The 144179-nt window shown below is 34.2% G+C and overlaps 29 protein-coding genes across 29 annotated transcripts; 16 read left to right on the plus strand and 13 right to left on the minus strand.

Annotated features, from left to right (window-relative positions):
- Positions 1–8476: 8476 nt before the first annotated feature.
- INS49_007200 (uncharacterized protein) lies at positions 8477–10024 on the minus strand (the record flags this gene model as incomplete). The annotated part of the gene is made up of 2 exons (XM_043167965.1): positions 8477–9705; positions 9766–10024. 2 exons carry the CDS (start codon positions 10022–10024, stop codon positions 8477–8479), a joined length of 1488 nt encoding a protein of 495 aa, XP_043029109.1.
- An 803-nt stretch (positions 10025–10827) lies between these two features.
- INS49_007201 (uncharacterized protein) lies at positions 10828–12175 on the minus strand (the record flags this gene model as incomplete). The annotated part of the gene is made up of 4 exons (XM_043167966.1): positions 10828–11201; positions 11293–11645; positions 11735–11934; positions 12026–12175. The coding sequence occupies 4 exons, from the start codon at positions 12173–12175 to the stop codon at positions 10828–10830; spliced, it is 1077 nt and encodes a 358-aa protein (XP_043029110.1).
- Positions 12176–14093: 1918 nt separating this feature from the next.
- Positions 14094–14838, plus strand: INS49_007202 (uncharacterized protein; the record flags this gene model as incomplete). Its single annotated transcript, XM_043167967.1, has 3 exons — positions 14094–14282; positions 14372–14623; positions 14764–14838. 3 exons carry the CDS (start codon positions 14094–14096, stop codon positions 14836–14838), a joined length of 516 nt encoding a protein of 171 aa, XP_043029111.1.
- A 563-nt stretch (positions 14839–15401) lies between these two features.
- INS49_007203 (uncharacterized protein) lies at positions 15402–16007 on the plus strand (the record flags this gene model as incomplete). Its single annotated transcript, XM_043167968.1, has 1 exon — positions 15402–16007. One exon carries the CDS (start codon positions 15402–15404, stop codon positions 16005–16007), a length of 606 nt encoding a protein of 201 aa, XP_043029112.1.
- Positions 16008–16991: 984 nt separating this feature from the next.
- INS49_007204 (uncharacterized protein) lies at positions 16992–18667 on the minus strand (the record flags this gene model as incomplete). The annotated part of the gene is made up of 5 exons (XM_043167969.1): positions 16992–17031; positions 17399–17688; positions 17782–18053; positions 18109–18408; positions 18646–18667. 5 exons carry the CDS (start codon positions 18665–18667, stop codon positions 16992–16994), a joined length of 924 nt encoding a protein of 307 aa, XP_043029113.1.
- A 991-nt stretch (positions 18668–19658) lies between these two features.
- INS49_007205 (uncharacterized protein) lies at positions 19659–21341 on the minus strand (the record flags this gene model as incomplete). Its single annotated transcript, XM_043167970.1, has 1 exon — positions 19659–21341. The coding sequence occupies one exon, from the start codon at positions 21339–21341 to the stop codon at positions 19659–19661; it is 1683 nt and encodes a 560-aa protein (XP_043029114.1).
- Positions 21342–22070: 729 nt separating this feature from the next.
- Positions 22071–24363, minus strand: INS49_007206 (uncharacterized protein; the record flags this gene model as incomplete). The annotated part of the gene is made up of 8 exons (XM_043167971.1): positions 22071–22583; positions 22675–23000; positions 23073–23110; positions 23332–23370; positions 23457–23696; positions 23770–23889; positions 23948–24061; positions 24146–24363. 8 exons carry the CDS (start codon positions 24361–24363, stop codon positions 22071–22073), a joined length of 1608 nt encoding a protein of 535 aa, XP_043029115.1.
- Positions 24364–26192: 1829 nt separating this feature from the next.
- INS49_007207 (uncharacterized protein) lies at positions 26193–31789 on the plus strand (the record flags this gene model as incomplete). The annotated part of the gene is made up of 16 exons (XM_043167972.1): positions 26193–26472; positions 26631–26669; positions 26741–26943; positions 27101–27874; positions 27946–27994; positions 28055–28392; positions 28455–28547; positions 28624–29124; positions 29253–29338; positions 29531–29585; positions 29671–30433; positions 30554–30834; positions 30907–30991; positions 31229–31332; positions 31458–31582; positions 31678–31789. 16 exons carry the CDS (start codon positions 26193–26195, stop codon positions 31787–31789), a joined length of 3888 nt encoding a protein of 1295 aa, XP_043029116.1.
- A 939-nt stretch (positions 31790–32728) lies between these two features.
- On the minus strand, positions 32729–34418 carry INS49_007208 (uncharacterized protein; the record flags this gene model as incomplete). The annotated part of the gene is made up of 4 exons (XM_043167973.1): positions 32729–33248; positions 33298–33952; positions 34005–34266; positions 34329–34418. 4 exons carry the CDS (start codon positions 34416–34418, stop codon positions 32729–32731), a joined length of 1527 nt encoding a protein of 508 aa, XP_043029117.1.
- Positions 34419–35888: 1470 nt separating this feature from the next.
- Positions 35889–36990, plus strand: INS49_007209 (uncharacterized protein; the record flags this gene model as incomplete). Its single annotated transcript, XM_043167974.1, has 4 exons — positions 35889–35993; positions 36050–36276; positions 36335–36681; positions 36743–36990. The coding sequence occupies 4 exons, from the start codon at positions 35889–35891 to the stop codon at positions 36988–36990; spliced, it is 927 nt and encodes a 308-aa protein (XP_043029118.1).
- A 1164-nt stretch (positions 36991–38154) lies between these two features.
- INS49_007210 (uncharacterized protein) lies at positions 38155–39757 on the plus strand (the record flags this gene model as incomplete). The annotated part of the gene is made up of 3 exons (XM_043167975.1): positions 38155–38232; positions 38291–39367; positions 39422–39757. The coding sequence occupies 3 exons, from the start codon at positions 38155–38157 to the stop codon at positions 39755–39757; spliced, it is 1491 nt and encodes a 496-aa protein (XP_043029119.1).
- Positions 39758–41058: 1301 nt separating this feature from the next.
- Positions 41059–42014, plus strand: INS49_007211 (uncharacterized protein; the record flags this gene model as incomplete). Its single annotated transcript, XM_043167976.1, has 6 exons — positions 41059–41254; positions 41313–41326; positions 41376–41403; positions 41464–41523; positions 41598–41750; positions 41857–42014. 6 exons carry the CDS (start codon positions 41059–41061, stop codon positions 42012–42014), a joined length of 609 nt encoding a protein of 202 aa, XP_043029120.1.
- Positions 42015–43329: 1315 nt separating this feature from the next.
- INS49_007212 (uncharacterized protein) lies at positions 43330–44695 on the plus strand (the record flags this gene model as incomplete). The annotated part of the gene is made up of 5 exons (XM_043167977.1): positions 43330–43624; positions 43745–44005; positions 44083–44088; positions 44164–44360; positions 44453–44695. 5 exons carry the CDS (start codon positions 43330–43332, stop codon positions 44693–44695), a joined length of 1002 nt encoding a protein of 333 aa, XP_043029121.1.
- A 4631-nt stretch (positions 44696–49326) lies between these two features.
- INS49_007213 (uncharacterized protein) lies at positions 49327–50318 on the plus strand (the record flags this gene model as incomplete). Its single annotated transcript, XM_043167978.1, has 2 exons — positions 49327–49775; positions 49838–50318. The coding sequence occupies 2 exons, from the start codon at positions 49327–49329 to the stop codon at positions 50316–50318; spliced, it is 930 nt and encodes a 309-aa protein (XP_043029122.1).
- Positions 50319–51249: 931 nt separating this feature from the next.
- On the minus strand, positions 51250–51955 carry INS49_007214 (uncharacterized protein; the record flags this gene model as incomplete). The annotated part of the gene is made up of 3 exons (XM_043167979.1): positions 51250–51253; positions 51303–51663; positions 51763–51955. The coding sequence occupies 3 exons, from the start codon at positions 51953–51955 to the stop codon at positions 51250–51252; spliced, it is 558 nt and encodes a 185-aa protein (XP_043029123.1).
- A 1537-nt stretch (positions 51956–53492) lies between these two features.
- Positions 53493–54138, plus strand: INS49_007215 (uncharacterized protein; the record flags this gene model as incomplete). Its single annotated transcript, XM_043167980.1, has 2 exons — positions 53493–53826; positions 53921–54138. 2 exons carry the CDS (start codon positions 53493–53495, stop codon positions 54136–54138), a joined length of 552 nt encoding a protein of 183 aa, XP_043029124.1.
- Positions 54139–54763: 625 nt separating this feature from the next.
- On the plus strand, positions 54764–56037 carry INS49_007216 (uncharacterized protein; the record flags this gene model as incomplete). Its single annotated transcript, XM_043167981.1, has 3 exons — positions 54764–55173; positions 55247–55409; positions 55489–56037. 3 exons carry the CDS (start codon positions 54764–54766, stop codon positions 56035–56037), a joined length of 1122 nt encoding a protein of 373 aa, XP_043029125.1.
- A 1376-nt stretch (positions 56038–57413) lies between these two features.
- INS49_007217 (uncharacterized protein) lies at positions 57414–60456 on the minus strand (the record flags this gene model as incomplete). Its single annotated transcript, XM_043167982.1, has 3 exons — positions 57414–57683; positions 57763–59893; positions 60164–60456. The coding sequence occupies 3 exons, from the start codon at positions 60454–60456 to the stop codon at positions 57414–57416; spliced, it is 2694 nt and encodes an 897-aa protein (XP_043029126.1).
- A 19116-nt stretch (positions 60457–79572) lies between these two features.
- On the plus strand, positions 79573–80736 carry INS49_007218 (uncharacterized protein; the record flags this gene model as incomplete). The annotated part of the gene is made up of 2 exons (XM_043167983.1): positions 79573–80406; positions 80458–80736. The coding sequence occupies 2 exons, from the start codon at positions 79573–79575 to the stop codon at positions 80734–80736; spliced, it is 1113 nt and encodes a 370-aa protein (XP_043029127.1).
- Positions 80737–83123: 2387 nt separating this feature from the next.
- On the plus strand, positions 83124–84984 carry INS49_007219 (uncharacterized protein; the record flags this gene model as incomplete). Its single annotated transcript, XM_043167984.1, has 2 exons — positions 83124–83151; positions 83615–84984. The coding sequence occupies 2 exons, from the start codon at positions 83124–83126 to the stop codon at positions 84982–84984; spliced, it is 1398 nt and encodes a 465-aa protein (XP_043029128.1).
- Positions 84985–86397: 1413 nt separating this feature from the next.
- On the minus strand, positions 86398–88890 carry INS49_007220 (uncharacterized protein; the record flags this gene model as incomplete). The annotated part of the gene is made up of 3 exons (XM_043167985.1): positions 86398–86507; positions 86581–87364; positions 88540–88890. The coding sequence occupies 3 exons, from the start codon at positions 88888–88890 to the stop codon at positions 86398–86400; spliced, it is 1245 nt and encodes a 414-aa protein (XP_043029129.1).
- A 1553-nt stretch (positions 88891–90443) lies between these two features.
- INS49_007221 (uncharacterized protein) lies at positions 90444–91553 on the plus strand (the record flags this gene model as incomplete). Its single annotated transcript, XM_043167986.1, has 2 exons — positions 90444–90666; positions 90727–91553. The coding sequence occupies 2 exons, from the start codon at positions 90444–90446 to the stop codon at positions 91551–91553; spliced, it is 1050 nt and encodes a 349-aa protein (XP_043029130.1).
- A 431-nt stretch (positions 91554–91984) lies between these two features.
- INS49_007222 (uncharacterized protein) lies at positions 91985–92940 on the minus strand (the record flags this gene model as incomplete). Its single annotated transcript, XM_043167987.1, has 3 exons — positions 91985–92066; positions 92161–92554; positions 92643–92940. 3 exons carry the CDS (start codon positions 92938–92940, stop codon positions 91985–91987), a joined length of 774 nt encoding a protein of 257 aa, XP_043029131.1.
- A 1070-nt stretch (positions 92941–94010) lies between these two features.
- INS49_007223 (uncharacterized protein) lies at positions 94011–97187 on the minus strand (the record flags this gene model as incomplete). The annotated part of the gene is made up of 9 exons (XM_043167988.1): positions 94011–94213; positions 94275–94738; positions 94849–95049; positions 95242–95816; positions 95887–95896; positions 96225–96279; positions 96343–96645; positions 96701–96788; positions 97170–97187. The coding sequence occupies 9 exons, from the start codon at positions 97185–97187 to the stop codon at positions 94011–94013; spliced, it is 1917 nt and encodes a 638-aa protein (XP_043029132.1).
- Positions 97188–97517: 330 nt separating this feature from the next.
- On the plus strand, positions 97518–99571 carry INS49_007224 (uncharacterized protein; the record flags this gene model as incomplete). The annotated part of the gene is made up of 4 exons (XM_043167989.1): positions 97518–97793; positions 97864–98298; positions 98374–98611; positions 98706–99571. The coding sequence occupies 4 exons, from the start codon at positions 97518–97520 to the stop codon at positions 99569–99571; spliced, it is 1815 nt and encodes a 604-aa protein (XP_043029133.1).
- Positions 99572–99739: 168 nt separating this feature from the next.
- Positions 99740–101356, minus strand: INS49_007225 (uncharacterized protein; the record flags this gene model as incomplete). Its single annotated transcript, XM_043167990.1, has 3 exons — positions 99740–100831; positions 100890–101086; positions 101149–101356. 3 exons carry the CDS (start codon positions 101354–101356, stop codon positions 99740–99742), a joined length of 1497 nt encoding a protein of 498 aa, XP_043029134.1.
- Positions 101357–101844: 488 nt separating this feature from the next.
- INS49_007226 (uncharacterized protein) lies at positions 101845–103523 on the minus strand (the record flags this gene model as incomplete). Its single annotated transcript, XM_043167991.1, has 2 exons — positions 101845–103178; positions 103283–103523. 2 exons carry the CDS (start codon positions 103521–103523, stop codon positions 101845–101847), a joined length of 1575 nt encoding a protein of 524 aa, XP_043029135.1.
- Positions 103524–105801: 2278 nt separating this feature from the next.
- On the plus strand, positions 105802–106159 carry INS49_007227 (uncharacterized protein; the record flags this gene model as incomplete). The annotated part of the gene is made up of 2 exons (XM_043167992.1): positions 105802–105989; positions 106042–106159. The coding sequence occupies 2 exons, from the start codon at positions 105802–105804 to the stop codon at positions 106157–106159; spliced, it is 306 nt and encodes a 101-aa protein (XP_043029136.1).
- Positions 106160–108787: 2628 nt separating this feature from the next.
- On the plus strand, positions 108788–109106 carry INS49_007228 (uncharacterized protein; the record flags this gene model as incomplete). The annotated part of the gene is made up of 2 exons (XM_043167993.1): positions 108788–108883; positions 109014–109106. 2 exons carry the CDS (start codon positions 108788–108790, stop codon positions 109104–109106), a joined length of 189 nt encoding a protein of 62 aa, XP_043029137.1.
- Between the last annotated feature and the right edge of the window lie 35073 nt (positions 109107–144179).

The following is a 144179-nucleotide window of genomic DNA, read 5'->3' on the forward strand; positions in this document are numbered from 1 at the left end:
TAGCTTAATATTAAAATAGGTTAGGGGATTTTTAATTATGCATTTTATAAAAAAATTAATATTCTAAGTATAAGGTTATTTACCTTTATAATATAAATATCCTTCTTAATATAATTTAAAAATTATAATTTAATATTATAGGTTAGCCTTAAGTATTTATTAAAAGGTACTTAAAAGGGGTTATGAATTATAATATTTAAAAAATAAGTTAGGCCTTAAAAGGGCCTAACTTTAAATTTATCTTTTAAGTATATACCCCATTATATAAGAGGGTTGAGTGCAGTATGGGCCTGGCATGGGCATGCATTACGGCTTAAGCAATAGCCCAAGCCCATTACATAACAGCGTTATTTATAATGCTATTAATAAAGAAGTTATAAATTAAGCTATAATAATTTAAAATAACTTTAGGTTTAATAAAGTATTTAAAAGCTTAAATTAAGAGTTTTTAAGAATGAATTTAAATATTAAAATCTTTGCTAAATAAGATAAGGCATTTATAAATTGCCTTAATAATAGCTATTTTACATTAAGTAAAAAGGTATTTAATTTATATTTAAAATAATAATTAACTTATTATTATTTAAAAAGCCTTAATATATATATAGTTAATGCTTTTTTAAAGAAGAAAGATTAAGAAGTAAACTATAAGATAAGCTATTAATAATATAAATATTTTCCTTAATAAGCTAAAATTACTTATTTTAGTTAAGGATATTAATAAATAACTTAACTTTATAAGTAATAATAAGATTAACTTTAATTTTAATTAAAAAGAAAGGAATTTATAATAATTTATGCTTTAATTTAAAATAATATAATAAAAGTACTTCTTAAAATATAAGCAAAATATTTAAAGTAATATTAAGAATATTATTAATAAGCTTTTTATTAAGCGTAATAAGCATAATATAAAGATAATTTAACTTAAATAGGGAATAAAAAGAATAAAATGCATTTTATTTTATTAAATATAAAAAAATAATATTAATAATGCTTTTTATAATATTTTTATATATTATTAAAATAATAAGGTTATTTTATTTTAAGGGAATCTTTAATTTAAGTATAGGAATAAATATTAACATAGGCTTAAGCTTTTTATTATTTTTTTATAAAGATAAGTTATAAAGAAATTATTTAAAAGGGTTAGTAATAATATTAGCTTTAGCAAAATTAAGAATAGGAAAAATTAAGGATTTTTTATATAATAAATATATTTTTAAGGGTATTTATTAAGATATTTTTCTTATTTTAATTTTAAATTAAGGTTTAATTTAAAATTATTATTTATATTAAGTAAATCTTATATTAAATTATGAAATTATTAAATATTGTTAAGAACTTTTTAAGAAGGGTTTTAAATTCTTTATTAATATTTATAATATATGTTTATAAAAGGGGTTATGAAATGTTATTTTAATGATTTTATAAAGAGAAATGTTTATAAGTAAAGTAATTTAGCTTATTTAACTTATTATAAATAGTTTAATTAAAATAATTTCTATATTCTTTATTCTTATTAATTATAAAATTATTAATAATTCTTTTAATTAAAAGTAAAATGTTATACATTGCTTTATATTTATAGCTAAGGCTGCGTAAATATATTAAATTACATAAATAGTTAAGGCTATAATTATAGGTTTGCTTATAAGTATTATAATAAGGGTAAGGAACTTATTCTTAGTTATTATATTATAAAAAATAATTAAATTATTTAAGTTTTTTATAATAATTATTATTTTTTTAAAGGGTGGTAAGTTGCTCTTATAGCTTATAAATTTTATAACTTTAAGCTTTCTTTGCTTTCTTATTTTTTTGCTATTTTTAATAAATATTATATTTATTTTAATTAATAAGCTGCTTAAAATCTTTAAGCTTATTATACTAGGTTTATAAAGTAATTGCTATATATAACTTAAAATTTAGTTTAATATAAATTTAATAAACTTAAATATTTTTATTTAGCTTTTTAGCTTTATTATAAAGATAAATTTTATTATTAATATATTTATATAAAAATAAAGTATTTTTTTTATTAAAAAAGTAGGATATTTTATTTATTTTAATTATAAGGTTATTATAATCTTTATAAAAGTATAAATAAAGCTTAGCTTTTTATAAACTTAAGTTATTAATAAAATCTTTTTGCTTATATTTAATTAATAATATAAATTAATAAGCATTATTTAAATTTAAATTTAAGATAATTTTAATAAAAAGGTTAGCAAGAATTATAGCTTTGCTATAAGTTTTTATAAAGTATTAAATATAAGCAATATATATATTTACTTTAAAGCTATAAAACTTAAATATTTTTAACTTTAGGTATAAATTATTTTTATAAATTAATATAAACATTTAATTTAAATTACTTTGCTAAATATAATAATTTTAATTATAATAAAAGTAGTTTTAAGGGTAAAAAACTTTTTATTAAAGAAAGCATTTTTAATAAAGATATTAATAATAATTATTAATTTTATTTTTTATATTTAATTTAAAGGGAATATTATAAATAAAGTATTAATTAAGAAAGCTATGATTTTTAGCTAATAAATAAAGGAAGCCATAGCAATATTTATAATAAAGAGAGTAAATAAATTGGCTGCTTATATTTTATTTATTTTTATGATTTTTTAGCTTAAAGAAGGCTTGCTAGGGATTAAAAATAAAATGGTTAATTAATATAAAAAAGGCTTTTAAGGAAAAAGTAATACTTATAGGTTTTATAAAGAAATAATAAGCTATTATTACTTAATTTTAACATTTTATCTTATTAAAGTCCTTTATAGCTTATTAAATTTAAGTAAAGAATTAATTTAATATAATGAGATGGAATTTTAAGTATATTTCTAAAGTTATGCTTTGCTTAATGGCATAAATAATAACTATATTAAAAACATAATTACCTTAAGTATATAAGAATATTTATATAGGAAAAGCTAGGGGCTAAATATATATAAAGTACTTAATAAGTTTAAAATGAAATTCTTTAAAGTAATCCTTAAGTCCTAATAAGTAAGCATAATCTTAAGATAATTTTGCTTTAGTTATTTTATTAGCTTATTTTAATAAAAAGGTTTTATATTCTTTATTTTAATTAATTTTAATTAAAAGAAATAAGCTAATATTAAATTTATTTTAATTAAGAAATTAACTATAAGAAATAATTAACTTTTAAAATTAAGAAATTTTTAAAGAATCTTAAGATAAAGAATTAAAGGAAAGTTATTAAATTAAGTTAAAAGAGTTAATAAAGCTTAATAAGGCTTAATTAATGCTTTATGCCTTTTTAAGTTATATTTTATTAAAAAGAAAGTTATGGTTTAATACCTTAACTATTATAAGTTATACTTAAAGTTCCTTTTAAATAAGAGTAGGAGTTAATGTTAATTATATAAAAATAAAAAAAGCTTTTTAAGCTAATTTTAATGCATTAATAAGTTTAAAAGGTTAATTTAGTTTTAATTAAGGTAGTTTAACGGCGATAAAATATCTTTTTGCATTTTAAGGAGGCTTATTTTTTATCTTGCTTATAAAGTTATTTATAAGGAAGTTTTAAATTAAAGTTAAGAGTTATTTAATTAAGAGATTTTAATAATTAAAAGTTTATTAAAGCTATTAGGTTAGTAAATATTATAGCTTAATAAATATAAAGCTTATTAATAATTATTTAAAGCATTATTAATAATGTTTAATATTATAGGCTAGCCTTGGGTTGTTTGCCGTAAGGTGTTTAAATGGGGTTTATATTTAAAGTACAAAGGAAAAGATTTACTCCTTATTTATATCTATATTAAAGCCTATTCTTATAGGGCTAAAGCCTATTAATTAATTACAATAAGCAAAGCCTAAACTATAATATATCCTCCTTTTTTAAGTTTTTATGACGGGCCTTAAAGAGCAGCTATATAATAAAAAATAAAGGATATTATAATTTAATTATAAATTAAATATTGCTCTTTGCTTAGTTATTTAATTATATCTTAATGCCTTTTAATTATATTAAAGGTTTAGCTTATTATTTATAATTAATATACCTTAGCTTTTATAATTTAATATATTAATTAAAGTAAGCTAATAAAAAATAATTATTTAAGCATAAGTTAATAGCTAAATTAATAGCATTCCTATAATCCTTTAATGCAAGCTTTTTATATAAGCTTTTTTACCTAAAATCTTAAAATTATAGATTTATTATATAATTTATAATTAATTAGCGCTTAATTATAGGTAATTTGCTTTATTAATGGGAATTTCTTAAATTTTAAGCATTTTTATAAGGCTAAATTAGCTAATATATAATTGGTTTGCTTTAAGTTTAGGTTAATACTAAGCCGGCATTACTTTTAAGCCTTATTTTATAAAAAAAATTTTATACTTCTTTAAATAAACTCCTTTTCTTTATTAGCCTTAGTTAATAAAAGCTATATTTTTATTTTCTTATAATAATTAAAATAATTATGCTTATAATAGCTAAATTAGCTATATATAAAATATTTAACTTTGCTTATTAAGATTATTATAATATTAATATTTATTACTTTGCCATTTTAAGATTAAATATTATCTTCCCTTATTATGGCGCTAAAAATGCTCTTATATTGCCATAAGGTAAAGTAAAAGGCCTTAAATATATTTAGCTACTTTTTATAATTAAGCTAAGCTTTTATTATAAAGGTTAAGCTATTAATTATTAATAATATTTTATATTTATTTAGCTAACTTTAAGCCTTTATTATATAAGCTAATTAATTAAATTAAATAAGAAATTTTATTATTTCTTTTTTATAATATTATTATAATATAATTAAGTTAAGCTTAATATACCTTTACTTAAAAGGGTCCCTAAGCGCAAGGCAAACCTTTTTTAAAAAGCTTTTTAACTACCCCTTAAATATTTTTATAAAATTAATATAAAGTAAAAATTAATTATAAAAAGTTCTTAATTAATTAAATATATAAAAGAATTAAGCTTTTTTAACGTTAATTACCTCCTTATTTATTATAAACTTAGCTCTTATCTTTATTAGCTAAGTTGCTAAGTATTCTTAAGATAAAAGTTTTTTTAAATAAAAAAGGGTTTAATAAGCTGCCATTATTCTTTTTAAGTTTTGCTATATTAAATTTTATATAATTGCATTATAAGTTTATAATATAAGAGGATTTTAAATATATATTATAAGTTAGCCTTGGGTTATTTATTATAAAGTATTTAAATAGGGTTTATATTTAAAGTATAAAGGAAAAGGTTTACTTTTCATTTATATTCACGCTAAAGCTTATTCTTATAAGGCTAAAGCCCACTGATTAATCATAATGGGTAAAGCTTAAACCGTAATATTTAAGGCCTTTAATTAATTAAGTTAAGGTTAATAAAATTATTAAATTAATTATATGTTAAGGAAATGTAATTATTTAAATAATTATAAGTAATTAATATTAAATTAATAATTAAATCTTAGCGTAAAAGTAATAAAAAGTTAAATTAAGTTAACGTGGTTTACCAGGAAGTAGCGGATATTAGGAAGTAGCGGATTTTTACAACTTTAGCCAACTTTAGCCAGCCATAGCACCTACTTAATGCAAAAAGATTTATAAGATTTAGCATTAATTAATGCTAATTGCAATTAAACCCTTATTTTTAATTAATTTTATTAATTTAAAGGCATTAACGTAATTATAATATTAATTTAAACTAATTAACTTTTAATAAGAAATATGCATTTAGCATTATTTAATACTAATTATATCCTTAAAAAGTTAGTTTGCTATAAATTATTAATATTTATATATTTATATTAATTAATGCTAATTAAGCTAAATTTACTATAATATAGTTAAAATTTAATTAAATAAACCTTTCTTTATTTTTTTTATAAGTTCTTGCATTATACTTAGTTTTATTATAATTACTATATTATCTTTTAATTAATTTATTATAAATTAACTCCTTAGCATTACTATTAATTTTATTAATTAATTGCTTTTCCTTTTATTTATTTTAAATAAAAGCATAAAATTCCTTAATAATAAATGCTTCTTTAAGCTATACTTAAGTTCTTTTAGCCCTTTAAAATTTTATAAGCATTATATTAATCTTTTAAAGTATATAAATTTGCTTGCTTATTATAATAAGTAAGTGCGTTATTATTTATGCATTCTTTGCTAATTAATTAATGGCATTTATAATTAATATAAGGAAGCTTTTTTAATAAGCAAAGATCCTATTTTTAATAAAATTTAATTATTAAATAATTTATTAAGCATTTAATAATATTTAAAACTTTTATTTTTAAGGGGAAATAAGGAGGAATTATATAAGAGTTTATAAGCAGATATTAAACTTAGAAATTATAAAATTAAAATCCTAAGAGGAAATTTTAGCTTCTTTAAATATAAACTTAATATTTTTTATTATAAAAGTCTTATTATAAGTTATCTTAAATGTAAAAAAAAACTTAAATTTAATAATATAATTAATAAAGGCTTAAATAAAAAAATTAATTTAATTATTATATATATATTTTAAAAGTAAATATAATGCAATATTTAATAGCTAAAGTAAATAAAATAAATATAATAATATATTAATAATAATAATTTTATTATTTTTATAATATTAATTAAATTTAGCTAATATATAGCTTTTATAATTATTTATAATTAATATTTAATAATTAATATCTTTCTTTAATTTAATATATTTATTAAAATATTAAATTTATTTTAAATTAATTTTATTATTTATTTATTTATTAAAAGTAAGCTTAATAACTTAATTATTTAAAAAACCTAACTTTATTATTTAGCTAATAAAGTAATAAGCACCTTAAATAATTATAAATAATAAAATTTATAATTTACTTATATTAATGCATTTAATAATAATTACCTATTCTTAATTATTAAGTTAAATTAATTTAACCTTTTTATATTTATTAATGCATATAATAATTATTAATATAGTAATTATGCTTATTATAAAGCTAATCTTATTAAAGTTATAAAGGTTATTATTAATAATTTAATACTTAGTTATTATATTATAAAGTAATTTAAATTAATTCCTAATAATCTTTAAATCTTTATAAAAAGCTTTTTAATAATTATAAAGATAATTAAACTTAGTTTTAAGGCTAAGTTATTAATTTATAAAGCATTAAGTTTAATGCTTATTAATAAATTTAGCATTTTATAATGCTAATAAAAGGTTAGCTATATCTTTTATATTAAAAAGTTATAGGGGAAATCCTTAAATATTTTAATTAATAATATATTAAATAAATATTTACTTTTTAATTTAGTTAAGTTTATGCTTATTAATATATAATTCTTTATATAAGCGTTATTAATTTATTTTATAGCATAATATGGTTTTAAGGATATTAAAAATGCTAGCAACTTAAGTTATAGGTATAAATTTTGCATTATTTTTCTTTAAGTTTTTAATTATTTATATAGCTAAAAGGATTTTATTTTCTTTAAATAAAGAATATATTAATAATTATTAATTTTTAATATGTTAAATATTTAATTAAGCGGATTAAAGCAAGATTAACGCAAAAAATTAAGATGCGATTTGCATTAAAATAAATCCTCCTTATTAAAAGTTAATTATTTTAAACTTAAATGTAATTATATTAATTCCTTTAAATTAATTAAATTAATTAAAAATAAGGTTATTAAAATAATTAGCACTAATTAATGTTAAATTTAATTAAATTATTTGCATTAAATGGGTGTTACGGCTAGCTAAAGTTGGTTAAAGTTGCAAAAATCCGCCACTTCCTAATATTTGCTACTTCCTAATAAACTACGTTATAGCTATTATATAATGAAATATATAAGGGCTTTTAAAACTAAATTAAGAAACTAAATGGAGTTGTTAATAGCCAATTTAATTAAAGTATCTCATAAAGTGTATATATATATTAAGAGAAGCTAATGCTAGGCGGGCTACGAAAGGTATGGTATATTAGAAGAGAGGGGAGTGCTTAGTTATCCCCCAACATGCCCCTCTTGCGTTCCTGTACTCATCAGCCTCCAAAGTCATCCCTCCTATTTAGCTGCCCCTGGATCTGGATGAGATGTACCATCAGAATGCGCATGGGCTAGAGTGAGGGAGGGGTAAAGCTGAAGTGCATTACAATGAACTTGGTACGCCTTGGTTAAACTGGCCCCAAAATATAAAAGCCTGCCTCCAAGTACCAGGTTTTAGGGAGGCGGCCAGCCGCCCGGATCCTAGGCCAGTCAAAAATTTAGTTATACAACCCATGGGCGGGCTTTGGTTTAATAAATTTCTTTATTGGAGTGAATGCTTGTGAGTGCTTGTGAATGCAGTCACCCTTGGCATCTTAGTTTTAATGTGAGAACTTGATTGGACCCCTGGCAGGAAGACGTCACAACTGTTATGAATATTCATAGATCCAAACGAAAACTCTATATTCCGTGTTATTTCCCTGACACCTTACTGCCTTACTTCAGCATACTTCAACAACTCTTCGTCCTTTAATAACCGGTCCGCACTACCCGCCTCCAGGCACACGCAGACCTCCAGACCCTCATCCTGTGCAGCGCCCTTGACGCCAGATCTCTGGGGGAACATGAACACGTAGCCCTCGAAGCTGGGATTCGGCCATCTCAACGCCACCGGCAGGCCAAACCCAAAGTCATGCTTCTGGTACGCCTCCATCCCCTGCCAGCTCGTGCCTGCCAGGTCGAGCCCCAGGAAGTTGTTCATGTTGACGGTTATCCAGCGCCTGTCGCGCAGGCCTGCGACCCACTCGGGCATCTCCGCGGTATACTGCGGCGTTATCTCCTTGATGCCCTGACGCACCAGAGGAGCCAGCCGGCGCAGGTCGGCCTCGATGAGGTCGCCCACGGGCAAGGGCCCCGCGCGGGGAAGGGCGCATCCGTTGCCTAGGTAGCGTGATGGCAGTGGCGGGTCAAGCCTGGAGCGAGCGTTGGCAGGGTGTACAATGCTACTTTTATCGTCCATGGATGGCTTGAGCAGGGGGATCTTGGCGCGCGTCATGGTCTTCCAGAAGACAGCCATGACGGCGTCGTAGGTCGAGATCCACGACTGAGCCTCGATGTCGCCGTCTCCCGGGCTCCGCACTGGTGAGGCATCCGCCTTGAGCTGCTCGAGGCTTGCCGGACTCAAATGCCATGTGCGGCTGACGATGGGTGGCACTACAAAGTCCGCAGGAGGGGGAGGAGTTGGTCCGCCCACGTCCTTGAGCGTGGTGAACTTTCCGTCGAGTTGCTTCCACCGCTCGGCGCTGGGCGGTTGAGGCGCGCTGAGGCGTGAGCGGTCGCGGTTGGAATCGTCGATGGGCCTGAAAGGGGAACCGTTCTTGGCCGCGGTCGAGTTCTCCGCCCACGTGGTGAGGAATCCATCGCAGCCGGGGGCGTCGGTAATGCTGTGGTGCATCGCCAGGCCGAGGATGAAGCCCCCCCTGATGAATGTGATTTGGAAAGTAGCGACCAGTAATCCGTCGTTGGCGTCCTGTCCTACAGGCGAGAATATCATCTTCTCCGTGACCACCTTGGGCAGGAGTTTCTCCGGGAGGAGCTCCGAGGCTGGGAAGTGCCTCTCTGCGAGTTCTTGGAAGGATGGATGCTGCGCTTCGCCTCCGTCCCGGTCGAGGTGCTCTACAAAAAGGCTCACGGTATCAGTACGCTTTGTCACAACCCCTGTTCGAATCGCTGTTAGTGACTCATACATCTTAAGTGCCAAAATATCGTGAAACATACATAAGCGGCCATTGCCCTCGTCCATGTGCAGAGAGCCGTTGACGACGGGGTATTGTGTCAAGGCAAACTCGAGGCCTTTTCTGAAGGTTGCAACAATGTCTTCCTTGTCGGCTCCCTCTGGAAGCTCAAACACTTCGACTATTGGAACGAATATCTTTGGCATAGTGTGGTCCATGTCGGATAGCTCAAACTTCTGCTCCTGCGGAACCTCGCGCCAGTTGGCGCGTCGTACGCGGATCTCTTGTCCAGCAGCCGCCATGTTGCACAATTAACCATACGACAATTTTTGGACACGAAGGAGAAGGGTCGCGATGGGGAAGTTTGAGTCACTACCAGACTTCTCGGTTCAACCTGAGCAGAGTAGCGATCGTACATATGTTATACAAAGCTTGTGCTTACACCCTTCGATAACTACTCCGTGCGAGTTCCGCCAATGATCGGCGTCTCCTGACCCCTGAGCATGCAGCGCCGCAGGAGACCCACATGTGGGTAAAAAAGTCGAGGCGATCCGTACGAAGTTCCAAAGTTGCTGGATGTCAGGAGTCATGACAACGAAGGATTTTAGTTGTACCTTCCTGTACCAGATATGTTTGGATTATATTGAACATCCTGGATAAGGTCCCATGTGTCATTTCGGCAAACGGAGTGAGCTTGACACCCCCTTTCAGCAATGCATTGAGACAGGACTCATGAACAACCTGGCCGTTGGTTAATTCCATCTTTCCAGGCAGAGATGCATCGCAACTAGACTTCTGCGCATCAGTCTCGCCGTTGGTTCTTGCTATCCCTACCAGCCGTCCATCCGACCCGCTTGCTCCCAAACATCGTACCGCAGCTTTCTTTTGCTGACTATGAGGTACCCGCATTGTTGCAATTGACATCGTGGCATTTCAATTTCCCCCAGAATATGGGCCTGACCTGTCCCTCATTAAGTAGTCTATATTAAAGCTATCCTTGAGCTGTCTCGAAGCCGCCCCTCCTAAGAGGCCGAACCGTACGTGATTGTAACCTGGCGTGTCCTACGAATGCCATCTCCGTAAGCTTGGTGCTGCTGATCATCTCCTAAATATCCTTGTCGCTGTCGTTGTCCGAGCTGTGGTCTGTGTTCTCGGCGCCCGAGGGAGTGGGCGAGAAGGCGGTCACCTTTGTAGTCACGTTCATCATCCCCTTGGCCTTTGTCCCATTGGTTGTTCCCAAAGTCTCCATGCCGAAGCTCGCCCCGTCAGGCCCGTCATCAAATGATCGCAGTGTCTGCTTCTTGGATGTTCCCCTACCATAGCGGCTGCCGTCAAACTGATCTCCCGTTCCGTACTTGTAGGCCGATGATTGCATCTTCAATGCCTTTTGCCACAGAGGCCGGAGCGTTGGCACTGAAATACAGATAACGGTAACCATGAGCTCGCTGGAGGTATACATCACTGAGTCGGCCGTGGCGTCTAGATCAAGAGATTATCGTGTCAGTCGTTTTGTTGGACAGTAGCAAGCTGGTCAAAAATCAGGGAGGACATCGGATCTTTCGAGTCTTACATAAATAATCAGCAGAGTTGGCCAGCACTCCTAGGCCAGTAGTCCTGATGACGCCGCAGATGCCAGCAAAGATGCCCAAACTGAGCGACAGACAGACAGTGATCTTCTCCCTCCTCTTCATGTTGAGCTCCCACAACACGAACCAAGGGAAGACGGCCAGGAAAAAGTCCATGGCAGCGCTCCAGCTGCATGTGACGTAGGCCACATTGGTGAGACTGATGGGGCATGATTGTATCGCAACCGTGTGGTCCCACAGCGCCTGCGTTGGCGTACACTGTGCGAATACGCTAATACCCAGCATGAGGGCAAGAAAGCCGTTGCTTATCATCCACGCCCAGAGAATCATTTTTTGCCTATTAAGAACATCGGAGTCAGTCATGCGGACCATCGCAACCACGTGGCGAAAAAGCTGCCGAAGATGCTATGAACCAAAAGCACTGACCAAGTCGCCGTGAGAATTCTCAATAAGAACAAGGCTCCGGCTGCTTTGCTTGTGCCCATGGTTATGGATACGGCTAGCTGTCCGACAAGTTCCCAAAATGTCGCCATTGATTTTTCATAGGCGCCTAGGTCGGCGTTATGCTGGCCAAATCCATAAGAACACGAGACTGTGAATGTGACGGCGAATGCTACTTGAAAGATCTGCGTGTTTGATCAGTCTTGATGGATTAAATGGAGAGAAGTCTGTCTGCGCAGCGTCCAGACGTCGAGCGACGTGGTAACAAATACGTACCCAGGTCACCCAAAGCACATAATCATCAGCCCCGACCTTTCCCTTGATGAAGCGTCTGGTATACCATCTCAAAACGATGCAAGTCAGCGTCACCGCTGTCTGAGCCCAGAGACACGCGAGCACCGATGGACCCTTCCCGCCTAGAGGCATATTGGACAGGCGGTGACGAGGACTTGTTTTGGCGCCAATGGCAGCTCGGAGGGAACAACGAAGCGTTTGAGAGAATCAGGGAAGAAACGAATGTCAAAGATAAAGCAACCAATGAGCCAGTGCTTGGACGCAGACCGAATGCATATGATTATGGCGTCTGTTTTCGTCACAAAACCTGGTATGGATTTCTGTCATCAGAGGAAAAGGGCTATATCAACCGGGTGGGTGTGTTCTCGTTACTCAGCGGGAAGGGAAAGACGGCATCGCAGGCCCGAGGAACATAGGTACATGAATGTGGGGCCTCATTTCTTCCACAGCAATAATACTGCTACACGGTGATATTGCCAACAGTTTCAGTCATGTGTGTAGGGACCGCCTAGAGCTCTGTACAAGCATATACGCGGATTAGAATCGAAACGGCTCCTTGCGAGAACGCTTTCAGCGCTGAACCGGACTTTGTGTAACTCAGGGATCTTCCTCTGACCACATTCTAGCGGCGGTGTGCCATTCTCGGAACCGAATCCTCCCAAGGTTCTTCACAATGGCTTTTGGGTCCTTGCGAAATTTGACTTCTCACCGTGACGCTGAAAAAAAGGTGGTAGAGAAGGGGGTGCCACAGTGCTACTGTACATGAAGGCAGGGAGGTAGAAGTGGGTCTGAGCATCCGACCCAGTTTATCCCTACCTCTTTCAGCTGCATACGAGTGTTGTCCGAGTCAGATAGGACACAGTTCGCATGACCCCGAACACTTGAACTCCACATCTTAAACTCTCGAGTCGGTGACGATCTCGGCGTCGTCGACAGAGTACGCGGCGGTCACCAAACCACCTCGAAGCCTTTAATACCTCCGCCATCTGCCTTTCATTGTTATCGTCTCGTCTAATTATATCAACAGCTTACCAGGGGCAAGGGTCTTTGCTTCATAACAACAAGTGGGCTATCATCAAATCCATGTTGTGCAATGTATAACTAGAGCATCCTCGCTAACACGATATGTACCACCTGTAACGGTCGCAGCAGCTGACGGACATAAAGCTGTGTTGCGAGTCACAGTTTCCTATATGAGCTTGATCCAAGACGAAGGAACTGTCATGGAATTGTACCCTTCTGAGGGCGTGTAGCACAGTTCGTAGCTCATTAGCTGAACGTTACACCACCTGCAAGTGCCCGCTAGTTCTTGTGATTAAGATCCCCAACCTCGTGATACAGTTCAGAAAGCCACAAACATAGAGTTGCTCTCCACTAATATAGTCTAAAAAGGTGAACGCAATGGCTTGTGGCTTGGTGGCAACTTGTTTTCATCGCAAATCGTTCGTATCGGACCGACATCGAAAGTAAAGGCAAGGTAGGTCTGAAAGTACTTGTAAATCTTTGATACCGGTATTGATAACTGACATTGGATTTATTCAATTCTAAGGATTATTTACACCTTATAAGAGGTAGGCTGGAATATGTATTATGCTTTTATTATTAACTGAGTACCAGCATCCTCACTAGAAAGAAGTGGAGAACTACAATTGTTTCGGGATGCAACCCACCATTTGGCTCTGTACGCATGTCCACCCCGACGACCTTCGCGGAGCGTTCTCGCCAGTTAGTGGCGTTCCGATATCTGGATACTCAAGTCTTAGAAGCCTAGCACAGGCTTCTTGAATTTGACCAAAGAGAACCTCAGGATTGTCGCACACAAAAGATCGGGCTAGCTCTGGCTGGCGCCGGCGCATCTGCTCTCATCTTGCCTTGTGCGAAATCTCAACATGATCTTGACAGGATCTGGGCTTGAACTGGTATAAAAGATGGCGGTGTTCTCACAAAGTTCATGGAAATTACTTCAGAACCCATCTATCATTCTTCACTCTCACATTTACACTCCCAACATTACAATCTGCATTGATTCCTTGAAAATAAAAGCATCAAGATGCTCTTCAAATCTATCTTTCGGGCCCTAGCCGTCGTGGCCTTGGTCGGAGAGGCAGTAGACGCTCTAAGCCTGCGGAGGCTCAGCCGCGCCAAGGTCCTCAGGCTCCGGAAGAAGGTGCAGAGTTGCAAGCGCGTGCTGCACGTCACCATAATCCACCCCAGACAGCTGGGGGCGGACCCCGACACGGTCAGTATATTTCCCCCGGCATAAGGCTCAGACCAAAGCTCCCCGGTGGACACACCGTGCTGAATGAATCCCTATCCGGGGCCGCTCAGGACATCGAGGCCGACGTCAAGAGCATCATCAGCGACCTGACGACGGACCTGATCCCCGAGACCCAGAACGTCGACCCCTTCACCGATGCCGACGCCGACTTCCCCGGCTTCTGGGACGAGTTCTCGGGGCTGACGGCCGATGTCAATACGCTCCTGACCGACCTGAAGGGCAACGCCAACGCCGCTAACACGGGCTTGGGCCAGGCCATGGGGTTGGCTAATATGTTGAAGACCTTCAACTCTGACTGGAACGTACGTCGCAACCGATTAGCCTGTCACTATCCTTTTTGGGAGAAACCCGTGTCTGTCCCTGCCGCGTCTGGTTCCTAATTCCCAAGCAGACATATGTCCAAGGCGTCGATCGGCAGACTCCTGATTCCGTCAACACTCAGATAGAGTCGACGCTTGATGATACCGATACCGACTTCGAGGCAGCCATCGAGGCACTTTCCGGTGGCTTCTTCTGACTTGGTGCCGGGAAACAATGAAGGGGGTACGTAAGCATGGATACATATGTATACATGCCTATGAGGTATAACTAGATTGCCAAGTGCCTGGAAACATTGAAACAGGACCTTTGTAATATAGTATCTGGCTTTCAACAAGCCATTAGTAGTTGAAGTATGTAGTGAATGCGAGTTTCTTCCCAGCCTGGCAACATTTGAAGGGTACGATGATGCGGCGGGCACACTACTGAGTTATGACATAATAAGACTTTAAAGACTTTAAGGTATAGCTGAGCCGGTTAAAAAAATACTGCTTTAACTTAGATGGACCTTCCACCTCAGCTGTAAGCCGGTAGAACTTTCCTCGTTACAATGGCTAACTTGCAGCGACTTGGCTTACTAATGAGGGAAAACGGAAGGCCCTTGGGTAAACCGTCATCACGGAGCTGACCTTATCCTAATTTGAGTTTCATAAAGACATCCCCGCATCTCTGCTTACGTCCTCGCCAGATAGCCCCTAAACCATCTGGTTTTCTTCTCTCCGAGTTTACACTCACTAGCCTAGCGATCAAAGCAAATGCAAGATGCTGCGAAGGACGGGTCTTCTTGCTGCCCAGGTCCGGACCTCGAGCGGAAAGGTCAAACCAGCTCTTCGAACATGGCCGATGCAGTCCGTGTATCGCAGCCTGGTCGTGAACGTTTCCGCACAGAGGCGTCACATGGCGGACAGCCCAGCAAGGGCACAGAAGGACGCCCAGTCGAAAGGCATGGACTACCACGGCGCCTGCCACTGCGGCGGGATCAAAGTCCATCTGCGGACCCAGAAGACACCATCCGAGCTCGGGGCCAGGGCCTGCCAGTGCAGCTTCTGCAGGCTGCACGGCGGATCGTTCACTTCTGATGCTGCAGGCACCCTCGGCATCGAGACTTCCGGTTCCGTCAGTCGGTATCGCATGGGGACAGGCACGGCGGAGTTTCTTATCTGCACGAACTGCGGCGTTGTTCCTGCAGCAACGTGGAAACGTGACGATGGGAAGTTGCTCAGTGTTGTGCGCGTGCAGTGCCTGGATATACGGGATGAGCTTGAGAAGTACACAAAGAAGTGGAGTCTCGAGCATGAACTGGATAATCCTGAAGTGCGGTTCAGTCGGCGGTCGCGCACTTGGACGCCTACGGCAGTCGAAAAGTGAGGTAGATATACGAGCGACAAGAGAAGGGGATTGGAAAGTGCTCTTGGAGGCTTTGTATCGGAATGCCGATTGCCTTTCTCGCTTCCCAGAGGTGGATCATGTATCTGCTTGGGGTCTTACGCTCTACATCCTATTCATATTGACTTCGAACCTCATGCCCTTCAGCAACTTGAGCTGAAAACAGAATTCAAAGGCTCTCTCGAAGCTCGTGCTCAGAACTGGATGAGGGTGTTGTCGCCCTGTTCAGTTCTCACTTGGGGAGACACGTCCACATAGTGTTCAGCTCCAAGGTATCGAGTACGGATGCTTGAGTTATACAACTGTCATGCGCCCGTCACTTATAAGCTGGCAATTTTGATTGGCTCATTGTCTTAGTACGATCCAGTGCTGAATTTTAGCTCTTGTATCTACTGAAGCAGGTAGGCTAGGGTCTAGATAGAGTCTAGACATGACAGAACAAAACTTCTTGTCTCTGTCCTTATACTTTCTTGGGAGACGTGATGATTGGCTCAGAATAGCAGCACCGTTGGTGGGAGCGGCAGCTGAAGCACCAGTACGCTGTCCTATTGAATAGTAGAACCATTTTCAGCCGAGCACAAATGGACGCACTGGTGTGTGTGGTGACCTGGTATCCTGGTATCGCAAAATCACTCCATGCTGATATGGCCTCAACCATTCTGAATCAGAATGGCGATTTGGGGGCCAACTCAAGTTCTGGGCTGGTCAAAGGATTTGATTAGTCGTTACTTAAGTATAAGTTCTGAAGTGTGCTCAGCTCGTCAAATTAATGTCATGCTCTTGGACGGCAGTGGAAACTATGCACCCACGACTCGGCAGGCATTTCAGAACAAAATGTCATTTGTAAGCCCTTGGTCCCCATCACTTTGATGCTTTCAAGTTCAGTCTGTGTCGTATGACTCTCGTTCTGTCTTCACATCTGCACTGTAAAATTTAAAGGCTTGGTTTGTGCTGTGCTGTGAACGTTCACGCCATGTCTGACGGCGTCGTCTTGACGGAATTTCCACTATGGGAGGGACATGGGCTTCAAGCGAGACTGCAGGGCTTGGGGAGCCTGGTACGCAACATTCAGAGCGTACAATCCGAGACCCGAGACCGGAGACCAGGAGATTTCTATTACAGATAGGAACGGTTTCAGATTTCCTTGTAAAAGCAATCGTAAATCGACAAATATTCTTTTCAGATGGGACAATGAGCAAAATAGGGTTGTGATATTTTATCAAGCTGGCAACTTCAACGTCGCAGAGACAGCTCAACGAGTGACGAGGGAAAACATGATCCACGCAGTAGTCTAGGATGAAATATTGTAAATGACGCTCCAGAGCAGAGTATATGGGAAAGTCCCACTGAATATATATTTTTTTTTAACATACATGGTCCACAGATTGTTCTCCATGCCAGGAATTTGCCGATGGCCCGCCACGTCGAAACGCGCGAGTATACCATCTACCTCTTCCTTCTCCCTGGTGGATAGCTCAACCAGCTTGCTGTTCTCCAGCACGCGATCGGGCCCTGTGGCTCCTGGAATGGGTACGATGACGCCGCAGTCTCCAGCGTTGGAGTGCTTTCGGATCCAGGCCAGCGCGACCTGGGCGGCGGTGGCACCTTTGGCTTTGGCGAATGCTTGGATCTCGTCAACAAGCTTCAAGTTCTTTTCGAAATGCTTTTGGATGATCGGCGGTTAGCTACCGTTCCCCTTTAAGTATGCAATCACAATTTCCCTCATCAAACGTTCAAAGAAATCACTTCTGCTCACCTCGGGCTGAAAACGACCAAACATGTGACGGATGTCTCCTATTGGAATGTCCTCGAGCTTCTTAATGGCTCCGCTCAAGAAGCCGTAGCCGAGAGGAGCATATGTCAGCAGGGAGACGTTGCGTTCCTTGGCCGCCGCAGCCACACCGTTGCTGAGCATCTCTGTGCTCCACAGCGAGAACTCGATCTCGGCGTACTTGATTGGAGTGACTGCAGATGCGCGTCTGATGGTCTCGGCCCTCACTTCAGACACGCCAACCGCACTGATCTTGCCTGTTAGGGATCCGAATACTAGCCTGGTATTACCTACAGTATATTTAAAGGGGACATGGGTGCCATGAAGACCAAGACTGCTTGCCTTCATCCTGCAGTTCCTCGAGTGCACCGATCGTCTCTTCGACAGGAACATTCTGGTCAATATGAGCGGGATCAAACACGTCAATCTTCTTGACGCCGCCGAGTATCTGGTTGCACTCGTCCCAGCTGGCACGCACGCCGTCACGCGTGCATGTGGGGACAAGGTTGACCGGGTCGAAGCAGGCCCTGATGAACAAGGTGACCTTTGGGGCATCCTCGGGATACTTCTCAAAGTAGCGGCGCAGCAGCGACAAGCCCGCCGTTGGTGGCTCTGGGGGGGGGGGGCATGCCGTAGACCGAGGACGAGGACCAGATTGTGGCTCCGTTGTCGACGGCGGCCTTCATGGTGCTGAACGCCCGCTCGTCAGGGGTCTTGGTAGGTCGCCATGTTAAGCCAAATATGCCAATCCCGGTGTGAGGCTGGTCTGGCGATGTAGTAGGCATCGCTGATGTGAGGGTTTAGTACACTGCAAAGTAGTTTGTGCGGGTCCGAACAAGGGCTACTCACTGTATGGTTCAGTAATGAGCATATACTGTAAAGGGAAATGTGTCGCCGATCTTTGTATATGTCGGCAACATCAATCCAGCGCATGTCGGTGGACTGAATTGGGAAATATAGCCGTGTGTCTGGTTGATACGTACCTCTACCGGTGTTGGTGTTGGTCTTAAGTCCAGCTCGTCCTCCGGGATTCCTTTAACCCCGTGATGACACGCGAGATCTCCCTCTCCTCTTCTCTGTATCGCGTTCTGCATTGGGGCCGAGATAATGTCGACTAGGCTTGGCAAAAGCTTTCGAGTCTGATAATTCTTTCCTATCCACTCGGCTGAGGACTTAAGTTGGTGCAATGCAGCTGGGGGTCGCTGGGAGGCGTGGGAATTTGTGGTTGTTTTGTAGTTCTGCAAGACAATCTTGGCACGATTCCGTAAGATGGATCACGAGAATTCCCACTGCGTGCGTACGCTGCGGCTTTCACTTGGCATGTAATCCTTTTGCATTTTTTTTTGTCCATGGGATGGATGATCGTTGCGATTACTGATGCGTGGTTAATATTGGCTCTTCACGCTCTGGTTAAACCGAGAGTTTGTGATACTTACTAAACGTCCAAGCAAAGTAAACGGTGTCTGCTAGTATTGACCTCAGCTATAGACCATCATCCATTTCGTCAGATGTATGGTTGCCAGCGCTGTCAACCGATGTGAAGTATTCGCACAGGGTGATGAGTACTGGCAGAATACCACACCGAGCCGATACTGACGACCGTCTTGTATGTGCACTGAAACAAGAGCGTGGGCAAGGACAGATAACGCCGCAAAGGGCCTCTGCACTCAACATGCATTATTTCGTAACAGTAAAATATGAATTATTAATACAAGGGTTGTATCTTCCAAGGTTGTTAATTTTTGACCTAGTCTCCTTCACGGCCGAGGCCTGGTATGGCCTCTATTTTGGGACTTGTCTCTTTGCATCGTGAGCCCTTTGTTCCACCACACACGTTATCGCTCGAGGAAACCAGAACATCATCACACGTCATTACGGATGTAGCCAAGCCGCTGCAACTCCCCATACTTGACCCAAGGCCGCTCGAATGCCGGATCAAGCGAATCCCTGACAACCCCGCCGCCGCCCTGTGGTATCTGGTTGCGAGTCCCCATGTCCACAAACGGGTTGGGCCCGTCATGGTAAAGAAACTGCTCCAGGGGGACGTCGGCCCATATGCCGCGCCTAGGCTTGCGCAGAGTGTCGGGCAGGCCGATGGCCACGCGAGGCCGCTGCCCGGCCGGCCGGCCGCGCCACCCGAGCTCGTCGCGCATGCCAGCGACGAGGCCCCGGTAGCTTCCCTCGAGCCAGATCAGGAAGCTGAGCTCCACCGACCGGAGCGTTGGCGGCAGGGCCGCGAGGAGCGAGAGCAGGTCGTCCTGCCGCACGTGGAAGCGTGAGAGCCCGAAGTGGCTGAGGCGCGCCCAGGTGTCGATGGGGAAGATTTCGCGCAGCGGGAGGATGTAATCCTCGTCGGGCGGTTCAATAAGGTCAGTTGTGAGTCTAAAGTGCTCGAGTCCCGGCGCTCCCGCCAGCGTCCGCCGCAGGCAGCCGCTGCGAAAAGCTCGCCAGTCGTTGTTCTCGAGCCCACCGACCGCCAGGGCGAGGTCGAGGCGCCGGAAGTCGGGTTGCTGGAGGGCGGTGGCGAGGTCGCGCTGCTCGGCGCACTCCTCGTCGAAAATGTGGCCGTTGAGGCCGGTGAGGAGCTGGCTGACGTCGATGATAATCTCAGTGATGCCTGTTTTCTGCTGGTGGTCCTGGTCCTCAGCCTGGCTGGCGTTTCTCGAGGCCGCGAGAGTCCGCGTAGCTATGCGGAATGCACGCCATGTGTCCTTCTCGCTCTCCGAGGTTCTCTCCCAGAGCTTCTGCTCGTACTTCTCGACTGGCCATGTGCACGGGATGGGGTAGTTGAAACTGCGTGGAAAGGCCCGGATCATGGGCGTCTCATAGAGCGGCTTGAACAGGAAACCGTGGGCTGCAGGAGTGATGGTGACGCGCCGTAGGGCAGGGAATTGCTGCAGCCCATACTTGAAAGCTGCTTCATCAGCGTCGGTTGCCAAGACCTCCTTTTGCTGGCGGATGAGCTCTTGATAGTATCGCCATGAGCGTTTCCTGAGCGACATGTTGTCGGCCAGCTTTGCGCGGGCAACGTGGTCTGGCTCATACATTTCCGGCCCCTTGTGGCTCTCCATGTCCTCCAGCCTCCGTTTACATCCAAGAAAGAACCAACGCGGGTACTGCTCCTCATCGTCGCTATCCTCGTCGCTGTCCTCATTCTCATACTCATCATCTTCCGGGTACCCCAGCTCATCGTCATCATCAAGCTCATCGATAACGTCAAACCCTCCACTCAAGGTCGGATCAAAGTACGCGCTTTGAGGGTCATAAGATCTTCTCTGGACAAGCCCCTCCTTCAGACGCGCATCATCCCAGATGATCTCAACAACCCTCTCACGGAAGACCTGATGATCAGCCACAGCCCGCAAGACCTCGATGTTGCGCGGGTTCGCCGACAAGAAGACACGGTCCAAACGCAGCGGTGAAACGGCACACAGAGCCTTGCAGGTCAGCCGAAGGCTCTTGATGTCGCGGTTGGTCAAGTATGGTGGGATGGTCGTCGAGATCTCCGGCGGCAGCTGCAAGAGTCTGCTTGGTTCAGAAGCCATGATGTTACGACCATGGGAGTCGAGCACGGTGAGGTGTTGGATTGTGACTTGCAATGGGATTTGTGTTGGTTATGATGTTGGTGGAGCAGGATTCTAGGGCTGGTAAGGGAGAGAGGGGCTGAAATTACAGGGTGTGATAGCATGCGTGCCAACTTTTAGTTGGTTGTTAGTTGGTTTTCGTCCACCAATTTCACCACCCAGATCCTACGTCATGCCCTGACCTTCGTGCCCAGCAATACCACCACTGCTATAACAACTCAACACCATGCATTCGAAAACAAAGACAGTGTTGTCGAAAATACGTTTAAAATGGAAACACGAGTTTTCAGTGGTAATTGGATCCAAAAATGTATAACTTACGACTAATGACGATCTGATGGTAATATTCTTGTCCTTGTCATTTTTGCCTGTCAGCTCATTTGCAAGATTGAGACACGATCAGCTCATGTCTTTTCAGTTTCTGTACATGAATCTGCCAACGATCTAGAATTGTCTTGATGATTGCCCACCACCAAGTCGCAGATGTCTCCGCACAGCACGTAATTTCCTCGAGTAGCAGTTCTCAATTGAACCCTTTCAGGTCACAATTTTATTATGGCCAGATCCACAGATACACTCCTGCCCGGAATACAATACCAGAACCTTCATCATCTCACAAGATTACAAGAACACAAGAAAGACCAAGATTAGAATTCGTTACAATCATCAACGTCGCAGATATACACCCCCTCAAACAGCAGAAGTGATGGTGCCAGGGCCGGCAGTAATAGTAGCAGACACAGACACAGTCCGCTTGGCAGCACCCGCGGTCCCGGTACCGACACACACGTAGTAGCTCGGCCACAGGGCCGAGCAGCTGCTGACGCCCGGGTTCCAGCCGTAGAAGTCGGTGAGCGCGATGCCGTAGCTCGAGGCGATGCCCCAGCACCCGTCGCCGGACTCGACGTCGTAGAACTTGCCGCAGCCGGCGACCATGCCGCTCTGGTACGGCGTGGGCGTCTTGATGCTCATGCCTGTGGACGTGCTGCTGCTGCTGCTGCTGCTCGCCGTCGTGGTGGTGGTGGCGGTGGCGCTGACGCCGACGCACACGTAGTAGCCGTATTCTAGGTCGGCGCACTCTTTTACTGCCGGGTTCCAGGCGTAGAAGTTGTCCAGGGTGATGCTGTTGTTCTGTGCGATGTCGTAGCAGGAGTCGCCTTGTTTGACAAAGTAGAATTTGTCGCAGCTGGACGTGATGCCTGTCTGTATAAAGTAACCCAGGTTAGTCTCATATCTTCAAATGCTGTCATCGGAAGCAGGAATAAAAAGTTCGAGCTCGCAGCTCAGCACGTACTTGAACAGGAGACGGCGTGGCGACGCCACCACCACTGGTGGTTGTCGAGGTCGCAGTCGGAATGGCGGTGTCAGTGTACTGATAGCCCCAGTCATCCGGGTTCTCGCCGTTTGGAAACCAAGAGACACAGTAGTACGCTCCCACGGCCAGCCCGGTACAGTCAGGCCCGATGGAGGGGTTCATCGCATAGAGCTCGCTGACCTTGAGGTCGAACAGGGCCAGGAGGGAGTTGCAGGTCCAGGAGTCGCGCACGTAACTCCACGTGGTGCAGTTTGCGGCCTCGCCTGACGCCCGCGGGCTCGGAGCAGTCACGTTCGCCACAGGCGCTGCATTTCAAAGGTGGCGAGTCAGTCTTGAACGTCTTGAGGACTCCTCATGCGGGAGGTCGCTGAACTAACCTGGAGTAGGGGACGACAGGAGGACGCAGTAGGACACGCTTGACGACAAGGTGCATGGGTAGGCATAATCACTGCTCGCCGTTGCAGTAACGGGTGCCACAGATGATCCGCTGGAATTTTGGTTGAGGGAAGGATTCCAGAGCACGAAATCCTAGAGGACTATAAGTAAGCGGCCGAGCTCAAGCACTGGCTGAAAGTGAAGTTACATACTATTGGAGAGATACCCCAAGTGAAAGCAGTGCCCCAACAATTAGTCGACCTGTTGACCGTGTAGTGGTCGGAGCTGAAGACCTGGTATCTATCAAAGAAGGAGCAAGAAAATGCTGTCAGCAAGCCCCACGATGCTGGCCACGCGGCAAGGGCACTACACATAGGGAGTCATACTTGTAGCAATCGGTACGGGTGCCATTCGCGAGCGGGATGACTGGGTTGGTCGAGTTGTAGTTCGACGTGAGATCCACCCACGGGACTGAGGTACAATTGGTGGGGATGAATGGGTCGGTGGCCGTGGCCGTGGCGCCATAGCCCGGGTATGTGGATATAGAGCCTACCGCCTCGACGCAGTAACAGACATTGGCCTCAAGGTTCGTGCAGTTTTCCCAGACCTCGGAGTTGAGGAAACGGCTGCGAGCAGGCGTGTGTGCCGTCGTTAGCCAAGACCCTGTCAGCAAAGGGAAGTCGTGTCTGTTCAACGTACAAGTCGTCCAACGAGATGGAAAATTTGGTTTCGATCGTTCCGCAGTCCTGCCCTGATTCGACTTCATACCATTCGCCACAGTTGGCGTTGGAGCCGGACAATGTTGGGCTGGGGATTGGTCTATACATGAATGATCAGCGAACATGCTCTACCTCAACATGGAGAGCGAGCCACTCACGCTGCGGTTGTGGGACCGGTCACAACGGGGGACGACGAGCCAGCAGGCAGTGTGTAATTGCCTCCATTGGGGTTGCTTGCGCAGATAGTCCCGCCGTCCAAGGCTGCAAGGTTTCTTTACAGGGAGAACTGTCAATGATCTAGACCTCAGTGACGAGACTGTGGTAGGCTGCCGTCGCCACGGGGTGGGTTTTCTCACGAGCACGCTGAGTTGATATCCGAGTTCCAGGTGATGAGTTGGGCATAGGAAACGTTGTTGGCCCAGGCAATTGAAAGGCAAGTATCACCAGACTGGATAGTGTACAGAAGACAATCGGCGGCAGCGGAGTTGGCTTGGTGGGTAGTGTTGGCATTGGAGGCGGACGAGGCCAACGCCTGGCCAAGCAAGGTTAGGTAAACTGCAACGAGAGAGGCCATGCTGCCGTCAGGTACACACAGTTAGCAAGCATGCTCAACGTTCAGACTCGCGAACTCCCGCCGGGGATGCGCACACATGGGGAACGAGCCGTATTTAATAGGCATTGTGCGTTCCTGACGAGCAGCAAGACGAGCTTGATTGCTTGATGCATCGGCTGGCTGCGGACAGGGATGCCGAGGCAGGGACTGGCGGTGTTTTGGTGGTATCTCCGTCGGTATGATTTGCAACCAACACTACGGCCCAACGTCGCCCCAAAGCTTGTCGAAGCTTGTGTGCTAGTGACCTGTGGCCAAGGGGGCTAAGCTTCCTGTGCCGCAGTTCCTGGCGCCGAGGCTTTTGCCCTTCCATTCCTAGTCGACATCCATCTTCATGATCCTGGTGTTCACCTTTTTCCATGACCAACTGCCAACAGTGCCCCCCTTTTCTTACCGGTTGACCACGTTTAGTCGACCATTGTTTCGATCAGAGTATGTCCCACCACTGCGGTGTGTGAGGGGCCGCATTGCTTAGCGTGCGCGTTCCTGAGTCCAACGTTGTATAGCGCCAACATGTCGCCGCCAACAGTGCCAATGTGTTAGGTCATGTGGCCCGAAAGGCTAAACTTTGCCGCAGCCTTGCCTCGGGGATTGCGATGCAATTTTAGCCGCGGCCACTTGTCTAAAGTTTGAGGGCAGTCGATGCCGAAAATCTCCCACGGATATCCACGTATCACAAGGCAGGTCGACGCGCTTGAACGCGTTTAGCGTATGATCCTCGGGGTATATGCTCTTTAATCAGACGTTCTGTTGGCGCCATACAACGCAATGCATCAGCGGTGATATGTGCCGCCGCCGGCTTGCGTACTCGACCGCGAATTACATACCGTGGTGCGCCGAATCCTTCCATTGTCGGTAATTAAACGGCTTTGATAAACACGGCACAGCAACAGGGGAACCGCTGCGGGATGCCAACCCTAGGGTGATACCACACTCTGGACGAGTGCTACCACGATCCAGTGCACATTTTGTTGGCTTCTCAATTCAACCGACTAGCTGGCCAGGATGTGTCAAGTTGGTGTTGCGGCACGCCGTCAGCCCGTCCTGTCCGGTCCTCCATGTACTTGTATATTGGGTGCCCAGTGCCTCACATCGTCCGGATGTCTTGTAGAAAGTCCTTCTGTTGCAGCACCGGTCCCCTCCTTATTTCTTAGTAGTGTTTCGTTTCCCTGGCGGCGTTCAAGACGCTTTGGTAGACAATGCTGACTTCACTCGTTATTCTTCTTTGCCTAAGCATCCAACATGTGTCCTCCAGCACTCAGCTCGAGGCGCGGCTCGGGTCTGACTTGGGGGTGACGCCCATCGACGCTCTCTTCTCCAGGGCGGTATCTGCATCCGCGGCCGGCGACAGCAGCTATACGTGCGGTCCTGGCAGTCCCTGCTCCAATGGAGCCTGTTGCGGTTCCAGTGGGTGGTGCGGCTACGGCCCTACGTACTGCGGCGACGGCTGCCAGTCTAATTGCGATGCCGTGGCAGAGTGCGGCGAATATGCTGCCACGGCGGGCAAGACCTGCCCCTTGAACGTCTGCTGTTCCCAATACGGCTTCTGTGGGTAGGCATTGTTTCAAAATTTCTGTGCTCCTGTGACCTTTATCTGAGATTATTAACGCCTGGCTTGCTTCTTTCAAAGCACTACCGAGGCCTTCTGCGATGACAAATGTCAGTCTGGCTGTACCTTCTCCGAGCCCAGTTCATCGGGGAGCAACACACAGACCAGAATTATCGGCTACTGGGAGGCCTGGAACTCGCAACATGCCTGCGGAACCATGCCTGCTGGCTCGATTCCCGTCAGCATGCTCACGCACCTGAACGTAGCCTTTGGTTACATTGATCCAAGCTCGTACAAGATCAGTGCCATGGATGGTATCAACTCTGATATCTATCGGAACATTGGCAACGTCAAGGCCCAGAACACCAACTTGAAGATCAGCATCGCCATAGGTGGTTGGACCTTTACTGATCCTGGCGCATATCGGTCCGTCTTCACTACTATGGTTTCGTCACCGTCCCTTAGATCCACCTTTATCAACAATCTTCTTGGATTTCTCGAGGAATACGGCTATGACGGAGTCGGTAAGTGCAACCTTCAACATACCCTGCGCTTGACTAGCAGTATCACTTTGAAAATTTCCTTTCGCTGTGTCGAATTTCCATGAGTAGCACGGGGATTGTCTATTTAGGCAGATATCCCATAGGATTAGTTCGAGTACATTCAATCTGACGTTTTCTAGACTTTGATTGGGAGTATCCTGGTGCCGATGACCGTGGCGGTAACTCCGACGACGGAGTCAACTATATACCCGGCTTTTGAAGGAGCTTCAGGCTGCCATCAGCTCGTCAGGAAAGCAATACATTGTCACGTTCACGGCTCCAACCTCATACTGGTACCTACGCCACTTCGACCTGGCCAACATGGTCCAGTACGTCGACTGGGTCAATCTCATGTCCTATGACCTCCACGGCGTGTGGGACAGCAACGACCCAATCGGCAATCAGGTGTTGGCCCACACCAACCTGACAGAAATTGACGACGCTCTTGACTTGGTAAGTTTGGATGAAGCTACTCTTTTTTTTCTTTCTCCGATCCTAGTTTTCCCCTTCACAATCTCCTCAGGGGATACTCTTCTACCAGTGTAGCCGGGACAGGTTTCGACCCGTCATTATCTGATTATATACAATACTGACTCCGTGGTCTGGGTAGTTCTGGCGCGTCAACGTCGATCCAGCCAAGATTGTGCTCGGCCTCGGCTTCTACGGGCGCTCCTTTGCACTCAGTGATGCATCCTGCTGGCACCCAGGCTGCGCCTTCAGCGGCGCGGGCGCGGCCGGCGCCTGCACCGCCACTCCGGGCATCCTGTCGTACTATGAGATTCAAGACATCCTGTCCTCGACTGGTGCGTCAGCATATCTGGACGAGAAGGCTGCCGTTAAGTACATGGTGTACGGTGGCAACAACTGGATCTCGTATGATGACGCAACCACCTTCAAGCTCAAGATCGACTTTGCCAACAAGAAGGGGCTAGGCGGCTTGATGGTGTGGGCTGTCGATCAAGACGACCCAGAGCTCGACGCGCTCAGGGCCATCTCCGACTCGGCTTACATTGAGTCCAGCTCCAGCTCCCCACCCGTCGATCTTACAAAGATCTTTCCCTCACAGTTGATTCCGTCCAGCAAGGCTTCCAAGTACGGTCTCGTCAACATCGGCTCCGCAGCAAGCAGTGGTGAGACGAATCCTGGGAAAACGGGTATTGGCTTCTTTCTGATCACCAGTGATTCGTATGCAACAACGTCATTGCGGAAGCGTGCTGGCGATCCCGAACCCTTTGCCTTCATCAACTGCCCAATGCATGTCCTGGACCGGCCTGTGGATGAGCCACAGACTGCCAGAGTCATTTGTCTTAACGAAAATGTGGAAGATTGTTTCCGGATCATGGAGAGGGGTGTCGAGGGCACGATGGTAGAAATGCCAGACAATGTATGTCTTACTCCAAACCCACCTTCTCGCGAACATTGGAAAGCGGAGCCCTGACAAATCAATTGTGACAGTGTGCGCCCAACTCTATTGGCAGAGCTATTTCACTGACGCGGGCTCCTGGTGAGAAGGATACATGAACCGCTGGTTACGATTGATGGGTCGGCTGACAGTCCAATGCAGATCAATATGTGCCGGATGACATCCAGAAGCGCAAGCCAACATCTGAGGTCTACGACTTCACCTTCGACTTCAACTTTGACTTGATGCGCCGCGACACCAATCTCACAAGCGTCCGGATGGACTATAGCAACTATGGCGGTTACTGGGACCATATTGTCAACTCGGACGGAATCCAAGATACCTCTTCCAAGTCTCGCAAGCGCTATTTCGCGCCGACCATATTTGACTGGAAAGAAATGTATAAAAATATGAACTTTGAAGATGCCAAGTTCACGAGCGCTCCTCAGAAGGTTTCTGTGGACATGAGCAAAGAGATCTTTTGGGAAACGAAGGACTCGGTACGTGCCACAAGCTATGTTCTATTGTGTTGGACCTGCGTTCTAACCTTTTTTGTTTATAGTGTGATTGGGAGGGCACAGACTATGGTGACGGCATTGGCGCATGGGTACAAGGAGACGTGGATGCCCAGCTGTACTACGGATACACCATTATCGTAAGTCAAGCATCGCGCCGCGTATTGTTTGGCATGCATCTCCTGCAGCATCGACAGACTCACATGGCATCACCAGGGCGAGCGAAATTTGCGGGGTACCATCGACTGGGTCCAAACCGACGGCTTCCTCTCCGCGTCTGGCTCGATAGATCTCAACTTTGGGCTCGGCGGAATGGGAAACTTGGACATCTCGCTCGCGGGGAAGAGTAACCCGGCCATCAACAAAGGCAGCAAGATCAGCCTCGCCGGAAACACCATCACGGCCAGCGGCACGGGCTACAGCATTATTTTCAAGCCATATTACGAGCTGGACTACTCCTTCGCGACGATGAACGGCACCAGTGCCGGGGACTTCACTGTTGCTGATATTGACTATAACGGCCTTATGACAGCTCGCGTGATCTCTGACCTGGGTGAGTTCGTTGCCTACTATCCGGCAGTGGATACGGTCAACTGGGACAGCGATGCTCGAGACAAGAATAAAATCTCCATCGGGTCGAAAGATGTACTTTACAGTGTCAACAGGGGAGGTTTCGCTGCCATTAGCTCATTTCTCAGGCTCGGTGTTGACGCCACCGTTAGTGGCTGCAACGGAGACTTTTGTTTTGTTGGCAGCACGCTGCCTGGGGTGAGTACCACGTCTCTCCATTTCCGAGTAGATCTTCCTTAGCCTGGATTCTTTGCACTTACACGGTCGCTCAACAGATACAAATCACTTACGATAATATGGTTCAATTTGGGTTTCAACCGGGCGACTCCGATGACCTGTCATGTTCCAGTTACCTGGTTGCGTGAGTAGTTGCCTTTATGTTTCTCAGCGACGATCAGCGGCGAGGATATGGGGAGTTGCTACGGCTAATCATCTATCATTGATCAGGACGGACATATACTCTGATTATAATAATTAGTATGTCCCCCACGAGAGCCATGAAGAACCCAACAGTGAAAGAAGAGAGGCTAATATGGAATTTTGCGGTCCACAGTGACCGCGCGAACTGGCCAAGCAAGACTTCACACATCCAGCTGGCGTCCGATATGGTGAGCCCCCCCCCCCTTTTTCCTTGTCTTTATTTATAGAGTCTAAGTGCGTTGCTGACCGGCCCGCCTCGTGTCCCTGCTCCAGCAAGAGCCTTCTAGTGGCAAGGTTTGCTTCACCAACTCGGACGCCTCACAGAAGAGGTCAGAGACCAATGCCTCGGAGAAGGCCCTGGAGGAGCGCGCCAGTGGCAAAGGAAATCCCTGGGGCCTCGGGGCTGGCTCTGTGATGTCGATCGACACCATCATAGCGGACAAGCTCGGCGCTGGGACCCAGAATAACGTCAGGAATCTCTTCCGAACAAGCCTGGACGCCTTACGCTGCCCGAACTGCTTGACCTGCTACAATGGCGAGGAAAACAAGTCCAGCCCCTGCTGCGGCTGCGTTTCCATGAACTGGCTCTACCACCTCACAGACATGCCACCCTGCGACATCTGTGATGATGTCAACTACGACGATAGCGATGTTGAATGGCCAGGGACTGGGATCACTTCCACTAAGCGTGATGCCATTGAGAAGGACGATGAACTTGAACGGCTGAAGGGCGAGGCCAAGTGGTGGCTCGACGAGGACGAGGACCAGGAAGGAAATTTCCTCGTTGAGCGCGAGCCCGGCAAAGCTACCAGATCGTACAAGAAGGTGAACGTCTGCGGCGATACACTCAAGATTGGTCTCAACGGAAGGTATCCCGCCTTCCCAAATCTTCCAAATTGGCCTTGGGATGGCATCGAGGGCAACAAGTTTGCTGATGTGAGCGCATACTGGGGCAACACCTCGGCCGACTGCGCCGACTGGTCTGTCGGGCAGTTGACGACAGCTGATACGGAAAACACACCCGCCGGAAGGTTTCGTACACCATATGACAGTGAGACCAGTTCCCATCTTATGACAATGCCCCCTATTCCTCTTTTAGCGTGGTGCGGCATCGGGATGTCCAAGAGGTTTGCTCACTGACACCCTCTCGTTGCAGCCGAACACGTCTTCGAGGGCCAGCTGATCGGAGACTTCTTCAACCAGTGGCTTCGATTTGGGCAGGTGACAAACCAGATGCCGACCCCATCCAACCCACAGCCAATCGCGGGCTGCGATTGGACCGACAAATACATCAAGGACGCACAGGACGACGTCTGGACCAACTGGGACGGCAACGCCGTTGCGTTCATTGACCTACTTCTGCAGGAGCTCGGCAATTTGCACAACTTGGACCGCTTGACAATTATGCAGAGAAGGCCAAACCAGATGAAAGGAAGAGTGAGTGAGAGGCCTGTGCGGCCCAAGCCTGTGTCGGATGTCTCGCCTATGCTGACTCTTTGACCCCTATAGATGTTCTCGGGCATCTCGCCGTCAGATATGAACAAATATGCGGACATGAGCAACGATGCACAGCTTCAGGTTACCAAGGAGATGGGTATGTCGGCACTTTTCAACCGAAGCAAATTTTCGCGAATGATCATCAGAACCTTCCCCCCCCCCCCCCCTTCCCCCTAATCCTGGTACTCCTTTTCTTTCTCTTGGTGTCAATATTTATCTATCTGTTTTTGTGTGTCTAATTTCCGCCTGGTATTTCAACCACTTTGTCGCCGTCGACTGCAGCAGGTTGCAGGCATGCAACTAGGTAAGAGGCTGACGTGGTCCAAACACACAGGCATGGTCTTCAGCTACTTAAATAACCCAACCGTCTGGTCCAAGTTCTGCGAGTCGTACGAGGGCATCTATAGCCTTATGGCTCAGTTCGACGTGTGGTATGCCGTGAGTGATCTCTCTCCTCGCTCCCTCCTCCGAACCTGATTCAATCCACCTGCCCTCCAGGCAAATGCAGAGCGACGGCATAATCAAAATGTAACAGACAAGGCTCACCACATATTTCTCTCCAGACACAAGCCAGCGCCCCCAAGGGCATTATCATGACGCAAGAGTGGAAGAAATACATCAACGAGGTTCTGAGCTCCATGGCCGCCCGATCCGAGGAGACTTTCTGGGACATGGTCTATTGGGTCACGTAAGTCATTCAGCGCCGCTTCAGAATGGTCCCATTTTCACAAGGTGAAGGGTTGCAGCCACTAATCATGTGTGATTACTCTCTATTCTGAACAGACTCGAGAGCCAAGACGTGCAAAGCGATAACTTCTACGCGGCAAAGTGGCAAACGAACATGGATTTCAACTCGCTACGTCTCAAAGTTACCGGCACCTGCTCGAATCTGTGAAAGCCAAATGCAAAAGCTGCGGGCGCCTTCTGTGGGACATGGGCACGTCCTCGCTAAAACAACCAGACCGACCCCATGGGCCCTACGGTGGAGGGGACACCGCTGCGTGTGAAGCCACTGGCCTTACTTCGAACCCATGATTTTCCCGCGTGTAATAAAACGCTTTGTGAGGAGGCTTGTATGCATGCTGCAAGTGTTGTCATCTAGCGCAATTTGTACATTGTAATCTTTTATGTTACCAAGTCTTCGAATATGGAAAATTTAAATCAATAATTAAAAGCACTTCTAGAAAACAAAAGACCAAGTTTTTGGAACGGTTCCTACAATGATCGGTTTCCATTTTTTCCGTCACATATTCGTTAAAAAAAAATTAAAAATTGAAACGAGCAATGGTGCTTCAGGTGTGGCCAAATGGACTTATCTGTGACCTTCTCGGCGTCAAAGGTGGTGGTGCCCTCACAGCACCCGGGAATGCCTCCGTGATAGTGCTGTCATGAAAGTTGGAAAGGATAAAGACAGTCTCGGCACGTAGATATTTACATCAGAATCTCATTACTACAGGTTGAAGGAGTGCTCACGAGCCAATACCTAGGTATATCGTTGTTGTCCGATTCCACTGCACTGAAAATTCGAAGACGGATCGTTGCTGCGCCTTGCCGTTGAGTTGTGATTTCTGTGCAAACCCAAATGCGAATGGAAACAAACAAAAACAGGGAGCGCTACTCTAATCGACTGTCTGCCAGAAACGAGAGTGTCTTGCTTTTCAAGTTGTCTAACTACCGAATACTAAGACAACCCCAGAAGCCCAATGATGGCCTCTATTCCGAAGACAAAGTTGTCGCAATCTCGGTATATGTCCCGGCATCCTAAGCCCATGCCGCGAGTGTGCCAAGAACCCTCGACCCCGAGCCACGCAAGGATCGACATGCTAGCTGATCATTATTGCAAAGCCCCGGGTCGCAAGGGCAGCTTGAGTCCGCCTGGCATCCTCGTTTGGAATACACCACTTGGGTCGTACTTTTCTGATACCATGATCATCTTCCGAACGTTCTGCTGGCCATAGCTGCCTAGAACATCTTGTGAAGCATCAGCATAGTTGGAGTATCGATAAGCCACGAATGCCCCAACACTCATGCTGTACTCTTCCAGGGCAGCCTTCCATTCAAGTATCTTCTTCCGGCCCACAGCTTCTTGGTCGGCCCCGTCGACAGCAAGCGATCCAAGCAGAACGATGGCGTTATCTTCCAATTTGTCAACACCGAGGATATTGCCTCCTTTTGCTACACCGCGTATACCGATGACTGATGGGAATGGTTGAAAATAACACTGCGTCTCGAAGTTTCCATCGGGCGAGTTCTGCTTCATGTATTCTACGAGTCCATGGTGCATCTCGACGGCCTTTCTGATGACGCGCTCATCATTCTTGAAAGTGAGTGTGAACCAAATATTACTAAATACGCTGGTCAACTCAAAAGCCAATTAAGCATCAAGATATTGCACACGCTTACCTATAATTAGCTGCCTGGGTGGCTAGGGCTGAAGTGGACATGTTGGTAAGACCGACGTTTGAGACGCTATAGCCAGGTATGTCGAGGAACTCCTTCAGAAAAGCCGGCTCAATCTGACCAGCTGTATCAGACAACGCGGAGATTAAAATGGTTCGGTTCTCGGCCGGGCGGTAGGTCCACCAGATAAACGCGGACCCCGTTTCGTACGCATCTTTGTTGTCAGTCCAGCGCTTTAGTGCAACGATGTGTGAATCATCGACAGATGCACTCGCAGGGTATTCCCGATAGCACTCCCATATTGGAACCCTGTCGAAAGTCCTCATGTCGAAACGGGTAACAACACCAAAGCCGCTCCCTCCGCCTTTCAGCACCTGGTAAATATCTTGGTTCTGATGAGCGCTGGCTTCCAAAATCTTCCCGTTGGCCGTGACAATTTCCATCTTTAGAATGTCGTCGGTGGCAAGACCGCGCTTGTATAGATAGGGAGAGAGTCCGCCGCCGAGGAGAAGACCTCCGACGCCGACCGAACCGATGCCGCCTCCTTGTATGCTTGCATCCATGGCGTCGAGCGTCTTGTAAACGTCAATCCATCTCGAACCCGGGCCGAGGGACGCGACTTTGCTGGTCGAGTCATATGAGATGCCATTGAGCAGGCCTGACTATACTATTAGGGGCAAGTTACAATATGCGGATGGTTCTTTTCATACCTAAGTCGATTGTAACACCATCTTCGATGTTGTTGAACCCAGCATTGGACGAGTGTCCACCGCTTCTCACCGCAAATTTACAGTCTGTCTTCTCGACAAGCGTGCTGATCACCGTGGATACCTCTTGTGTGTTCTCTGGTTGCACGAAGCAAGCGGGTTTGAGTTGAGAAGTGACCGACCAGTAAGATTGGACACGCTCGAGGTAAATAGGGTCACTTGGGGACAAGATAGACTGTATACCAGCTTCGTCGAGGGTTCGGCACTATGCAAAGTCAGTTCCCCGACAACTGATCAGCTTGCGGTAGGCACAGCCAGAGCACGCACACAATCATAGGATTTGCCGTAAGGTCCTGCCGGAAGCGCAGACCCAGCAAGCAGAGGAACAGTGCTTGCAAGCCGCAGGAAAGTCTGCATCATGGATTGGACGAGCGAGAGCCAGGTATAACAGAGCAAATGTTCTCGCACTTAATTGAAGGGATGTAAGCCTCTGACTTCTGGGTGCTGTTCCTCGTCGTAGCACATATATATGATCACAAGGGTTTCGCGTTCTTGCTACAATGCGTAGATCCCCCAGGCGGCCAAGGCTCCTCAGGGTAATCGGCCCGTGTGCCGCTCGACCGAGGATCTGCTGTAGGCACGTCAAAAACCGGACTCGACCACACAGCAACGCATAATTGTGTACCATTATATACTACCATCGTGTTAACATTAGGTAAATAGATGCAAAATGACGATTCTTAGTAGTGTTTTCATATTTTCAATGATTACCAGAATGAGTGGAGATATTAACTGTCAGAATTAGCTCAGCGTTGACCTGCCTAGGCATGAAACAAATCGATGTATGAAGAGATTCTGGCGACAGAATATTTCCAACAGAAGCTATCGCACTTACTTACGTGAGCCTTACTCTACATCTCATATAGAATGGTCCTCAACGGCCTCACAAATATAAAATTTGATTTCATATAAAGGTTGAACAAGATGATTGAGAAATCAAAGCAGACCTTGCTGACGGCCTGTCGTGCATCGTAGGGATCAGAACAAGGCAATGCTGATGCTTTGTTGGGCCTGGAAAGCGTGTGATCTCTCGTCCGCGTCTACTTGCGTTACGTCGTTCGAGCAAAGACAGGCCTGAAAAGTTGTTCCGCTTCGTATTGAGATTTCCAGAAATGGGGGCGTTGTGGCACGCCGGTTAATCTTCGGGTGATCGGGTGGAACGTGCACATGTAAGTGCACATGCATACGACAACATGCCAGGAGTGTTCAATTGCTACGCTCATTGGTCAGTCTCTGAGTCGAAGTCCAAAGAGTTGCATGCGGTGCTCAATAGGCTTTCCATTAGCGCGTGCTCCCTGAAAAGGAAATAGTTGAAGCTATTTCCATTCAGGGTAAAGAGGGTCACTCGTGGCAGGGATTGCTCTAGCTGCAGATCAGGCTGCACACCCTGCCAAGCACCCCGCACACGTAAGCAGCTAGCTGGGACTTATACCCTGCTTGGCCTGAGGGCGGGATTGCTGTACTCGAACCCACGCCCTGTGCTTGAGGAAAGGTATCGAAGCACAAACGGAGCCACACCTACGGAGGCCGAATTTTCGTATCCAGATAGACGCAGCGAAAAATCCGAATGGCTGCGCCGGGACTCTGCGACGAGAGTGAGAAAATAGGACGGATAAACCTAGACTGCTTCTGGTGTAAGCTGCAGCCCTACATGAGCTCTACCACCCAGCTCGCGCGGTTGCTTGACTGGTAGTCCAAGCTCCACATCTCATCCGCCGCGGCCTTGTATAAAATCTCAATCAAGATCCCCAAGATATTTTTCGTAATAACCTCTCGCCAACAGTGAAGGGTCAAGTATAACCTGCAAAATTCACAATCCACTTGACGATGGGTATTGTCGCTGTTGCCGGCGGATCTGGGCCCGTGGGTAGGACCATAGTTGATGCACTTGTGGCACACGGTAAACACAAAGTCCTCGTTTTCTCTCGCATTGTAAGTTGAGCCATTGACCCATGAAATTGGGTGCGTCACTGAATAATGACATTCAGGAGCGTCTGCCCGAAGAACAAGTCACCTACATCAATGCCGACTATAATGATGTTCAGGGCACGAGTGATGCATTGGAAGGTGCCGACGTGGATACTGTAATCTGCGCAATAGGCGTGGCGACCCCAGACACCAACAAGGCTCAACTCGATCTCATCAAGGCTGCTCAGCAGTCCAAGACCACTCGTCGGTTTGTGATCAGCAGCTTTGACATGCTACAGCGACAAGAGTAGGTGCGAACAACACAGGCTTGGAGTTGAAACGTGCTGACGAGTTTGCTTGGCTAGGTACATCGACATCAGCCCGCTTGCAAAGTATACATTTGAGGCAATTGATCTGCTCGAGCAGAGCGGACTCGAATACACGCGTATAGCCTGCGGCTGGTTCCTCGATTACTTTGGCATGCCATACTGGAAGACACATCTTCATCCATGGGTCAATGTACTGAACATGGAACGGCGGTGGGCGGCTGTTCCAGGCGACGGTTCGGCCAAGGCCAACTTCGTGACCACTCAAGACATGGCCAAGTTCGTGGCCAACATGATGGACTTGGGGTCGTGGTCCAAAGTGAGCACCATCGTCGGCGACTGCCTCACGATGAACCAGCTGGTAGAGATGGCCGAAGAAGAGCGCGGTAAGTATTCGCACCACGCTGTCCAGTGTGAACACTATGTGGGCTGACAAAACTATCCCAGGCTCCAAATTCAACGTGGCGTATGACAGCCTCGAAAAGCTGAAGGCCGGGAAAATTTCTTTCGCTTCTGAATTCCCGAACATAGATTTTGTGGCCGACTCAGAGGCCTTCTATGCGATGATTCACTACCAGGCTGGTCTCGGCCAGTACGAGGTGCCGACCAACGACACGCTGAATGAGAGGTTTCCTGAGCTGAGTATCACGCACGCGAGAGAGGTCATGAGCGTATGGAGAGGAAGACAGGATTAGTGAATCACATCGGTCATATGGCGCGTTCCAACAAGTGCGGCACAGTGGCACAGGTTCTCAGCCGATCATAGATAATCGTTCATCAGTCAGATCTCTCTCCGAAGCGTTCCCATAACACGCAAGATATAAGCGTAGAGCAGCCACTATGCTCATAGTCGTCAGGCTTTCCAACAATGTCATACTCTTCTAAATCAAGCGCCATACCAACTAGTGACTTTACTGGCTTTGCCCCTCAACTGCCACTACCATTATCAAATATGTAGTCCTTGACTGATATCTTGATATGCCCGTCATTCTTTGAATTGTGTGAAGTACGATGATGCTTCCCTTTGTGCAGAGCCAGAATTCGACCCAAATATCAACAAATGACACAAACTGCACAACCTGACCGATAAGGGCCAGAACTTCTTCATCAAATCCTCTCGAGGCACTTCCCAACAGCCTTGTGGTCGAATGCGTGCGTTGCCAGAAGTGCTGGCCATTTGCCTCTGCCCCTGACCCTTGTCAAAGGCCCCTGGCCCATGTCCAAGATCTGCCGCGAGTGCAGGTGCACGCGAAAGCCCACGGTGGACCTTGAAGCCGTCAACAAGACTTTCACAACGGCAAGGTTGAAATATGATTGCCCAGTGGTCTTCAGTAAGCCTGTCAGCATGTCGTCTTTCTATATGGAACGAGCCAACTATGAAATCTACAACCTACAGGTATGTAGGTCCAAGGAAAGCTCTAAACCAGGTACGCGCCTCACGGAGAATGCAGCCGACGCTCGCGAATCAAGTGGAGAGCTGCCAGACGCGTGAGCCCGGCAGTTGGTGTTTCCCGCGGAAGCAGACCCCAATGTTGTATAGCGGCAGTCCATGCCGGCCTCTGCTCCGTCTCGCGGCGTCCGTCCTAGCCCGGCCAGGTCAATATGCCCGATCCCTGCAACAAATGGGCGACAGCGTATTTGACAGCCTCTGTCGTTGCATTCGTCGTTGCATTGGGATAAGATTCGCACTCGTACTTCAGATATCAGCCCTCGGCCGCGCTCCAGGATTCAGCCGTCCCGCTAAAGCGCGACCCTCGTGGCTTCTGCCAGTCTATGTAAATAAATCCGCCTGTAATTGCCCAGATCGATCCTCTCTGCAAATGGTGTGAAGCCCGGTGCAGCACGAGCACCCCACAACCATGATTCCGGACGACATGCTCTCCATGCGCAGCTTCAAGACCGTCCTGGTTTTGCTGGCGGGCTTCGTGGCCTGGAGGGTAAGCCTCGACGAGCTCTACAATGTACAGTGCAGACTCTGACTTGAGCATACACCAGATCATTTACGCCCTCTTCCTGTCGCCACTGCGTCGAATACCAGGCCCTCTGTTGTCCAAGGTCACCTACAAGTGGCTTCTGTTGGTCGAGCTCGCGGGCAAGAGAACCAGGACGGTAGCGGCCCTCCACGACCAATATGGCCCCGTCGTGCAGCTTTCCCCCGATGAGATCAGCTTCAACGCTATCGACGTCGTGGACCAGATTTACGGTCAGAATACCGACTTTGCCAAGGCACAATGGTATAAGCGCATGACCCGCGGGGGCGTCTTCAACGAAACCGATATTTCCATCCACAGGCACAAGCGCAGGATGCTGAACCACGTCTTTGCGCAGTCCAGCGTCAACGACATGGAGCCCACCATCCGGCACGAGATGCGCAAGCTGCTCGACCGCATCGAGGAGCGACGCCAAAAGGAGCCGATTGATATGCGCCACTGGCTGCGCATGCTAGCTTTCGACGTCTCCACCATGGTCTTCTTCGGTCAGGCCGCGGGCGGCCTTGACAGCCATCAGATTCCGCAGTACGTCAAGGATCTAGACAACGCCTTCTTGATCTGGGACCTGCGGGGCCGCTTCCCAACAATGTCCTGGCTGTTTGCCAAGCTCCCACTGAAGTCGGTCCAATTCTTCTTCCAGTCAGATGACCGCATCTACGAGTACGGCGCAGAGCGGTTCCAGCAATACATTGACAAATACGGCCGGACCTCGCAGCGCAAAGACCTATTGACCAAGCTCATCCGCAAGGAGCCGGGACAAGACGATGGTCTTACTGACGAGCAGATCTCGGGCGAAATCGCCAACCTGACCTTCGCGGCGACCGACACAGCAGCGCTTACCCTGCTCTACCTGTTCTGGGAGCTGGCACAAATGCCCGAGCTCCAGCAGCAGCTTCGAAACGAGCTCAGCGCTGTGCCCATGCACAATGGAATCCCAGAGCACAAGCACCTGTGGAATCTTCCCCTGCTCAATGCAGTCATCAACGAGACCTTGAGGAAGCACTCTCCCGTCGTTATGGGTCTTCTCCGCGAGGTGCCCCCAGGTGGAAGGGAAATGGAAGGTTACTTCATTCCCGGCAAGGTGAGGAATTACCCGGCCGCGTAATATGCTCAACTGACTTATCGAAAACTACAGACTGTCGTGTCAATGCCGTCATACACTGCGCATCGAGACCCCGAGGTATTCCCTGAACCAGAAGCCTTCAAACCATCTCGCTGGCTCGAGACAAATGGTGGCACCGAAGAGATGAGGAAGCTGTTCATGCCCTTCACCAAAGGTACTCGGCAATGCCTGGGTCAGTCGATGGCCATTTTTGAGATGCGCATCATTATCGCCACGTTCATCAAGAACTACGTCCTAGGCATTAGCAGGAAGACGAGGCCGGAGGATATGGATTTTGTGGATTACTTTTTGATGATACCCAAGGGTGAGCACATTTGGTTCGACCTTGCTTCAGCTGAGAATGCATGACAGCACATTGAAATGAGACGATGTATGCATACACACACTTAATCCAAGCTTCTTTATCCGGTAACTAACCGTTTAGACTCACTACTCCCCTCTCTGGTAGTCGGTTCTATCTGTGTTGATGTCGCATCAGTTAATCGCTTTATGTGCGTAATTGTTCCCTAGAATAAGCTTTGCAACCTGGCTATCTCAGGCTCTTAAAGAATAATGCAGAGATTCGTAGAGCAAAAAACAGAGGGTATAAAGGTACATAGTAGCACTTAACTAAGGCCAAATTGCACGCCCAAATCGCAAGCCTAGTTTACACACCCGATCCATACACCTACTTCGCATGCCTATCTATATACTCAATACCTACGCTTGAATCCGTAAACCTATATACGTAACGTACAAGTGTTTTCGGCAATGTTTGCGCTAATACTGCAGCTTAGAGTGCAGCTTGGCATTTATCTGGGTGATCACGTTTATTTAGTGGGTATCGATTTGAACAATGCTAATTTCAACCGTCTCTCGGTCGACGTTGCCATATTCTCAGCAACTAGGAAATATTCAGCGTGACATGACATGTTTCGAGATTGTTACTCAACCCAGAACCATTTTATATCCACCAGGTGGCCCACCTATGCCTCGTTTCACCTCCACATGTGGATGGATGCCAAGACCACGGGCATCCATGGACAAGCATTCCACCAATTATAGCTTCTCCGAATGTTGTTTCACGCGCGCCTAGATTTTCAACGACGAACAAGTGATCTTATTAAAGTTAGCGAGGGGAAGCTTCGAAAAGCTTGGCTTTGTGTTTGTCTCCTTGCTGAGCTCCGCTTCAGAACAGCTTCTTGCTGTGGTTGTCCGTTGATCATCTCGTAATCGCCAACATCTACCTACATAGGTTGGAAAGAAGAAAGAAGAGTGGAAGCTGGATGCTGTTCCCATACCCTACGGAGGGTCGCACAGAAATAAGCAAAGTGGAATGATCACTTCCAATTTGGAAAAAGAGCTGTCGACGGCGGGTCAAACCGCCCCTTTTCATAACCAACACGGAGTGACTCCGGGCCCGGTCCAGGATGTCTCTGCCGCCGACACGTGCATATAAGGGGCATCGTGCTAAGGAATGGTCGGAAGGTTCCCCTCAATCTATTGCTTTTCTCACTGTACAACTCAAGTGACACACTCTTTTTTGCTCTCACTATAACCTGGCTGCTGTTTGTCTGCCTATAATTCCATTCGTTTACTGTACACGCAATCGCGTTTACTTAGACATACAAGATCCACGAGACTGCTTGAAGCATTCCAAAAACACCACAATGTACTCCAAAGTCGTCCTTTCTGCTCTTGCCCTGGCCATCCACGGCGCCGCAGCCCAATACGATGATTGGTCCTTCGGCAACATGTTCACGGTCGGCCCTGTCTCGGGCAATAGCAACTGGATCAAGAAGGCCACATGGTCCCTCACCCCCCACCTCCTCCCACCGACTCCACCGCGCCCAACGGCGATGATATGTTCGCCTCTATCTGGATTGGCGTTTCCCCGACAGTTTCCTCTGGCACACTCGTGCAGCCGCTCTTGAACTGGTCCGTGAACCAGAAGTCACAGGGCTGCGACGCGGCCGACGACGAGTAGTGTGTGAATGCTAGCACGTTCACTGGTGGTATGTATTCTGTTCAAGAGCCCGAAGGTGCAGATGCATATGGCTAATAATTTCCTCTAGAGGAGCAGGTCGCTCAGCCTTACGTGCCGGTGCCGAAGGCTTCTTTGCTCAGCTTTGAGAGTAAGTTCACATGCGTTCCACAAGCCACCTGATGCTTCTTCGGCCAGGACACCTAGCTGAGACTTCGATTATAGTCGATACCACTGAGGACAAGAAGGCCTCCCAGAAGATCTGGATTGACGGCAAACTCGTGTCGTCGCAGACGGACACCATGGACGGATACCCAGCCTACCTGTACTCCAGCAACGAGTGCTACAAGAACCAGTGTGGCTCTATCAACGCTTACTGTAAGCCGCCTCCGCCGTCCCTGTGAGACACAGGGTGCTTGTCCGTCATCCGATATCCAGGTCCTTGTTTAGATTGACCACTTGACTGACCTGTGCTTTCTGCCAGCCTGGGATAACGTAACCATCACCCTTAACGAGGCCGACGAAAGCTTCGGCAAGGCATTCCAGCCTACCGGCGCCAGCGGAAGCTTCTCAACCTCGGACAATGGCAAGACTTGGACCGGAACCGTCAAGATTGATGCCGACCACTTCCCCGCCAATTAAATTGGCCATGAAGAGCATCCGATCCTGTTCCAACTTGTTGAAAGATGGGAACTCTTGATATATGAGACTCAGGACTCGAAGAGATTTTGTTCGGGAATGGTCAGGATATACTCAATATATCCCACATGGCCTGGATCAGAGTATTGTTTATGCTTGTATCTATAGCACTTGTTTGAACCGAATATATGCCAACAGATCTCAAACATTGGCTATTAAAAAAGCAACTCCACCTTTAAACAACCTATGAATTACGATGCAATGGGAGACACAAATTTGATGGGCAGCCACGCTTTCTCAAAGACTCCAGCGCGAGGCATAGTCTAGTACTGGACGCCATTTTTTGACGACTGCCAGTGCTGCTAATTCCATCAGGCTACCCGGCATGCTTCAGGAACCACTCACGAGTCCCCTGTTTGAGCTTTTCCGCTTCTTTGTGGGACACATTGAGATGGAATGCAAGTACACTATCTTTCGCTAAATGACCGGGCTCAATTTAAAATTCGTCATGCACCCACTTCCCTGCCAAGAGTATAATCGGCTAGCTCGTGTGAGCTTCAAACGTGCCGACGACCCGCCGGCTATCGCTCCTACACCTTTTGGGCCGACAACCAGAACACATGCCGCGAGATTTTATAATAATACAAGTCAAGAACTAGTTGAACATTGAAGTGTCGCTGAATCTTCCAATCGAAGGGCGTTGTTCCGGCGATCGCGTTTGCCCAGCACGGTTTGCCTCGGTCGCGATCTGCACGAAAATGGCATCACCATACTCTCATATGTCATAAACGTGGGGGGGGTTGCAGATGGAAAGACGAATGGGGGTTGGCAAACATATTCAGAGGCGTTGATACACTGGCGTTGGAAATGTAAGACGAATTTGTGTGTGTTATCTAGGTTTATCCCAGGATGCCGGAACCCGAGTTCAGTCAATCGAACCCCAGATCACGCAATCCCACCTCCGACGTCCACCAACGAGACTAGAAACATGCTTCACCTATAGAAGAGGGCAACTCTCATTCTAAAAGCAGTGCTTTACCACTGGTGCCTCAGACACCTTGGTCGGCAGACTATGGGGTGGCTGGCAGCCACAAATGGGCTTGCAAAAGATTGCGCGATCGTCCCGCCGTAGATTGGAGCATCAGGAGCAAAGGGTTCTATATGAGGTCTATATAAACAGTAGAATCCGCCGTCATACCTGAAACTTGAGCTCTTACCCTTCCTGATTGCCGAATAGAAAGCCTGATCCTTTTCCTCATCCAAGTTGTGACCAGAATACACTGCTACTACGTCCATCGCGCTCATAAGAGTTTGCAATATGGCCCCATCCGCCACCGAGACAACCATCACGGTTGTTGAGAACGTCAAAAGCGCACTGAAACCTTCCACAAAGGAGGAAAATGGAAAGAAAAATGGACAGTCAGCGGAGACCGATGCGCGGCCCAAGCTGGAAGTCAATCATCGCCAGCCACTAAAACTCAGCGGTGCCCTGGACCAGTTCAAGGCATTCGATGTGACCCCTGTCATCGGGCGCGAGTTCATCGACGTTGACCTCGCCACATGGCTTCGAGCTCCGAACTTAGACGAGCTGATCAGAGACTTGGGCATCACCAGTAGGTCGCATTCTCTCCCAAGTTGGATATCATTGTAGATCTCTGCCCTTGTAGTGGAGCTGGGGTAGTTATAAGGCATCCGGGAACCTCAGAACTGACTTGGTTCCCTCTTTGTTTCAGTCTCACAGAGGGGTGTTGTCTTCTTCCGGAAGCAGGACAACATCACCGATGATCTCCAGAAGGAGCTCGTGCAGCGTCTAGGGGAGCTGACGGGGAAGCCCGAAACTTCCAAGCTGCATATTCACCCAGTGAACAACGCAGCAAGGGAGCATGGGGGCAAGGACGATGGGATCAGCGTCATCTCGTCTGAACAGGCAAAAAGCTCTACTCTGATCGCTACAAATCGATCAACAATAACAACCGCCAATCCGCAAAGCACCTGTTGCACTTGGATATTACCTTCGAAAAGGTTCCTAGCGACTATGCCTTGCTGAGACTGACTCAGTTGCCAAAAACAGGTGGAGGTATGATAATGTCTCCCCTGACTGAAGGCCCATAACCCCGGCAAGCAAGTATCGCCAGCTGACAGGATCCTTCAGATACCCTCTGGGCCTCGGGATACGAGCTCTATGACCGCATCTCACCAACACTCAGGAGCTTTCTCGACACACTCACGGCATACTATGACCAGCCAGACTTCAACGCAGCAGCCGAGAAGAACAGCTTCAAGCTGTTCGCCTGCGCGCGCGGCGCCCCCGAGAACATCGGCGACGTCCTGGAGGCCATCCACCCCGTCGTGCGCATGAACCCGTGACGGGCTGGAAGTCCGTGTTCGCCGTGGGTCACCACGTCAAGCATATCCATGGCCTGTCTGATGACGAGTCCAAGTACTTCTTGGACTGGTTCGTCCGCCTGATTGTTGAGAACCATGACCTGCAGGTTCGCCACCGATTGAACGACGTAAATGATCTCGTCATTTGGGACAATCGCAGCGTCTATCACTCTGCTACGCCAGACTACGTCGGTGAAGAGGGTCTGGGCGAGAGAAAGGGGTCTCGGGCTGTCAGTCTGGGGGAGAAGTCTTACTTTGACCCACAAAGCAAGAGCAGGCGGGAGGCCAAAAGGACCTAGTGATTCTCCCATTTCGAGGTTGGTACCTAGTTGGTGCTTCAAAAATATGTCTATAGCGATCGCCTGGGATATGCGATCGCCAATAATTTCGTTGAGAACGGGACCCGGCAAACTTAGTGGAACTTCATGTCACGTAATATTTGAATACCTATCGTTGTTACAAATGAGACGTTCTGTTACATTTAATGAAGCATCTCATCGTTAACGCACGTAAACCGCCTGCATAATGGGTAATGTCCAAAGCCACCTCACTCTTGAGCAGCTCAATGCACCCATCGACGCGTAGAAAATGGGGTTTGGAGCCATACTCATTCCAGAACCCCAGCCGATTTATAGACCAGAGCCATGAACATGCGTTCATTATTGTTGTCTATCTCTACCATTACTACCGTTGGTTTTCATTCCTGACCGAACGAATCGCTTGGCCTTGAGCCATGTCAGAAGCACTACTCATCCTTTTCCCGGCCTTGGCCTGGCTCGCTTCCTTTCTCATCCGAATATTCAGGGTTTACCCAACGGTGGTCTGTCCACTCGATCAGATCGGCCGATTCTTTTGCGGAGATGCGACTCTCGGGCTCATATCGAAGCAGCTCTTGCATAGGATGAGGTAAGCATTTCAAGCACTCGAAGTCGTAGTCCGTATGCTCGTCCTGTTCGTACTTCCAGCTCGTTTCTTCGTCTTCGTCGGTATACGTTGACACAAGACTCTGGTGACGAGTTTCAAACGTATCCACAAACTTCTCCGAAGGTGTGATGGCTTCTATTTGTTTCGGCTGTTAGTATCACCGGAAGCAAAGAAGAGGTTGATCAATCACTCATCGGTACCGAAGTGACCACGATGGCGAACGGGAAAAGTTCACCATCGTCGTCTGCAACACGGTTCTGCTTTCGAATTTCCTCGAAAGTAGACCGCCATCCTTCAGGTAGCGGTCCTACCTTCTTGATCACTTGTTCGAGAAAAAAGTTTTTATCATTATAACGAGCCCCAAAGATAGGCTCTTGGTAAACCAGGTTGTAGATCTAGAGATGTATTTGCGTGAGTACATAATCAGAAACAAAGTCAAATAAGGTTCTGATTCATACCACACAACCAGCTCTCCACAAGTCGAGTTTATAGCTCAACGAGCCAATGAAGAAGGTTTCGGGTGCTCTAAGGTCGATAGACTGCGGCATCACTTCTTGAGGGACGGTCTGTTCGACTGGGAAAGCCGCACCCCAGTCGATGAACCTAATGTCTTCTTCAGGTCCATCATCCCATAGTCCCCATCGAGACGTTGCTACTAACTCTTTGGGGACATGCGGTGAAGGGAGAAGTCCCTTGGCCTTGGCTACATAGGGGTCGCTAAGTACAGTGAGAAGGTCGTCATCTTCATCATCATCTAGAATTGAGTTGCAGGTGAAGGCGATGTTCGAAGCTGAGATATATATATTGAGGAGAAGCCAGTTAGCGGATGACTAGGAAAAAGGCCGACTGGTGACCAAAGTTGAACAGCTTCTAACCTCCGTGTGCTAGACCAGCCTGATGACTAAAGTCCACACCATCAAGAATCTGTCTCGAGGCTCGCAAGATCGTATCTGGCCGTAGTACCTGCTCAAGATCTCGTTAAACGCTTATTACGTTGCTGAGTGAGGGACCAAGAAGTTCTGTGACGAGGCAGTTGTGCGTTGCATTGGGACCATGATGGGCAAAGCAATCGAGCAGCCTAACGTAAGGCCTAGGTTGGTCTTGCGGTCCTTGCAGATAATGATTATCGAGTGATCTCAACTTGACCACTTCTGGGTCAGAATCTAGTCCCATATCTGAAGACGAAGCCCTCTTGATCTTGATGGAAACGAAGTTTCTTCTTGGCACGCTTGACTGGCTTCCGTGATTGTCCGACGCCAACCAGACGGTGGAATATCCACCGTAGCCTAATTTTCGAATTACGGTGTAGCGAGTATCTCGGAAGGTATCTCCCAAGGCCACTGGGTGGAAAAAACCGGGGACGTAGTGTTCCAATGGTTCGTGTTGGTGTATCTGACCGGTGTCGTCATCGTACAATGTCCAATGCGCTGGTTCTGCCGGTACTGAACTTGCGATTGGAGGATGAGAGCTAGATGAGGCCATTCTATGCTCGTTGCTTCTCCCGAGACGTATCTCTTCTTAATTGTTCTCGTGGTGGGTTGTCATCATAGCCTGACGGGGGGGACTTAAGCCCAAGTACTAAGTAGGTGGATGGCAGGCTATATGCACCGTGCGAGTACCGGCTGAAGTATGGAACAAAAGAATCAGAAGCTACTACTACTCAATTCTTAGAAAATCGACGGGGACCTCATCGAGGAATATTGAAGGAAAGCATTAGAGAGAAAGAGTCTTTCACGGCGAGGATACAAACTTGCTTTTCAGTTGTGCCTCATTGACGGAGAAATGGTGGGTTCCAAGCTGAATGTCTGCTTAGTAACTCATGGATGACCATTAATCGAGATCCACTGCTAACATACCCACATTGCAACAACTCCCCGTCAAAACGAGGCGAAGCCGTGGAAATGACTGTTGTTGGCTGAGCTACTGGGATGCATTGTGGCGACTTTGACACTGTAAGGCTTGTCGCCGGGGTCAATGCAACTCTATGTCAAGTTCCACACTCAGTGAGCACCACCTCCTATCCCGGGAGTTTTACTTTGACAGCAGCAATGGTCTTTCTGTACCCATCCTTAAAGCTTTACCGGTAACTAGGAAGCATCCTCAGCGGTCCAGTGCAGAAACAACCAGTCGCCGAGGCCAAACACCTGATTCGAGCAAGCCCTGAAATGGAACTATCATTTTTCGCGCTCGTAGAACCATGTCATGAAAAAAATCGTAAACCCGATATCAAACTGTAAAGATACGTCCGGACATCCACGATGAAGGTGTGTTTGGGGGGGGGGATCCTCTGAGAATAAATATTGGAAACAACGGCACAGGGCTTAGTGTGTAGCCCGAGATAGACGACGAACGTGATGCAGGGATTCTCGACGTCCCGCGCAGTCGAGAGCCTGCCCTGCCAGGCACTCGTGGTCATGGGGGTGCTACAAGGGTGTAGGAGATCATGAGTTCGTAAGGATGTAGGGCTGGTTATTGGGCTTATGGGTCGATCATTGCACGTGCCACGCCCTTCACTGATCTCATCTAGGTAGCGTGGCAGTGATACTAGTACACAGTCACCATTCCCAGGGATTCAAAATATGGGTTAGCGCACTTGGTCAGCCTACTAGTACTTTCTGCATTCCTTCGTCCCGCAAAAGAACTTGATTCTTTCTGCTTCTACCCTCGCGCTCACAGATTGTGCGTTCCCTCACCTTACAGGCCCTTGTATTGTCTCCTGCCAGGCAATTCAAGTGAGATATCGTTGCCTCTTGAGGTTACACTCTTACTTATCAAAGCAAACGGGCGACTTCTTTAACCGTGTTGGTACTCTCGCGTTTGCGTGGAGAGAGGAGATGGGTCAATTTTTGAGGTCTCCTCACCTACTGCAACTGGATGCTATGGAGCTGGGAGATATTACGCGAGCAGAAAGCCCCACCTGCAAGGTCCTCATTGAGTCTTTTCTTGCTGAGATCGATCAATTCGATAATTAAATCATCAGATTCAACGCAATACTACATATAGATTCACTAGAACTGATCATGAAGCGCACTGTGGGACCGGACAGTGAAAGGCAGGGAGGCCACCTGCAGTCAAAACAGTGAGCCACTTCATGGAGTCTCTGTCATCATTTAAGATTGTGTCTCAACGCAACTCGATCTTGGCATTTAGTCTTTGACCGGCAGCGGTGAGCTGACTGAATCTCGACCAACACATAAATTGAAGGTGATTGATAATGTTGGTCACCGGTCTGGTGCTCTAGTCGGGGGTATACCAAAGGCTGACCCGAGGCGCAGTTTTTCAACGGAGGGTTGATCATTGTTAGCCCAGCGAAGTCGACGGTACTTTTGAGCTTTTGAGACACTATATCATTCATCTTACAGTCCACGCAGCTAATCCTGATAGTAGCGTCAACATGAAATGTCCAAGGATTACGCCGAAGTCACAACGTGATGAGGACATCAAGCAAAGGATAGCACTGGCTAACAATTGAGGGGGGTTGACTGAATACATGCTGGTACTCTAGATTAGGAATCATGATGAAGATCCCGTGCACTTAAAGAAATCCTTTTCAGTAAGCCAAAAAGATTCTTGTGATCTTCAGATGAATTCTGGGATAACGTGAGCTTACTCGAAAGCAAATGGGAAGGCACGAGGCGGCCGCATGCGAATTCCCTTTCGGGCATTGCGGATTCAGTCAGGCGTTCTTGGCAAACATTCGGTCTAGAAAAAAGCAGCAGGATTGCCAAGCAGAGTGGAAGAGTTGGTGTTATGAGGCGCAGTATATCATCACATCTATTGATTGAGAAGTAAGCAGATACTGTGAGATATATGAACCACCTGATCCGATGACGGTATGGGTTTGCGTAGGCGCGAATTCTGGGTGATCCGCACAACTATATAAACCGTCAATGACAGCCCGGTTGAGGAGACCTGATTCTACGTATTGTCCAGATTCTTAAGACAAAGACACCGATCTCTTTGAAGAATTTTCAATAACATTCTTTTTTGACCAAAATCACTCATCATGGAATCTGCAGAGCACTCATCCCAGCCAAACCTCATCAACCCAGTCACTCGCTACGAGGACTTCAAGTTTGAGTTTCCCCCGAACACCTACCCCAAACAGGTCCTTCAGACAAGCTTCAAGTACCCGCCGGACTGCGGAGAGAAGAGTTATGTTGGGAGTGGTCGTCTCAAGGGTCGCCGTGCTCTTGTCACTGGAGGTGACTCAGGCATCGGAAGAGCCGTTGTCATTGCTCTAGCTCGAGAGGGAGCTAAAGTGGCGATCAACTACCTTCCCGAGGAGGAGCCAGATGCCAAGGATCTCGCACAATTCCTGGACAAAGATCACCACGTCAAGAACGACCTGATCAGAATCCCGGGAGATCTCAGGAGCAAGTCCTTTTGCTACGAGCTCGTCCACAAAGCAAGCGAAAAGCTGGGCGGGCTTGACCTCGTCGTGAATAACGCTGGGTGAGCGAATTTTGTCGCCCAGGTCTCCCGCAACATCAATACTAGTACTGACTGTGCGACAGATTCGCCGCCAAATTTGAGGATTTTGACAAGCAGGACCCCGAAGTGTGGGACCACATCTTCAAGGTCAATGTTTACGCAGGTCTGCACATCACCCAAGCAGCTGCACCGATTCTTCCTCCAGGGTCTTCCATCATATTCACCGTGTCGTCCGTGGGCATTTCTCCCCAGCCTGGAGTGATTGCCTACTCAGCTACCAAGGGCGCGCTCCGCAACTTTGTCAACGGCGCCGCATCAGAGCTCATCAAGAAAGGCATCAGAGTCAACGGCGTCGCCCCGGGTTTCACGTACACCCCAGCGCTGGTGATGGCCGGGTTAAAGGAGGATGAGGTTGATCAGCTAACCTCTACGATAGAGCCAATAGGACGTCTTCAGCAGCCGGCTGAACTGGCTCCTGTGTACGTGACTCTGGCAGATGTTCAGGCATCTTACGTCTGTGGCAGCATTTATGGAACTCACGGGGGTATCTTGGCTGCCTATTAGAGCTTTGGAACGTGGAAGAGAATCTTAAATAATAGCGTTGGATGCTTAGTCTATTAGGCTAGCTAACGTCTATTCTACGGGAGGGAAGGCCCTTATTTATAGTTATTATCTTTCATACAGTAGCAAACATATGGGGAAAAGGATATCCCGTATTAATAATAGCCTAGATATCTAGAATATTCCAACAGAGAATCGATGGACTGTAGGAATGGCTGCAAATAGCTCGTGTTGTCGCTCTTTTAAATGTTCAGTTAGCAAGTTTGAATTATTGAGGATACGAGCAAGGGCGGTCTGGACTATGCGTTGGCAAATATAGCAAAACTGAATAAATGCTTTCCGCCTAAATTGGTCAGTGATACACATTATGGAAGATTCGACTTGCTTGCTAGCTGGAGTGCCCTGGAAACACGCCCCGTCCAAAAGCGTTGCTGTGGCGCCCTCAGAGTGGCGAACCATTTACGTTTCACAAAACAAAAAGAGGAACCTGACGCAATCCAGCCAACAGGCGGTTTCTCCAGTGGTCCTGGCAGCGTGAATTCTATTCTCAATAGTGCGGACATCATTCATACGGAGACAGATCCCAACATTGCAATATCATATCAGAGGTCAAGTTCACTTTCAATTAACTTGCGGTGAAGTCGTACCTTGGATAAGAGGGTGTAGTGAGTATCTATGTATTAAATTTCCGTTCAGTGCGGTAGTGCATGATTCATAACTCCGTTTCTGTATCGCCTTCAGGTGGAATGAAATTGAAAGCCGCCATCAGTATAACCTACAAACGAGAATATCTCTTCAACCTTCAGGAAGGGAGATGACACTGCAAGTCTCACGGGTAGGTTTGTCTCATCCAGTGAATGCTAACAGCGACAAGATCCAACTTATCACTTGGAAAAGCGACAGCCATGAACCCACAGCAGCAGCAATATCCTGTTCAGCTTGTGATCAGTGTTGGAAATCGGAAGGAGCTTTGAGAAACATACCGACCAAACCATCTCACGCTGTACAGAAACAACTTCTCTCTCAAAGGTCGGAAATTGGATCAACAGAGTCACGTGGCATGGGCCGTAGTAAGGCTCCGAAGGATTATCAAGGTCGCACGTCAACCTTTTTGACGGCACAGAGGAGATGCTGGTGAGTTGGTACTCGTAGGCAGGTTGTTTGCCGGCCATCTCCATTCGTCGAAGGTCCAGGCTAATGGACACCATGGATGAGGCGTCGATGAGTTGGAGGCGGGTATAACCATACTCGAGACTTTCCTCCAAGGAGAGCATCGGATCCCAAATGGCTAACCAGAGACTGGGTGAGAAGGACTGGAACGAGTCCCCAAAAGCCCTAGTCGTATTGTCTATACAGCGTGCATTATTGTTAGTATGTGTGAATGTATAATAGATTCTCCGTTCGGCATTGTGGGTGTTCTCTTGCAAACAAGAGTGGGGCTACTTACATTTAAAAAATGCCTGTGCCAGCACCGGCGTTGTCGGGATCACGTTTACCATACTTTCCGTCGTGATCCAGGCGAGTTTATTGTAACTTGTATTCCTCCACTGAAGTCGCGTGATTGCATCGTCCCAGTTGGCACCGCAGTTGCAGCTGTCGCCAAACTCGACCGCGTCACAGGTCGCGACGCCCTGCCTCATCCAACCAACAAAACACTTTGGTGGGCTATCCAGCGTGAGCTCTGCCTGTGATGTCCAGTTCACGTCCTGCAACACTGCAAATGAAGGGTAATACGTAGACGGCTAATCTGTGCGTTAGACAGGACCAGCCTTGGCAATAAGGGCGTGGTAAATATATGTTGATACTTACAACCTGGTCTCTTGTTGTAACAAGCACTTGCCTAAGTAAGGATGGTCTCCATGTTGTCCAGAATAAAAGTGGAAGAATGGCTCCAGTCAGGGTCGCTGTCCACACCGTGTTGAGCAAATTTGGAGTCAGCGATCGGCTCTGGGCTGTCCTCTTCCAGCCTATTGTCCCATGGCTGTACATCCCGACAATTTCTTGTCTGTACATCCCGGCAATTTCTCGCATTCCCAGCAAGATCGCCATAATCATCACCAAATCCAGAGCCCCAAAGAAAATCCAAAAGAACACTGCGTCTGAGGTTCTGGGCCAGCCCAGTATCAGAACCAGGCATGATGCCAGAAGGCAGCCAATTAAGACTTGCACAATGAACTTGTTCAAACACGAGACCAGTGCGTTCAACGACATGACCCTGGAACTCGTCTCAGTGGGAATTCGAAACAAAGTTCAATAATGGAGTATGACTGGTGTTAGCATGGAAAAGGTGTTCGGGCAACTAACACTTGCGCAATCATCCCTTTCCACCATAATGCCAATGCGTTCAACCGGAAGGCGCCGGAAGCCATCTTGTTGGAAATCCAAGTAAGGATCAGCACCTGACTATCAAGGATGCTAGCTTGGAAAGGCGTTTGGGATGAACGGGATGGGCTCAACTATGATGAGGTGAGGACGAACATCGTTCAAAGTCAATGGAACAATGCTCAGGCCCCTTCTCAGCTGAAAACTTCTCCTCGTTTTCCAGCTTGAATTAATTGCGTGGCCCACCGGTTGCCGCTGTGTTCCTTCGTATCCCTCCAGGGTGGGTGGTAGAACTACATCGGTCAGCCTATAATTGTCACGTTCAAGCGCTGTGAGGGGACACGAAACTGTGATTGGCGAATATACTCACGGGTAATAAATCAAAGCAGCCGGGCATGCACGGGTGAAGATCCATGTGAGTTATCATCGCCCACTCGAGGTCATGAGCAGCAGCCTGTCAGCCATGAAGTACCCAACGCAGTGTGGCTCGGCATTTTTTGAAGAGATAGAACAACATTCCCGTTCTTTTGTGCACTGCCTCGAATCATCGTGCAGAATTTAAAACGGAACCGGACGTTAGAGACCGGTGAAGCAGACTGGGTGTTTGCAGCGCCCCCAATTCCGTCAAATTTCGGGGGCGGGCTGTGATCGTGCTTGCAACCCAATCATCGGGGTCTGCTCGCCAATTTCAGCCCTAGGCAGCGTCAACCGAATCAGGCTTTGCTGCGGCGGGATGTGCTGAGTATATCATGGGACAGACCTCTTCTCCAAGGCAACGAGGCAGACCAGCTCGAGCACGACGATCATCAAGCTTTTGCCACCAACCTTGAGCATCGCTAACTACCCAATCACGAGATGGCTTACCACAAGACTTACCACCTTTTTTTGATTCTCATCACGTTGTCATCAGCACAACGACTGTTCATCGACACCATCCCGGCGTATTCAGAACTTCCGGTTTGTGCGAAAGACCAGCTGCGAACGGTTGTCAAAAACATGGTTAATGGTTGTGGAGATGGGAAAAAGACTACCTCCTACAGCTGCTTCTGCACCGACAGCTCGTCGCACTTCTCCCAAGTCATCAGCACCAAGGTGGCTTCGGCGTGCCTGCCCGAGACCACGACTGCTGTGGGGGCTGCCGCCGATGTCTTCTCGAGCTATTGTGCATTGGGGTCCAACGGCACTTCTAGTAAGCAACAAAAAGCTTGACCTCGTATTTCACTCCGGTAGATCTCTTGTGAAACGTATCGGGGCTATACCTCACGCTGATCGCAAACAATCAGTGGCAGTTAACTCGACAACGGCGCCGGCCACAACCACCCAAACCGCGACGTCCCACATCAGCATCACATCACCTGGGACGATGAGTCCAAGCCGCGCAAGCTTGCCACCCTTACCGACGGAGACAGCCAGCAGCGGAAGTGAGAGGAAGCAACAATCTGGGATTTACGGTGTTGTTCTGGCTTTGCATCTCGTAGCCCTGCTACTTCAGAAACTTTGATTTGCTGAATCCATCAAAGGGAGGGCTCTGATGAATTTCATTTCCGCGAAGACCACAGGAAGCATCTGACATGGAACCGATCAACGTCTGAGGATGCCGCTTGTGGTATGTTTTGTCGAACTTCGGGCATGTAGTTGAGTTTAAAGATCCAATATAAGTATTTAGTTATCCAGTGTATCCGACGGGTGAGATTGCAAGCACTTCGGGGCTTAGGCAGCTTATTCTCGGGGAACTTGTAGGATTCGGCCCCTGCAGTAGATTGCATCCCGAGCTGGAAGGAGAACATGGCTGAATTTGATGCTGTGTAGCGGTTGCATTCCAACCCCTTGCAATCTTATACTTTCTTCTTTTCATTCCAGTCCTGCGGAGATACTTGAGCAATTGGCTCCTATCGGGCACGATTGTGCCTTGTGTCGTCATTACCAGTAAGCCTTGACATTGCATGACGCGTGCAAATCACCTACGTGTGACACAGGTTGAAGGGTAGGCTCCGCTGGCTGCTGTGTATAGTATTTGATCAAATATATAAGGGTAGAAGTGGCCTCAGATAACTGCCGATGAATCAAACCCACATCACTGATCAATCAAGCCCACAACTTCCAACGCAATATTCGTGAACTACAAGATGAAGACTGCCTTCGCCCTCGCCCTCTTGGCCGCCATCGCGCGGCCAGCAACTTCTCTCACTCTTCGACGCGAGAATTCCACGACCAGCGCGAATTCTATGTCGTGGATGGGAACTAATCTGTACTATCTGCAAGGCCTCTCTGACTCGGACCAGGATGCCTACATCGGTCAGATGGCCGCGGATGGAGCAAAAGTGGTGCGGGTCTGGGTCAATGCCCAAAACGAAGGAGCCTGCCAGAAGGGAAGCCGGATCGCCGTCACCGTGCCTCCTCTTGAGTCCACCATCGGAAAATACAATGATAAGACTCTGGACGCACTCGACAAGGTGATAGTGAAGCTGAGCAAAAACGGAATCAAGGCTTTGATCTCCCCGCACGATGCCAACTCTCTTTTGGGTGACTACCGAAAGTCCGTACTACCCATCCCCCCCCCCCCGGCCGGGACCCAGGGGGTGCTATCAAGACTAACTCGGATTCTGCAGGGATGTTTACTATGATACCTGGGGTTCCGGATACTTCTACGAAAAACAGGAAGCATTCGACGCTTACGATGCTCGCTTGACCCATATACTCAATTACAAGGGCGCGACATCGGGCAAAGTATGGAAAGAGTGGAGCGAGGCCATCATGGGCTTCAACCTGCAGGTACATATTTTCCGTCTTGTCCACTACCTAGTGTCGAAGCGTCCCCCATGGCTCAAACTAACTTACACCACCTGCGCAGAACGAGCCCATGTCGCCCAAGCTGTCCGAATGCACCGGCGGCGACACGCACGGCTGGATCTGCGGCCGGGCGACGCACATGCGCAAGGAGCTCGGCCAGAACAACCCCATCATCGTCACCTCGGGCGGCATCGGCGGCGACTTCAGCCACGGCTGCACCTTCATCGAGGCCGCGACGAAGTGCGCGGCGCTCGACGCCATCGCGGTCCACCGGTACGCATCGGTCCCCGGCAACTGGGCGTCCAGCGCCAAGGACTGGGTCAAGCAGGCCGGCGGCAAGCTGGTCTACCTGGAGGAGTGGGGCATCAACGCGGCCAAGTACGACCGGAGCAAGACCTTCCCCAGTGAGGCGGCCGACATGGACTCGGTCGGCTTTCCGAGCTTGTACTGGCAGATCATCCTGCCTGATGTCAAGGGGTGCGAGTACGACCCGGCCAAGGATTCCGGTGATCATTTCGGGATCGTGTATGACTCTGGAGTTGATATCTCCGGCCCTATGCACAAGGCTGCTCAGACCCCTGCCCTTCAGGACTGGGCAGGCATCGTTTAAGCAATTAGAGAGATACTGGAGTGGAGGGCCAGCTCATTGGCTTGCCCCCCTCATTTTTTTTTTCTTTGTTTAGGAGGATGTACAGCCATAGTGGGATCCAAGCTGAGAGAACAAGATAGCAGCATAGAGTCTAGAGTCTGAAAGATGGTGAATAACAAAGTCTTTACATTGACCTTTTAGTCTGTTCTAACTCAAGATCGTACTAAACATTTTGAGGCCAGATTGCTAGTGGAGGGAACTTATGGAGCTTTACGTGGAAAGGAACGTCATATAATACGGTGTAAGTAAGCAAGCATAAGAATGCATATTGAAGCTGAACTAAGCGAATATGTTCTAGTATACTGTTTTTCTTTGCTTATCACTGTCATTCCAACATGTGATAATGAAGAGGAATACTAGTAATGTCTTCAACCTTCGTCTCAAAAGTCTATCCATTAATACCCTAATAGTACCGTTTACTATTTAAACAAGGCGAGAATCCATTTTCCCTGTGAAGATATAAGGCTTGATGACTTTCCGCCTCTTTATGGAGCTATTGTTGTGGACGAGCCTGGATACTTTAGGATCACTCTCTTGGTCCGTGACAAGCCTGGGTCGAGTGTGATCTAACAATTCGATATTCCGACATCAGTCATTTTACTCAAACCACGAAGCAAAGGCACTACAGTCGCTGTTTCAAAAGAGACCAGAGAGCCCATTTTGGGTAACGATAAGTTGAAATCTGAAGGCAAGCTTTCAGGAGTTACTGGACAACTACGAGGTATGCAAGTTGATTAGTGTGAAGCCTGCATCAGGGATGATGATTAGGGCAGCTAGAACTGAACTTGTAAGCGGTTTGCATATATGTTGCCCGCTGCAGCCCAACTGCTAGCAACACCTAGCCCCGCAGCGCCCACAACAGCTCTCTGTTCAAGGAATCAGTGTATGCATTTGGATTAGCTACACAAGCTATAGTGCTCTCGGTTCCGTGTACTGATGTTGCATAACACTCGGTCAGGAGGATATGCGTGGTTGGTCCACCAAGACTAAGATAAGATATATCTGTGGAGCGACAGAAGTCCACTCGGCAACGCATTTGGGAATCCAATTTTGCTGTCCAACATGACTCTGTTGGTGATTTGCACTTATTGTAGCCCATCTCGTTACAAAGTATGAGACCGCAAGCGAAAAGCCAAGTGCAGATGAGCTGTAAGCTGCATCCCGACATCACTTCAAGCTCTTGAATAGCAACCCCTACCTCTACCTACGATATGGGGTTGTTGTGCTCATTACGAGGGCCGTGGGATCAGCGTCAAGCAGGTGCTTGTGTACTCTGTGATCAGGAACTATGTGAGTGCACTCATCCAGGTTGGCAGTTCGATCTTGTGCCATTGAACTCAACGCTTTTCTTCCTTGCTGCCGTCGCTGCCGTCGCCGTCCTCGCCATCATCACCTGCGCCTCCTGTCTCTCCCTTATCCTTCTCTAACTTTATCGAACGATCCTCTGATTCACCATCAAGTGTTTCAAACTCATCATCGTTGTATCGATTGAACGTGTGGTCGGGCCATGGGTGGATCGCTTCCTTATGCACGATGCATTTAATGCATAGCCAATAATTATCCCAACAACTTGGGTGCTTGCAATCAAAGCACTTTCCATACATATCCTGGTTTCAGTCGTCAGTAATTTGTGCCATGACCTCTCTGCATGTTTTGCCTTGAATGAATACGCCATTCTCGACTTACACAATAGCATCCGTCGCAAGACCCTTCAAGGGAGAGCCCCTTGCGATGATTCTTGTCTTCGGTAGCGTCATTCTGCGAAAGCTCACCGAGCACCTTTTCCACGGCAGGAGGTGCATTGAAATATCTTGCAATGCGCACAGGGCTCCATTCACCGTCGTCACCCACCCGGACCTTGTCATTGATTCCTGGGCGGCCTTTATCGACCAGCAGACGAATTATGGCCACTTTGGCTTCCTCGCTCGGGGCCATGCTGGAGTCTGCATCATCCGATCCGGCAGACCGGATATAAGGCGGTTTCAGCGTCCAGTGGATCGCGCTCCATCCGTCGGCGTCTTTGGCAGTTATCAAGGACGGTTCCTTTTCAATGAGCCACTCCACCAGGCTTAGGTCGCCACCGAGTGCCGCGTAGTGCAGTATTGTCCTCCCCATCTTATCCCTGACCTCTGTTGCTAGGTCTGCGCCCCACGACAGCAACATCTGCACCAACCCCTGGCGGCTGTCGGGGCTGAGGCAAGCTGCAAATACGGGCACGCAGCCCACAATGTCGGGGGTTGTGACTACAGCACCCAGCTCGACAAGGCAGCTGACGGTGGAAATGCTTGCTCGAAAACATGCAAGCGTGAGGATGGTCTCACCGAAACTGCCTTCGGCGTTCACATCCGCTCCTTTCTCAACCAGCAAACGGATTTTCGCTTGCGGGTCCAAGTTGGAGTCGCAGCATCTCTGAAGTGGTGTACCCAGATGAAGCACGTGGAGGTTGACGTCGGCATGTGCGTCAAGAAGCACCTGCTCAAAATCGATGCTCTTGAATTCGCATGCAGAATGTAGCGGTGATCCTCTTCTGTTCGGTGAGGCTCCTTGTACGTCGGCATTCCTGCGGATCAGAAGCCGTACTGTGTCAAGGCTGCCATTGTGAATTAAGTATGCATTGGTGAGCGGAGTATCTCGTAATTCGTCCCTTGTATCGATTGCATTTGGGTCCGCCCCTGGGTTTAGGAGTCTCGTCACGAAGCCGATGGGCAGACCAGAACTTATTGCCGAGTTCAGCCCTTGGTCCAGTCCCCAAGGGTTTGGGTTGTACTCGAGCAATGCTACCAAGATTTCCTCGTCTTCGGTCCGCGCCAGCATATGCAGGTGATGGTCAGAGTCCTTCTCGGTATGGTTGACATCGGCGCCCTGCTCCAGGAGAAGCCGCGCGGCGCCGTGATGCCCGAACCCAGCAGCGGCATTGAGCGCAGTCCAGCCCTTTTCGAACTGAGAATCAGTCTCTCTCTCGAACTCCAACTCAACGTCTTGTTGGAGCAACTTCCTAACGGACTCCGCAATGCCGTTGGCCGCTACCAGGTACAGAGCAGTGACGTGACCGCCACCCAAGATTGCTCGCCTTTTGAAGTCTGGTTGAGGCGAATTATTGATAAGCATCTCTATTATGGCAGGGCTTCGGTGCGCCGCTTCTAACGCAGACCAGTCCCTTCTCGGATCTTGTGTCATCGAGAGCCTGGTGTCTGCACCATTGTTCAACAAGAATTTTGCCACGTCGGAATGCTGATTAAAGCAAGCATATATCAGCGGCGTCGCACCACGAAAGTCGGTACTGTTTATGTCAGCACCCTTTGAGAGCAGGTACTCGACGCCTTGGATGTATCCGTCCGAGGCAGCAAGGTGCAAGGGCGCGAACCCATCCAGGTCAGCATTGAGTGGCGCACCATACTCGAGAAGAAGCTGAACAATCTCGAGTCTTTCCTGGCCAAGAGCTCGTCTGAGAGCTGTCCTTGTCGTTTCGCTGTCGAGTATGTCCGGACAGGCTGGCAAGAGCTGCGTGCTTGTGCCCAACCGCGCCTTATTCAACCCTTCAAGCAGCGCTCGCCGCAGGAACTCTTCGCCTCCGGATTCAGTGGGGTTCATGAACTCAAGTATCACCCCTGTGCACTTTTCAAAGCCCCTGCTGACAGCAGTGACAAGAGCTTCGGATTGGTTGTCAGTCCAGGTATCCCATGTGAGACTATCAATTTTCTCAAGGATCTTCCGGACAGCGTTGTGATTCCCATATTCGCAAGCTGTCCCGAGTGATTTCCAGAGCTCAAGATCATTGCCTTCCCGGTGGCGGAACACGAATGAGATGATGTCGGGGCTACAATTCTTGCACGATTCGTCCAGCACTTGGTTGAAAAGCTTGTCGAGTTCGGGCTTTTTGAGTGTCTGACCCTCAACCAAGCTTTCTGCAATGCTGACAGAGCCCGGAAGCGCACATTTCTTGAACGTCAAGCCAATTTCCATCTTCGAGAGCCAATTCGGCTGATTGAATAATCTGTCGAGAATGGTCTGCAGGCCCAGGTCCATGGCTTTTTGGAGAAATGATTAAGGAACCGTGATGTCCATGCTATAAGGGATTTGAGAGAACAAAGCCTCCATGATCTCAGCATTCGCAACCAGCGATGCTTCATCCAGGACTTGCTCGATTTTCCGCGCGTCTTTCAACTGCGCGACCGGAACTTGCTCGATGAAAATCATAAATGACCCGCTGATCGCACCCAGGAAAGCTGCAAACAACAAGTCGGAATCCGCGGTCCACTCTGGGTCTTTCGTGAAGTGTTTGATGCTGTCGATCTCGATTCCACATCTCGTTAGGAGCGCCACTTTTCGGAGAAGCGCGGATTCTAGGTTCTCTCCTCGTCCTACCGAATAGCCTCTCATAGCTAGCAGATATTGGACTGCCCTATCATTCTCTAGGAATCTCCCGAGGTGGCCGTGTGCCGTCTGCCTCGTCAGCTCGGACTGGCGAGCAATTCGGTAGTGATCGGGCCAGTATTGCGTAGCATACAGTGAGAATAGCGAGGAGGTTGACAGAAGAACGGGCGAGTCTCCACAGCCTGCCTCTAGTTCCAGGAGACGAAGGAGTCGATGAAGAAGGTGCAAGTTCTCATTCTCAGCATACTGCCCTCCTCCAACCGAGAGAGTCTGTTGAACCAAAGCGTTGGCAAATGCGAGATGATTTGCGTCAAGTGTGATGATCCTCTACATAACCCATCACATTTTAATTATTAAGAAATTTCGTTATATAACTTTTATAATAAGTATTGTTAAAGCTACTTTTTTAAGTAATATAATTTATAAAAGCTTTATAAATTATTAATAAGTATTAAGAGTAAATATTATTTAATGTAAGGTTAAATCTATATATTATGTGGATAGCTTCTTTAAAGCTTACAAGAGCCATTCTTTTAAATTTTATATTTATAAAAAAGGGCTTTTTAATTATATTTTTATATAATAAATAATAATTTAAAGCATTTATTATTAATATTAATATTTAAAATTATTTTTTATATATAATATTTTTTTTAATTTTAAATTATTTACTTAATAAATAAAAAGATAAAGAAATAATTTAATAAAATATTAAAATTAAGATTTTAATTTATATAAAATATATATAAAATATAAAAAAAATAAGAAAAATATATAATATAATAAAAAATAAAATATATATTAAAATATATAATATTATAAATAATAAAATATATAAGAAAATATTAATATAAATATAAATATCTTTTTTTATTAATATTTATATTTTTTATATTTTTTTACTTTATTATTTTATTTCTTTTCTTTAATTTCTTTTTTAATTTTTATATTTATTTTTAATAATTAAAGAATATTAATTTTAACTAATAATAAATATTTTTACTTATATATATTTATATATTTAACTTTAATTTTTATTTTAATAAAATAAGTTAAATATAATTATAATTATTATTAATATAATTTATTATTTAATTAAAGAAATTACTTAAATAAATACTTTTAATTAATTTATTAACTTTTATTAACTTTAATATTTATTTAATATAAAATATTTAATAATTATTAATATTAATTAATATTAATTAATATTAATAACTTTTAAATGCTTATTTTAAATTAATTATATTAATTAAAAGTTATTAATAATATTATATTATAACTTAAAATAATTAAGTTATAATAAGAAAATTAATTTTTAATAATAATTATATCCTTATTTCTTTATATTATTTATTTATTAACATTTTTTAAAAAGATTTAATTTAATAAAAATTAAAATTTATTATATTTATTTATTTTAAAGAAAATAAAATTATTTTAAATTTTTAAATAATTAAATAATTTAAAATAAATTAAAAAAAGATTATAAATATATAAAAAGCTATATAAATCTTTTTAATTTTTTAAAATATATTATTAAATAAAGAAATTAATTAATTTTATTATAAAAAAATACATATTAATAATTATAAATTTAAGTTAATTAAAAAATAAATCCTTATTTAATAAATTATTAATTTATAAATATATAATTAAGCATAAAAAGATTATTTAATTAAATTTATAATTATTAAAAAGCTTTTTATAAAACTTTAAAAAGTAATAAAAATTAATTTAAATTATATTATAATATAATAATTAAATTTAAAGTTTTAAAAAATAATTTAAATAGTTTTAATAAATTTAATTTTATAAGACGTTTTTTAATTATATTAATAATAATTTCATATATTAATAAATATAAAATAATTAAATTAATATATATTAAAAATAAAAAGTAAATAATAATTATTAAATATAATAATATTAAGAATTAATAAATTTTAATATTTATAATTATTTAAAAAGCTATTATCTTATAATTTAAGTTATAAAATTATTTTATTTAAAAAATTAAATAATTAAGCTTATTTTAAATAAATAATTAATGAATAAAATTAATTTAAAATAAATTTAATATTTTAATAAATATAAAAAATAATAAATAATAAATTAATATTAAAAACTTATTTTTAATAAATTTAAAAATTATAAATTAATAAATTATAAAAATTATTATAAAATAAATATTATTATTATTATTATTAATATATTATTAAATTTATTATATTTTAGTTAATTATTAAATATTATATTATATTAATTTTTAATATATATATATAATAATAAAATTAAATATTTTATTTAAGCTTTAATTAATTATATTATTAAATTTAAATTCTTTTTTATATTTAAAAAAGCTTATAATAAAATTTATATAATAAAGAATATTAAATTTATATTTAAAGAAATTAAAACTTTTCTTTAAATTTAAATTTTATTATTTTTAAACTTAATATTTATTTATAAACTTTATTACCTTTTATTTTTATTTCCCTTTAAAATTAAAAATTAAAATTATTTAAGATTTAATAAATTATATAATAATTTAATTTTATTAAAAATAAAGATTTTAAATATAAAAAAAGGTTTTTTAATTTAATTATTTAAATTATTAATTAATTATTAAAATATTTATAAATAATAATATATAAAATTATAATTTTAAAACTTAAATTTATATATTTAAATATATTAATATAATATTTATTAAATATTAAAAGATTAAAAAAAGTTAATTATAATTTAAAAAAAAATTTAATATTATAAAACTTTAAATAATAATTAAAAGAAAATAAAAATAAAACAATTAATTAATAAAGTAAAAAATAAATAAAAGAATTACTTTATAATAAATTAATTAAATAATAATATAATAATTATAATAAAATTAAGTAAAATATATAATTATATAAAAAAAATAAAGAAATTTAATTAATTAAATTTTAAATAAATTATAGTTTTCTTAATCTTATTAATATTAATTAATATTAAATATATATTTTTTATTAAAAGTTATTTATTTTAAATTAATATTATATTTATATTAATTATTTTAAATTAAAATAATTAAATATAAATAAATAATTTAAAGTAATAAAAATTAATAAATATAAATTCTTTTTAATTTTTATACCTTAAATAAATATTAATTAAAATTAAAATTAATAAATATATTAAAAATATTTATTTAAATAATAAATTATATTATAATAATAATTTAAATAAGCCTTAAATAATGCTTATAAATTAAGCTTTTTATTTTAAAATATAAATTTAAAAAATAAAATAAAAGTTATATAATATTAATTATTAATTTTAAAATAAATAAATAAAATAAATAAATATTTTAAAGATTTTTAAAATTAATAAATACTTTTTAAGAAAATTAAAGCTATTTATTATAATTTTAAAAAGATTTTTAATTATATTATAAGCTTTATTAATATTTTAATAAATATTATTAAAATATTTAATATAAATTTAAATTAATTAATATAAATTTATATGAAATATATTTAATAAATAATAAATTAAAAGTAAATAAAAATAAAAAACTTATTTAAAATTTTAAGCTTATTTTTTAAATAATTAAATTAATTAAAAATTTAATTAATTAATTAATTATTTTATTAAAATATAGTTATTATTTAAATAAAAATAAAACTTTTATATTTTATATTAAATATAAATTATTTTTAATATAATTAATATAATTTATTATTAAGTAATAAATATTATTACATAATAAATCTTTTTAACTTTATTTAACTCTTATTAATTATAATATTATATTAAAGTAAATAAATTAATAAAAAATTAGCATTAATTAATATTAATTATATTTAATTCCTTATTTTTAATTATTTTTATTAATTTAAAAGTATTAATATAAGTATAATATTAATTTAAATAAATTAACTTTTATAAAAAAAATATATATTTAATATTAATTAATAATAATTATATTATTAAAAATATAATTTATTATAAATTAATAAAATAATTATATTTATATTAATTAATATTAATTAAATTAAATTTATTATAATATAATTAAAATTTAATTAATTAAATTCTTTTTTATCTTTTTATAAATTTTTATATTATATTTATTAATCTTATTATAATTATTATATTATTATTTAATTAATTTATTATAAATTACCTTTTTAATATTATTACTTATTTTATTAATTAATTATTTTCCCTTTTATTTCTTTTAAATAAAAGCTTAAAATTCCTTAATAATAAGTACTTTTTTAAGCTATATTTAAATACTTTTAACCCTTTAATATTTAATAAATATTATATTAATATCTTAAAATATATAAATTTACTTATTTATTATAATAAATAAATATATTATTACTTATATATCTTTTATTAATTAATTAATAATCTTTATAATTAATATAAAAAAGCTTTTTTAATAAATAAAAATCTTATTTTTAATAAAACTTAATTATTTAATAATTTATTAAGTATTTAATAATATTTAAGATTCTTATTTTTAAGAAATAATAAAAAGGAATTATATTAAAGTTTATAAGTATATATTAAGCTTAAAAATTATAAAATTAAGGTTTAAAAAAGAACTTTTAACTTTTTTAAATATAAATTTAATATTTTTTATTATAAAAGTTATATTATAAATTACTTTAAATATAAAAAAAAAACTTAAATTTAATAATATAATTAATAAAAACTTAAATAAAAAGATTAATTTTATTATTATATATATACTTTAAAAGTAAATATAATATAATATTTAATAATTAAAGTAAATAAAATAAATATAATAATATATTAATAATAATAATTTTATTATTCTTATAATATTAATTAAATTTAATTAATATATAACTTTTATAATTATTTATAATTAATATTTAATAATTAATATTTCTTTTTAATTTAATATATTTATTAAAATATTAAATTTATTTTAAATTAATTTTATTATTTATTTATTTATTAAAAATAAGCTTAATAACTTAATTATTTAAAAAATTTAACTTTATTATTTAATTAATAAAGTAATAAATGCCTTAAATAATTATAAATAAAAGAATTTATAACTTATTTATACTAATATATTTAATAATTATTACTTATTTTTAATTTTTAAATTAAATTAATTTAGCTTTTTTATATTTATTAATATATATAATAATTATTATTAAGGTAATTATATTTATTATAAAGTTAATTTTATTAAAATTATAAAGATTATTATTAATAATTTAATATTTAATTATTATATTATAAAATAACTTAAATTAATTTTTAATAACTTTTAAATTTTTATAAAGGGCTTTTTAATAATTATAAAGATAATTAAACTTAATTTTAAGGTTAAATTATTAATTTATAAAGTATTAAGCTTAATATTTATTAATAAATTTAGCATTTTATAATATTAATAATAAGAATACTATATTTTTTATATTAAAAAAATATAATAAGAATTTTTAAGTATTTTATTTAATAATATATTAAATAAGTATTTATTTTTTAATTTAATTAAGTTTATATTAATTAATATATATATTTTTATAATATTATTATTATTTTATTTTATAAAGTAAAGTAATTTTAAGGATATTAAAGATTTATATATCTTAAGCTATATTAAGGGGTTTTATATAATTATTTTTAAGTTTTTTAATAACTTAAATAATTAAAAAGCCTTTATTTTTTTTTAATAAAGAATACATATTATATTTATTAATTTTTAATATATTAAATATTTAAATAAAAGAATTAAAGTAAGATTAATATAAAAAATTAAAATATAATTAATATTAAAAAAAAGCCCTTTTATTAAAACTTTAATAATTATTAATTATATTATACTTATATTAACTTTTTTAAATTAATAAATTTAATTAAAAATAAAGAATTAAATACAATTAATATTAATTAATATTAACTTTTATTAAATTAATTATATTAAATAAATATTAAAATTAATATAAGTTAATAAATATTATAAAATTAAATTATATTAATCTTTTTATATATATTAATATAATTATTATATTTATTATAAAGTTAATTTTATTAAAGTTTTATAAATTATTATTAATAATTTTATATTTAATCTTTATATTATAAATAAATTAAAATTAAATTTTAATAATTTTTAAATTTTTATAAAAAGCTTTTTAATAATTATAAAAATAATTAAATTTAATTTTTAAAATTAATTATATATTTATAAAGTATTAAACTTAATATTTATTAATAAGTTTAATATTATATAATATTAATAATAAGTTAACTATATTTTTTATATTAAAAATTTATAAAGAAAATTCTTAAATATTTTACTTAATAATTTATTAAATATATATTTATTTTTTAATTTAATTAAGTTTATATTTATTAATATATAATCTTTCATAAAATAATTATTATTTTATTTTATAATATAAAGTTTACTTTAAAATATAAGAAATTTATATTACTTAAGGAATATTTTAAGGTTTATATTTTTTTTTTTTAATTTATTACTTACTTAAATAATTAAAAAAACTTTATCTTTTTTTAAAAAAATATATATATATATTATTAAGTTTTAATATACTTATTATTTAAATAAATAAATTAAAGTAATATTAAAATATATTTTAATAGCTTTTAATTATATTATATATATATATTAATTATTTTTAATAATAAAAAGTATATATATAATTACTTTTAATATTAAAAAAGTTTTATTATAAAAAAGCTTAAATATTTATTTAATAATAAAATATATATATATAATTATTTTTAATAATAATATATAAATAATTTAATTTATTAAGTATTAAATAACCTTTATTATATAATTATATTTATATATATATATATAATATTTATTTAATTAAGTTTTATTTTTATTATTTTATTTAAGTTATAAAATAAGAAAGTAAATAAATATTATATAAGGAAGTATTATATAATATCTTAAAATAAAATTAATTATTTCTATTTATTAATATATCTTTATATAATTAACTTTAATATTATTTTAATATTAAAGGTTTTTTATTTTTAAATTATATAATACCTTAATAATATTAAATAAATTATATTACTTATATATTTTCTTTTATTTATTAAAGAAAAGTATTTTTTTACTTTTTATAAGTTATATTATTACTTTTTATTTATATAATATAAATAAAGTTAATTATTTAATTAATACGTTTTAAATAATAATTAATATTATATATTTAAAATTTTATTTTATTTTTTTATTTAACTTTTTTATTATTCTTTTTAATTATAAACTTAATTATATAAATATAAAGAAAAAATAAAAAAAAGTTATTTTTAATAAATTATTAGCTTTTATAATTAATTACCTATTTAAAAAGGAAGTTATATATAATAACTTTTAACGTTAATATTTAAACTATTTCTTTCTTTATTTTAATTTCTTTCTTTTTTTTTTCTTTATTATATAATATTTTCTTTTCCCCTTTATTTAATGTTCTTCCTTATATTATATAATCCCTTCTTTATAATATATATAATTAATTAATTAATTAATTATATAATATTTAATTATAGCTTTCCTTTATTTAACCTTTTTAATTATTATACTTTTTTATTTAATTCTTATAGTTTTCTTTTTTCTTTAATTAATTATTATAGCTTTTATAATTTTAAAATTATATAATTTACTTATTATATATAAAAATCATAAATTATATATTAATATTTTTATCTTTAATACCTTTATATAATATATATAATATATTTTATATTAATATAACTTTAATTTTATAAGTTTATATAATAGCTTATATATAATTAAAATTATACTTAAAAAAAACTTATTTTTAAGCTTTAATAATAAATATATAATAATTATATAAATAAGCTTACTTTTTACTTAAATATAAGCTTAAATAATATTTTATAATTTTATATAATATTTAAAATAATAAATATATATTAATTTTAATATAAGTAAGATTTATTAGCTTATTCTTTAAATTATTAAAGCTTATATTAATATTATATACTTTTTTTTATTATTAAAACTTTAAATTATTATTTTAAATTTTTTAATTAATTTTTATTAATTTATTTTTTATTTTTTATATTATTTTCATTTTAAAGATATAAAAATATTTATAAAGATTTTTATTATATAATATATATTTAAATATTTTTTTAATTATAAATATATTAAATTTAAAAATATTAAATTCCTTAAATAATCTTTTAAAAATTATAATTATATTATCTTTTTTTAGCTTAATTATTAAATTATATATATTTATATAACTACCTTTTTTAATTATTTATATTTTTTAAATAATGCTTATATAATAGCTTTTTTTAACTTATTTTATTTTTTAAGTATTTCTTACTTTTATATAGCTTTAAATATAAAGGCATTTATATTATTATATAATATTAAATTTATTATATAAAGATATAATTTAATATAAATTATCTTAAATTAAATTAATTTATTTATTAATTTAATTATTATTATATAGCTCTTAATAACCTTAACTTTATATAATTCTTTTTATTTTTTATTTTCTTTTTATATAAAGACTTTACTTTAAAGAAATAAAGATAATATAACTTTAATATTTAACTTATTTCTTATATTTAATATATAATTAACTTTTATCTTTACTTTAATTATATAAAAATATTTTTATTATTTTTTAAATTATTAATACTTTTTATATAATCTTTAATAATAATAATAAGTTATATAAAACTTAAAAATATATATTAAATATTAAAAGAATAAATATAAAATTATTTAACTTAATTATATTATTTAAAGCCTTAATAATTATTTAAAAAATAATTTTATTATTTATATAATTATTTAATTTTATTAATAACTTAATAAGCTTTAATAAATATTACTTTATATAAAATGCTTATAATTTTTATATTATTTTTAAACTTTTTAAATATAAAGTTTATATTTAAATTATATATAATATAATTTAAAGAATTAATATATATATAAATTTAATACTTATATAATATATTTTAAATATTCTTTATAAATAAAAAAGTTAAAAATATAATTACTTAAAAATTAATATTTAAGTTAATTATATATAAAGTATTCTTTTTATTTAATTATATAATATTAATTATTATTTTATAATTAAAGTAATTATTATTTTTAATTAAAAATTTAAATTTCCTTAAAATAAAGTTATATAATTAATAATAATAATAAAATCTTTAAATCTTTTTTAAAATTAATTCTTTTATATTATTATATTTAATATTTTTAAAAAGCTTATAAAGTTTTTTTATTTAAGAATAATTAAAGTATTTATATAATTTCTTAAGCTTTAATTTTATAATAAAGATTTTATTTTTTATATAGCTTAAATTAAAAAATATATATCTTTATTTTTATATAATAAAGATTTTTATTTTATTTTATATAATTATATTTATTATATTATTAAAATATATTTTAAGTTTATTAATATTATATAATAAAAAAAAAATAATATTAATATTTTTAAAATATAATAAGTAATTTCCTTAAATTAATTAAGTATTTTTATTATTTTTATAAAGAAAATTACCTTATTTAATTTAAACTTAACTTTTATTATATCTTTATTTTATAATATTTTTATATAAGGGTTTTTATAAATATATATTATAATTTAAAGCTTTTTAATTATAAAAACTTTTATTATTTTTATATTTTAAAGTTTTTTTTAATATATTATATTATATAAATTATATAAATAATTATTTAAAGGTTTAATTTATAAATAATATAAATTATATAAACTTTTATTATATAAATTTTCTTTTATTAAAATAAAAATAATTATATAATATTTAATAAAACTTAAAATAATTATATATTTTTTTTAATAATTATTTAAATTTAATATATATTATTTATTTATAAAGTTAATATTTATTTTATTATATATAAAGAATTAATAAGTTAAATTTCTTTTTATAATAATTTAAATTATTATATAAAGATTTATAAATAATACTTTATAAATTAATTTTTAATTTATTAAAGTATATTTTAGCTTTAATATAGCTTAATAAGCTTAAGAAATAATTATATAAAAGGTAATTTCTTTTTAATATTTTTCTTTTAATATATATAAATAAATTATAATTTATTTAAAAGTATTTTTAAGGTTTTTAATAATATTTTATTTAATTTTTTCTTTTAATATAATATAAATAAAAGTTTTTTATATAACTTAAGAAAATATTTAAGAATATAATATAATATTAATTTTTTATAATTTTTAACCTTTAATAATAATTAATAAATATTTATACCTTATTATAAAATAAGTTATATAATTTCTTTATATAATTTTAATTCTTTTTTTACTTTTTTTAAAAGCTTAAGATTAATTATAAGTTAATTAATTTATTATAAATTATTTATATTAAAGGTAAGTTATATAAAGCATTATTTATATAAATTAAATATATTATAAGCATAATATTTAATTATTATAAAAAGCTATTTATTTTATATATATATTTTATTTTTAATAATATTTATTATATAAAAATAAAATTAATTATTTATATTTAAAATTATTATATATTTTTTTAAATTAAGTTTTAATAATATTTTTAAGGTTTTTTAATTATTTCTTTAATTTATAATTATTATATATTTTATTATTTTTCTTATATATAAGGATTTAAAGATTATTATTATAATTATTAAAAGGTAAATTATATAAGTATTATTTATATATACTTTAAAATTAAAAGTATTTATTTATTAATTTTTATTTCTTTAATTAATATTTTTTAATCTTAATTATATTTAATAATTTATTTTTAAAAAACTATAAAATTTATTTTAATTAATATATAATTTATTTATTAAAGTTTAATATTAATAATATTAATAATATATTATTTTAAAATTATAGTTAAATTATTTTAATTATTATTGATATAAAATATATTATAAATTATATAAATAATAATAATATTATAAAATTAATTTCTTTTTTATTTTAAAACTTAAAATTAATAAATTATTATTATTTAGCTATTAAAATTATATTTCTTTATATTATTGTTTTATATATAATTATAATTTATTATTATTTAATAAATATTTTAAAAGAATTTATATTAAATAATATTTTATAAACTCTTTATATTATTTTATATTAATTATTAATTATTATATAATAATATATACTTTATTTATTTTAATTATATATACTTTTATTTATAATTATTCTTTAATTTTTATTAAATAATATAAATTTAATTTATATAAATAAAATAAACTTTATTTTTTAAATATTTTTTATTTTTTATTATATTATAACTTAAAAAAGAACTTTTAAGCTTTTAATATAAGTATATAAATTTAATTACCTTTATTATTTAATTTTTATTAAATAAAGCCTTTAAAGATTTATATAAATACTTATTTTTTTTATTTTTTTAATTTATAATTATGCTAAATAATTATTAATTAATATTAAATAATTTTTTATTATATAGCTATATTTATATATATATATAATATTTATTTAATTAAGTTTTATTTTTATTATTTTATTTAAATTATAAAATGAGAAATAAATAAATATTATATAAAGAAATATTATATAATATCTTAAGGTAAAATTAATTATTTTTATTTATTATATATTTTTATATAATTAACTTTAATATTATTTTTATATATTAAGTAATAATTATTATTAAATAATAATTAATTAAATACTTTTTTATAAAGAATATATTAAAGAAGATATATTAATAATATTAAAAGCTATATTATTATTTAATAATATTTTTTTATATAAAAGTATTTTTAAAAGTAATTTAAAGATATTATTAAAATATAAAAAGATATATATAAATTCTTTTATATATAAAAAAAAATTAATTATTATTTAATATTAATTATTATATAATAAATTATATTATATAAAATTAATTTTAAAAATAAAATTATATATATAATAAATAGTTTTAAAAATAAAAAAAATATGTATATAATTATATTTAATAATAAAAGATTTTTATTATTTAAAAAGCTTAAGTATTTAATTTAAAGTTAAATAATAAAAAAACCTTAACTTAAATATATTTTATAAATAGCTTTTTTATATTTATTTTTAAATACTTTTTTATATTTAATAATAATAAAATTTCTTTTTATAAAATCTTTTTTTTTCTTTATTTTTTTTTAATATATTAATATTTTTATTAAAAATTATAATAATTTTAAATAAATAAAATAATATTTATAAAAAAAAAGATAAAGAAAAATAATTATTATTACTTTTTTTTAATAAATAATAATATTAATTTTAATTTTATTAAATAAAATTATAAAAAAGTTTTATATAAATTAAAACTAATTTAAAAAAGTAAAAAAGAATTTATTTACTTTATTTATTTATAAAAATAGAAAAAGAAATTTATTTTATAAAATATCTTATTAAATAAAAATAAAAAGGCTTTATTAAAAAAAATATTTATTAATTAATAGCTTTAATAAAGAAATTATAAACTTTATTAATAAAAAGAAATATTAAATTAAAAGCTATTTTTATTTTATTTATAATTATAAAGCCTTTAAAATAAATTTTATTATATTAAAGTATTAATTATAAAGATTTATAATAATAAAAAAGTATTTTTTAATTTATAAAAAAAATAAATAATTAAAAAAAAATTAAATTTAATTAAAAAGAAATTAATTCTTTATTTATTTCTTAATTTTATTTTATTATATATTAATTATTTATTATTTAAAAATTAAATAATAAAATTAATAATAAATAATTATAAAAAAAAAGAAAAAATAATAATAAAAATATATTAATTATATTTTTATATAAAGAAATTAAAAAATATAAGTTTTAATTAATTTTAAAATAAAGCTTAAAATAAATATTATAATAATATATATATTATATATATAAATATATATATAAATAAATTATAATAAAATAAAATATTAAACTTTATTTTTAAATAACTTAATAAATAAATATTTATTATTATTAATTATTTATAAAAAACTTTTATTAAAATTTTTATTTATATAAAAAAATTAAAAAAGTTATTATAAACTTTAAATATAAATATAAAGAAATTAACTTTTTATTAATATATTTAATATATAATATAATTAAATTTATTTATATAATATTTTTTTATTTGTTTTTTTATAATTTAAGTTAAAAAATAATTATTAATTAAATTTTATATTTAAATATAATATATAATTTTAATATAATAAATATATATTTAATAATATATTAAAATAATTTTTAAACTTTATTATAAAGAAACTTAATAAATAAATTTAAATTTATTTAATAAAAATTATTATATTTTAATTATATTATAATATTATTAAATTTATATTTTATATAATTATTAAAAAACAAAATATAATAAATATTTAAATTAATATATTTTAATTATTAAAATTAATTATATATATATATATTTTATTATTAAAAATAATTAAATTTATATTTTTTTTATTATTTAAAGTAATTATATAAATATATATATATATATATTATTAATAAAATATATTTATTTTATATATATTTTATTATTAAAGTATTTATATATATATATATATATATATTTTTTTTAATATAAATATTTAATTAATAATATAATTATATATATTTATTAATATATTTTAATTATTAAAAATATTTATATATATATTTTCTTATAAATATATTTTTTATTATTAAAAGTTTTTTTCTTTTTTTTATTATTAAAAATAATTATATAAATATATATAAATATTATATAAATTATATAATAATTAAATATAAAGTTAAAAACTTTATTTATAATTCTTAATATTAATAATATTTTTAATATATTAAATCTTTAAATAAAAGTTTAAAATATATAATTTATAAAATTATTTTTTAAAATTATTTTATCTTCTTTTTTTATATAATATTAATATTATTAATATTAATTAAAAATTTAAAATTTAATATTATAATATTATTAAATAAAATTATTTTTTTTAATATTAAATTAAATAATTAATTTTAAGTTTTATTATATTTATAAAAATAATATATATAAATATTATATATAATATACTTATATAATAAATATATTATAAGTAATATATAAATTTAAAGGTATAAAGTTTAAATTAATTTTATTAATAATAATTATTAATTAATATTAATTAATATTAATTAATTATTAATTAATAATTATATACTTTATATATAAATCATTATAATTAGCTTATAATTAAATAAGAAAAGGCTATAGCTTTATTATAACTTAATCTTTATATTATAATTAAATTAATTATATACTTTATTTATTTATTATTAATTATATAAAAGCTAAATTAATATTAATTAATATTTATTTAATAAGTATAAATAATTAAATATTAAAGAAATAAATTTTATTTTTTAAAAACTTATTTACTTATAATAATTTTATTAAGGAACTTTATATTAATAATAATGTTATAAATTATTAAAAAGCTTAATTAAGCATTAAAAATTAATTTATAATAATAATATTTAATTTTTAATTATATTTATTAATATATATTATTAATAATAATAATTATAATAAGTTTTAATTAAAAAGCCTTTCTTAATATATTCTTAAATAATTATAACCTTTTTTAATTATTAAAAGCCTTTTTATAATATTTTTAATTATTAATTAAATTAATAATAAGCTTTATTTAATTTTATTTAATTTATAATACATATTTAACTTTTAATTTATTATATTTTTATACTTTTAACCCTCCTTATAATACCTTTAAAAGCTCTTTATAAGATATTTTTAATTATTAATGCCTTTATTTATAATTATTATAAAAAGCTTTTAATTAATATCTTTAAAAAGCCTTTATTTATAATTAATACCCTTTAAGGTATTTATATAATATTTTTAAGGCTTATAACTCTTTAAAAACATCTTAAGTACTTAATAATATATAAAGTATTTTAAATACTTTAAAGTATTAATAAATAATATTTCTTTTAATTAATTTATATATTTAATTAATATATTTAATTAAATACTTTAAAGAGTATTAATAAAAGTAAGCAATTAATATAATTATTTTATTTACTTAATTAACTTAAAATTATTAAAAGAAATAATTAAAATTTATTATAAGTTTAATTATATAAATAACTTAATTAAACCTTTAAAATATTTACCTTTTAATAATAATTAATATTTAATTAATAAGTATAACTTTTTCTTTTTTTAATGCCTTATTTATTAATACCTTTTAATAAGATTTTAAATATAAATTACCTTAAAGTTAATAAAAGTTAATTTATTAAGTAATAATAATATTTAAGCATTATTATTTATAATTAAATAATTTAAAAGCTAATTATTAATTTATAAATATAATATAAAAATATTCTTTTTTTTTCCTTTTATTTTATAATTAATTATTATAAAATTTCCTTAATAATAATAACCTTTATATTAATAATAACCCCTTTCTTTAATAAAGAAAACATTATTAATATAATTAAAAGCTTTAAAAATTATTTAAATTATAATAAAAATCTTTTTAATAAATTTTAATATAAGTTTTATAAATAAATAAAGAAATACTTTTAAAAAATTAATTAAAAGCTTTTTTATAAGCTTAATTAAATATTTTATTATTATAAGGTATATATAAAATATAATTATATATTAATAATAAAGGCATTAATTATTTTAGCTTAATTAAATAATTAAGAATTGCTTTAATAGCCTTAAAAAAAGTTTATAATAATAACTTTTTACTTATAATTAAAAGTATATAAATATTAATAAAAGCTTTTTAAGGAAAAGAAGCTTAAATTAATTAAAATAAAGTTAATTATTATAAAGCTAATTATTAAAAAATTAATATTTTTTTATTTTTATTAATTATAATCTTTTTATTAATTAATAATGCTTTTAATATAAGCCTTATAATAATAACTTTTTTTATAATAATAATAATTTTTTCTTTATTAAGAAATATAATAATAATAATTATTATTAACTTAAACTTAATTTATTCCTTAAGTACTTTAGCTAACTTAATAATAAAAAGAAAAAAGCTATTAAAATAATAATTAATTAATTAAAAAATAATATTTAAATACTTTAAAGCTTTAAAGTATTAATAATTAAATAATTTAAGCAATTTAAGCATTTAAAACATTTAAATATACTTATATTTAAATATTTATATTTAAATACTTATATTTAAATACTTATACTTAAATACTTATACTTAAACTCTTAAAGTAATAGCTATAAAGTACTTAGCTTTTTATAATCCCTTAAAAAAACAAAATATTTATATTAATTAAGTAATTTAATTAATTAAATAATAATTTAAAGGAAAAGCATAATTTTAAAGTATATATATATATATATATATATAAAATATTATTAATATAAAACTAATATATATAAATATTATATATAATATGCTTATATAATAAATATATTATAAATAATATATAAATTTAAAAATATAAAGTTTAAATTAATTTTTTTTAATAATATTTATTAATTAATAATTATATACTTTATGCATAAATTATTATAATTAATTTATAATTAAATAAAGAAAGGTTATAGCTTTATTATAATTTATTTTTTATATTATAATTAAATTAATTATATACTTTATTTATTTATTATTAATTATATAAAAGCTAAATTAATAATGTTAAATATTAATTATAATTATATTATTTTTTTTATATATAAAATATATTTACTTAATTATAAAGTTTTATATATATATAAAAATATAAAAAAAAATTAAATATAAATCTTTTTTTATTAAAAGTTTTTTAAAAATTATTTAATTATTTAATTATTTAATTATTTAATTATTTAATTATTTAATTATTTAATTATTTAATTATTTAATTATTTAATTATTTAATTATTTAATTATTTAATTATTTAATTATTTAATTATTTAATTATTTAATTATTTAATTATTTAATTATTTAATTATTTAATTATTTAATTATTTAATTATTTAATTATTTAATTATTTAATTATTTAATTATTTAATTATTTACTTTTATTAAAAGTTAAAATTAAATATTAAATTTATTATTTTATAAAGTAAGTAATTTAATATATATATATATAATAGTTTATTATATTTTTATAAAAATATATAAAAAAGGTTTTTAATTATAATAATTTAAACCTTTTTTAATAAAACTTTATATAAAGATATTTATATAAAATATTTATATAAAATATTTATATAAAATATTTATATAAAATATTTATATAAAGATATTTATATAATATATTATATATATTTTATTTATATATATATATTATATATTTTATATATATATATATATATATATATTATTATATTGCTTTTTTTATTTTATTATTATAAGCTTTATTTTTATAATAAAAATTAAGTTAATTTATTATATAAAACTTATTAAATATATTTTAAGATTTCTTAATTTATAAAATAAAATATATTAAGTTATAAAAATTATAATTTAATAATAAAATTTAAATATTAATAATATTAATATTTAAAGTTTTAAATTTAAATCTTATTATTTTATTTACTTTTATATATTTTTATTTCTTTATTTAAAAAGATATTATAAATAAATTAAAGTTTTTTTTTTTTTTTTATTTTATTTTTTTCTTTTTCTTTATTCTTTTTCTTTCTTTTTTCTTTTTTTTTTTCTTTCTTTTCTTTTTCTTTTCTTTCTTTTCTTTCTTTTCTTTCTTTTTTTCTTTCTTTTTTTTTTTTTTCTTTTTTCTTTTTTCTTTTTTTTCTTTCTTTTTTTTTTTTCTTTCTTTTTTTTCTTTATTTCTTTATTTATTTCTTTCTTTATTTATTTTCTTTATTTCTTTATTTATTTCTTTATTATTTCTTTATTTATTTCCCTTTCTCCCTCCCTTTATTTCCCTCCCTTTTTTTCTTATTACTTATTACTTATTGCTTATTACTTATTACTTATTACTTATTACTTATTACTTATTGCTTATTGCTTATTACTTATTACTTATTATTATCTTAGCCTACCTTATATATAAGGAAAAAGAGCTAATTAAAATCATTAAATTTAAAGATCTAAGCATTGTTAAAAGTTTATATAAAAAGCTATTTTAATTTTTAACATTTAACCTTTATATTTCTATTTATTTCTTTAGCAAATTAAGGTTTTAAATTATATAATTGAAACCATTATATAAAGAAAAACTTAGAGAATATTCTTATATAATTAGTTTTTTATAAGAGAAAAGTAATATTTTTTGGTGGGAGATGGGTATTAGAGCTTATTCCTTAGACGGGATACAAAACCATTCTAAAAGAATGGCATAAGCATAGCGCATTGCCGCTATGCTTGGGCGCACCTTAGCGCTATATATAAGCAGTTATCGGCGGATAATATACCTTAAGTAGCTGCCGCTATATATATTATAATAACTTTATAATAATGTTACTTATAGGAAATTGAAATAAATAGAATTAATAACTAAATTAAGCTTTATATGCTTATAAAGTTACACCTCTTTAAAACCCTTAAAAGTGGGTGCATCATAGGTATTTATAAGACCTATGCCTGAATGGCTATTATAAAGGTATATGCCGTTAACTGCGGGGTTAACTACCCGTTAACCACCCAAACAGACCTTCGACATATGCCAGTTATCAATGCGATGTAAGATTCCCAGCAGCACGTGCACCACTTTATGCTTTGTGCAAGGGGAGGAAACACTTTCACCCCCTCATACCTGTGCTAAGGTAACTCGGTCCATGCTTTTCACAACTGCCGGTGCGTGAAAGCTTAATACTCTGCAACGCAACGGGCCGTCCCTCAGCTTCTCGCTTTCGCGTTCGGTGTTACTCCGCGACATTAAAGCCGATAGCGTTTCCTCGGATTTAGACTGGGAGGAGAACCCGAAATCACATGAACATCTTGTCCACTTTGTATATATATTGGAAGTTTCATTCTAGTCGCAGCGTACGAACCGACATGATGCACTGGAAAATCTGAATTTACACAACATCACAACCCTACCACTATCTGCTACACTGTTGTGGAAAACTGAAGCTATGGCCGATTTACAGGTGAAAAGCTTGATCTTCAAAAAGATCCCATCCGGGCGGCTTGTTCCAGGAGAGCACCTCGAGGTTGTCTCTAGCCCGGTCGATCTCACGCTGCCCTCCACGGGCGGCCTGTCCTTCAAGCTTCTCCAAGTCGGCCTCGACCCTTTTATGCGGGACCGCATGAGTGAAAGCACCAAGGACCGCTACGTTCCTGTTTTCGACCTCGGGTCACCAATCAACAACTCTTGTATAGCAAAGGTTATCGACTCCAGTATCGATGACTTCAAGAAGGACGACCTCATCACAGCGATCTTGCCTTTCGTCGAGTACGGAGTGTTGCCGAAAGAGCTTCTCGGGCCGTTGCAGGTTGCGAAGGTGGTAGACTTGCCCCCTGGGATTGATCCCAGCCTTTTACTGGGACCACTGGGACTGGCAGGGGCTACAGCTTGGGTTTCGTACTTTGGCATCGTGAAGGAGGATCAAGAAGGGCTCAGGGCTCACCCAGGAAAGTCCTTCGACGTGAGACATCGCGCGGCGGAAACCAAGACCATCTGGGTGTCCTCCGCTGCCAGCTCGGTAGGGCAGATTGTCGGACAGCTGGCGAAGCGTGACGGATACCGGGTCATCGGCAGCGTCGGCTCTGACGAAAAGCTCGATTTCATTGTCAACACCCTGGGCTACCACGCGGGGTTTAACTACAAAACAGAGAAAGCAAAGGACGCTATTCCACGCCTGGCTCCCGATGGCCTGGACTGTTATTATGACAATGTCGGCGGAGACCATCTGCAGGCGGCGCTGGACAACATGCAACCGCATGGAACAATTTGTTGTTGTGGCAGCGTAAGCTTTTCTTGAACCATCTGAATGGCGTCAATAGGCTAACAACGACAGATCTCTACTTATAACGTGACTGAAGAGGAGCGCTTTGGTATTACCAACTACGGAGAGATCTTCAGGCGGCGTGTTACAATCCGAGGCTTTACTTTCCATGAGTTAATGCCTGAGTATGGTTCAGGATTCAAAGAAAAAATGGCAAAAATGATCTCAAACGGGTCTATAAAGGCAGAGGTCAACGTGTACGAGGGGTTCGACAATATTGGTCAGGCTTTTGTGGACATGCTTGATGGCAAAGCCACGGGGAAGGTCGTTGTCAAGGTTGCCGAGCCATAGCTTTACCAATAAGGAAGCCATCTAGGGCTCTCTTTTTGATAGACCAGCACCTAGTGATACCATATGAGTCGAAGGAGTTCATGGAAACTGCCCCATTGTTCAGGGAGCCAAAAAGTTAAGTGACATTGCAAGAGTCCACCCATGTTCACGAGCCCGGAGCTTTGTTAATTATCTTACTCTGTCTACCGGCACCATGCCACACATAGATATTGCCAGGTTTGTATGGACCATCAAGTAAAAGATCTAAAAGCTTCCAAAGACGATCAAGTTCTTCGAATCAGCGCCCATCCGCAGCACGACGTCTTCTCCCAACACCTCCTCCGCGAGAACGCCGTTGATAGTGACGTTCCCGATGCTCTCACCGGTTGGGACGCGCAACTTGCACCAAGAGAAAGCATCGGCCCTGACTGCAACTAGTCCAAATTGCAGTCGAGAGATGCCGTCTCAGGGGAAACAAGATGTGTGTCATCACCCACTGGTGGTACCGTCAGGCCCAATTCTTGTAATACACAATCTTCAAGTTGTGCATGTTACCTTTCCTGTGTAAGTTTGTGCCATTTTTTGGTTCCGCGTCACTGTCGCACGCCTTGTGGCTGGCAGTTGAGATCACAACCTATTATCAGAGTGAGTACTTCGTTTTTGTAATACCAGCAATGGACATTGACCATTATAATGCCTCGGAATGTGGGCCCAATCCAACATTCGCGTTTTGTGCTACCCGTCTTGAGCGAAGACAGCGAGCCTTTTCCCGCTGGTCATACGTGTGGAAGAGATCGCTCGGTAAGCCTCGATAGTCAGTGGTTGCAGCCTGCTGGACGAAGATGAATCGAGAGTGGGTCGAGCGCAACGTTGCTCACTGTCCCATATGAGAGTTCAGGGTAGATGTACAATCACGAATGTCGTTCTAGTAGGGGATTTCCGGCGTGAGAATCCGTATGATGACGTCCATGCGTGTCTGCATTGTCTCCGAGACAAGCCTCTGATACTACCACTTCGTTAGTTTTCTTGCCTACCTCAGGCACCCAGCTATCGAAGACTATGGCTCAGAGCAAACACACCTGGGCAGCCGCATATTTCACGGATGATGATGTGGACAACATGGAATGATGGGGACGCCCTAGAAGTACGTCTTCACGGTAAACATTCTGCCAGCTCGTCGATTTCGCAATGTCAATTGATACGACAGCGAGAACATGGTGCAGATTTATGATCCAATCCAAAACGGGCTGTGATTTCCAAGTGCTTCCTAGGTGTCAACTGTTAATGCCAGCTACGGGCGATCTCCGGTACGACTTATCACTCCTTCAAATGAACCCTTCTCTTCAATCTGAGACCTGATTCTTTCTGCACAGAAACACCTACCAACAAAAGTGTGACTCTAGTTGGAAGTTTCAACATGATCCTTTCTTCAGTATTCCTAGCAGTCATCAAGACCTGCTCCGCCGCCACGACAAATTTGAACCATCTTCCTCCAGAGATCGTAGTTCACCATGCTGCACATCTGTTTGAAGGCCATCACGGTGAGTACCTTTCCCATACTGTATTATGAGACCGTTCAATTCGTTTTCACACATTATAGTCGGTCGCCGTGGGGAGTTAGCTGTTGCTGAAGCACTGTGATGCCCAACAGATCATGTCACCTCTGAGGAGCTTGATCGATTCAGAACGTACGCATAGTATGCTGGTGCTGCCTACCGTGACCACGTGAGTGGAGGGGGTGAGGTGTTTTACAATGTCGATATTTGTCCGTCACAGGATGCGACGTACTCTGAGTAAGTAGTCACAATGCCCCGGAATGTCATGCAGGTTGTTTGCTCAGTTAAAGCACCCGCACCTTATCTGAAAACATGGCGATCCACACAAAAACATCCTCGAGAACCTCCGCGGCTTCATTGCCGTCGACCACACCCTGCAAGAAATCATCGTATCCTTCCGCGGAACCATAGGTTGGGAGTGGTGGAACAATATCTTCAAATCGCACCCAAAACGCCGGGAAGCGATGAGATGTCCCAGTAACTGTAAGGTCCACTCTGGATGGCAAGAAGCAGAAGAGAGAGTCCACGAAGATATCACGAAAGAGATCAAGAGACTTGTTGGCGAATATCCTGGACATAGCATCACGGTACGTTTTCGATCCACAACGATTCCGCTCTCCCCGGTTGGTGTAAACTCCGAGTCTATACTTCAACCACGTTCAAAAGTGCTCTATTAAGTTTTCCTGCACGGTAGTTGCTATGCAAGACTGTGTAAAAGCAATCTTCCAATTCTCTTGTCCTCAATGCACACAGAGGTTTAAATATACTGTTATGAAGTTTAATTGGAATATTTCAAAAGGTTCTGTTATCTACTAGCACTTGGGAAATACTTCGTCGTCTCCAGTTTGCAACATGTTCATCCACTTTTGCGTTAAGTCAGGTAAACACTTCCCATACATGAGAAGGTAGTAGGAACTATCGCCCTAACACAGTCATTTCAATTCAACTCCAATCATGGAGCGGACGTAAATGTCTCATCCCAAGCGCCATCGTGGATCGCTGTGGCTTTGAGACAGCAGCCAGCTTGCATTTTCAACAAGCCTCGTTGCATCTGATTGGCCTCGACTCGCCAATTACTAGTATCGGCTCTCAACGAGTGTCGCACAGCGTCAGTGCACGAAAATAAAAGCACTGTTGGCTTGCACTACCCACCTATGTATATTCGACGAGTCGATAGAACAGGCACTGTGTTCTCTAATAGCTCGGTGCCAACGAAAAGCTCATCAATTTCTATTTGTAATTCAAACTGGACTAACTCTCACTCTTCTTTTGTCCAGCAAGAGGTGGCCAGACTTACACCGTTTGTTGAATCCCATAGAACCGTTAACCATGACCATATCCAGAACCAAACCGACCCCCCGTGGCCAACGCCTGGGCAGGTGGCTGCCAAGGGACCGCAGAACCATCAAACAATGGGGTTGCCCAGAAAGCCGAAGCAGCGCGCAAGGTCCCGGACAGGAAATCGCTGGAGGGCGGCGCACCAGTTAATCCAAGTCTCGCTAGGTTCCAGAAGATTGTGGTCGAAAGCCCGTATTTGCTCAAGCTCGCGAACGACATGTTCACAGAGGCCTCGAGCAAGTATCCCGAAGACCCTGTTGGGAACTGCGCCATCAAATCGTTCCGCGAATTCATCTATGTGGTAGACCTTGTCATTCAGTCCGGCCCGGAGTTCTTCAACAAGGCAGAGCCTGAGACAGCCATGGACTACATCGGGTTCCCCATCAATGCCCTCCTCGATTGGCCGATGGGCACTGTCTCAGGATATGAGTTTTTCCTTCAGCGGACGGTCAACGACGCGCTCAGGGAAGTGCTCTGCTCCTGGGGCAAGTTCCTCGGCACCCCGGGCTCAAAGGCGTGCCTTGACGGCTGGCTGTCAGATACGGCGCAGGAGCTGATCGCGGCCGAGGCAAACATCGGCGGCACTTCGTACACTTTCAAGGATCTCTTCATCTGCCCGGACGCCTCCGGCACGCACCTCGGCTTTGACTCGTGGGACGCGTTCTTCGTGCGAGAGTTCCGCAGCGGCATCCGCCCCGTCGCGGCTCCAGACGACGGCGGCCCAAACCCGCTGTCCCATGACCCGACCCTCGTCATCACCAACGCGTGCGAGTCGGCGCCCTTGCAGGTCCGGACAGAGGTCAAGCTTCTCGACACTTTCTACCTCAAGGGCCAGCCATACTCCCTGGGCAACATGCTCAACTGCGGCGCGCGCACGGACGACTTTGTGGGCGGCACTGTCTACCAGGCCTTTCTCAGCGCACTCAGCTACCACCGCTGGCACGCCCCCGTCGGCGGCAGGGTTGTAGGAATCGAGTCCGTCCCGGGGACGTACTACAGTGAGAATTGGTATGAGGGGCTCGCCGGGGCGCAGGATCCGGATAAGGCCGATCCCCTGGCTGCGTGTAATTCGCAGCCATATCTCAGTGCCGTTGCGACGAGGACTATCATCTACATCGAGGCCAGGAACCCCAGAATCGGGCTGATGGCGGCCGTGTTCATCGGCATGGCCGAGGCTTCTAGCTGCGAGGTCACTGTGGAGGAGGGGGAGGACATCACAAAGGGCCAGGAGCTGGGCATGTTCCATTTCGGAGGTAGCTCGCACTGCTTGGTGTTCCGGCCTGGGGTTGGTATGCACTTCGTGCACCCGGGGCCTTGGGATATGGACCATGAGCAGAACTTCGCTGTGAGGAGTGCGTTGGCTGTGGCTGTCTAGCACCCTTACATGTTGCAGTCGGTTCTGCCAATAAGGACTTCCTTTTTAGAAACGGGAAGCTTCAACATTGCGAGGAGTGGACTGACATCACTTTCCAATACAAGTGAAAAATATTCGAGGGAATGCTAAGTTATCAGTAATTATCTGGTATCTGGTGTTCTAAAGTCGCCAATATGATAAGCAAATATGATGAGCAACGGACTTCATCAGGCTGGCAATATATCTGTAAAATCAATTTGGCCAAACCAGTGAGTTCCCAGATCAATCAATCTCCCGGTCGCGGTGCCCAAATGCTGCACCGCTTTGAGAAGCCTGGGCCTAGATAAGAAGCCCCGACTGCGTGGCTCATGATATTGAATGTCTTGTTACATTCTGAGGGGCTCTTTGAGGCCTTCGCTTCCTTTTGCATCCGATATGCGGTCATGAGGATCTTCTCTTTGCAGAACGAGGACCTCGCCGTTGGTGGGGCCGTTTTCGCTAATGTACTCCACAGTCACCAAGTAGTGAATTATTCCTGATATCTCCTTCTCCCTCACGCTCGCACGCATCACTTTGTTTTTATGCATTCCACAAGTTCTATGGGTTGTAGTGTTGAGACCATCAGGAGCTGGCAAATCGGCCTCATACTGCGTAATGAAGTCAGCATGAGGCCTTTCCGGCTCCAAAGACCCGATAAATTGACACCACGGCTCCGGAGTCTGACGACGGCTGCTAGCCTGGCGCCCTAGCAGCAGCTTGGCACTCGTATAAACGAATTTAATTGGGCGAGTGAGGGCAAGTTCGATATCAAGAATGCCGTCGATAATTTTGAACCGGTTGAGATTGTAGTACTTCTGGGGTATGGGAGTCGTACGCAGCTGCCTCGAGGGAAGGTCGAATCGTTCCGGTGGATAGGCATTGGGGATATGCATTTCAGGCCACCAGTCGTCGGGTTCAACGTAGCAGACGAGCCAGAAATTTGTCTGGTCCGCTTCGGCCGATGAAGCGAGAAGCAATGACCATGGAACGCGGCTCCCTTGATCACCTGAAGCATGAGATGCCAATAGCTTTCTGGAAGAGGACCTAAGGGGTCGGCTGATGATGATTTGCTCATGACGCCAGGGGACGTGGTCGGATGATTGGTCTATAGTTGACTGTCAGCTAGAGCAGACTTGTAGCAGCTAAACGAGGTGCCGGAATGCTGCCTGTGGGAAAAGAAGACCCTTGAATACTGACCCAGACTCTCCTTATATACCTCCTGATCCAGCTGGGTAGGATCTAGCCCGATCACCAGCGCGTTTTCGTCACGTAGTGCCTTCGGGGTACAGCTTTCGAATTGAGGCCTTTCGGCTGAGAAACGTGACAGGAAGCCCGAGCTAATAATGCGGTAGTAGTGTGGTCTGCGACCGGATTTCCCTCCGTAAGGTTGTCGCTTTAATCTGATGATCGGAAAGGTTCCAGGAATGCTTCCGATTTGGCAATCGAGGATCGCGTTGACCTCGCCGAAGAGTTGTCCGTCCTCAGTCGAGGCCGTTTCGTCTCGTCTGAAGGAAAGTACAATCAGTTCTAGCGATAGACCCTGGCTGGTAATCATCATCGCCTCTTTGCCTGTCCTACGATAGGGATGGGCGGCAATATCTCCGGACTCTAAGAAGTCTGCCGCTCGAGACGCCAGGAAATCGACAGGAGTCCCGTCAGACTCCTCCGTCGCATACCATGCCAGGATAGACTGGTCGTCGCTCGAGCGGATGATCTCCTCTTGAAGCCTCCGGAAAGCCTTCCTACCCTCGCCGTAGATGAGTGGCATGTTGACACCGAACAATCCCAGGAGACAATATGCCTCATCCTCGACTCGCGTTGTAACCCTGCTTGAAGCCCAGTACATACGGCGCGCGACACTCATCTCCAAGGGATCACCGCCCATGAGGACCTGCACGTCCACTCCAGACTTTGCCGCTATGGGACGCACAAGCGATCGTTTGGTGCCGAGGTACTCCCATCTTGCAGAGTAGAACTCGACAATTTCAGGAGCAATAAGCTCCTGCAGAGTCCAGCCCCGGGAGAACCACTTGCTCTCGGTGAAGGTATCGAGAGATTTCACGTCGTTGAGGTACGCGTAGCATACCTGCGCGGCCCCGTACCATTGGTACATGGAGTTGATGGCCTCTGTGAGCTCCGCACTGCTGGACTTATCGATGCAGCAAGTGTCTATCCAGATCCATTTGTACCCTTGCCTATGTGCAAGACTGCACGATCCGAGCAATTTGGCATATCCATATTTATTCTGCGTCACGAACTGCACGGCAGACGGGATCATGTCCTGATAGAGAATCTCCTCCTCGCCCCATCTGTGCGAGAGGATCGCATATGGGGGAGTGTCCTTCTCAAAGAACTCTCGTAACTCAAGTGACCCAGTATTCAATAGCCTCATATCGGATAAGTTAAGAGTTGTGTAAGGGAGAAGAGATCAAACACAAGGCGCACTTCAAACACAGTATCCGCGGTGTCTGCCTTGGACTGGTCGTCACGTTCGCCCTTTGAGGGGTCGGCGTCAGCTGCTGAAATTTTGTGTGCTTCGCAAGCGTTAGCGCAGGCAGGTGGGCACTTGGTCAAATCAGCCGTCACCGGCTTCTGACATGCATATTGTGGCGTTTCACCTTATCCCCGTTTCGGCCACAGCTGTGCCCTTGCAAATCTAGATTCATCTGGCTCTTCATTGCCAGATTCAATTGATTGCCAGCACTCAGTGCTTTGAAGCAACCAATAAAACAAGCAAACAAATAACAGAGATCAGGGAGGCCACCCATTGGACTATTTTCAAGCCCTACCACCCCAAGAAGGACTAGTATCAGACCTAACATAAATAAAAAGCTAGCACATATACTCAAAACGGTAGTGGTTTGTAAAGATACCCCTAAGAATATTGGTCGCCCTTGCACCTATTCTCTGGCCGCTCATTCAAGATTTAACCACTTGTATCCTAACACACAAGACACAAGCATACCTACTAATCAAATGACTATTAACATGTCTTCCATTTGCATTACAAAGATGCTTCACCTAAGGCAAATGGATAGAGTAGTACTTATGACGGTACGGCACTTATATTGCTGTTAGGAATTAGTCCGAGGGATTCATTATCCTGGTCTTTTGGCTAGCACACTTAATGCTAACAGCAGTCAAGTCTGTTTCAGTATTCAGAGTCAGGGGTCACAGTTACAGAAGCTTGCTGAGACTATCTAGCTAATGTAGAAAGGGACTTTCCATTCGGCTAACGACCAACTACGGAGTATACCACGGTGGAATCCAATCATTCCGGGCTAGTGTAGGCACATTTCTAGAAGGCCGCCCCACATGCGACACCACAGGTAAAATCAACTTGGCCCAACACAGCGGGCCTTTCCACAGGCCAAAGAGGTTAGAACTCGATTCCTAGCGTATGTGACTCCCACTCCCCAGTCAGGACGCCGTCCCCAGCTCCGCCGAGGGCACTGAGTTTCTGAAGATCTCCCAACAGGTCGTCCTTGCCCAACCCAGGCCAGGCCACACGGCCGCCCAGCGACCCTTCATATTGACCCTTGCCTTTCCCTGGGCCCATGTGACCTTGGGCACGAACATGTCTCGCAGCTCGACGACGCTGCTCGCGGACTCGCCGGGCCGCAGCGTCACCAGCGAGCCGGGGCCGGGGGCCATTCCGCGGCTGACCTTGATGGTCGGCATGTCGATCGGGGCCGGCGCGCCCGCGGGCGTCACGGAGACGAGCCCCAGCTGCAGCGCGAGGGGGTCCAGCGGGGAGTCCCACTTCAGCAGGGTCACCGGTGTCGACGGGTGTGTGTTCTTGACGGAGACCCAGAGGCTTGGGGTGGATGTGGCGGGCGCCCGCGAGAGCGAAACCTCGAGGTTTTTGGCTACTGAGAAGTCGGACATCGCGTAGAGATGGCAGCGCTGGCTTAGCGGTCTTGTTGGTGAGAGGCCTGGGAACAAGATGAAGCCTAGGGCGAATAGGGCCAGGAAAAAGAGCAGGAGTCGGCTGCTGTGAGAGATCATGTATGGTCTTCTTACTTCAACTAAGTCTGGGGCATTGTCGAAGCAATCGATTGTGCGTAGCTTTTGAATTCTTGGGCTTTGAGGCGATTATCTGGACATTGGGATTTGATGCGCGGATCAGAAGACAATTGCGAGTCTGCCAGAGCCACGACAGCTACAATCAAAGACGCGCATAGAGTGTGCTCAAAAAGCCTGGATATATCGCGCATGTGTAGTTCCTGTCATTTGACTGCTTACACCGTAGGAGACTGCGCATTAGTGCTGAATGTCATGTAACTGAGGAGACAACCTCCTCAGACGGGCTCATCGAAGTTGGTGGAGTAGGAGACATTCCGCCGTGACTTTGTGGTCAGTGTGCATATGCGGGCAAGGAGATATGCCGAGCCAAGCCTGCCAAGTGACCCATTTGCGGTGCTTGTCACCCCCAACCTCGGGAGTCGGGCGAGTACCGTGTTGACCTAGCTACATTTGACAGGAGGAGCGTGTCCAAGACCTTGGCGAACCTGGTCAGGGGTGGAAAGTTCAAATTGAGTCCTCTCTCGAGAGCTCAGCATCAGATAAGCTTAATTGGTGGGTTGAGTGTGCGACAAAGCCAAGCAACAAAACTCCAGCTGCCCAGCGCGCTATTACAAGATGTGGACCAAGATAGAGGCAACCTTCCTTTTTTGTACTCTCGTATTTTGGCACTTTGGGCTTCTAAGTCCGGAATGTCTGCAACGGTTGCTTCTGGGGGGCCCATGGAAGCCTCAGAATTAATGTTGTTGGATCAGCAACCGTCCCTCCTCTGGCAGTGGCTGCTCCATCGCGTATTTAGATTACCAACTGACTTACTGCCAAACTGCTTCTTTACTCGGTATCAAATTTTCTTCCTTCCTTTAGATACCTCAGTCCTGTTTATAAGGAAGGCGTACCAGCAGATCATAACATCCTTGCCCTAGGGAGACTCAAGGGAAGAGAAGGCTAGAGGGGCTAACTAACTGGATGAACAGACATCGTGGCAGCTCAACTTGAAGTACAGAGCGATCTTCGCTATAGAAAGAATTAGTACAATTCGAGGGCTCCTCGTATAGAAGTTGTCCCGACGCAAGACCTCCCTATTCGGGAGCAACAAATAAGTGACTTGTTGCCAGAGGAGGAACTGTTGCCGACCTAATCGTCAAATCTGGTCTAGAACTCTCCCCAGATCTCTGCCAAGCTCGGTACGGTATCCTTGATATGGTAGAGGTAACCTGCCTTTTTCGTCTACTCCCATCCTTGAGCTCAATGGGATTCGCGCCGTGTATTCTAAAGAAGAATCCCATATGGTGGACTTAAGCTAGCACCACGAAAATGAGTATATAACCGCTGAGCGTTTCGACTGCGGCCAGTCTTTGACAGCAGCTCGTAGTCGCAAACACTCATTGTCAAGTTAGTTTTCTGGTCAAACAGTCAGAATGAAGTTCATCGCCAGTCTCCCCTACCTCGCCGCTCTGGCCAACGCTCTTGCTGTCGACATCAGCAAGCGTGACTCTCCCATCAATGTCGAAATCGAGATGGTCAGCAACAGCGAAGTCAAGGCGAAGATCACCAATACCGGCGGCGAGGCCCTGAATGTTTTCAAGACCGGAAGCATTCTTGACAATCGCCCTATTGAGAAGACTGCCGTGTCCGTGGGTGGTAAGTCTGACCTTTGACATGACTTTTCCCACTTCCAAGTCGGACTAACGCATTCTATAGGTGAGAACGTCGCATTCAGCGGCCTGAAAATCTTCGTGGACTCCAACCTCGTCGACGCCGATGAGTTCCAGACTCTGGCCGCCGGCGAGACCGTCGAGGCCCAGTGGGACGTAGCCGAAGTGCACGACCTCAGTGCCGGTGGCGACTTCGACATCGCGACCACGGGGTCCCTGAAGTACGCCACGGCCAACAGCACCGAGATCATCGGCGAGGCCAGCATCGAGTCCGCCCCCATCAAGGTTACGGTGGACGGCGCGCAGGCCTCGAGCGTGCACGAGAACTCGCCGCTGAAGCGCACCGTGATCGCGTCCGACTGCAGCTCCTCGCAGAGGAGCACGCTGACCTCGGCGCTGTCCGGGTGCGTGCAGTACGCGCAGGGCGCGGCGTCGGCGGCCAGCTCGGCGCCCGCGGCCAAGCTCGAGGAGTACTTCAAGAGCTCGTCCTCGAGCACGCGCAGCACGGTGGCGCGGGCGTTCAACAACATGGCGACGCAGTGCGGCAGCGCCTCGAGCGGCAACACGCAGATCCGCTGCACCGACTCGGCCGGCGCGTGCCAGGGGTCCGTCGTCGCCTACACGGTGCCCAGCCAGAGCTACATGCACTACTGCCCGAGCTGGTACTCGTACCCGGCCTCGACCAGCACCTGCCACGGTACCGACAGGCCCTATGTCGTCGTCCACGAGGCTACGCACCTGACCCAGGTCAAGGGCACCGACGACTACAGCTGCTATGGGTACAGCTGTGTTCGCGGGCTGACTGCAGCCCGGAACTTGAACCATGCTGATACCTATGCTCTGTTCGCCCAAGCTATTCGGGTCAACTGTTAAGCGTGGAACCAATGTTTGCGGTTTTGCCCAAGAACTGTTGCAGTGCACTTGCACGTTTCTTTTTTTGTGTAAATAACCGTCCTGCTACGACAGACGCCACGATCCTCGCTTCTTGAAGGCTCTATCACATTAGCAGTACTTGAATATATATCCTGTCGTGCACTGCTTCAGTATATCGATGTTTACCGGTGCCTATGACCCTCGACTTTCGAATTGATGGTTACCGGTATGGTAAGTTTGGCTTAAAGACCTCGGGACGCTCTTCGCGGTGCAAGAGGCGCTTATGAACTAATAAAACTTACTCAGTGGCTGGTACCTGGCTGGAGACATCTAACCCTAACGCATGTAGATAAATTAAAAACCTGTCCGCCGCCGCTGCAACACACAGAGAGAGGGAGAGAGAGGGCGAGAGAGAAACGCATATACCATATCTATAACCTGCCCGTAGCCAACTTCCCGCTATCGGTGAGCGACCTGATCATGGGCGTCTTGATCCAAGAGGGGTGGACGACGCTTTGTTCTTCCGGTCAGCACGAACTGCGGGCCGTGGCCAACCTTGAAATAACGGCACGGGGACGGGGAAACGGCGAGCCTGGATAACACTCACGTTGCCCGCACCAGAGGCGCGTTGTAGACGAACCAGCACTCCTGCACGAGCCCCTCGTGGAACGACAGGAGCCCGTTCTTGGAGCACGCATACGGGACGTTGCACGCCTGGGTCGCGAAGGCGGCCATGCCCGAGACGTTGACGATGTGGCCGTGGTTATGCTTCACCATGGCCGGCAGGAACTGCTTGACCAGGTAGACCGGTGCAAACAGGTTGACCTCGAATACCCTGCGTGTGTCTGGCCCGGGCATCTCCAGGATCGGCGATATGATGCCGGTGCCGGCGTTATTTACGAGGACTGTTGGGTCGCCGTGGTCGTTCCTGATGGTGTCCGTGACGGAGGCGATCTCAGAGGCTACCCTGAGGTCGGCCTTGTAGAAGCTGGTGTTTTTACCTGTGGCAGTCGGTTGTTAGTCGGGTGTCAGTCGTTGTATGCCTCACTCGCGGGTCTGACACTATGTTACACTGAAGTTGTTACTAACCAGTCGGCTCTAATGGCGGGTTGAGATCGATGATGATGACTTTGACGTTGTCTCTCTCGAGCCACGAGACAATCTTGGCACCAATGCCACTGCTCCCTCCAGTCACCACCACAATCTCCTTGGAACAGTCCCACGTATCGTCAACCTCGAAGTTGTTGGCTTTTCTTTGCGACATCCAGCTATTCAGCTTTGGTAATAGAGGCAGGAGAACCAATGACGCAAGACCGGCCTGTGCTTCGGGTGTCTTTGCCATCTCAACTGCCCGAGCGAGTCGCTGATGATTCAGGAGAGACTGCATGATTGATGAGATGTACCAATTGTAGCCGCTGTGATGTTTGATACTTGCTTGATGATGGGAACAACATCACACAGCCGGTGAGACTGGGGCAGAGTGGACACCTACTTGAAGCTGTGGCCATTTTTACCTTGGTAGTTAGACGGCTTAAGGGGGTCCCGTGGTGCAGTTTACCTAGTGGTATCGTCATGATGAACTCGTTCATGGCCAGGGCTGTGTAGGCCCTGAATGCCACAGAACCGAACGATTGAATGCATCAACCTTGCAAGGCCAGGATTTCTTTAAGCCCGGGAGCCCTGGCACATGATGTGTGCCACTTCTGCAACATTGGCCTGCGGGCCGGTCCAAAACACCGAGGTGGGTTGACTGAAACTTCCCCCTCGGCTGTTTGATCAAACCTCGGGTTAACAAGAGATCTACCCACGCAATATTGGCCGAGGCGAATTTCCAAAACTGCATTCAGCACTTAGTGTCTAATTTACAGTGCATTGCAGACGCTCGAAGCGTGAGGTGCTTGAGGTATGATAGTGTGCCGTCAATGTCAATTGAGTCAACACTTGCCCATTTTCCACCAAAGCTCCCATAAATGATTGCCGAGGCCATCGCGAAAAGATCGATCCGAGCGTAGATTTTCTCTCGCACACAATTCTAGCCTCTCAGATTTGGTTGACATTCGCAGACAAAATTTCGAAATGCCGGATGACAATCGTTTCTCTCGTAATCTCATTAATAATACAAGGTACAGAGTATAAATCCAAAATCACCTCAGTTGTGGCCATCCTTCATCCTTCTTTCTTAAGCGAAACCCCAGTCTGTAGATGTGCAGTTACAACCAACCCATGACAATCACTCCGATTTCAAAATTCAAAGTAAACCTGGCAGAACACAAAGATGAATCAGCCAAGAAAGATCTCCCTTTTTTCCGGTGGCTTTCCCGGCGAGCCCTTTCAGGCCAGCATGTCCTCCCAGGTCGTTGACCTTGCGTTGGGATAGTCCGGCCCGTTCATGGCCTGGAAGAAGACACCCTCCCAGTCCTCTATGACCGACGACCCCTGCAGAAAACTGTCGAAGGTCTACGCCGCCGCGCCGCCGAATAGCTGGCGCTGCATGTTGTCCGTCTCTGGACGCTGCTGGAACGAAAACGAGTCGTACATCCCGCCCAGCACACCGGTGCCGCCAAGGTTGAGGCCCTGAACGGGCCCCTCCATCATCGCTGCCTGGCCAACTACCGTCGCCGTCGTCATCGTCGGGCTCAGAGCCCTCATCGGCGGTCCCGCTGCGGCGCTTTCCACCACCGGATGCGCAGCAGCATCAGCAGCACCTCCGCCCTCGAGCACTCCCCGAACTGCCCCCGTCTCCCCCCCCCCCCCGCAGCCAGGCCGGGAAGTGCCGCTCCTCGGGCGGCCGCCCCTGGCCGATACACACGTCGACGGTCATGGTCATGAGCAGGTACGAGCTGGTGTGGCGCGCCAGCAGGTCGGTCCAGTCGGCGGCGAACGAGGAGCCCGCCGACTCGGTCATCAGCGACTGTGCGAGGCTGGACACGTGGCGCACCGTCTCGGCGACCCACTCGGTGCCCTCGTATCGTGGCAGGAATGCCTTCATGGCCTCGGCGAAGACGGCCATGCGCTTCTGGTTGGTGGTGCTGCTGCTGCTCGCCGCCGCGGGGCCGCCCCACGCGGGCGTCCCCTGACGCTCGGCAGCGCCTCCGCCGGTGGTGGTGCCGGTGTTGGCGCCGCGTGCGCTGGCTAGCTTGGCGGTGATGGAGTGCAGGGCCAGCGGGGTCGCCACGCATGCGACGCTATTTTCGTGAAACAAACCGGTGTCAGCATTTCATGGCCCGGGAGGGGTAAGTTTGTGTGTTTGCGCTTGTGTTTGCGTTTGCGGAAGAAAAAAAGGCCGGGAACTCACGCTGTGATCGGCAGCCAATGGGCCAGGTGACGCCGGACGAGCTCGCCCAAGCACTCGGTCACGCTGAGGGCGGCGTCTTGCAGCTCCTGGCGGCTCTCGTGGATGATCTCAAAGGTCTTGTGCCGTGACGGCTCTGCTGCTTTGTTCAGTGTCATGGAGTGGTAGAGGACGCTGTAGTGGTAAAGCGCGATTCTCGCGGAGCTGAGTAGGGTTGTTTGGTCAGAGCTGCAGCCGTGCATAGGTAAAGTGAGCGGGAAACTTGCTGGTAATAGATGTACAGATTTTTCGTATTCAAAACAACAGACTTGTTGAGGCGCCTTGTCCTCGTCCAAGCTGTGATTGCCCATCGTGCCGCCAAAGACAGGAAAATAGATGCTCGTGCGTTCATGCCACCTCTCCAGGAGCACTTTGCACTCTTCAATCCCGGCCTCGTCTTCAGGCTTTGGGGTTATTCGGGACTGTTGTGCGTTTTCGAAAAGGAAAACGAGCGTCAACACGTCGGTGAGCACAATGCAGAACTGGATATAGTGGGTGAGCAGCCGGGCGAGGGAGCGCTTCGTGGCGGCGTTGTATACGCTCGACCGGTGCACTTCGTCCTCCAGGTCTGCAAACCCAAGAGGCGTCACGGCATCAAAACCGAACCGGTGCCGGGTAATGCTGATGCTGCGGCGGGTGCACAGTGAGCCGAGACGGTCGCGGATGATGCAAGACCACCACAGGCGACGCAGCATGTTCTGGAGCTTCTGTGGCTGACTGCACGTTGTCGTCCCGGCTGTCGATGTGGTCGGGGTCGACGTCGTGCAGCGGTCTGCGTTGATGCTTCGCGCGTGCTGGATGGCCAGGCTGAGCCACGTCGAGTTCGGCTTGAGCTGAAAGGCAGCCTTGCTCCCAGGGACCCAGCATGTGAGAAGCAGGGCAGCTTGTGCTAGAGAGAGCTGGGAGTCTTCCGTCTCCATGTCATACAGTAGCTGTTGTTGTATTAGCACACGACGACCATGGTCCAGGAGGTCGAAGGCATGCCAGCCAGATGGATCATACCTTGACACGTCTGTAAAAGGTGGCCTTCGCAGTGCGGATATTAGGAGGTCCCAGAGCTTTGATCGTCTCAAGTGATATGAACTGTATCTCTGTTAGTCACCTGGCCATGTAAACATGTCTTGAAGAGAGTAGAGTGGGCAACAGACATTACAGCTTGCACAAAGCATGGCCTGGAACACAAGCAGGGACATCTTCTCCCGCGAGCCTCCGGCTTGTTACTTTGAGAGGACATCTCCCAGAAATCTCCCTCGTTGAGTATCGGAAGGACGACGTGGACTTGAAGGAAACAGTGTTGAACCAAGTCGTCCAACGACAACTGGGTTGGGATGTGCAAGCACCCCTGTGACTCGAGATAGTTGACATCTTCAGCAGGGATGGCGTGGAGCCTGCCAGCTGTGAGGAAGGAGTAATGGGAATAGGAGACATCCGCACTGGCAGATGACGACCTTTTATTACCATGTCTCGTCCGTGACTCAGACCCGGTGTTAATGTGTGTCGGCGTATCCACGTAGTGCCTCTTGGTTGTGCTCGTGGTCGACGGCGGCGACGGCAGTGGCTCTGGATGTGAGCTGGAGCCAGTGCCCTTCCATTGCATCTCATCAGCATCAGGCCAGCTATCCCAGCCACCGGGTCCACCGTTGATGTCGTTCATAGCCGCGTGTGTGGCTCGCTCGACTCTTTCTTCCAGGCCCACCACATTCGCACTGCACCCAGACGGTGCCTCGAACGTGCTCGATGGCGGTGCCTTCTTTGTCTGGACTGTCGATGGCGAAACATCTTCCATCCAACCAGTCGACGATGGGATGGAACTGACATTGGCAGTACCCCGGTTCGGAGCCGGAATCTGTGACTGTGTCTGAGTGTCCCGAGTCCTGTCCTTCCTGGTCTTTCCTCGTTTGTCTCTGGGGAACTCGTCAGTAAGGCAACGGCAGTGCGAAGGATGAATAAAAACAATAATGTGGCATACAGGCGTGAGCTTCGCCCAACCACAAGACAGTTCTTGCTGTCGAGGAAACAGTTGGTGCACGGCTGACCCCGGCGTGAGACATCGCAGCGGACTTTTCGGGAGCGGCACGACACAGGCCTTTCCGGCTTTTCTCTTGTTCGCCAAGGACGGGTTGAGGTCCGAAAAGGAGCTCTCGTTCGGAGCATCGTTCGTGTCAGCCATGTTAGCAGGGTCGATAAACCTTTGAAGATAGGGATATGCTAATTAGCAGCCTGCTATCCGCGTGTGCCGTGGAGATGTGGCCGAACAGCTCGGCAAAAGACACTGGTGAAGAAACCCCGGGTTTTGGTGGCATATGGGGTGCTAGGACCCCGAGGTCCGAGGTGATTTAACGTCTTCTTCGGCTCCACTTTAGAGTTATACTACGGGAGGTGGGTGATCAACTGGAAAAGTCTTGGTTGCTCCCAACACCAAACAAGCAGTGCAACAAAATGCTGTCGGGTAGAGCCTATAACGAGCATCGTACATTCAGAGGATGATAACGCAGGAGAATCTGACTCCGACAGTCCGACAGAGGGTGGTCGAGATTACATGTATATATAGAGGAGACGCCTTTGTGTACTCACAATTAAGAACACCAAATTCCCCTAATGGCAGCTTCCTCGACACATCTGCTACACTCACCATGACTTCTTTGTTCGACGATGTGCCCACGCACTCTGTGGCCGTCTCACAGACCATTATCAATGATCCCCAAAACCGGCATCTTAAGATCATATCCCTTGGTGCAGGTGTCATGGGGATCATAATGGCATACAACCTCCAGATGCACTGCGAGAACGTCGACCTTACTATCTACGAGAAGAACGCGGATATTGGTGGCACATGGTACGAGAGTCGGTACCCAGGCTGTGCCTGTGACGTACCGAGCCACTCGTATACTTTCCAATTCGCGCCGAACGTAAGTTTTCCAGCTCCAGGTTCTTCAACAATAGCACGAGGGTTTTGTTAAAATGACATGTCAATTGTAGCCAGACTGGCCCAGATACCTGTCGAAGCGAGAGGACATCTGGAGCTACCTAGACCGCGTATGCAACGTCTTTGACCTTCGCAAACGCTTGAAGCTTAAGACGGCTATCACTGAAGCACGGTGGGACGAGGACTGCTCCCAATGGCACATCACTGCCATTCGCACAGCACCGGATGGCACAAAGGAGGAAGTCCACGACACTTGCGACGTGTTCGTCTGCGTCTCGGGGGTCTTGAATAATTGGAAGTGGCCCGAAATCGAGGGCTTGGATACGTTCAAGGGCAAGGTGATCCACACTGCCGACTGGGACCAGGATTACACCGCGGAAAAGTGGAAGGGAAAAAATGTCCTGGTTATTGGTTCGGGGCCGTCGTCTCTCCAGGTCGTGCCCAACATGCAGCCACATGTTAACCACATGGACATTTTTGTCAGGACGGTAAGTCCTCTTCTCGTTCAAGTGACAAGCTGGGTTGGTTTAAAAAAAAGACGACATTGCTGACGCTGATTCCAGGGCGTTTGGTTTGCTCCCCTGTCGGAAGGATTCGAAGAGTCCCAAGTCTACACGGAGGAAGGAAAGGCTCAGTTCCGCGACGAACCGCAGAGGCTGATCGGCTACATCAAGTCGATCGAGAGCCAGCTCAACAGGATGTGGCCTGTTCTTCTCAAGGACACTGAGGCGCAGAAGATGACCCATACCGTGATCCACGCGCGGATGGCCGAGCTGATCAAGGACCCTTATCTCATCCAAGGTAAGCAACATCCATCATCCCCCCTTGCCAGCCATCGTCTTGTTGGGTATTTCATCTGACGCATATTCTTTTTTTTTTTTTTTTAAATCGGCAGGCTTCACACCCAAGTTCTCGATCGGCCGCTGCCGCGTCACCCCCGGCGAGAACTACCTCAAGTCCATTCAGCAGCCCAACGTCAACATGCACTTCACCGGCGTCGACCGCGTGAACCCGACGGGCGTGGTCGGCGCCGACGGCGTCCACCGAGAGGGCGACACGCTCATCTGCGCCACCGTCTTCGACGACTCGTTCCGCCCACGCTTCCCCATCGTCGGGCGCAACGGCGTCGACCTGCGCGCCGCCTGGGCCGACGGAGACTGCACATCCTACCTGGGCCTGACCGTGCCCGACGTGCCCAACCTGGTGATGCTGCCGGGGCCCCCCTTGCGCGTGCAGAACGGCTCGCCCTTCGCCGCCTTGCACGCCGTGGGCGCCTTCGTGCTGCGCGTCATCGAGAAGCTGCAGGCCGACAACATCCGCAGCTTCGCGCCCAGGAGGGAGGTCGCGCGGGCCTTCATGCGGCACTGCGACAAGTTCCACGAGGCCTCCGTCTTCTCGGACGGGTGCCGCTCGTGGTACAAGAACAACGTGACGGGCAGGGTCACCGCCGTGTGGCCCGGGAGCGCGGTGCACTACGCCGAGGCGCTGAGGACGCCGCGGTGGGAGCACAACCATCTTGACTACCGGAACCCGACCAACATGTTTGCGTGGTTGGGGAACGGGTCTGTCAAGGAGCTCACGGACCCGGCGCTGGACCCGGCGCTGGATCCGGCGCTGGATCCGGCTTATTACGTCAAGGTCGAGAATATTGACCCCTTGTGGACCGAGGAAATTCAGAAGACGAGGCGGAACGGTGCGCAGAATGGTGGGAAGTTGGCTGAGACTAATATGGAGAATGGAAATGGGAGCATGCAAGTGTAGGTAGTGATTGTTAGTAGTGGAGGGTTCAGGGGAAAGAAGACTTGAACTATAAAATCAAACAAGCTTCTGAGGTTGCTGCTAAATCATGGCAAGTATGCTTGTTGATTCAGTCAAATTACTAACAGACATGTGAAGCGATCCCGAATGACGCCCCGAGGAAAAGCTCGGTCAATCCTTGCCGTGACTGGTGCGTGGTGTAGCCAGAAAATTGAAGTCTTCGTGTATATAAAACCCGTGACAACGGACCCTCATTGGTTGGGCTGGATTGACGCACGCCCAGGTATAGTTGACCAGCAGTGCTGGCAACACCTTGTCCAGCATCATGAAAGCGACAGTTTTCCCGAGGCAGCTGTACTTGCCGCTACTGAAGACCAGATCAACCGTTTTTTCCATCTCCTTCAACTTTTCCGCGCCCTCTTCCTTACACAGCCAGCGTTCGGGCCGGTAGATGTCCGCATCCTTCCCGAATATTGACTGGTTCCGCTGCGCCGAATAGACGTTAACTCCGATCTCGATTCCTGCTGGGATGAATTTCCCGTTCAGGGTGGCGCCTTCAGGCGGTGGGAGCCGCGTGCCCAGTCCGCCCAGTGGGGGACAGATGCGCAGGCCTTCCTTGATGCATGCTTGCAAGTACGACAGGGCCTTCGCGTCCGACTGCTTCATTCCCGGCTTCGAATAGCCCTCCAGCTCGGCCATCAACTTTGAATAGACCACAGGGTTGGTTATGACGTTGAGGAATATCATACGGATGGCAGTGGCCGTGGAGTCGGATCCTCCCAGAGTCTCAGTGATGGCCTCATTTTTTGCCTCCTCGGCGGAGAGACCACACCGCATCCAAGAGCCCAGCATATCCATCTTGGGCGGCGCTTTATCAGCCTCTGCGAATCGCTTCGCGACCACGCCCATGGCGATGCCCATCATCGCGCCCAGGCCGGTTTTGTCAGTTGCTCGCGGCCTCAGAGGTGCCATGATCCTGCTGGAGAGCAACGCCTGGAACCGGGGGAAGTGCGAGCCAAGCTCGCTGACCACGGCGAACTGCTTCACGCTCTCGATGAAGGAGTACATGTCCCTGTCCTGTTTGAGGTAGCCGACCGGCTGCTCGAAGCCCTGCTGGGTGAGGACGTCCAGTGTGAAGTACGAGGCGAGCTTGGCGACGTCGACCGGCTTGCCCTGGGTGGATTTGCGCTCGACTATGGCCAAGAGATTGCTGATCCTGTCCTCGATGTCCTGCTCGAGGTTGGGCAGATCCCTTCCGGAGTACTGCAGGCATGTCAGTCAAGAGTGTCAGATTGATTCCGGGCATGGCCGCATGACTTACTCCGCGCATCAACTTTGCCCTAAGCCGCATATGTTTCTTTTCATCGGGCTCGGATAGGACATTAGTTTTGTCCGGCGTCGTGTTGAACGCCTCATACCATGGACCACGGGTGAAGTTCGAGCGTGGCGAGGTCATATACTGCATGATCAAGGGATCATTCGTCACTACCTTGCTCGGAGCTATTCTGACTATGGAACCTGTGACCATGTTTCAGCAAGTGCGAGCTATCTACGGATGCTAGATGCAGGGCGCGACGTACCATATTTTGCCAAAGCTTTGGCGCAGTCAACCTGCGTCCGGCCCATGATCGTTGCTCGGAAGAGCCAGAGGCTCGAGACAGATGCCAACCATGGTCCTTTCACATGAGCACACTTGGAATAATTGACAGAGTATTTGACAATGATGAGCGAGAAGAGCAGAAGAAGGCAGAACCACAAGTGGCCTTGAGGGTGAAACGCGGCTTCCATTGCTGCAATATGTGGCTGGGCTCACGAACGGAATGAAGTTTCAGTTGCGTCGCTTAGAGGAAGAGGTCGATTTCTCGCTCTGGCGTGGGGATTCCACCACCTTGTGTCCTCGGTCTCTAGATTTGACCAATGACCACCTGCACCCAATGCAAGCGCCAACATTGGCATCGGCCCATCTACAGGCGAGACTTCCGCTGCATGGCGGTCGGCAATAAGATCTGTACGAGGCAACTATCCGATCCTGGACTCCTACAACCCCCTCAGAAAGAGAAAAGAAACGAGACAACAAGAGCTGGGCCGGAGGTATGTGCAAGCTTGGGGAATGAGGAGATTGCCTATGACAGTGTCTAGAACATACGAGAATTGATAATTGGTCCAGGTTGCTCATCACCACCGACCCAGAGACATCAAGCCTGTCAGTTTCGAGAGAATACTATATCCATAAAATCCTCCCCAGCGGCAAGTCTTCGTCTGTTTGTGGGATGTTGCTACTTCCGAGCCCTGATCAGCACCTTGAGACCGGGCGCGTGCGACGCAATGCCCCCGGTCACAACCCACTTCCCCTCCTCCAGCATTTCTAGGTCAAACCGACGGATGATCTCAGGTACGAGTTTATGCATCTCCATCAGGGCAATCTCCTTGCCCAAGCACACCCTCGCGCCCATGCCGAAAACATACATGGCAGCGTCCATCTTAGCCACCTGCTCCTCGGGGCCCAGCCACCGCTCGGGGCGGAACTCATGCACATCAGCACCGAACACGTCCGCGTCCCTCTGCACGACATACGCCTGGCTCGTCATCTCGGTGCCCGCCGGGATGAAGTTCCCATCGATCTCTATGCCGCCCCGCGGCGCAAGGCGCGGAAAGATGTTTGGGATCGGGGGGTTCACACGCAGCGACTCCCGGATACACGCACTCATGTACGGCAGGTGCGCCCGCGTCTCGTCGTACTGCACGACCGGGCTCAGCAGCCCCTTTTCATCCGCCGCCGCGATCTCGGCCCGCACGCGGGCCATGGCGTCGGGGTGCATGAGGAGCAGCCGCAGCGTGGCGCCCAGCCCGCTGCCCGTCGTGTCGACGCCCGCCTGGATCAGGAGCGTCATGTGCGCCGTCCTCTGCGTCGCGGTCAGCGGCCGCGCCGAGCCGTAGTCGTCGCCGCTGCCGCCGACCGTCGCCTCGAGCGCCAGCTGCAGCATGTCCGGCGGGTCCGGCCGGGGCTCCCCCATCTCCATGCGCCGCTCGCGCTCGGCGATCTCGCGGTTCGCCTGCGTGACCAGCCAGCCGTTGCCTGTCTCGTCCGACTCGCGGGGGAGCACGTGGGGCCCCAGCGGCGAGGGGAGTATCACCTCGCGGAGGAAGCGCCAGCGCTGCGAGAGGCCGAAGAGGGCGAGCCCGTCCCGCCAGGCGCGGATGAGGCCGCGCTCGTCGCGGTCGTTGGTGAGGAAGCCCCAGGGCGTGGTGAACACGATGGTGGTGAGCACGTCAGCGGCAAACTCGGCGACCTTGTCGCTCAGGATGACCGGCTCGCCAGTTTCAATGGGCTTCTTTTGGTTGGAGAGGAACATGCGGATGAGATTGTCCACCCGCGACTCCCAGTTCTTCTTGATCAAGCCGACGCCCCATGGCGCCCCGCCGACGGCCTTGCGCAGCTCCTTGTGCTCCTGGCTATCGGTGACTTGGAAGATTGATCTGGGTCCCAGGGCATCGTGCCCGTACATGGACGATTTGGTGTTACACTTGGAATTCCAGTAGATCTCATTAAGCGCCGAAGCCTTGTAGAAGAACAGGAGAGTGGGTGTAATGCGGATTGGCCTTCCGTCCTCTAGTTCGGGGCATTCCTATGTCAGTGACGATACCTCTAGATAAGGTGGTCTTATTTCTTCACAGTTCGGATCTCAACAACACCAGAGGAGGCTCCTGACGTACTGCCGTATTTGCGCACAAGCGACATGAGCCAGTCGGGCTCCTTTGACGTGACGGAGGCCAGGCCCAACGGCAGTGACGAGCATGCGGCATACCACGGGCCTGGGAAGTGACGCAGTGGGTGCCAGAACAGGCAGTGGATTATACGCCAACCAACAAGCGACAGAGCAACAAATCCAAATGCCAGCACGGCCTTGAGGAGTGCTGACTGGATAGCAGAAGAGTTCAACAAGTGGATTGCCATGCTGGTAATTCTTTATTTCGATATGGCACGGGACGTCGCAATGATAGAAATCCATTTGGAATGATGGGTTCTTGCATAGCAGTATTTATGTTGAATATTGCTTTCCTCCGGCCTTGGTCACGGGAATACCTGATCCGGACCTGGGCACCTGCAGTCAGCGTCACTATGTGTTGCCATGTCAGACTCGGCACCTGTTCTGTCGAATGAGGTAGCCCGGCTCTGGTGACACACGTGCACATCTGCGGGGTTGAGAACTAGAATCTAAGACAAATGCTACCTGAATTCTACAAATGCAGTGACTTGACTTGGCGTTTATGTTGATCAGGAGGAGATTTGTCATTGTGCCATCCGAGGGGAAGTTTGATGCGAGTCTTGTGTAGTAGAAAAGATTCGTCGCGAACCACACTCTCCTCAAGTGCTGGCCAAAAACATTCAGATCGCTTGAAAGAGTACACTTCTGGTTTGCGTCTCGAAATCCGTCGGCCGTATGACCCAACGATACGGCGGGCTCTGCAGTGTATTTTCAACCGCACCTATTTTGGACGTGGAAGGAAACCTTGGTACTGCCCTACGCGTTGCTGTGGCAGGTGAGTGGAGAGCTGTTCAAAGCGATAGGGACATGACTTATTCCCGTTGCTTCGACTGTATAGATTGGGCCAATGTTTTGATCCGAGAGTCAGAATCTACGGTCATCGTGGCATTTTATCTCCCCGCTTTGCTTCAACTGTTCGGCCCGACTATGGATAGACCGTCGTAGGTGTGTACAGATCTGCTTCCCTGTCCCACGTTACTGCGGTCCTACGATGGGAGTTGTTTATATGCGAGCTGCCCAGAGAAGAGCCGGGCGGGCCTTCTCAGGTCCCGGACTGGTCAGTGACAGGCACTGACTGGAGTTTAATGGGTTATCGAGGGAGTTTGCGCCAAGTTACTGCCGCTTACACCTCGAGATTCGTGATCTAAAGATCGTGGAAGTGAAGGGCGTACGGTGTGCACGAGTGTGTGCTATTGGCGAAGCAGTCATGTAAGGACAGGATCGCGTGAAGGATTTGGAGAGCGTTCGCTTCTCCGACGCCTCATACCTTACCGGCGAGGGCTTTCTGCGTGCCTACGCGGCTGCTCTACGACACAGCGGCTTTGAAGAGCGCTTCCCCAAAACCTTCATATATATAGACGACTCGTAGGCACAGGCCTGTGATCATGCTCTTTCCGGTAACTAGAGGAGCTCTAACCCCGGACTAAGCGGATGATAGCTCGACTGTTGACGATGGCCGGTACACTTTGGAGCGTCTGTACGGACATCAATTTCTATGATAGAGGAAGGCTATATCTGCTTTGCGCCCGGCGCAATGCCAGGTGAGTATTCCGCAGACACGAGCTTGGCCGTCAAGTGACCATTGCTGACCCGCTAAAAGAGACAGACGTCATCTGCGTCCTTCTCGGCTGTACTCCGTACTGTGCAGTGGATGTCTGCTCCAGACTTAACCCTAACCCTGTACACACCGTGTCGTGACAAGGAGGATCGAAATCCACCTAAACGAGGTTTCTGCCGATGTCGAGGCCATTCGGAGGGTACAAATCAAAGCCGGCGTGGTATCAGGAGAGAAAGCGACAACTCGAAAGAAAAAGAAAAAAAAAACCAGAGACACCAAATAAAAAGGGTTCTCGTATCGTGGTTGGGTCGAGTCAATACCAATTCGTCGTGCTCAAGTGGATGAACGGCTTTCGCGGAAGCCGGCCGCGTCACTTCCTGAAGAATCCACGGATGTCAACATGAACTGTGATACTTGCTTTGGAGTAGTGGGTATTATCTTTCTGCCACTCCATGGTCATTCTGACAACTCAAAAGGTGATAGCAACTCCCATGTCATCATTCAAGCAGGACGGTGAGACCCGTTGTATTCCTGTCGACCTCAAAACATTTGGGCCTTATTTTATTCTTCGGGCTCAGGAATCAGGTGCACACGCCGGTATCTTGGACGACTCGCAGCTCCTGAAAATACTCGGTCAATTCTCCCTAAGACTCGACGCTACGCTTCTCATTCCAGAGATGAAGGGGTTGGAGCAACCATTGAGGGCGAAGTCAAAAACCCACAGCTCTACAGCTTTGGTAGGAAAATACCGCCTTCGAATTGCTGTCCACGGTTTTACAATTGACAAAGAACCAATTGGTAAGCTCCTTTCCGATGCTGGTTTCTTTCTCCAGCACCCGTCTGTGGCCGAATTGCTACCTGATGTCGAATATGACAATCCCCATTACCTGCTTCGGCCCGGGGCAAAGATGCCGAGGATGGAGGACCTCAGTATGGAGATTGACGGGGACGTCCCTTCGCAGGACGAATTGGAAGATGAGGCAAGAAGTAGTAACCTCCTCCGGATATTTGAGTCAGCAGCACTTGCAGCTGATGGGGCCCGAGTGACACATTTGAAAGCGACACCAAGCCCCCGGCTTCGCACAGGACTCATGGTGTAAGACATGTTCTTCAAAATAGTCTCAAATATAACTGACGCATTTGGATAGCCACCAGATGGCATCGCTCGCCTTCATGCTGGAGAAAGAGAGCGGCTTCATAGAAGAGCCAGCGTTCCCATCGTTTTGGAGAACAGAACGTTCCGAGGGAGGCGCGACCTTGCAGTAACTGATCCCACGGCGGATTCTGAACACTGCGATTAACTTGCTGACCAACACTTGGTAGTTATCGACATACAATAACACGGTCATTAGAGCCTAGGCCTTATCCAGTCATGGGAGGAATCCTCGCAGACGTGGGTGTTTTTCTTTTCAGTCTTAAAGCTCTAAGCCAAACCACTGACATATATCTCAAACACATGGGACTCGGAAAGACTTTGAGTGTCTTGGCGCTTATATGTTCTTCTTTGGATATTCACGCCAATATTGAGGGGCTTGCCCGGAACCAGGGCTGCAGGAGAACGCTTATCGTTGCGCCAAAGTCTAGTAGACTTACCCAAACATAAAAGATGTTGTTGGCCCACTAACTCCCCGGAAAGCAATACATAGCTGGGAAACTCAAACATCGAAGCAAGTACAGCTTCAACTTTCTGTCCGCATAGTAGGCAGGCTAACAAACTTGGTGACTTTTAGACACGTTCATGAAGGGGAATTGCGACTTGGCAGAGATCACGACTCCGGAAGAAAAGAGCTTGCTAAGGAGCTCCTGGAAACGGACGTTGTCATCACCACTTACGAGACCCTTCGCTCTGATTTTACAAACCCAAACAGAAGTCCCATCTATTCGTCTCAATGGCTCCGAGTAGTCTTGGACGAAGGTAAGCATAGCCCTATGACGGTGTACTGTTCTTGTTGCTAAGCTCTCCGCAGCTCATCATATCCGGAACCGTTCCAGTCAGGCTTTTCTTTCTGTTTGCCAACTGGAGGCCCGGTATCGGTGGTGCCTGACTGGGACACCGGTCCATAATTCTCTAGATGACTATGGAGCCTTGCTCAGCTTTTTTACGCGTTTATCCATTCCGGGCAAAATCGCAGTTCATAACCTACGTTGTCAAACCGGTGGAAGAGAAGCACAAATTGGGCATCCAGACGCTTCAAGAACTTGTTCGAGCGACATGTCTTGGGGAGGCGGGCACGGCGGGCTGTGAACGCAGTGGAGGCCAGCGCCAGTCCAACCTCCTTAGGCACATATCTAGACTTTTCTGCAGCAGAGCAGCCATGTTTGTGCCCTCTAAATTCCATCTGCAAACTCTGAAATGAAGGATATCATAATTTGAGCCCAACCTCTCGTTCTATTCATTGTGTCTTTTGAAAATTTCATCCAGGCTCATTTACTATAGGAAGCTAGGCAATTTTCAAGCATGGTCTCCGCGCAAACCTCCACAGGTAGGATGTCGAACCAAGGGGCACTCCTTCGTAACATTTCCGGCTTAGATGACATGCGCTTGGCAGCCCAGCAGTATGGCCTTGGACACCTGTGGAACGAGTTTGAATCGAGAATTCCGGACCTATTTGTGGATGACGCCACTGAGAGCAAAGTTGGTAAAGCGATCGACGGGAAGAACCACATCCAATGGGCAACAAATCGTGAAGGATTTACTAGATACGTTTAGGAAAGGACTTTGCGAGGTACCGTAAGTCAGCACTTTCCATTCATCAAGAGAAACTAGACTTGCATTCATTGGCCATGTTCTCACTAGGATATTGAAAAGGTACAATTCCTGGAGCAGGATAGGCATCACCATTGAACTCTTTTCTGCCCTATGCCAGCGTGCTGAACTCACACCATACTTCTTAAATTTCATTATTGGAATGGGAAGAAAGTTTACGTCAAGGGATGAAAATTTTATGTCATGCTATAGTATATCGTCACCAAATAGGACTGGTCTGTCCGGCCTGGGTAGTGACGCGGCGACGTGCGGTGTGTCGCATTGGGGTGAACTTTTCTGCAAGAATAGATGCAAACATATTTCAACTAATACAGTGAGATCCACAGCACTTTGCTACAATATTCGGTATTTCGAAAGGCATGGTCGGGAATTGGAAGATTCTTGGTCATGTCGCCAGTCAGCCATCCACCACACCTTTTCTACAACTTCGAAGCAGTCAACTTGGGTCATTATTCAGCCCCCTGAAGCTTTCGACGTAGTCCTGCACTCAAAAAGGCATCCATTATCCTTACATACTCGATACATCACCGCCGGTCTTGCCAATTGGAGACATTACCTTGACACCTTTGCACAGAGGTTCAAGACTTCCGTTGAGTAGAACCCACACTACAAGAATCAAAACGTTAATTCTAACGATCAAGTCTACCAATACTTCAGAACCAACATATTGCGATGCCAAATCCGTATCAAAAGTTCAGGATCGACTTCTCCCATGAGCAGCAACTGCAAAATTCCAGAGGCAAACTATCTCATGCCTTAAACATCTTGACCAATATGAAAGATACTCTCAGACTCATCGATGATTATTCGAAGGCTATGGTACATTCGCAAAGCATCCCCGCAATGGAGCACACAGAATTTGAACGAGACTTGGACAATCTGTCTCGAGATATCCAATGCTACATTAGAACGTCGGAAAAGCTCCTGAGGATGTCAGATGACTTGAAGTCCATGGCAAGTCACCAAACGCTCGAAATGCTTCAAATGGTTTGGCGATGTCCAATCTGTCTGACATTACTGCTGTACAGTACGACAATATTCTCATGTTCCGCGGACAAGAGCTATAACATGAAAACAGCCTAAAGCTCACCCAACTGGCTCAGACTGATGCAGTCGAGAACAAAGATATGGCAATTTTGGCGGACCTGACATACAGAGACTCACGAACGATGCGTATCGCCACAGTGATCGCTATGTTCTACCTTCCAGCGAATCTGGTCATGGTGTGTTCCCTAGCCGCTTCTTACACCTTCCATCATGTTTCAAACTCTTAGTTGGGCAGATCGGACTTTCTCCGCGGCTACAGATTTGGTCTAAGTATGTCCTCACTAACCTCGATCTTGTGACAACCAGTCGTTCTTCAGCAGCACACTCGTCTGGTTCGGTACTTCTGGCGATGTATCAGAAAACTCTGGCTCGAAAATGCAAGTCCGTAGTGAGGTCTAGATTGCGACGGTGGCAGCGATCGTATTGGCCGCTGCCACTATTGGTTGGTCTTGGTGGTGGAACTTTCAGGAGCAGAGGAAGTCTAACAACACAATCGATCCGAGGCCCTAACAAGCAACTGAAGCAGATCTGAAGTGGTAAAGCCTGTCTATTGGCAGACACAGGTTACGCAAGCATGTCATCCCCTTCAGGTGCAGCCTGTGTTCTTGCATGGAGTGGATGTGGCAAAGATGGAAATCTGCTTGACCATGGGACGCCTGTTTGCAACCTCAGCTGGGTTTCATGTGGGGCTGTACGACACTCTTTATGAGCGCAACGTGGCTTTCGATAAAGAATCCTACACATGTCTTTTCTTCAATCCCACCACTGACGAGTTGATGAGAGAAGACACTAGGCTGGAAAAGCACCCAGACCGGGAAAGGGTCGATCAAACGAGACCGCTGTAGCAAGATAACCCGGAAGTCTGGGATTTTTCTTTTTGAATCAAGAGGACTAGCGCGGCATGGAATTAGATCCATGGATGTTGCCTGAGGCATTGGAAACACGGGAATTAAAGTTGAAGATATGCCATTCTTTTAGAATGGTTTTGTATCCCGTCCAAGGGATAAGCTCCAATACCCATCTCCTACCAAAAAATATTAATTTTCTTTCCCGTTATACAGTTTATACCAAACTACTCTTCGGAATTTCCTACATTTAATAAATATAATATATAAGTCCCATACTTCCTTAATAATATATAAATTTAATGTTTTATTAAGATTAATTCTTATTTTATTTATATTTTATATTAAAAATTTAGCATTTAATTTATAATTTAAATCTTTATATTTATATATTTTTAATTAAATAAGCATTATTGCTAAACTTTATATTATTACCTTATCTTATTATATAAGTTATTTCCTTAATTATTTTAATAATAAGCTTTTATTTTATAATGCTTAAAATTATTAACTTTAATTTCTTTTAAATATTTAATAACTTTATATTATTATAATATTAATATTTATAATTATAATATTATTAATTAAAGGTTAATATATAAATTTATTTAAATTATTTAATTTTTTATATATATTTATTAATATATTTTAATTATAAATAATTATATTTAAAATATTTTATTAAAAATTTAATATTTCTTATTTTTTAAGATAATTAAAGCATTATTATTACTATTAATATAGCATTATTTTTAATTAAATTTATTCTTAATATTATATTTTTATATTAATAAGATTTAAAACTTTATAGCTTATTTAATTTAAATATTTAATAAAAAAGTAAAAAAGCTTTATAAGTAATATAAAAATTAAAAGAATTTATAATTACTTTATATAATTAGCTTTATACTTATTATATAAGTAGTAATATATAAAGTTTATATAAATTATTATTATAATAATAAGGCTTATAATTATAAAATATATATATATTATTTTAGCTATATTATATTAAGTTTTTATTAATTTTTTATTCTTTTTATATTAAATAATTTAATAAAAAATACTTAATATAATTAAAATTAAGAAAAAATAAAAGTTTAAAAAGAGTTATTTATACTTAACTTATATAATGCTTTATATTATTTAAATTTAAATTTAAATAGTTTATAAAAATAATTTAAATAATTTAATAATATAATAACTTTAAATATATTTATTATTATTAATAATATTAAGGCTTTTATATAAAAATTTTAAGGCTATAAATAAAGATTATAATATTATAATTATTTTTAAATATAATATAATAAAAATTTATTAATTAAATATATATAATATTGGCGGGTGTAAGGAAATGCAGGGAAAAGTAGTATTGCATTAAATTTTGGCTGGCTATAAAAAGTTAGCTCTTTTACTTTTTTAAATACTTTTTTAAAGAAATTAACTCTTTTCTTTTCTTATATATTTAGTGCTTTAATTAAGCTTTTCTTATTTTTAAAAATTTTTAAAATATTTACCTTTTTCCTTCTTTAACTCCCTTTTATTTTTATATTCCCTTTTTATTATATTAAAGTTCCTCCTTAAGTTATCCTTAAGAGGATTTAGCAAAACTTATCCTTTATTATTTAGGTAGCTTATTTTTATTAATAATTTAACTTAAGCATGATTTTAGTTTTATATATTTTTAATTAATAATAAAAGGGATAAAAAGTTAGCTATAACTTAATTATCTTTTAATTCTATTTTTTCTCTTATTTTTATATTAAATATTATTAAATTATTTTATATTTTAACCTAAAGCTTTAATTAAAGCTTATATTTATCTTTAACTTATTATAAAAAAAAATTAAATATAATTAAATTTATAATAATATTATAAATATCTTAAAATTATTTTTTAATTTTAAGATATCTTTTATACTTTTAATATTTAAATAAAATATTATCTTAATCTTATATTTATATATTATTAAGCTTTAAACTTATTTTAAGTTTTTTATTAAAAATTATGCTTAAATATAGCAATAATATAAGCATAAAACCTAAAATAATAAATTTAAATTTATAAATATTATTTAATATTAATTAAAAGTACTTTTAAATTCTTAATTAATATTTATTATTATTATTATAATTTTAAGTTTAAAATAAAAAAGGTTATAATATAGAATTAAGGTGCTTATTTTGCTTATTTATAAGTTTAATAAATAGCATTATATTATATATTTTATATTAATTAAATTATATAAAAGGCTTAAATTTAAAATATAACTTTACTTAAACTTTAATTAAACTTAAATTTAAATTGCTAAGGATTTAATATAATATTAATAAATAAAATATTAAATATAAATTTAAAAGGCTTTCTTTATTATAATCTTATAATACTTATTTTTTAATAAAATATTTTTTTATTAAGTTTATTTTATTTATTATACTTATTAATACCTTTATTTTTTAAGCTTTAATTTAAATATCTTATAATAATATTAAAAATAAATTCTTTAAAAGCAGTTATTTTAATTAAAAATATTATTGCTTTTAAATTTTTTTATTTTATTATTATTTTAATAAGAATTATTATAATATATATATTATACTTTTTAACTTAAAGTCCTTTTAAATTTACTTTTATTTTAAAAATATCTTTAAACCTTAAAAACTATTTATCCTCTTTTACTTAAAGCTAAAAAAGAAATCCTAAGAAATTTATTAAAAGAAAAGGAAGATTTAATTTTATTTATTATTAATTAAAGTATTAACCTTATTTTAATTAAACCTTATAATTTACTATTAATAATAAATTAAGAATTTAAATTAATATTTTAAAAGTTTTATTTTTTATTAATATAATAATTTTATTATAAATAATTTTATTTATAATTTATAATTTAAATACCTTAAAGTTTAATAAAATTAATATTATTAAGATTTTAAATAGCCTTAAAATTATTATTTATTAATTTTCTTATTTAAATAATTAAATTTTAAAATTATTTAAATAATATTGCATTACTTTAAATTTAATTAAAGTAATTAAAAGCATTATTATTAAATAATATATTTAAAAAAATTAAAAGAAAAAACTTCTTACCTTTTATAAGTTAAATAATTAAATTTATTATATAAACTTAATAATAATTATTAAAAATATTATTTATAATAACCTTTATAATAACTTAAAAGCATAAAAAGAAAAAATTATAAAATATAATTAAGAATTTAATAATATAAATAATATTTTTTTTTTTATAACTTAGCCCTTTTATAAAATGCTTTTATTATATTTAAAAAAATAATTAATAAGGAAAAGAATTACTTATAAGTTAATAAGAAATATTTTTTAATTAAACTTTAAGCATACCTTATTAAAAATTATTAATTAAAAGCTTAAATATTTTAAGTAAAATAATTACTTATTTATATAAAATAATTTTAATTAAAATTTATTTAATATAAAAAGATTAAATTTCTTTTAAAAAAGCTAAAATAATTTTAATTCTTTAAATTATTTTTAAAATAAAAATTTATGAGCTTAATAATCTTTATTTAAATTTAATTATATTAATATTATTAAAAAATATAATTAAAATTTATAAAATATAAATAAACTTATTAAAAAATTTATAAAATTAAAGCTTAATTTAATTAAGTTTAAAAATAAATTTAAAGCATTTTAATAAAATATTAAAGCTTTTTTTTATAATAAATAATAAAGTAATCTTAAAATAATTAAATTAAGAATTATAAATTTTATTTAATAGCTCTTAATAAGACTTAATTAAAGTAACTTTAATAATAATAAAATATAAGCTATAATTTTAATACTTTTCTTTAAAAAAAATAAGTTATTTAAAGTTTATTATAATTATACTTTTTAAAATTATAATATATATTAATATAATAAACTTAAATAACTTTTATTAAATAATTTATTAATAACTTTAAAATTAAAGGAATTATTAATATTTTTTAGCTTATTTAAAAATATTTAAGTTAACTTTTTAAAGTATTTAAACCTTACTTATATTTAATTATATTATAATTAAAGTAGTTATAATTTAAAAAAATATATTTATAGCTAATTAAAGTTTTTATTTAAGAAAAAAAGATTTAATTTACCTTATATAATTAAATATTATAAATTTATTAAAGTAAATTCTTTATTTAAAGGAAAAGCTTTATTAAAAGCCTTAAAAGTAATTTAAAAACTTAATAATTAAAAGAAAGTTAGCTTAATTTTAATATTTATAAATTTTATAAATTATATAATTTATATTAAAAAAAAGCTTATAATTATAAATAATAATAAGCTTTTTTAAATAAATATTATTATAATTAAAAAAAAGTATATAATTAAAAATATTAAAAATTAAAATAAAGTTATAAAAATTATAAAGATTAATTAAACTTAACTTAAAAACTTTAAAAAGGTAAAATATAATTAATTTTAAATTATTAATAATAAATTATAATTAAAAAATAAAAAAAAAGTAAAAAAAAGGAAAAACTTATTTATTAATTAAAATTAAACTTAAAAGGGAAATGCTAAATTTTTTATAATAAAAGTAAGCTTAATAAATATAATAAACTTAAAATTAAAAAAGCATATTTAATAACTTTTATTATTTAAAAAAAAAATAGCTTAAGTAATTTTAATTATAATTATTAAAATAAATATTATAAATATTTTAATATTTAATAATATTAATTTAACCTTAATTAAGTATTTATTAATAATATAATTTAAGGCATATATTTTATTAAAAGTATCTTTTAAATTAATATATTTTAAAAAATAAGCTAAAAACTTACTTTTTAAAATTAATATAATTATACTCTTAAGAAATAATATTAAAATTAATATTTTAATTAATTTATTATAAATTATTTAATATTTAAATTAATATTATTATTATATTTATTATAAATATAATTAATTAAGGATATTTTAATTTAACTTATTTAATAATTTATATAAAAATAAATAATTACTTTTTTTAGCTTGCTTTTTTAAATATTAAAGTTAAAATAAACTTTTTACCTTTATTATATTATAAATATAATAAACTTTTATATACTTTATTTAATAATATAAACTTAATAATATATAATAAGAATTTCTTATTTTTAATTAAAGTTATAAAAAAATAAGTTTATATTAATTTAAATAAAATAAAAAATAATATTCTTTATTATTAATAATAAAGCCCTTAATACTTTATATTATATTTTAAAAAAAAATACTCTTTTTCTTAAATATAAACTTAATATTTAAATAATTTAAGAAATATCTTTATACTTATTTTATTTTTAATAATATTAAGATAATATATAGCTTAAAAAAAAAGAATTAAAAGCTTTTTAAAATAACTTTATTTAAAAAAACTTAAGTTTTTTAAAAGTATTTATTAGCTTTTAAAAGCATTTTTTTACTTTCTTTAAATTTTAATTAAAGCTTAATATTAATTAATATATTAATTATATTAATATATTTTAATATATTTTTAAAAAAAAATTAAAAGATTTTAAGTATTTTCTTAAATAAAGATATAAAAAGTTTAATTTTTATATTTATAAAAAACTTTTAAGTTAAAGTTTAAAGGATTTATTAAGCTAAAAAAGAAGATTAATAAATATTAACTTATATTTATAATGCTTATTTATAAAAAAAAATTATATATATTAAAAAATAAGTTAATAAAATTTCTTTTACTTTAATTATTATTAAATTAATTAATAAAATAATTTAACCTTTAATTAAAATTTTTTATAAATAAATAAATATTAAAGTTTATTTTATAAATAATTATTTTTTTAATAATATTATTTTTAAAAATATAATTAATTAAAAACTTATTTATAAAAAAGAAGTTAAATAAATTATAAATAAAAATTATAAAAATAAATATAATACTTAAATTTAGCTTAAGTTTTTTTTAATTAATAAAGAATTAAAATTAATGCTTAATTAATTAAATACTTTTTTATAAAAAAACTATAACTTCTTTTTAAAATAAAAAAAAATATTTATTTATTTATTCCTTAATTAAAAAAAATCTTTAGTATAAAATTAATTTTATATTGCTTAAATTAATATTAATATAATATTACTATAATTTATTTAAATAATTCCTTATAAAGCATATTAAGTAAAAATAATTTAATTTTTAAAAGCCTTAAAAGAAATAATTATTAAAATGCTTAAAAATTAATAAGTTAATAAAGTTATTAAGAAATCTTATATTATATATAAAAATTAATAATTTTTTATTAAAAAGAAAAATTTTAATTATTAACTTATTAATAATATTTTAAAAGCTAATAAAGTTATAATTAAAAATATCTTTATTTTATTATTAATAAATAAATTTATTAAAAAGTTTATAATATATAAAATATTATTTTTTTTTAACTTTTTCTTAAAATATAATTAAATTAAGCTAAATAAGAAAAATTAAAATATTATAACCTTTTTTATTTTAATTAAATTATTTTAATAATATAACTTATTTATAAAAATTATAAATTTTATTATTTAATTTATATAATATATAATTTAAATTTTTTATAATTTAATTCTTATAATATATAAACCCTTTTTTAATAATATTATAATTAAAAGTTTAAAAATAAGCTATAAAAATAAAAAAATACTTATTTTATTAAAAGTTTAAAAATATATAATTAAGTATATTAAAAATCTTAATAATATTCTTTATAATTTTAAATTAATTAAAAAAGTAATTAATATTATTAAATTAAAATAATATAAATAATAAATTAATATTATTAATTATATTTATAAAATACTTAATTAATTTTTATTAAATAAAAAGATTATTAAAATTAATAAATAAAATATTTATAAGAATATAATTAAGCTTAAATTCTTTTTAAGTTTAATAAACTTTTATAAAGCATAAATGCCTTTTTATAAGATTATTATTAAGTTATTATTTAACCTTTTAAAAAAGGGAATTTCTTATTAATAAACTTTAAAATGCTAAAAAGCTATAAATATTCTTAAAGCTATAATTACTTTAAAGCTATATTTAATTAATATTAATTATTTTAAAAATAAAATTATTTTTATAATAAATATAAGTTTTAAGAAATAAGGTATATACTTTATATAAATTAAAAATAAAATATAATACTTAATTTAATATAAAAATAATACTTAAATAAAGATTAAAAAGCTATATAATATAATAAAGTAAAAATATAAAGCTATTTTATATATAATTAAATATTTATACTTTTATATTTATAATATTTATTTTACTTTAAAAATAAATTTAAATATTTTAATTTAATAATTTAAGAAATTTATTTTAAATATATTAAGCGCTTATATTATAAGGTAATTAATAATAATTAAAATATATAATTTTATTATTTATTATATTAAAGGCTTTAAAAATATTATTATAAATATACTTTTTAAAAAGTTATTAAGGCTATTAAATAAAATAAATTAAGAATTTAAAGAAAATATTAAGAATTAATATAATATCTTTTTTAATTAATTATCTTAACTTTAATTATTTAATTAAAAATTATTATTATTTAATAATTATTTTTAATTAAAAAAATTACTTAAAATTACTTAATATCTTTATTATAAAACTTATTTTAAAAATTTAATATTATAATAATAATTATTTTTTTATAAAAAGGCTTATTATTTCTTTATTTATAAAAAAACTTTTTAAAAATAACTTAAAAAGGATTTATTATAATAATAAATTATAAATAATTTTAATTAAAAGTAAAAAATTATTAAAAACTGCTATATTTTTTTTAAGCATTATAAAAAAAATATTATTTATTTTTAAATTTAAATTATATATTATTAAAAAAAAATATATATTAATATTAAAAAGGTTATTATTAATTATTTTTATTATAATAAATAAAATATTTAAATTTATAATAATAAAGTTATTTTAATTATATTAAATTAACTATTTATTAAAATTTATATTAATATTTAATATTTACTTTTTAATTAAAAATATAATAAGTTAATTAAAGAATAATATAATTTAATAAAATGGGTTAAAGCTATGCTTTTTAAAGTAATTAATTTAAAAAGCATTAAGAAGTTCTTTATTTAAAAATTTCTTTTTAAATAAGGGCTTTTAATAAAAATAATAATAAATAAAGAATAAAAAAATATAAGTTAATTTACTTAATATCTTTTAATAATTAAAGTTAAAAAAATTATAATCTTAATATATAATCCTTATATTAATAATATTATTAAATATAAATATTTTATTATTATAATTATTATTAAAAAAATACTTAATAAAAGGATTAAAGGCTAAATATAAATCTTATCTTATGCTTTTTTTATTAATTAAACTTTACTTAGGAAATTTTATAAAAAGAGTTTTTTTTATCTTTTTTATAATTTTAAATTAATTATTTTAATTAAAATTATTATTTTTATATAATATATTTAAGCTTAAACTTTAAATATATTTACTTAAAATGCTTTTAATTCTTAGCTTTAATTACTTTTTAATTTTTTATAAAATATAAAGATAATAATTAAATTAATTTTTAATTATAAAAAGAAAGCTATATAATAAAATATATATTATAGTTTTTCTTAACTTATTTCCTTAAAAAAAAATAACTTAATTTTATTTATTAATAAGTAAAGAAAGGTTAATTATTCTTTATTTTAAAAATTAACTTATTATTAATTTAATCCTTTTATTATTTATAATATTTATTATAATAATATTTATAAACTTTAAATACTTAATAATATTTACCTTTTAAGTATATTTTTATTAAAATAATTAAAAAGATTTATTAATTATTTTAAGATATAAAAACTTAAACCTTATTTGCTTTAAAAAATTAACCTTATAAATATTATAAATAATAATTTTTTTTTAAATATTTTAATGGATTTTATTTTATTTAATTTTAACTTAAATAACTTTAACTTTAATTATTATTAATATTAATTAAATATATCTTTATTAGCTATTTAAGTATATTAATTATTTATAAGCTTAAATTTATTAAATTCTTTAAACTTTAATATTTAAAATGCTAAACCTATAATATACTTATATATAAAATAAAGAAATTTAATAAATAAGCTTTTATAATTTATTAATATTTTTTTATTTTAATTAAATAACTTTTAATATTTTTAATATAATTAGCTTAATAATACTTTAAAATCTTAGCTTAAGTATTTATTTAGCAAGAAAAGAAGTTTTCCTTTTTTATATAATTATATATATATTTATTATATTATAATATTGCATTTCTTTTTTATATATTATACTTATTTATTTTTAATTAAACCTTATTTAATTTTTAAAATAAGGATATTAAATTTTTAAAAAATGCATTATAATAAGTTATTATATATTTATTTATTATTTTACTTTATTAATTTTAAAACCTTTTTATAATTAAAAATATTTAATTATTTAATTTATTTAAATTTTCCTTTCTTTTAACTTTAATTACTTTTTATACCTTTATTAAAAACTTATTTTTATAATTAGCATAATAAAAATTTTATATTATAAAGTTATAATTATTAATTTTAAATAATGCTAGCCTTTTTATTTTAAATAATATTAAAGCTAATTATTTCTTTAAGTTATATTATTTTATTAATAATAATTTTAAAGCTAAATATATTTTTAAACTTTATTTATTTAGCTATTATTACTTTTTATACTTTTTTTATATTATTATATTTATTAAAGGTATAATTAAATTTCTTAATATAATAAATATAATTAATATAAGCATTATTATAAAAACTATATAAAAAGCGATAATTAAAAAAAAGAATTATAATAAAAATATTTTTATTTATAATTAAGAAAAATTTATAACTTATATATTTTAAGTAATACTTATAAGAAAAAGCATTTTAATAATTATAAAAGGTTATAAGTAAAGCTATTTAATAATAATAATTAAAATAATTATATATTATTATTATATACTTTTTATAAAAAGCTTTATTACTTTTTTTAATAATAATAATATTTATATAGCTTTTAATTAAATTCTTAATATTATTTAAAAATTATTTTTTTTATAACTTATTAAGAAATTTATTAAATAATTCTTTAAATACTTTTTAAAAGATAAGATTAATAAATTATTAAATAAAATATTAATTTTATTTAATATTAATAATTTTATATACTTAAATGCTTTTTATAAAAGCATTATAAAAAATAATTTTAATAAATTAATCTTTATTAAGAATGCCTTTTAATTTAAAGGAAATATAAATACTTTTAATTAAAATTTATTTAATTTATAAGTTATAATAAATAGCTTAAAAAAGAAAAGAAAAATCCTTTTATATTAAACTTTTTATTTTTAATTAAAGAAAGTTTATTAATAAAGATATTATTATAAGAAAATATTTAAAAATAAAAAGATTATAATATTTTGCTTTAATTTTAACTTAATTTAAAGGTTAATTAAAATTAAAAAAATATTAAAAAGAAAAAAAAGGAAAAAGAAACTTAAGAAAAGAAAGGAAATTTATATATATAAAGTTGCTATAATAAGAGAAAGTAAGTAATATTAATAATAAGTTATTTTATTATTAAAAGGAATAATTTATTATCTTGCTTTTAATTAAGATTAATTTATTACTTAAAAAGAGTTACTTATCTTTAATTTCTTATTTATAAAGAAGTTATTTATTTTTTTATTATAAAAAATTTTTAATTAAATAATTTATTTTAACTTATACTTAATAAATTTATAAATTAAAAAGAGTATACTTTATAATTAGCTATTATTTAAGAAAAATAAAAAATTATATACCTTATTTACTTTAATTATTAGTAAAATAATAAATTAATAGCTTTTAATAATAACTTATAAGCCTCTTTATTACTCCTTTTTTTTAATTAATGCAATTATTTAACTTAAAAATAGTAAGTTATTAACTTTTATTACTTTAAATTTATATATATTGCTATATTTATTTATTTATAGCTAAACTTTCTTCTTACCTTTTTTTCTTTTTTCTTTTTCTTACCTTTATATTATTATTAATTAAAGATTAAAGGTTAGCTATTACTTAATTATTTTAATAAAAAATATACTTTTAATATATTAATTTTTTCCCTTATTTAATTCTTATTTAAAAATAAATAATAATTATTTATAAAAGCTATTTAAAGCTATAGCTAAGCATTAAATATTTTTTTTCCTTATTTTTAATCCTTCTTACCTTAATTATTTATATAATAATCCTTAAAAATGCAAGGCTTTTCTTATTACTATACTTCCCTTCTTTATTATTTAAAATTTTACTATTTCTTTTTACTTTACCTTTTATTTTTTTTACCTTTCTTTTTTATAATTAAAAGCTAAGATATTTTTTAATTAAAAAGAAAAAGTAAAAAAGTAATTTTAATTATCTTTATATTATAAGGTATCTTAAAACTTTAATGCCTTAATTTTAATAATTAAACTTATTACTTTAAGAAAGAATAATTTTATATTAATAATTATAAAACTTTTTTATTTTAATAACTTTAAAAATTTACTTAGCAAAATATTATAATTTTTAAATATTATAAATATATAAAATTAATAAAACTTTACTTAAAAAGTAAATATTAACTTTTTTAAAGATTTTTTTAAAATAAAAATTATTATAAATAAAATTTATTTAAATAATATTTAATAAACTTAAATCCTTAATTATTTTTTATTTTTTAATATAAAATAAATAGCATTTAATAATAAACTTATAAAAATAATATAAAAGTATTTTTTAAATATTAATCTTTATTTTAAGCTAAAAAAATTAATTAAATTAATAAACTTAATAAAATAATATTAAGCCTTTTTTATTTTTAATTTCTTTAATATAAAAGGAATGCTTTATAAATATAAAAAGCTAAAAACTTAATATATTATAACTTTTATAACTTAATAACTTTTTAACTTTTAAAATATTATATTTTTATTTAAAAAGCCTTTATATTATAATTAATTCTTATTTATAAAATATTAATAAAGGAAGTTAATAAAAAATTATAAATTTATTATTATATTTATTTATATGCTTAATTATTAAATAATAATAATTTTTAATAAAATTAATAATTATTACTTATTATAAAATAATTTTATATTAAGAAATAAAAATAATAAAATAAATAAAAATATTAAAGCGCTTATTTATAAATATTTAATAATTACCTTAAAAAATAAAATATAAAATTTTAATAAAAAGTTTATACTTAAATTAAAATAAATTAAAAGAAAATTTTATAAATAATATATTATTAAATTTATTAAAAATTATTTTAAAGAAAACTAAAGAAAGAATAATTAAAAAATATAAAATTAAGCTAAGGCTATTTTAATTAAAATTATATACTTTAAAATACTTAAAGCTGCTATTAATATTACTATTTAAATATTTACTATTTAATTAAAGCTTAATAAAATTAAAGAAATTATTTAAATATTTATATTAATTTCTTTTATTAAGATTAATAATATAAAAGTAATTAAAATAAGAAATAAATTTTTATTATAAAAAGAAATTATTTAATAGCATTTATTTAAATTATAATATATTAAAATTATTATTAATTAAAAAAAAGGTATAAAGAAAATAATACCTTTAATATAAATTAATTTAATAATTTAATTTTAAATATTTAATATATAATAAGGTATAAATTTTTATATAATTTAAAATTAATTAAATATAACTTTAATTAAATAAGCCTTTAGCTTAAATATTATATTATAAAATATTTTAAAATTAATAAGAAATGCTTATTTTAATATATATAAGGATTTTTTTTATTTATTTTTCTTAATAATAAATATAAATAAAACTTAAAGTATATTAATTAATTTTAAGTAATTAAAATAATAATAAAGTTTAAAATAATAATAAAGTTTGCTTAAAAATAATTTAATAAACTTATTAATAAGTTAATTAAGTAATAAAATATAAGGCATAAAATTTAAAAGCAAAAGCTTTATAAGAAGTAAAAGTAAAAATTAATAAAGCTAATATACTATATTTAATATAATAATTAAAAGAAAAAATAAGTTTACTTTTTATTTTATAAAAATATTTAAATTTTTAATAATTATATTTATGCTAATTATTAAAATAAACTTTAATAATTAAGAAAATATAATTAATAAGTATATTATTAAATAAGTTTTAAAAATATTTAAAGCTTTTATAAAGAAATAAAAGTTATAATAAAATAAATAAGCAAGGAATTAAAAATAATAATAATAATTTAAATTATAATAAAGTAAATTTTAAAACTTAAAAACTTAATTAAAAATAATAAAATTTTATTTTAATAATTTTTATAATATTTATTATAAAGTATTTAAAAAAAGATATATTAATAAATATAAAGAAATATAAGAAAAAGTAATATTATATTAAATTTTAGCTAGCTATAAAAAACTAACTTTTTTATTTTTTTAAATACTTTTTTAAAAAAATTAACTTTTCTCTTTTTTTATATATTTAATGCTTTAATTAAGCTTTTCTTATTTTTAAGAATTTTTAAAATATTTACCTTTTCCCTTTTTTAACTTCCTTTTATTTTTATCTTTTTTCTTTATTATATTAAAGCTCCTCCTTAAATTATCCTTAAAAGGGTTTAGCAAAACCTATTCCTCATTATTTAAATAGCTTATTTTTAATAATAAGGTTTTTTATAATATTTAATTTATAATAAGCAAGGCCATTATAAATACCTTAAAATATTATCTTAAAGTTATTTTATAATTTAAGGTTAATTATACATTATTTATATTATATATATTAAATTAAAATTTATTATTTATATTAATTAATTTAAGCATATTTTATAATTATTATATTATTTATATAGCTTTAGTAATATAACTATTATTTTTTAATAAACTTATATTATATATATTTTTATTTAATATAATATAAAATAAGTTCTTAAGGTATGATTTAAGATATGGTTTATAATAAATTATAACTTAATTTATGCCTTAAGATAAACTATTTTTAATTTTATATATATTAAAATAAATATTTATTAAATAAAGCTTATATTAATATATTATAAGAAATAATATAATAATATAATTTTTATATAAAAAGTAATTATTTTATATTATTATTTATAATTACCTTTTTAATATTAATATAAATTAATATTTTAATATATTTAAAGCATTTTATAAACTTTATAAAATATTAAGTATAATTTAAATACTTAAATTAATAAACTTAAGCATTTAAATATTTAAAAATATTTTATATTTAAATAAAGTAGTATAAGTAATAATAAAATTAATATTATAAATTTTACTTAATTATGCTTTTAAGTTAATAATAATTTTTTTAAATATTCTTTCTTATAATTTATAATTTATTAAAGTAAATATTAATATATAAATAAGCTTGCATTAAATATACTTTTTTATAAGGAATTTAAACTTACTTTATATTAATTTTATTTTAATTTTATTTATAGCTAATAAAATTTACCTTTTTAATAATTTAAAAATCTTAATATCTTATATTTTTTTAAATTTAAGGAAAATAATTATTAGTAACTTAAAATAAATAATTATATTAATTTTAATTTATAATTTTATATTATATTAATCTTTTAAAATAATACCTTTAGCTTTAAACTTTATATTATTTATAAGTTTTAAATTAAAGTATTAATTTTTATTTATTAAAATTAATATATTATTTATATAAAAAAATATCTTAAGTATATTTATTTAATTATTATCTTTATAATATATAATTATTGCTTTTTATAATTAATTTATATTAATATATATAATATAAGATAAATATTTAAATAATTTAGTTTTAAGCTTTAATAAATTTAATAATTATATTTATATTTAACTGCTATTTTATAATATTAATTAATATAATTACTTAAGTTTCCTTTTAATTAATTTATTATTTTATAATAATAACTTTATTATTTAGCTTTTATTAATACTTTTTACTTAAGTTATTATTATATAATTCTTATAATATTTTTTAAAAATTTAAGTTTTTAATCTTTATTTATTTATTTAATATAACTATATCTTTAAATTTATTAAAAAGTTTAAAGCTTATTAATTATTTTATTATTATTATAATATTTTAAGGTATAATATTAATTAATAATTTATTATTATTATTATTAATAAAAAAAACTATTAATATTTTACCTTTTATTAAAAATATTATAAAAGTAATATTAATAAATAGAAATTAAATAAAGTTATTTAATATTATTATAATAAAAGTTTATTTAAATAATATATTTTTAATATTATAATAACCTTTTAAGTAATTTAATCTTTTGTTAATTTTATTAAAAAGATAGCTGGAAATTATATTAAGTTTATTAAATATTAATATTTTAATTTTCTTTTACTTATTTATTAATAAATTCTTTATTTCTTATAAGTAAAAGCCTTTTAAGCTAAAACTTATAATTAAATATATTATTTTATTATTAATATTTATTATTATAAAGCTAATATTAATTATTATATAAAGTAAATAATAATTATTTATAATTTAAAATAACTTTTTAATAGCTTAAATAAGCTAGCTCTTATTAACATTGCCGCTCTTATTAATATATAAGAAAAGTTAATTTCTTTTTATATCTTATATATTTTAACTTTTTATTACTTATAAATATTATATAATTTTTTTTATTATAAGTAATTATTAATTATTAAGGTTTTAAGTTAACTTAATATTATTAATAATAATAATTTATAAAACTATATTTAAATATTAAACTTTTATTAATAATTATATATAATAAGTTAAATCGCCTATATTATTATTAATAATGCTTAAATAAATAATATTTATATTTATAATTTATTTATTATATTATATTAAATATTAAGGTTTAGGATTTTATTTAATTATATTTTTAAATCCATACTTTTATTATTAAAGTAAAATTTAAATATATTATAGTTTGTAATATATTATATTTTTAAAAAGGCGTTTATATTAGCTTATATAAGGCTGTAATTTAATAAATTAATATTAATATTTTACTTATACCTTTAATTATTTATAAATAATATTTTGCTTAATTTATTATATAATAATTAAAGAAAGGTAAGTTTTATTTTATACTTAATTTTTATTTATAAAATATTATATAAAATTTTTAGTTATTTAATCTTTAAAGTAAGTATTTTAATTATTTTATTTATATTATTAAAATCTTAATAATTATTAATAATATAGTTTACTTATATATACTTATTTATTTAAGCTTTTGCATTAATTTATATATTTTTAGCTAATTAATAAAGTAAGTTATTGCTTTTAATATAAAAAAGTAATTTATTTTTTAAGTTTTCTTTTTATTATAATTATATTTTATTAAAATTATTAATATTATTATATTAAAACTTATATTATAATATAAAAAGATTAAAATACTATATTTTAGCTTAAGTAAAGAAGTTTAAGTTTTTATTTTTAAATTATAAGTTAATATATTTAAATAAGCATAAGATAATAAAATAAATTATTTATATTTTTTATATTTATTATAAGGATAAACTACTTTTTTAAAAAAATAATATAAAACTTATTAATAAGAATTATATATTTTTTATAACTTATTAAAATATAATTAATATTATATAATTATATAAATATAATATTTTATAAATTAAACCTTAATATAAGTAAGTAAATAAATAGCTAATCTTAATTTTACTTTAAGTTATAATAATACTCTTATTTAAGTTTAAAAGAAGGTTTTAAGTTAATATTAATTTATAAGCATATAGTTAATATTTAAGAATAAAGGTATATAAATTATATATAAAAATAATTAGCTATTAAAAGCTAGCTATTAATATTAATAATATAAATAAGTTAAAGCTAAGTAAATATAAGGCTACCTTAATTAATAATAATTCTTATTTAATATTAATATAATTAATTATATATATAAGAAACTACCTTACTTTATTAATATATTTATTATTTACTTATATTATCTTATTATCTTTTTATTTTTATTTAATTTTTTAAAATTATAAAATTTATATAATATATATAAAATGCTTTTATATTAATAAGTTAAATTTAATAAAGTAATTAATTATATAATATATTAATAATAAGCCTTTTACTTTAATATATATAAAGGCTATATTATAATTATATTAAAATGCTAAGGTTAATGCTTTATTATAAGTAATAATATATTTATAATTTTATTTAAGCTTAAATATATAATTATTTTTAATATTAACTTTATTTTTTTAAATTTAAAAATAATTAAAGTAATAATAAATTATCTTATATTTATAGCAAGTTGCTATATAATAAATAAAGCTATAAGGTATATATAATATAATTAAAATTTTTAATAAATCCTTTTTAAGTAATAATTAAATTATTACTTATTAAATTATTTAAAAAAGTATAAATATTAAGCTTTTTTATTATTATTTATATTATATCTTTTTTATTTAATATTTAATAAAATATAATATTAACTTACCCTTTTATTTATTATTTTAAATTCTTTCTTAAGTATTTAAATTTTAAGTTAAGTTTATTTTAAGAAAATATCTTTAATATTTATAAAAATTATAAATTCTTATTTAATTAAATTATATTATATAAATAAAGTATGCTATATTTATTAATCTTTATTATATTAATATAATAATTTATTTTACTTAAGCTAAACTTTATATTAATTAAAATAAAATATTAAAAGAAAATGCTAATTTCTTTATAAAAAAATAATATTAAGCTAATAAAATTCTTAATATTAAATCTTATTTTATAATAATTATTTTTAAGATTTTAAAATAAATCTTTAATTTTCTTTAATAAGGTAAATTAATATATATTAAGCTACTTTTTAATTAAACTTATAAGGTTATTAAGGTTAATTATAAATTAAATAATTAAAAGCTTAAAATATATTAAAAAGCTTTATATTTTTTTTATATTTATAACTATGCCTTTATAAATAAAGGAAATAAATAATTAAATAAAAATAATTGCCTTATAAGCTTTTATATATTTTTATTTTTTATTTCTTTAATATTTTTTATTTCTTTAGCTATATTTTTTTAATTATTTTAATATAAAAAATTGCTACTTATTTTTAAAGTAATAAAATAATATATTAATTATTTATTATATACTTACTTATTAATTATTTAATTTAATAAGTATATTAAAAATTATAAACTTAAAAATAATATAATAAGTAAATTAATTATTATAGCAAAAGAAATATATATTTAATTAATATTATAAGCTAAATTTATTTATTAAATGCTTATTTTCCTTAAAATTATCTTTATTTTAAATTCTTAACTTTAATAAGTTTTTAATTTTTATATTATTAACCTTATATAAGAAGAATATTAAAAATATCTTAAGTTAAAATTAAGTATTATTAATATTAATAAATTCTTTTTTATAATAAATATATATATATAAAACTAATATTTAAATAGTTTTAAGTTTAATTTTTATATTAAGTAAATCTCTTATTATATTTTATTTAATTAATTAGCTATTAATTAATATTAAGCTTTTAATTATTATATTTAAAGTATTTATTATAAATTAAAGCTAATTTATATTTATATTCTTTTAAAAAACCCTTAATATTACATACTTTAAAAAAATTATATTTATAAATTATATTTTTTTTTATAATTATTATCTTAATTATTATATTAATTAAGTTAAGTTTTCTTAAAATCCTATATTTTATAAAATTCCTATTTCTAACTTTTATAAATTAATATTTCCAATCTTATTTATAATATTATAATCTTTAATTATTATATAATAAATAATATTTATCTTTTTATTTATAATAAGCTTTATATATTATATATAAGCATAAATAGCCGCTATAACTTATATTTTTATTTATTTAAAGAGCTCTTTAATATTAATAATAATATTATTATATATAAAGTTATTTACTTTAAATTAAAGCAATGCTTTCTTAATTATAAATAATTAAATAATTAAATATATATAAAGATCCTTATTTATTAATTCTTTATAATTATTTTAAATAATAAGGAAGTTTTTTATTATTAATTATAAGATATATAATAAAATATTAATTATTAAATTATAAATATTATTAAGAAAAATATAAATATACCCTTAATATGCTTTTTTATACTTTATATTAATTTATTATAAATTTATATATAACTTTATTATAAATTTAAATAATATATTAATGCTAATAACCCTTTTTTTAAATAATATAAGGTTTATTAATTCCTTAAAATATTAATATATATAGCAAAGATATAATTATAAGAAAAGTACCCGCCTTATAAGCTTTATATATTATTCCTTATTTACTTATTAAAAACTTATTATTATATAATATATTTTATAAATAAAAATAAAAAGTAATAAGTAACTTTTAAAATATTTAATTATAAAATATTAATTATACTTTATAAAAATATATATTTAATTTTAAGCCTTTTATATAAAGTTTTTATAATATTTTTATTATAATTAAATATTATTAAGAAACTCTTCTTTATAATATATTATTTAATATTAATAATAATATATACATTTAATATTTATTTCCTTTAATTTCTTTATAATATTAATATTCCTTTTATAATAATAATTTATTGCCTTTACTTATATAGCTTTTAAAATAAAAAAAAAGTAATTAAAGTTTGCTAAGTTTAATTACTTTTTTATAAATTTTATATATAAAGATTAATATATTATATTAATAAAGTTTAATTTCTTAAAGTTAATTATATTTAGCTTTTTTAATAATTAAATATATAATTAAAGAGGGGTGTTATTTAAATTTCTTTTTTATTTATTTCTTAAGCTATATAAATAGCTTTAAGTTTAATATTTAAAAGGATTATAATTTAAATTTAAGTTTAATATTATAATTATTAATATAATAAAGATTAATAAAGTATAATCTTTAAATTAATTATAATCTTTTTAATCTTAAGATTTAATTTAACCCTTATTATTTTATATTTAATTATATATTTTAATTAATATAATTTTATAATATTTTTAATTAATCTTTAATAAGTCTTTGCATATTAAATTTTCCATTTTTATTATTATTTTCTTTTTAATAAAATTAATTTTAATTATATATTTATTTATTATATACCTTTTATATATATAAATTCCCTTATTTAAGCTTAATTTAAAGTTTTAAACCTTATTATTAACTTATTTATTATATATTATAGCTTTATTATTATTATATAAAATATAAAATATCTTTAATAAAAGCATATATAATAAGCTTTTATTATATTTTTTTAATATTACTTTTTATTTTTATTCTTAATATTTATTAATTTAATTAATTATTTATTATATAAAGATATTAATATTATATAATTATTGCAATATAAAGCATAAAATAATATAAATAGGAAAGTAAAGTTAATATTTAATATTATAATTCTTTTTATTCTTATATTAAGCATTATTTATTAATATATAATTTATATCTTTATATTATTTAAATTACCCTTCTTATTATATTTTTATTTTTAAAATTTTTAACTTTTTAACTTAATTTATTATAATATTAAATATTACATTAATTTTTTATAAATATCTTTAATTATATTTCTTAATTTTATTAATATTTTTATTAACTTTAATAATAATAATATTTTTATTATTAGCAATAATGTTTTTATTTATAAAAATCCTTAAAAAGCTATAATATTTAATAATAATAAGGCTAATATTTATATTAATAATAAAAACATTATTTATATTTTAAAATAAATTATTATTAAAATCTTAGTTTTTTTATTATTTAATTTAATAATCTTTAAAAAAAGTTATAAGCTTTATATAATTATATTAACTTAAATTAATAGGGTAAATAAGCTTTTTAAAATTAATAAAATTATATTTAAGTTAATAAGGTACTTTTAGCTATTATTTCCTCTTAAGCTTATTAATATTTAAAATAAAAAAATTAATATTTTACTTAATAATAATATAAATTAAAATATTAATATTCTTATTTTAACTTATGCTTTTAATACTTTAATTAAGAAATTTATATTATAAATATAAAATATTAAAGATTATTTTTATCTTAATTAAGTTATATAAAAGCATTAAATAATAAATAACTTTTTTAAGATTTTTATAAATTAAATGCATTAATTTATTATAATTACTTATTTATTTATTTTTATAAATAATAGCCTTTAAAAGTTAATCTTAATATATTACCACTTATTTAATGCTTTATATATTAATATTTTTTATATAAGGTTAAGATAATTATTAATAAAAGTTTTAAACTACTTATTAATCTTATAATTATTTATAGCTTTAATATTTATAACTTAAATAAGTATTATTAAAAAAATACTTATAGTTTTTTAAATTAACTAAATAAAATAAAAAGAATTAAAATTATAAAATTTTTAAGGATAAGCATTTAATTTAATATAAAAAAGGTTAAGCAAGGGGATGTATTAAAAATTCCGCTAAATAACAATTATTTCTTTTATATCCTTCTTTATTAATCTAAATTTATTACTTTTTTTTATTTTATAAAGTATAAGAATTTAATTAATAATAAAGGGCTTAGCTTTTTTTATATAAATAACTATATAATTTACTTTATAAAAAAGCTAATTAACCTTTTAAAAATATTATTACTTTATAATATTTCCTTAAGTATATTTATTTTAATTATTATTTTCTTTAATATAAATATTAATAAAGTTATTAAATTTAATATTAATAAAAGTTAATTTAATAATTTAAAATTAAGAATAATACTTAAAAAAAATATAAGGAGCGTTAAAAATTATACTTTTAATAAGGTTAGCATAGCATTATTTCTTATTATAATATTTCTTTTTATAGCTAAAGTTAATTAAAATTATAAGGATAATTTTAATATATAAAAGTTATAAAAAAAAAGGTTAAATACTGAAAATAAGCCACCTAAATAAATAGGGGATAGGTTTTACTAAACCCTTATAAAGATAACTTAAGAAGGAGCTTTAATATAATAAAAAGAAAAAATAAGAATAAAAGGAAATTAAAAAAGGAAAAAGGCAAGTATTTTAAAAATTCTTAAAAATAAAAAAAGCTTAATTAAAGCATTAAATATATAAAAAAAAAAAAGTTAATTTCTTTAAAAAAGTATTTAAAAAAGCGAAAAAGCTAACTTTTTATAGCTAATTAAAATTTAATATAATATTATTTTTCCTTGCATTTCCTTATATTTATTAATATACCCCTTTTTAAGTACTTTATAATAAATATTATAAAAATTATTAAAATAAAATCTTATTATCTTTAATTAAGCTTTTAAATTTTAAAATTTACTTTATTATAATTTAAATTATTATTATTATTTTTAATTCCTTACTTACTTATTTTATTATAGCTTTTACTTTTTTATAAAAGCTTTAAATATTCTTAAAACCTACTTAATAATATATTTATTAATTATATTTTCTTAATTATTAAAGTTTATTTTAATAATTAATATAAGCATAGCTATTAAAGATTTAAATATTTTTATAAAATAAAAAGTAAATTTTTTTTTTTTTTAATTATTATATTAAGTATAATATATTAGCTTTATTAATTTTTACTTTTATTTCTTATAAAGTTTCCGCTTTTAAGTTTTATATTTTATATTTTATTATTTAATTAGCTTATTAATAAGCTTATTAAATTATTTTTAAGTAAATTTTATTATTATTTTAAATTTTATTATTATTTTAATTACTTAAAATTAATTAATATGCTTTAAATTTTATTTATATTTATTATTAAAAAAAATAAATAAAAAAGATTTTTATATATATTAAGATAAGCATTTTTTATTAATTTTAAAATATTTTATAATATAATATTTAAGCTAAAGGCTTATTTAATTAAAGTTATGCTTAATTAATTTTAAATTATATAAAAGTTTATACTTTATTATATATTAAATATTTAAAATTAAATTATTAAATTAATTTATATTAAAGGTATTATTTTCTTTATACCTTTCTTTTAATTAATAGCAATCTTAATATATTATAATTTAAATAAATATTATTAAATAATCTTTCTTTATAATAAAAGCCTATTTCTTGCTTTAATTATTTTTATATTATTAATCTTAATAAGGAAAATTAATATAAATATTTAAATAGCTTCTTTAATTTTATTAAGCTTTAATTAAATAATAAATATTTAAATAATAATGTTAGCAATAATTTTAAGCATTTTAAGATATATAGTTTTAATTAAAATAGCCTTAGCTTAATTTTATATCTTTTAATTATTCTTTTCTTAATTTTTCCTAAAGTAATTTTTAATAAACTTAATAATATACTATTTATAAAATATTTTATTAATTTATTTTAATTTAAATATAAACTTTTTATTAAAATCTTATATTTTATTTTTTAAAATAGCTATTAAATATTTATAAATAAGCACTTTAATATCCTTATTTATCTTATTATTCTTATTTCTTAATATAAAAAATTATTTTATAATAAGCAATAATTATTAATCCTATTAAAAATTATTATTATTTAATAATTAAATATATAAATAAATATAATAATAAATTTATAATCCTTTATTAATTTATATTATTAATATTTTATAAATAAAGATTAATTATAATATAAAGATTTTTTAAGCAAAAATATAATTTTAAAAATTAAAAAGCTATTAAGTTATAAGGGCTATAATATACTAAGTCTTTAACTCCTTATATTTATAAAGCATTCTTTTTATATTAAAGAAATTAAGGGTAAAAAAGGCTTAATATTATTTTATTAAGTTTTTATTAATTTAATTAATTTTCTTAATTTAAAATAAAAATTAATACTTAAAAAGTATTTTTATATTATCTTTATAAGCTTATTATTAAATATTATTTATTTTATATTAAAGAATAATAAATAATTAAAAGTTTAAGTTTATTAAATATTATTTAAGTAAACTTTATTTATAATAATTTTTATTTTAAAAGAATCTTTAAAAAAATTAATACTTATTTTTTAAGTAAAATTTTATTAATTTTATATATTTATAATATTTAAGAATTATAATACTTTATTAAATAAGTTTTTAAAGTTATTAAAATAAGAAAGTTTTATAATTATTAATATAAAATTATTTTCTTTTAAAATAATAAATTTAATTATTAAAATTAAGGTATTAAAGTTTTAAGGTACCTTATAATATAAGGGTAATTAAAATTACTTCTTTATTTTTTTTTTTAATTAAAAAACATTTTAACTTTTAATTATAAGGAAAGAAGATAAAGAAAATAAAAGATAAAGTAAAAAGAGGTAATAAAATTTTAAATAATAAAAAAAAAAAGTATAATAATAAAAAAAGCTTTATATCTTTAGAAATTATTATATAAGTAATTAAAATAAAAAAGGTTAAAAATAAGAAAAAGAAGTATTTAATGCTTATTTATAGCTTTAAATAGCTTTTATAAATAATTATTATTTATTTTTAAATAAAAATTAAATAAAAAAAAAGATTAATATATTAAAAATATACTTTTTATTAAAATAATTAAATAATAATTAATTTTTAACCTTTAATTAATAATAATATAAAGGTAAAAAAAAAAAAAAAAAAAAAATAAGAAAAGAATTTAGCTATAAATAAATAAATATAATAATATATATAAATTTAAAGTAATAAAAGCTAATAACTTATTATTCTTAAGTTAAATAATTATATTAATTAAAAGAAAAAAGTAATAAAAAGGCTTATAAGTTATTATTTAAAAGTTATTAATTTATTATTTTATTAATAATTAAAGTAAATAAGGTATATAATTTTTTATTTTTTTTAAATAATAATTAATTATAAAATATACCCTTTTTAATTTATAAGTTTATTAAGTATAAACTAAAATAAATTACTTAATTAAAATTCTTTTATAATAAAAAAATAAATAACTTTTTTATAAGCAAAAAATTAAAAGTAAATAACCCTTTTTAAGTAATAAATTAATTTTAATTAAAAGCAAGATAATAAATTACTTCTTTTAATAATAAAATAGCTTATTATTAATATTACTTACTTTTTTTTATTATAATAACTTTATATATATAAATTTCCTTTTTTTTCTTAAATTTCTTTTTCTTTTTTTTTTTTTTTAATATTTTTTTAATTTTAATTAACCTTTAAATTAAATTAAAATTAAAGCAAAATATTATAATTCTTTTATTTTTAAATATTTTCTTATAATAATATCTTTATTAATAAACCCTTTTTAATTAAAAATAAAGAGTTTAATATAAAAAAATTTCTTTTCTTTTTCTTAAGCTATTTATTATAACTTATAAATTAAGTAAGTTTTAATTAAAAGTATTTATATTTCCTTTAAGCTAAAAAGCATTCTTAATAAAAATTAATTTATTAAAACTATTCTTTATAATATTTTTATAAAAAATATTTAAATATATAAAATTATTAATATTAAATAAAATTAATATCTTACTTAATAACTTATTAATTTTACCTTTTAAAAAATAATTAAGAAATTATTTAATAAATTTCTTAATAAGTTATAAAAGAAATAATTTTTAAATAATATTAAAAATTTAATTAAAAGCTATATAAATATTATTATTATTAAAAAAAATAATAAAGCTTTTTATAAAAAGTATATAATGATAATATATAATTACTTTAATTATTATTATTAAGCAGCTTTATTTATAACCTTTTATAATTATTAAAATGCTTCCTTTTATAAATATTACTTAAAATATATAAATTATAATTTTTCCTTAATTATAAATAAAAATATTTTTATTATAATCCCTTTCTTTAATTATTACTTTTTATATAATTTTTATAATAATGCTTATATTAATTATATTTATTATATTAAGAAATTTAATTATATTTTTAATAAATATAATAATATAAAGAAAATATAAAAAGTAATAATAATTAAATAAGTAAAGTTTAAAAATATACTTAGCTTTAAAATTATTATTAATAAAATAATATAGCTTAAAGAAATAATTAGCTTTAATATTATTTAAAATAAAAAGGCTAATATTATTTAAGATTAATAATTATAATCTTATAATATAAAATTTCTATTATATTAATTATAAAAATAAGTTTATAATAAGGATATAAGAGGTAATTAAGATTAAAAAAAAGGAAAACTTAAATAAATTAAATAATTAAATATTTTTAATTATAAAAAGGTTTTAAAATAAATAAAACAAAATAAAGAATAAATATATAATAACTTTTTATAATATATATTTTAAAAATTTAATATCTTTATTTTAAAAATTAAATAAGGTTTAATTAAAAATAAATAAATATAATATATAAAAAAGAAATGCAATATTATAATATAATAAATATATATATAATTATATAAAAAAGAAAAACCTTTTTCCTTATTAAATAAATACTTAAGCTAAGATTTTAAAGTATTATTAAGCTAATTATATTAAAAATATTAAAAATTATTTAATTAAAATAAAAGAATATTAATAAATTATATAAGCTTATTTATTAAACTTTTTTATTTTATATATAAGTATATTATAAATTTAATATTTTAAATATTAAAGTTTAAAGAATTTAATAAATTTAAGCTTATAAATAATTAATATACTTAAGTAATTAATAAAAATATATTTAATTAATATTAATAATAATTAAAGTTAAAATTATTTAAGTTAAAATTAAATAAAGTAAAATTTATTAAAATATTTAAAAAGGAATTATTATTTATAATACTTATAAAGTTAATTTTTTAAAGTAAATAAGGTTTAATTTCTTATATTTTAAAATAATTAATAAATCTTTTTAATTATTTTAATAAAAATATATTTAAAAAGTAAATATTATTAAATATTTAAAGTTTATAAATATTATTATAATAAATATTATAAATAATAAAAGAATTAAATTAATAATAAGTTAATTTTTAAAATAAGGAATAATTAATTTTTCTTTGCTTATTAATAAGCAAAATTAAGTTATTTTTCTTTAAAAAAATAAATTAAGGAAAATTATAATATATATCTTATTATATAGCTTTTTTTTTATAATTAAAGATTAATTTAATTATTATCTTTATATTTTATAAAAAATTAAAAAATAATTAAAGCTAAAAATTAAAAGTATTTTAAATAAATATATTTAAAGTTTAAATTTAAATATATTATATAAAAATAATAATTTTAATTAAAAATAATTAATTTAAAGCTATAAAAAAGATAAAAAGAGCTTTTTTTATAAAATTTTTAAATAAAGTTTAATTAATAAAAAAAATATAAAATAAAATTTATATTTAGCTTTTAATTTCTTTATTAAATATCTTTTTAATAATAATTATAATAATAAAGTATTTATATTTAATAATATTATTAATATAAAAGTTATATATTAAAATTATAATTTTTTTAACTTTAATTATTAAAAAATATTAAATAAATTAATTTATATTTTTTTATCTTTTATTTATTATTATTTTTATTAAAAGCCTTTATTTAAGAAAAAATTTTTAAATAAAGAACTTTTTAATACTTTTTAAGTTAGCTATTTTAAAAAATATAGCTTTAATTTATTTTATTAAGTTATATTATTTTTTAATTAATTTATTATATTTTTAATTAAAAGGTAAATATTAAATATTAATATAAATTTTAATAAATAATTAATTTAATATAATTAAAATAACTTTATTATTATAAATTTAAATATTTTACTTATTATAATAAGAGTAATTAATAATAACCTTTTTAATATTAATATATATTTCTTTTTAATAATATATAGCTTAAATTTAAAAATAAGTAATATTTTTTTTATAATGCTTAAAAAAAGCATAATAATTTTTAATAATTTTTTATTTTTAATTAAAGTTATTTATAACTTATTATTATAATAAATTCTTTTTAAGTTATTTTTAAAAAGTTCTTTTATAAATAAAGAAATAATAAGCCTTTTTATAAAAAAATAATTATTATTATAATATTAAGTTTTTAAAATAAGTTTTATAATAAAAATATTAAATAATTTTAAGTAATTCCTTTAATTAAAAATAATTATTAAATAATAATAATTTTTAATTAAATAATTAAAATTAAAATAATTAATTAAAAAAGGCATTATATTAATTTTTAATATTTTCTTTAAATTTATAATTTACTTTATTTAATAACCTTAATAGTTTTTTAAAAAATATATTTATAATAATATTTTTAAAGCTTTTAATATAATAAATAATAAAATTATATATTTTAATTATTATTAATTACCTTATAATATAAATACTTAATATATTTAAAGTAAATTTCTTAAATTATTAAATTAAAATATTTAAATTTATTTTTAAAATAAAATAAATATTATAAATATAAAAGCATAAATATTTAATTATATATAAAATAGCTTTATATTCTTATTTTATTATATTATATAGCTTTTTAACCTTTATTTAAATATTATTTTTTTATATTAAATTAAGTATTATATTTTATTTTTAATTTATATAAAATATATACTTTATTTCTTAAAACTTATATTTATTATAAAAATAATTTTATTATTAAAATAATTAATATTAATTAAATATAACTTTAAAATAATTATAATTTTAAAAATATTTATAGCTTTTTAATATTTTAAGATTTATAAATAAAATATACTTTTTTTTAAAAGGTTAAATAATAACTTAATAATAATTTTATAAAAAGGTATTTATATTTTATAAAAGTTTATTAAGCTTAAAAAGAATTTAAGCTTAATTATATTCTTATAAATATTTTATTTATTAATTTTAATAATTTTTTTATTTAATAAAAATTAATTAAATATTTTATAAATATAGCTAATAATATTAGCTTATTATTTATATTATTTTAATTTAATAATATTAATTATTTCTTTAATTAATTTAAAATTATAAAAAACATTATTAAAATTCTTAATATACTTAATTATATATTTTTAAATTTTTAATAAAATAAATATTTCTTTATTTTTATAACTTATTTTTAAACTTTTAATTATAATATTATTTAAAAAAAGTTTATATATTATAAAAATTAAATTATAAAAAATTTAAATTATATATTATATAAATTAAATAATAAAATTTATAGCTTTTATAAATAAATTATATTATTAAAATAATTTAATTAAAATAAGAAAAGTTATAATATTTTAACTTTTTTTATTTAACTTAATTTAATTATATCTTAAGAAAAAGTTAAAAAGAAATAATATTTTATATATTATAAATTCTTTAATAAACTTATTTATTAATAATAAAATAAAAATATTTTTAATTATAACTTTATTAGCTTTTAAAATATTATTAATAAGTTAATAATTAAAATTCTTTTTTTTTATAAAAAATTATTAATTTTTATATATAATATAAAATTTCTTAATAACTTTATTAATTTATTAATTTTTAAGTATTTTAATAATTATTTTCTTTAAAGCTTTTAAAAATTAAATTATCTTTATTTAATATATTTTATAAGGAATTATTTAAATAAATTATAATAATGCTATATTAATATTAATTTAAATAATATAAAATTAATTTTATATTAAAGATTTCTTTTAATTAAAAAGTAAATAAATAAATATTTCTTTTTTTTATTTTAAAAAGAAGTTATAATTTTTTTATAAAAAAGTATTTAATTAATTAAGTATTAATTTTAATTCTTTATTAATTAAAGAAAATTTAAATTAAATTTAAGTATTATATTTACTTTTATAATTTTTATTTATAATTTATTTAATTTCTTTTTTATAAATAAGTTTTTAATTAATTATATTTTTAAAAATAATATTATTAAAAAAATAATTATTTATAAAATAAACTTTAATATTTATTTATTTATAAAAAGTTTTAATTAAAGGTTAAATTATTTTATTAATTAATTTAATAATAATTAAAGTAAAAGAAATTTTATTAATTTATTTTTTAATATATATAGCTTTTTTTAATAAATATTTATTATAAATATAAGTTAGCATTTATTAACCTTTTTCTTTAATTTAATAAATCTTTTAAATTTTAACTTAAAAGTTTTTTATAAATATAAAAATTAAAACTTTTTATATTTTTATTTAAGAAAATTTTTAAATTTTTTTTTTTTTTTTTTATAATTATATTAAAATATATTAATATAATTAATATATTAATTAATATTAAGCTTTAATTAAAGTTTAAAGAAAAAAAGAAATACTTTTAAAAAACTTAAGTTTCCTTAAGTAAAGCTATTTTAAAGGGCTTTTAATTTTTTTATTTTAAATTATATATTATCTTAATATTATTAAGAATAAAATAAATATAAAGATATTTCTTAAATTATTTAAATATTAAGTTTATATTTAAAAAAAAGGGCATTTTTAAAAAAATATAATATAAAATATTAAAAGCTTTATTATTAATAATAAAAAATATAGCTTTAATTTTATTTAAATTAATATAAACTTATTTTTTTATAACTTTAATTAAAAATAAAGAATTTTTATTATATATTATTAAGTTTATATTATTAAATAAAGTATATAAAAGTTTATTATATTTATAATATAATAAAGGTAAAAGATTTATTTTAACTTTAATATTTAAGAAAATAAATTAAAAAGAATAATTATTTACTTTTATATAAATTATTAAATAAATTAAATTAAAATATTTTTAATTAATTATATTTATAATAAATATAATAATAAAGTTAATTTAATATTAAATAATTTATAATAAATTAATTAAAATATTAACCTTAATATTATCTTTTAAGAGTATAATTATATTAATTTTAAAAAATAAATTTTTAACTTACTTTTTAAAATATATTAATTTAAAAAGTACCTTTAATAAAATATATACTTTAAATTATATTATTAATAAGTATTTAATTAAAATTAAATTAATATTATTAAGCATTAAGATATTTATAGCTTTTATTTTAATAATTATAATTAAAATTACTTAAGTTACTTTTTTTTTAAGTAATAAGAATTATTAAGTATATTTTTTTAATTTTAAGTTTATTATATTTATTAAGCTTACTTTTAATATAAAAAATTTAATATTTTTTTTTTAAGTTTAATCTTAATTAATAAATAAGTTTTTCCTTTTCTTTATTTTTTTCTTATTCTTTAGCTATAATTTATTATTAATAATTTAAAATTAATTATTTTTTACTTTTTTAAAGTTTTTAAGTTAAGCTTAATTAATTTTTATAATTTTTATAATTTTATTTTAATTTTTAATATTTTTAATTATATATTTTTTTTTAATTATAATAATATTTATTTAAAAAAGCTTATTATTATTTATAATTATAAGCTTTTTTTTAATATAAATTATATAATTTATAAGATTTATAAGTATTAAGATTAAGCTAACTTTTTTTTAATTATTAAGCTTTTAAATTACTTTTAAAGCTTTTAATAAAGCTTTTCCTTTAAATAAAGGATTTATTTTAATAAGCTTATAATATTTAATTATATAAAGTAAATTAAATCTTTTTTTTTTAAATAAAAATTTTAATTAATTATAAATATACTTTTTTAAATTATAATTACTTTAATTATAATATAATTAAATATAAATAAGGTTTAAATACTTTAAAAAGTTAGCTTAAATATCTTTAAATAAATTAAAAAATATTAATAATTTTTTTAATTTTAAAGCTATTAATAAGCTATTTAAAGAAAATTATTTAAGCTTATTATATTAATATATATTATAATCTTAAGAAATATAATTATAATAAACTTTAAGTAATTTATTTTTTTTTAAAAAAAGCATTAAAATTATAACTTATACTTTATTATTATTAAAATTACTTTAATTAAATCTTATTAAAGGCTATTAAATAAAATTTATAGCCTTTAATTTAATTATTTTAAAATTGCTTTATTATTTATTATAAAAAAAAGCTTTAATATTTTATTAAAATACCTTAAATTTATTTTTAAATTTAATTAAATTAAGGTTTAACTTTATAAATTTTTTAATAAGTTTATTTATATTTTATAAATTTTAATTATATTTTTTAATAATATTAATATAATTAAATTTAAATAAAAATTATTAAGCTTATAAATTTTTATTTTAAAGGTAATTTAAAAATTTAAAATTATTTTAACTTTTTTAAAAGAAATTTTACCTTTTTATATTAAGTAAATTTTAATTAAAATTATTTTATATAAATAAGTAATTATTTTGCTTAAAATACTTAAATTTTTAATTAATAACTTTTAATAAAATATGCTTAAAATTTAATTAAAAAATATTCCTTATTAACTTATAAATAATTCCTTTTTTTATTAATTACTTTTTTAAATATAATAAAAGTATTTTATAAAAAAGCTAAATTATAAAAAAAAAAATATTATTTATATTATTAAGTTTTTAATTATATTTTATAATCTTTTTTTTTATACTTTTAAATTATTATAAAAGTTATTATAAATAATATTTTTAATAATTATTATTAAATTTATATAATAAATTTAATTATTTAATTTATAAAAAATAAAAAGCTTTTTTTTTTTTTAATTTTTTTAAATATATTATTTCATAATAATACTTTTAATTATTTTAATTAAGTTTAAAGTAATATAATATTATTTAAGTAATTTTAAGATTTAATTATTTAAAATAAAAAATTAATAAGCAATAATTTTAAAGTTATTTAAAACTTTAATAATATTAATTTTATTAAACTTTAAGATATTTAAATTATAAATTAAAAATAAAGCTATTTATAACAAAATTATTATATTAATAAAAAATAAAACTTTTAAAATATTAATTTAAATTCTTAACTTATTATTAATAATAAATTATAAAATTTAATTAAAATAAGGTTAATGTTTTAATTAATAATAAGTAAAATTAAATTTCTTTTTTTTCTTAATAAGTTTTTTAAAATTCCTTTCTTAGCTTTAAATAAAAAAAAATAAATAATTTTTAAGATTTAAAAGTATTTTTAAAATAAAAGTAAATTTAAAAAGGCTTTAAATTAAAAAGTATAATATATATATTATAATAATTTTTATTAAAATAATAATAAAATAAAGAAACTTAAAAGTAATAATATTTTTAATTAAAGTAATTACTTTTAAGAAATTTATCTTTAATATTATTATAAAATATTTAAATTAAAGCTTAAAAAATAAAAATATTAATAAGTATAATAAATAAAATAAATTTAATAAAAGAATATTTTATTAAAAAATAAATTTTATAAAATTATAATAAAAAAAGCCTTTTAAATTTATATTTAATATTTTATTTATTAATATTATATTAAATTCTTAATAATTTAAATTTAAGTTTAATTAAAGCTTAAATAAAGTTATACTTTAAATTTAAACTTTTTATATAATTTAATTAATATAAAATATATAATATAATGCTATTTATTAAATTTATAAATAAATAAAGTAAATACCTTAATTTTATATTATAACTTTCTTTATTTTAAATTTAAAGTTATAATAATAATAATAAATATTAATTAAAAATTTAAAAGCATTTTTAATTAATATTAAGTAATATTTATAAGTTTAAATTTATTATTTTAAGTTTTATATTTATATTATTATTATATTTAAGTATAATCTTTAATAAAAAACTTAAAATAAGTTTAAAGCTTAATAATATATAAATATAAAATTAAGGTAATATTTTATTTAAATATTAAAAGCATAAAAAATATTTTAAAATTAAAAAATAATCTTAAAATATTTATAATATTATTATAAGTTTAATTATACTTCATTTTTCTTTATAATAAGTTAAAAATAAATATAAGCTTTAATTAAAGCTTTAAGCTAAAATATAAAATAATTTAATAATATTTAATATAAAAAAAAAAAAAAAAAAAATTAAAAAATAATTAGCTTATAGCTAACTTTTTATTCCTTTTATTATTAATTAAAAATATATAAAATTAAAATTATACTTAAGCTAAATTATTAATAAAAATAAGCTATTTAAATAAATAAGGAATAGGTTTTATTAAATTCTTATAAGAATAACTTAAAGAAGAGCTTTAATATAATAAAAAGGGAAGATAAAAATAAAAAAAAGTTAAAGAAGGGAAAAGGTAAGTATTTTAAAAATTCTTAAAAATAAGAAAAGCTTAATTAAAGCACTAAATATATAAGAAAAGAGAAAAGTTAATTTCTTTAAAAAAATATTTAAAAGAATGAAAGAGTTAGCTTTTTATAGCCAGCCGGAATTTAATGCAATATCATTTTTCCCTATATTTCCTTACACTCGCTAATAATACTTTATTAAGCATTAAGTTAAATGCATTTTTTAATAAATTAATTATTATTAATTAAACTTAAGATTTAATAATTATAAATATTAATAATATTAATATAGCTTTATAATTAAGTATTATAAAAAAGGATTTCTTAAGAAGAAAAGACTTATTAAATTAATTTTATAAAGCTTCTTTATTATTTTAAACTTAAAATATTATAATTAATAATAAAAAGGGTATTAATAATATTATT

The sequence above is a fragment of the Diaporthe citri genome (assembly GCF_014595645.1).
Source record: "Diaporthe citri strain NFHF-8-4 chromosome Unknown scaffold_2, whole genome shotgun sequence".
Lineage (NCBI taxonomy): Eukaryota > Fungi > Ascomycota > Sordariomycetes > Diaporthales > Diaporthaceae > Diaporthe > Diaporthe citri.